The sequence below is a fragment of the Podarcis tiliguerta genome (genome assembly GCF_965153285.1).
Source record: "Podarcis tiliguerta genome assembly, chromosome: 3".
In the NCBI taxonomy this organism is placed as follows: domain Eukaryota; kingdom Metazoa; phylum Chordata; class Lepidosauria; order Squamata; family Lacertidae; genus Podarcis; species Podarcis tiliguerta.
Genome location: NC_139536.1, coordinates 111399327 through 111522764, shown reverse-complemented (window position 1 = coordinate 111522764; position 123438 = coordinate 111399327). Strand labels below are relative to the sequence as shown.

The following is a 123438-nucleotide window of genomic DNA, read 5'->3' as shown; positions in this document are numbered from 1 at the left end:
CAGGCACTCTTGTCTTCCACTGCCTCCCGCTGTTTGGTCAAACTCATGCTGGTAGCTTCGAGAACACTGTCCAACCATCTCGTCCTCTGCCGCCCCCTGCCGTGCCCTCCATCTTTCTCAACATTAGGGTCTTTTCCAGGGAGTCTTCTCTTCTCATGAGGTGGCCAAAGTATTGGAGCCTCAGCTTCAGGATCTGTCCTTCCAGTGAGCACTCAGGGCTGATTTCCTTCAGAATGGAGAGGCTTGATCTTCTTGCAGTCCATGGGACTCTCAAGAGTCTCCTCCAGCACCATAATTCAAAAGCATCAATTCTTCGGCGATCAGCCTTCTTTACGGTCCCTTTCATGGTTCACTGCCTTGCCATGACGAAGGGGCCTGAATAACTAAGAGAAGCTATGAGCTATGCCATGCATAGAGGGACAGGTCATAGTGGAGAGTTTTGACTAAACGTGATCCACCTGGAGCAGGAACCGGCAAGCCACTCCAGTATCCCTGCCAAGAAAACCCCATGGACAAAGACAACAGGCATATAAAAAAGAGTTACATAGGATGTCCCTATTTTCATTGGAGAAATGTTGGGAGGGTATGCAAATATTTTAAATAAAGACACAACCTGGAGGAATTTGTTTGTCAAATGCAGCACTGTGCATCCTCTCCAATGCCAGTATCCTGCAGCCCGGACTGCCACAGCTGATTGGTGCAGACTGATGACCTTTCAAGTTCCTTCCTGCTCTGATTTTATGACAGCCTTGAAGCAAAGGCCTAGGAACACTGTCAGTCTTGATGTCATGTAATTGCGCACTCAGTTGTGCAAGCCTTCTCCTTCCACCCCCATAATTTTACTACTATACAAAAGAGAGGTGGAGGAGAGAGAAGGTAGAGGTAGGCTGTTGGCATCCCCTCCCCCCAAACAAGATGTATCATTGTATAATCACTATAATTAAGTTGTCTCTGTTCTCTGTTATAACGGTATGACAGTAGGTATTTAATAAGCCAGTTTCCATCAAAAAGCCTCTCTCTATCTTTTCAAAATCCCAGCTGCATTGCAGAGACCTTTAAATAGCACACACTAATTCAGAAGGAACAATTTGTGCCAGGAACCAGAATCCCACCCCGGAAAGAGGGATGCACAGGCTTCTAGCATGGATGCCCCCAGGACAGGTTGCATCTGCCCAAGCTTGTCAGGGTTGCATGCTGAGTTCACACCATGATCCCCATCAGTGTTTCAGCACTGCATGATCTGGCGTCCCCAGCCTCTTATCAAGCAACACCACACCAATCAGTACTTGTGCACAACCACGTTTTTGCATGGTCTACGCACTAGAGCCATTTAAAAACAAAACAAAACAGGCATCTGACTGGTCCAGAGGACCACTGAACCTGACAAACAGAAGTGCACTGTAGAGGTGTGGTGGCAGTAGCAGCAGTCTATTGAATTAAGAGCCCAAACCCTCACAGGTGCCTTCTCCATGGCTTCTGGAGAACCAACTGCCTCTCCAGTCTAATGGTGTAGGGAACACACCAGATAGGAGGGCATCAAGAGAAGGCAGGGCCACTATCTTTTTTTAAAAAATATTTTTTATTAACAGACCAATCAAATCACATAAATTCCGAATTACAGAGCCTAATTTTAATTTTTTGTTGGGGGTACCCATATTTCAAGTTCCGAAAGGGATCCAATCCTCTTGTTGCTGCTGCTTTAAAAGTCCACAAATCTGTCCAAATAATGTTCACAATTCTGTCCAATCCTTTCTTGCTGTTTTCCACATCTCTTCTAGTTGTTTTCATATATTTTTCCTTTCTCTTTGTCTTTGTGGCCTCTGATAGTCTCCATAAGCAGGTTGAAACAAATTTGTATTCCTGTGTGGATTTTTCCGTTCGTCCAAGGGTCATATTTCAAACAGCTACCATATTTCATTGCTTCCATAAAGAAAAACATTCTTGCTGTCTACTCATTAACTTTTCACAGGTCTGTCCCTCTTTCTCAGTCCTTGAGGTGGTTCTATCAGGAATCCAATATGAAAACAAAGCTTCCTCCTCCCAATCCTGAATCTTTCGACAGGACCTGTCAAAATGGTGACTCCCTTTTTGTTGCTGCGCCATCAAAAGCCCTTGTTCTTTTTCTCGATCTCACAAGCCAAACTTTTGGTAGTAAATCATTTCCACACAGTTTTTAATCATCCTGCTTAGGTCGGTTATGCGACGCTTCTTTTTGGGGAGGGGTTATTGATTAATCACATAGAAGAAAAGAAAAAAAAGTCGTCCCCCCCTCCAGTCCCGCTCCAGCATACTAAACCTGGTGTATTTTCTTCATGTTGTATTCCATTTAATTATTTCACAGAGGTCACTTCAGTTACCAGTCTTCACTCCCGTTCTTCACTTGAAATATGTGCATTTGCTTCTTTTCCAATTATATATTTCGAGCTGATGCAAACCAGTGTGCGATTCTGAAGCACTATTTCTGGGTTATCGGAGTCTGTAATCTGAAGCGTATGCCACTGTAGAGTTCTTCCTAGCAAAAGTGCGACATGAAAAGGACGAGCTTTTTTTTTTTCCAGACAGTAAGAGACAGAAAAAGTCACAGGAGGTCAGGTCCCCTTAGTTCCTCCTGGGGAACAGTGAACTGTTCTCTTTGGAAGAAGCAGAGCATTGCCCTCCATGTGATGGGACTGAATTGTCTGCAGTGGGGAGCATACTTGACTTGTGGAGGCTCCCCACACGGTTTAGAATGCTGTGCGATCAAGGTCCTAAATTGTGCGAGGAGCCTCCATGCTGTAGGTGTTCAGCCCCACAACATGAGAAGCATGACTGTGAAGGGACAGAGGGGATGGGAGGAAGCAAAGTTCTGGCCTCCTCCTCCCCTGCCCCATGTGACGGGAAGAATATGAATAGGGCTCTAAATTCTGTAGTGAGCCTGACTGGGAGTTTCAGAGGAGATTAGAGAGAGAGGAATTCTCTCTCATCAACACAGTTATACCAACTCATTATAGTGAAGATCCTAATGGCAATACATTGGCTTAAAAACTTTAACCAAATCATGCCTTTCTAAGGTTTGGGAGACACTTGATTCTGAAAAAAAAACAACACATATTGTTTAAATCTACCATATGCAAAAACATCTTGGATTACTGGACAGAATAGCTTGAAATAACAATCCATCCAGTTCAGCGATATGGAGACTTGCAAATAATGATGTAAGAACCAAATTAAATTAAGAAGGAATCCACTCCCTCCCCCATTTGCATTTATTTATTAGTCTCTACAGTGCAGTACAGGGGGACGCGGGTGGCGCTGTGGGTAAAACCTCAGTGCCTAGGGCTTGCCGATCGCATGGTCGGCAGTTCGAATCCCCACGGCGGGGTGAGCTCCCGTCGTTCGGTCCCAGCTCCTGCCCACCTAGCAGTTCGAAAGCACCCCTAAGTGCAAGTAGATAAATAGGTACCGCTTTATAGCGGGAAGGTAAACGGCGTTTCCGTGTGCTGCGCTGGTGCTGGCTCACTAGAGCAGCTTCGTCACGCTGGCCACGTGACCCGGAAGTGTCTCCGGACAGCACTGGCCCCCGGCCTCTTAAGTGATTTGGGCGCACAACCCTAGAGTCGGACACGACTGGCCCGTACGGGCAGGGGTACCTTTACCTTACACTGCATTTATCTTTCAGTTTGGTACTCTCGGCTCCCTTGTGAGCACTTTGAAATACTGTTCAAATTAAAATATGGGCTTGCTTTCAACACATGGGAGATTGCTCTCATTCTAAAAGCAACAGCTAGAAATTTCTCTAGTATGGTAGCGAGGGCAAGGTTCAGCAGTTTAGGAGATCACAGCATCACATTGTATTTCACTGTTCATGTTGTGAATGCTCAGGATCTGTTCTCTGAAGCACACAAACCTTTTATTTTTGTAAGGTGCAGGCTAAATGTGGCGCTTGGGATTCAGCACTAATAAATGGAGTCAAAACTGTCGTGACAGCAACTTCTGGTGCGCTGGAAAAATCCATTCCGCATTACAATGGGAGTAGACAGCAGGGTTTGCAGTTGCTCTTGTGTAAGACTAAGTAACAAGTTAAAACAGTTGAAATAGAAATTAAACCATAGCTTACATTACACAAAATCGATTTAATGCTGTTTTGTTTATAACACACACGTAACCTGCAAATTAAGTGAGGGCCTTTGTTCTTGCAGACACCAGTCTTCCCCATTTCACAAAATCCTGTTTTCTGCTATTGAGATGTGGAGCAGGCTTAGGGAAGCTGTGGTCACCCCGCAGGTTGCTGGACTCTATCTGCCATCATCCCTGATCATTGTCTACGCTAGCCAGGGCTGACGGGAGCAACACATCCCCTACCATGGATGTAAAATCTTCCTGGTCAGTTATCTCAAGTGAAACAATCAACATTCTGATCCCAGTTAGCCTGCCTCCAGTTTCTGTTTTGGTCACTTTTCATGTCTAAAATTGGTCTATGTAAAATATTCTTGTGTCACATTTAGGACACATTTATACAGTGTGTAAAAAGCCTGGATGTTCCGCCCTAAATCTTTCTGTTCACACTTTGGTTACGCCATGCCATGACTGAGAGATCCAAGAGGTAACTCAGCCACCAGGATCCGATCAAGGCAGTCTCCTCCATGCCCAGCACAAACTGCAGGCGTTCTGGAAGCAGACTGGAAGGATCCCAAGTCTTCCTGTGAAAGAGTCACAAGATAAAGTAGTCCTGGCCCGAACATTGTGGCTCAGCTGGAGAAGGTGGCACTCTTAGATGTAGTGGTCTTCATCTTGATGGTTCGTGAGCAAGGACCACTGGTCTGCTTCATTCTCTAGGAAATTCCCCAAGTGTCTTGGCTGTCTGTCTGATGTCAGGGAACAAAGAGATACTTGACTGATATCATCCCGAGCAGCTGGTCGGGGAAGGTCTCGTCTCCTATCGTCCATTCCGATGTGGACACTGACTTGGGAAGGAGTCAATGGCTTCATGCAGCCTTGAGCCTGTGCTTCGTATCTTTCCATGTCGGTTTTTTTGTAGCTAAGGAAAGACAAAACACAGAATTCCAAATGTCAGAGGCTCACGCAGAGAAATGGCAGTTTTGCTTGTCAACGGCCATGCCTTTTGTTTAAAGGGACATCTATACTGAAATGGAACCAGGATTAGCTTTGCTTCCTTTATTTACAGAGGGCAACAAAGCTCTCCTTCGTAAGAATATGATAAACCCCTTCCTTGCGGCAACCTGCACAGAGCCAGGGTTACATTGGAAGGATGCAGACTGATGCATCACTCGCAAGTGGTGTGCTAGGATATGGTGCTTGACTTTGGCTGATAAACTTACATGATGAGTGGAGGGGGGAAAAAACTTTTAACGCTATTGGTTTATATGTCTTTAATCCACTTCCTGGGAGGGTTTGGGACCTGGCCACGCAACTCATACATCTTTTTGGCTTGGTTATTTAGTTTAACATGCTAACTATTATTTTCTGCTTTATACACGCCGCGACTATAATTTTGCTTTGGACCCAGTGATCGATACTCATTATGCGTTGTTTGCATTGCTCCATGTTATTGATAATAAAAATTATCTTATATAAAAAGGGACAGTAATTATTTTTTACAGGGGGCTGTATAATAATCAATATAGTCAATAGAAATGTAAACTAAAGCATTAGTATGTATTGTTTTTGCAGTGATGAAGTGCCTGGCCAGGTGGACTGCAGTTCCTGCCATACAGATTATTTACAATGCTGCTCAGCCCTGCCCAAAGTGGTCTGCCAGGACAGGATCCAGGGATGTTCTGGAGAAATGAAATGGTAGCAACTGCAGTGCTCTTCTCAGCACGGGAATGAGTGCTGTTGCCAGTCCCCAACCCATCTGTCCCTCCTGCCTGCCCCTCTGTTCCCTGGTAAACTACTGTATTTTTCACTCTATAAGACGCACCAGACCACAAGACGCACCTAGTTTTTGGAGGAGGAAAACAAGAAAAAAAATATTCTGAATCTCAGAAGCCAGAACAGCAAGAGGGATCGCTGCACAGTGAAAGCAGCAATCCCTCTTGCTGTTCTGGCTTCTGGGATAGCTGCGCAGCCTGCATTCGCTCCATAAGACGTACACACATTTACCCTTGCTTTTTAGGAGGGAAAAAGTGAGTCTTATAGAGCAAAAAATACGGTAATTTCGGCAGGGTGCTTTGCGGCATTTCATTCAGGACCTCCTCAAACCTGGTGCCAGCCCCACCCATCACCAATGGCTTAGAACTCTTCACCTTTAGAGAAGCTACGTACAAAGTTCTGTTTAGGTGCACTTAGAACACACAAGTTGGCTGTAGCTCTCAACGCCATGAGGAAATCAATGGGAAGACCTACCATTTTAGCTGCAGGGAAGAGAGCAGCACAGACACAGAAGATGCCGCCATTGCTGCTGATCCCATCCATGGTTGTAGCACAATCCCAAGTGGCAGAAATACTCCTAATACAAACACACATATGTGACGTTAACATATGAGAGTGCTGGAGGTGAAATAGTTAAACAAGTTACCCAATCAGAACCCAGGGGGGTGGAGTCAGAGGGGCTATAAAACCAGCTCTGGGAGGGGCGAAGGAGGAGTTTGTTGGGAGTTGGGTGGTTGGTTGGAGTGGGAGTGAATTGGGATAGAGTCTGGGGGTAGGTTGAGTTAGTGTAGCGAAATAAGCTGAGTCAGGAACAGTTAGGGGCTAGGAAGACAAGTAAATATCTGAGAGGTGGTTTAGTGAGTGAGAGCAGGTAGCGGAAGTTATAGGTCTGGATAGGCACCCCATGATTGTAATTGACCGATACCGTTTATGAAACCACACGCTTCTTAAACTGCAATAAATAAACAGAAGTTGATGTTCCAATTTAACCCTGACTGGACTCAGTATTGTACCAGGTAGGGCCTGGGTAGTGGCAGCGAGAAATAAAGTGGTGGCACAGGGATCAATAGACGGTGAAACGTCCGGCGACCCTGTGTGATCGCATAGAACTCACATAGAACCTCTTGTTCACACATATATAACTGTAAATAATTGTAAGCCAAGTCAATTTAACAGTTAAACGGAACCCCTCGCCAGCTCTCTGCCTTCTCAAAACTAAGTTCCAGTTTGAAAGGAGACGTATTGCTTCCCCTCCTCTCCACCACACAAACTAGTTGCCTGTCTTCTGCTTGACACGCTCCAGGAAAACTCAGAGCAGAAAGGGCTAAAAAGGTTGGGATGAGGCTGTTACAGAGGATCTCAAAAGATGCAGATGGGCAAAGCAGTCTTTCTTCCCAAATTACATAGCAACAAGAGGGAGATGCTGAGGTGTAAGTTCCCTCACTTCCACTTATCTCCCTACTACCCCTACCGCCATTTTTGGACAGTCCTGCTTCCCATTGATAAGAGATTATGGACATAAAGTCACCATGAGATAGAATATGTTACCTTTTGTGAGTAGGCTACAGAATCCCAGTTCTCCTACTTTTAAGCTATCAACCAAACAGCTTCATCCCCTACTCGCCCTTCACCACCCCAGATGTCAGAAAACCATTGTAACTAATTAAAATTATCAGTAGGATTGGAATAACACTTGTAGTTCAACGTTGAATTTGGGGTAGGGTATAATGGAGATTTAAAAGATTTTGATTAGTAGACAAAATGATCCACAAAGGGGAGGAGGGAAGTTCAGGGGATTCTTTGGAATTCTCTTTTTATGTTGATTGTTTGATAATTGTTAAAATCTGAAAAACTATATATATATGTGTGTGTGTGTGTGTGTATATATGTATATGTATGTGTGTATATATGTGTGTGTGTGTGTGTGTGTGTGTGTGTGTATATGTCAGGGAACTGCCATCAGTGCTGGAGGGAGAGAGCAAAATCCAGAGGGATTCCAGAGAGCGTCCCGGGATTGGGAGAGGCAGCCCATCTTCTGGGGAAGAGAATCAGCGTAGCACCAGTGGAGAAGGGGGACAGATGGGGGAAGCGGCGAGGCGGTCCCTTGACTCCTTGCCTGGGACCAGCGGGGAGAGTACGGGTCCTCTGTTGCCCACGCCCTCCTTGCACAGAAGGCTTTCACGCAGAGAGAGTAGGAGGAGACTAGGCGTCAAAGAGCTTCTTTGCTGGAAGAAGTTTAAGAAATGCCCACTGACGGATTCTGCCAGCGATTGAGTCAGCCACGGGTGAGTGGCTGTCCGGACAGAAAAGGTTCACTTAGGCAACCCAGCCAGGTGTTTGCACCCAGCCGGGGAGATAAGCACCGGCTTACGCACGAGCAACCCCTAGAACCATTACAATATATATATATATATATATATATATATATATATATATATATATATATATACCGTATTTTTTGCTCTATAAGACCCATTTTTCCCTCCTAAAAAGTAAGGGGAAATGTGTGTGCGTCTTATGGAGCGAATGCAGGCTGCGCAACTATCCAGAAGCCAGAACAGCAAGAGGGATTGCTGCTTTCACTGCGCAGCGATCCCTCTTGCTGTTCTGGTTTCTGAGATTCAGAATAATTTTTTTCTTGTTTTCCTCCTCCAAAAACTAGGTGCGTCTTGTGGTCTGGTGCATCTTATAGAGCGAAAAATACGGTATATATATATATATATATATATATATATATATATACACACACACACACATATATATATACATATATATATATATGAGAAAACCATCGTAACAGTAGCTTACCTGCAGCTATAGGTATGCCAAGGAGGTTGTATATTAAGGCCAGGATGAGATTTATCCGTATCCTTTTCACTGTTCTCTTGGATAGGCGGATACTTGTGACAACATCCATTAAGTCATTCTGCACCAAAAAGAATCAGGGACATATTTTTTCCCCCTAAAGAGCAAACGCAACCCCAAACTTCTGAACACGTCCCAGGAAACCTCCCCACACCACCATGCTGTTTTACGCAAAGTCAGCTCACACGAATAAGAACCACATCTGCGGCTTCGATGGCAACATCTGTGCCCGTTCCAATCGCAATGCCAACATCAGCCCTTGCCAAAGCCGGAGAGTCGTTGACTCCATCTCCCACCATGGCAACTCTCTTCCCTTCTGTTTGGAGCTCCTGGACTTTGGCTACTTTGTGAGATGGAAGAACTTCAGCAAAGACTTTGCTGATCCCAACCTATATGCAGAAAGATGCTTTCTGTTAGTATGAATTAGACAACTTGTTCAGCACAAAGGCCCATGTCTGTTTCGCTCTTGTGAATGAACAGATAAACACCCCTTTTAGACCACCAGTGTTCCCAGGTTGTCGCTATTTGCAGGTAGGATTCAATCTCGTACCAGCAAATTTGGGTTGCACGATTCAAGTTGAGTTGGGGCTGTTGCACAATAAACCCACTCGGCCCCTGCAGCAGACTCTTTTTTTTTTTGCAATAAGGGACAAGAAAAGTGTGGGATAACAACTGCTTGGTGCAATGTGGTCTAAGCTTCTCACAAACCAATCAGAACGAATGCTGACTAAAATAGCAGATATCCAGCCTCCCTGCAAGCTTCATGCAAAACCATCATCATCAAGATAAATGTTCAACAGATGTCTGTAAGTGACCCGGAAAGCATACCTGTGTTGCAATTGCTTTGGCAGTTTTCCTGTTATCTCCTGTAATAAGCACCACATCCACTCCCATATTTTGCAGTATGTGCACAGCTAGAGCTGCCTCTGGCTTGACTGTGTCTGCTATCGCAATCATGCCACAAAGTGAGCCTGCAGAAGAAAAGACTCTTGTATATTCAGCCAGCGACAACCTCTTATTCCTCCCAATTTTCATCTCTAGCTCTGGAACTGAGAGACATCCCACTGGTGCTGCTTTGGCCATCCTCGTCCTGCAGCCCCTCCACCCTCTCCTCCCCACAACCTGCAGCAGAGCTGGATGCCACTTGGCCAGGCAGCGAAAGTGTGTCTAAATGCATAGAGTACCATCTATGGCCACCAGTATAGCCGTATGTCCTTTCGTTTCATGGCCGGTCATTGCCTCGTGAACATCCCTGGAGATGTGCAAGCCGTTCCGTCTCATCCACTCCCGGTTCCCGATCAACACAGAGTAAGTCACAGGCGCTGCGGCATCTGCCAGGCACAGAAATTGGACGGCATGAAAACTTAACAGTGCAAAAGGGTTCCAAAATTACAGGGAAGGACTCCTTTGAGAACAGCATGTTGTCCCACGCTACCTGTTGTAATAGGTACCAGACACAACTCTCCCCTGCTGTAAGAGTGGCAAGAACTAGGACTGGCTGACTGACAATACAACAGTTACCTTGTGCCTATCATACACTTAAGACATTTGGAAAATTATAGCATGCGGAAGACAGATTTGTAGGGCATCTTTTCACAGACTGACAGAATCCAAAACACACAGATGCCCTGTTTTTAAGGCAGTGGGGGGAAACACACACACACACAAACACACACACACCACATTCCCCAAACTTCTTTGATGAGGCATGCAAGTCACCAAATCCCTACAAAGAGGCTTGTTTTCACCACACGTCTGCTCTCTTATCCAATTTTGATGCCAGCAAATGTGGAGAAGGTATAAAGAACAGGCCCCGCAGAGTGAAAGGGTGGGGAAGACATCATCTGCTATCCGAACTAGACTTTAAATGTCAACGCAAAAACCTTATCAGCATAAATCAGATTGTCTGACCAAAACTGACTCACATGTCAGTTTTTATCCTGGATTTCTTGGAATCTCCCAACAGCTTACAAATATCAGTCAACAGCTTCTACACACACACACACACACACACACTTTTATTTGTATGCAGCCTCTCTACAGTTCAAACCATGCTCAAGGCAGCTTACAACATGGTAAAAAATACATAACTACAACGTAACAAAAGTTTTTTTAAAAAAAGGTAAAGGACCCCTGACAGTTAAGTCCAGTTGCGAACAATTCTGGGATTGTGGCACTCGTCTCGCTCTATAGGCCAAGGGAGCCAACACTTGTCCGCAGACAGCTTCTGGGTCATGTGGCCAGCATGATTAAGCCGCTTCTGGCGAACCAGAGCAGCACACAGAAACGCCGTTTACCTTCCCGCTGGAACGGTACCTATTTATCTACTTGCACTTTGACATGCTTTCGAACTGCTAGGTTGGCAGGATCAGGGACTGAGCAACGGGAGCTCACCCCATCACGGGGATTCGAACCGCCGACCTTCCTATCGGCAAGTCCTAGGCTCAGAGGTTTAACCCAGAGCGCCACCCGCGTCTGCGTACTTCTGAGTAGGAATGCATATATAATTGCTCTGTCAGAGGTAGACCCTGAGAGGCATATGACTTAAAGGTAAAAAGAAAATGCACACATCAAAAAGTAACCAGCAGAATAAATGTTGCCCTCTGTCTTGAAATTACACCACAGCGCCACCCATGTCCCTTATAACAAAAGTATTCATATGCGATAAATAAAACATTACAAAAGACAATACTAAACGGAACAATTTCTGCAGAAATCACAACAAAATCTAAAATAAAGATACAAAAAACCCCCAGCAACAACAGCAGCCCCCCAAACAACACCCCAGCTTACCGTATTTTTCGCCCTATAGGACGCACTTTTTCCCCTCCCAAAATGAAGGGGAAATGTGTGTGCGTCCTATGGGGCGAATGCAGGCTTTCGCTGAAGCCTGGAGAGTGAGAGGGGTCGGTGTGCACCAACCCCTCTCGCTCTCCAGGCTTCAGGAGAGCCCCAGAGCCAGCCCCACAAGGTCGGGGGACAGAGGGAGGCGGAACGCCGCCATCCCGCTGTCTCTCGAAGTGGTTTGGAGGCTGATGGCGGGGAGACCCCGCTGCCTGCCCCACAAGCTCCAGGGACAGCTGGGAGGCGCAGCGCGTCTTCCCGCTGTCCCCGGACCTGATCTGAAGGTGGGCGGCGGGGAGAAGAGCGCTTCTCCCCGCTGCCGGCCCCACAAGCGCCTGGGGGGGAAATAATTTTTTTTCTTTATTTCCCCCCCAAAAAACATGGTGCGTCCTATGGGCCGGTGTATCCTATGGGGCGAAAAATACGGTAAATGTCTGTTCAGCAGCTGCAGCTTCTGTAGCTGGAGTCTGCCAGGACCCTGCCTTCCCAGGCCAGGTGGAAAAGGCCTTCAAGGCAAGGGTGCAGGTCTTCCAGGGCTCACAGCCAAGAAGTACAAGGAACCTGACAAGATGGAAATGAGTTAAAACTATAAAATCGGCCTGTGATGCTTCAGATGTTTTTGGACACCAGCTTCCATCAGCCCTAGTGGACAGCATGGATAATGGTCAGGGATTGCTGAAGTCAAAAGGGGACTGACAGATTTTCGCTTCCTCCAGTCTCTCCTGCCCACCTATTCTCTCCCTAGACAGTTCAAGCTGGAGCATTTCTGCACAATGGACAAGGCAGAATAAGGAAGACATTTCTGGGACAAACCACACTGCTCAGTTTTGGGGCATATGCTGTTGGGATACTGCCAGGGAGACAAAGTCCATCATGACTCCACGTCGTCTCCGGACGTCCATCGACCTCCCGTAGGCACGCAGTATCAGCAATTAGCGACACGAGCTCCAGAAATAGCTTGCCACATTCCAGAGCCGATGCACGCTCTATCAGCAGATAATGCACAGCGAAAGATGCACTCAGGAGAGCATTATTTACAAGTTTATTCAGCATTGATCAGAAAAAAGAAAACATGACTGCCTGCTTCAGTGTTCCGGCACAGAGAGAGAGACGAAAGCAAAGACACAACAGAAACATCCTGTGAAACAGGAAATGCGCAGGCTGTGACACAAACATCCTGCTCCCTTTTAAGGTGGAACGGAAATATCCTAACATATGCAAGCTGGAAACAATCTGATTTGGTACAAGACAGTTTCTGACGTTTCTAAATACAGTGGTACCTCGAGTTACAAACGCCTCGTTACAAACGCTTCAGGTTACAAACTCCGCTAACCTGGAAGAGTTACCTCAAGCTGAGAACTTTGCCCCAGGATGAGAACGGAAATTGTGTGCCAGTGGCACAGCAGCAGCAAGAGGCCCCATTAGCGAAAGCACGCCTCTAGTTAAGAGCAGTTTCAGGTTAAGAATGGACCTCCAGAACGAATTAAGTTCGTAACTAGAGGTACCACTGTATTGTATTTAGAAAAGTCAGCTGTGCTTTTGTGGTCTATAATTCAGATTAGGGCTACCCCACCTTCCTACTAATAATTGATTCTTATGCATTTCCTAGTAGTAGGATGCTACCCTAAGAAGCTTGATTAAGAATGCAACGAAGTCTACATTTTTGCTGAAGTTTCCTAAACACCAGTACTTGCAATTAAGACAAGGTGGTCACTCAAAATCCGAATGCTTCCTCGTCTCTTCTGCAATTCAACATTTCCCAGAGGCCAGTATCAACCAGAAGAAAGATGTTTTGCCTAGTCTTAAAATTTTGCACACAAAGCAGCTTAATGATTGCATTTATTATGTGCAACTAGGAACGTGGTCGAGATAAACACCCAATTGTCAGATCTTATCGGTTGAGGAACCATTCATTTAGCAACCTGCGGCTGTACCGATAGCTGCTATCGTACTTACCTTCCAGTTTGGGGATTGGGGCCTCTGAGTCTGGATCTGTAGGGCCTCTGCCAATGTCCCCAAGGTGAGGATTTGGCTGGCTCAAAAGCTGCTCCATCTCACCCACGACGACTTCAATACTGCCAACATTACAGCTTATTCCACACCCAGGGACTGCCTGAAAATCTTTGCAGTAGCCGAGGATCTCTCTGCCCAGCTCCTGCAAAATAAGGACAGTGGTACCTCTAGTTGCATTCTGCTCTTGTTTATTTCTGGGTTCACCACGTGCCCATGTGCAGAAGTGATATGTGCGCTTCGTACATGCGCAGAAGCACTCGATCACACTGCACACATGCGCGGAAGAGGAGCTGTAGTTGCAGACTTTTTGGGGTGCGAACAGCACCCTGAAACGGATTACAGTGGTGCCCCGCAAGACGAATGCCTCGCAAGACGGAAAACCCGCAAGACGAAAGGGTTTTCCGTCTGCAGAGGCGCTTCGCAAGACGAATTTCCCTATGGGCTTGCTTCGCAAGACGAAAAATGACGAAAAAATCAAATTTTTTTTTTTGCTCCAAAACCCCTTATTCTGAATCACTAAGCTGCTAAAAGCATTTTAGCAGCAAAACCGCTAATCCCCCCCCTAAAAAAGCCGTTTTTAGCCCTTTTTTAGCCAATAGCGCTAATAGCGCTACTCCGTCAATGGGCTTGCTTCGCAAGACGAAAAAACCGCAAGACGAAATGACTCCCGGAACGGATTCTTTTCGTCTTGCGAGGCACCACTGTACGTCCGCAACCAGAGGTGCCACTGTAGTTTTAAATGATACTGGGAAGAAGCAGAAAGTTGCACAAATGGAAAGACGTTCAAATTCTCTGTGCCAGTGTCCTGAGGACAAGGGCACCCATAACTCACCCCAATATCTGAAAACTGGTGACGTAACTTAAGATTCTCAGTACCATCAAACATAAACAATCCAAACTGTCCCAAATGTATGAGATATGAACCAGGCTGAGGGCCTTCTTGGTAGTGGCGCCGGCCCTGTGGAGGGCCCTCCCATCAGACGTCAAGGAGATGAGTAACTATGTAACCTTTACAATAAGGTTACCAGATGTCACCGTTTCCCGGGAACAGTCCCCGGATTTACAAATCAGTCCCCATACAAAATCCATTGAAGTTGAAAAGTGTCCCCAGATTCATTGGAAAAAATCTGGTAACCTTACTTTAGAAGACAAATGAAGGCAGCCCTGTATAGGGAAGCTTTTTAATGTTTTAATATTTTTTTAGATATGTTGGAAGCTGCCCAGAGTGGCTGGGGCAACCCAGAAGGGCGGGGTATAACGAACGAACGAAATCATCATCATCATCTTTACATTGCCAGTTACTGGATCTAACAATGACAAAAGTCTGTTGCATGCAAATGCAGAAATTCCCCTCAAAGCAGAGATTACTAAGTGTCAACTAGAGGTAAAAAGGTAAAGGACCCCTGGATGGTGAAGTCCAGTCAAAATTGACTATGGGGTGCAGCAATCATCTTGCTTTTCAGGCCGTGGGAGCCGGCGTTTTTCCACAGACAGCTTTCCAGGTCATGTGGCCAGCATGACTAAACTGCTTTTGATGCAACAGAATGCTGTGATGAGTGCCAGAGCACACAGAAACGCCGTTTACCTTCCCGCCACAGTGGTACCTATTTATCTACTTGCACTGGTGTGCTTTCGAAATGCTAGGTTGGTAGGAGCTGGGACAGAGCAACAGGAGATCACCCCTGTTGTGTGGATTCAAACTGCTGACCTTACGATCGGCAAGCCCAGGAGGTTCAGTGGTTTAGATCATAGTGTCATACCTCTTTGCAGTACTTAGTGACAGCCATTCCTAAAGGATGTTCGCTGCTGGCTTCTGCAGTGCCCACAACAGCAAGCACCTTCTTCAGAGACAAAGTAGCTCCTGCATCTCCTAGTAAGAGGACCCTCATGACTCTAGGAACTCCGTAAGTGATGGTCCCCGTTTTATCAAACATTACAGTCTGTACCTGCAAGAAATAAAGACACAGGTAGATTTTATTTGTATGCTGACCATAACACAAAGTTCCCTGGGTAGTTTGCCAGAAAAAATTAACAAAGATATAAAATTTAATCTAGAATCATACAATCAAAATTACCGTATTTTTTGCCCTATAGGACGCACTTTCCCCCCTCCAAAAATGGAGGGGAAATGTGTGTGTGTCCTATGGGGCAAATGCAGGCTTTCGCTGAAGCCTGGAGAGCGGGGGGGGGGGGGTCGGTGCTCACCGACCCCCTTGCTCTCCAGGCTTTAGGAAGCTCGGCGCAACCCCACCGGTCTCCCAAGGGCTGCGCAGAGCTGCCTGCATCCCCGGGCTTCGCGCAGCTCTGCGCAGCTGTAGGGAGACCGGCGCGAAGTCACGCCCGGCTCCCGAGGGTTGTGCAGAGCTGCCTGCATTCCAAAGCCTAGGGCGCGCTGAAGAGCGCACCCAGGCTTCGCGCAGCTCTCCGCAAGCCTGGGGAGACCGGCGCGACTTCCCGCCGGGCTCCCTAGGCTTGCGGATAGCAGGCTATTTTCGGGGCTGGGGTTCAGGGAAGCTCAGGCTTCCCCTGCGCCAGCCCCGTGCCTGGGGGGGGGGGAATTCTTTATTTCCCCCCCCCAAAAAACTAGGTGCGTCCTATGGGGCGGTGCGCCCTATGGGGCGAAAAATATGGTAAATAAATACAAGAACACAGCCCTAAAACACAGGGGCTTACTTCTGTGTCGACATCTATAGGACTGCACTGTAAATCTATCGATATTTGTTTCAAAAAGCAGCAGAAAGAGTTACGGCAGCAGGTGTGAGTTAGCAATGACAATATTAACCTTGTGTGCCATTTCCAGGGGTTTCCCACCTTTGATGAGAATACCGTTCTGGGCGGCAACTCCAGTGCCCACCATCACTGCGGTTGGGGTGGCCAGACCCAAGGAACAAGGGCACGCGATGCACAGGACGGTGATGGAGGTCTGAAAGGCGAAGCGCAGGACGACTTCAGTTTTCGAGACGTCTTTACTGTGATGCTAGGAGGGAAGCAAGAGGAGGTTGCTCACAAGGGAAATCTAGCGATATTAAAAAGAGTACGCATACAGCCGTGGCTGAAAACCAGCATACGCACACACTTAACTGCTGCCTGTACTGACAAATCACTATATTAATGCTTGAAAAGTTAATCCCTTTATTGATTACTACACATAGGGGAAACAAGCCTAGGCATCTCCCTACGTAATAACAGCTTTCACCACCCTTTGGAATGAGTTCAAATGCTCAGTTTATAGTTAGAAAGTATTCCTTATTTCTGATATTTAGATCTCCTTGTTTCCTCTTTGCCTTCAATTTCAGTTGCTCTGGGAAGCAGCTGCTCTTCTTTTTTATGTTGGCCTTTCAGGTATTTGAAGGCCATGCTTCCCCCACGTAATGCATGTCTAATCTAAACACGCCTAATCCTTACAGCTTTTCCACATTATATCTTATCTGGTGTGTTTGCTGCTGTCCTTGGCAGCCCAAGTTAGATCATAGGCTGGTGGTGACTAGCCCTGGGTCTTAACACAGTCTTTCGGCACAAACTATTTGGCCATGGCTAATCATTTTCAAATGATCCACACTGCAAAAATAATCAATTCTTTGCCAGCCCTGTCCCAATGGGGCAGAGAAGCATACATTCAACATACTCCAGAGTGACTTAACTTCAGATTACACACTTAAGGAAAAAAATCCTGTCTGCTGTGATTTGTGAATATAAGCAAAGCTTCCAAACAACAATACAGCATAATAAATCAGTATATAGTACTTACAGTGAAGTATTTCAGCACAATATCAAAGTGTACAAATCCGATTACAATCCAGGCCACTAGAGTTGCAACGGAAATGATGACTATAAAAGGGACAAAATATCCACTAAATCTGTCCGCCAGCTGCTGGATGGGTGCCTATAAATTGAGAAGATACATTTATATTTATGCAGAACAGAACAGCTGCATGAACTCCACTATTAAGCCTTTTACAAATACTGTACAGTAGTACCTTGGTTGTCAAACGCCTTGGTTTGACAATATTAACCTTATGTGCCATTTCCAGGGTAAGAATTTGGAGGGGTAAGAATTGATCCCATTTGACTTCCGAATGCCGCAAACCCGGAAGTTTGTGTTCCGGTTTGCAAACGTTTTTTGGAAGCTGAACGTCCAAGGCAGCTTCCAATTGAGTGCAGGAAGCTCCTGCAGCCAATCGGAAGCCGCGCCTTGGTTGTCAAACATTTTCGGAAGTCGAACGGATTTCCGGAACGGATTTCCTTCGACAACCAAGGTACAACTGTATACCTGCTTTGTAGGGGCACCTTCCTTTGACAAAATCCCCACCACCCAGCCCTCAGATTAATTACAAGAAGAGCGGTCACTAGTTAATCAAAGGCTACCCTTGCTGTGTTTTCAGATGATCCCTGAAAGAGCTCCTTCCATCCTGCCAGTGCCATCAACTAGACTGGGGGACCCAACAGAGAAGCCCCACAATGATCATAGAATCATAGAGTTGGAAGAGACCACAAGGGCCATCGAGTCCAACCCCCTGCCAAGCAGGAAACACCATCAGAGCACTCCTGACATATGGTTGTCAAGCCTTTGCTTAAAGACCTCCAAAGAAGGAGACTCCACCACACTCCTTGGCAGCAAATTCCACTGTCGAACAGCTCTTACTGTCAGGAAGTTCTTCCTAATGTTTAGGTGGAATCTTCTTTCTTGTAGTTTGGATCCATTGCTCCGTGTCCGCTTCTCTGGAGCAGCAGAGAACAACCTTTCTCCCTCCTCTATGTGACATCCTTTTATATATTTGAACATGGCTATCATATCACCCCTTAACCTCCTCTTCTCCAGGCTAAACATGCCCAGCTCCCTTAGCCGTTCCTCATAAGGCATCATTTCCAGGCCTTTGACCATTTTGGTTGCCCTCCTCTGGTTGTCCTTCTTGAACTGTGGTGCCCAGAACTGGACACAGTACTCCAGGTGAGGTCTGACCAGAGCAGAATACAGTGGCACTATTACTTCCCTTGATCTAGATGCTATACTCCTATTGATGCAGCCCAGAATTGCATTGGCTTTTTTAGCTGCCGCGTCACACTGTTGACTCATGTCAAGTTTGTGGTCAACCAAGACTCCTAGATCCTATTCACATGTACTGCTCTCAAGCCAGGTGTCACCCATCTTGTATTTGTGCCTCTCATTTTTTTTGCCCAAGTGCAATACTTTACATGATGGAACACCCTCTCTCAGAGACAATCTCTCTTTCTCTGCTGCCTTTATGCAGGCACTGAAGGGTCATCAATTCAGGCTTTCCCCCCTAAAAGACGCTGTGGTTTTACCTGGGACATCTTCCAATGTGTTTTAAAGCCTAGCTGGTTTTAAGTAGTATTATGCTGGTTTGGTTTAGGGCTTTAATTGGGACTGGGACACTGGACGCTCAGGTTGCAAACGTGATCCGTGAGGGAGGCACGTTCACAACCCACAGCGTTCGCAACCCGCAGCGCCACGTCTGTACATGTGCAGGTTGCGATTTGGTCTTCTGTGCATGTGAGGAGCGCAATTTAGTGTTTTGGTGCATGTGCGAGCACCAAAACCCGGAAGTAACCCGAAAACGCGCAACCTGAAGTGTCTGTAACCCGAGGTATGACTGTACCATGGTTTTGTTTGGTCTGCTTGGTATTGCGTGATTTATTTATTTTTTGCAATTCTTTCCCCATTATTTGATTTTTTTAAATTCTTGTATTTCAATACTGAATTTAATACTGTACGGAAGCAAATAGGGGTGCCTGGCTTAACTCACGAGACTGCCCCATTATATAAAACAGGGCTTGCAGAAATAAAATAAAGGGAAAAGGTACACTTGTGGACGTAAAAAGAAATGAAAACCTCACCCCACAATCTGCTGCTATTTATTTTAGGTGGGTGTCAGGGAACTGCCATCGGAGCTGGAGGCGGAGAGAAGGCTCCAGAGGGATGCCGTAGAGGGTCCCAGTAGGGAGCGAGGCAGCCCATCTGCTGGGGAAGGAAATCAGCGTAACACCAGTGGAGAAGGGGGGCAGATGGGGGAATCGGAGAGGAGGCTCCAGGACTCCTCGCCGGAGACCAGCGGAGAGAGTACGGGTACTCCGCTGCCCACATCCTCCCTGCGCAGAAGACTTCCGCGCAGGGAGAGTAGGAGAAGACTGGGCGTCAAACAGCTTTTATGCTGGAAGAGGTTCAAGAAACGCCCACTGACGGATTCTGCCAGCGACTGAGGCAGCCACGAAACTTGAGGCTGTCCAGACAGAAAGGGTTCAACCAGGTAACCTAGCCAGGAGTGGTGGCAACTTACGCACGAGCAACCCCTAGAACCATTACAGTGGGGATGCAGAAGGGAGGGAGGAGAAAGCCTATCAGGAGGTTCACAGCAGGCATGAGGAGGACTCAGCAACCTCTACCTATGTGCCCCTCTTGCCCTAAATATTTGAACCCACCACTATTACTTCATCCATTATTGAGGCAAACCTGGGTTTAAATAAATGGGTCAGCTGCCTAAGAAGTTTGGCTCCAAGGCAGTATCTTCAGGTGCCAGGCAAAAACATTTCTCTTCAACCAGGCTAAGTTTGGCTGAGTAACATTTTAGGGCTATTAAATGGGTTTGTGTGTTGGGGGTGGTGTAATCGGTTTGTTTTTATTACGTATTTTGTATTCCCGTTTTGTATTTTTCTCTTGTGAATTGCCCTGGGATCTTTGGATGAAGGGCAGTATACAAAATTAATAGTAATAGTGGCAAAAAACCCAGCAGCAACAGCAGCAACTACTACAGGAGAAAGAGAGTTTTCCCAGACAAAGTATTTCCTCATGAAGCCCGGTAGTGCCACAACCAGTACAACTGTACTGAATAGCAGTGGAAGCAGGAGTCCCATGGCAGGGGGGGGGGGCACTCCATGTTTCCCACATTTTGATATCAATGGGAGATGAGCCAGTGTGTCAGGGAACTGCCATCGGAGCCAGAGGGAGAGGGAGGGCTCCAGAAGGATTCCGGAGAGCGTCTCGGGAGGGAGAGAAGCAGCACATCTTCTGGGGAAGGAAATCAGCGTAGCACCAGTGGAGGAGGGGGGCAGATGGGGGAATCGGCGAGGTGGCTCCAAGACTCCTCGCCGGGGACCAGCGGGGAGAGCACGGGTCCTCCAATGCCCACACCCTCCCTGCGCAGAAGGCTTCCGCGCAGGGAGAGTAGGCGGAGACTAGGCGTCAAATAACTTTTATGCTGGAAGAAGTTCAAGAAACGCCCACTGACGGATTCTGCCAGCGATTGAGACAGCCACGGGTGAGTGGCTGTTCGGACAAGAAAGGTTCACTCAGGCAACCCACCCAGGTGTGGCGCCGATTTACGCACGAGCAACCCCTAGAACCATTACACAGTGCTAGAGAGGGGAGAACCATAGTATTCACTGGTACAAGAAGCCAGCTATTGGGGAAGGTAGGGTAGGAGAGAAGAAAGACATCCATTTTCCCAGCTGCTTAGAAAAACGTAGCTTCTCATCCCAGAAGCACAGGCCTAGGGGAAAGTCTCATCTATCTCCCCAAGCACATAATGTTTGTACAAAAGAAAATAATTAGGATGCAGAAAGGCCTAGAATTTACATCCAAATGGATACATCCCAGTTGGGAGCGTGACAAGATTACAGCAGCAAAACCAAATAAAGGAGAGTCCAAAGGTCACCTGGGGGTGGAGGAGGAGGAAAAAACTTGCATGGGGTAGTATTTCAGACAGTAGCAGGCGAGAGAAGGGTTAGAAGAGAGGGAGGACTAGAGGCCAGTGAGAGGTCCTCAATTCAAAAGCAGCAATTGCACATGAATCTTCCATTGTACGTTCATAAGGCTCAGCTGAAATCTCCAGCTTCCCTGATTTCCCAGGTGGTTTTTTTTGGCTTTTTCACATTCTTACCTCAGAGGCAGGTACTCACGACCCCAGCAATTGCACTACAGTGGTACCTCGGGTTAAGTACTTAATTCGTTCCGGAGGTCCGTTCCTAACCTGAAACTGTTCTTAACCTGAAGCACCACTTTAGCTAATGGGGCATCCCGCTGCCGCTGCGCCGCAGGAGCATGATTTGTGTTCTCATCCTGAAGCAAAGTTCTTAACCCGAGGTACTATTTCTGGGTTAGCGGAGTGTGTAACCTGAAGCGTATGTAACCTGAAGCGTATCTAACCCGAGGTACCACTGTACATGCTGTTTCATAGAACTACAGATTTGGAGGAGACCTTGTAGTGCAAAATGCAGCTGGCTTACTTGAAGTTGGCTTCAAGATGGCTTCAAGTAAGATGAGACAGGTTCAGGAACCAGGTAAGCAGCCAGATGGAAGAGAGATGGACCTATGTCCTCTGGGAGAGATTTTGGGAGTATGGGCTGAGGATCCACAAAAAGCTTTGAGTGGCAGTATATGGGAAGCTTTTGGAGTCTACATAACATGATAGCACTTCTGGAGACCACATAACACCGGTCTTGAAAGACCTATATTGGCTCCCAGTACGTTTCCGAGAACAATTCAAAGTGTTGGTGCTGACCTTCCAAGCCCTAAACGGCCTCGGCGTCTCCACCCACATCTTTCTGCCCAGACACTGAGGTCCAGCGCCGAGGGCCTTCTGGCAGTTCACTTACTGCGAGAAGTGAGGGCCTTCTTGGTAGTGGCGCCTGCGCTGTGGAACACCCTCCCACCAGATGTCAAAGAGATAAACAACTACCTAACGTTTAGAAGACATCTGAAGGCAGCCCTGTTCAGGGAAGTTTTTAATGTGTGACATTCTAATCTTTGTTGGAAGCCGCCCAGAGTGGCTGGGGAAACCCAGCCAGATGGGCAGGGTACAAATAATAAATTATTATTATTATTATTATTATTATTATTATTATTATTATTATTACCCTTGTTAGATTCCCCCCCCTCCAATACCCAATACAGATGTCAAATGCCACAACAAAAACACTGATTCAAGGCAGCTCCCCCCCCAAAAAAACCCCACTTCAAATGAACATGCTTTACCTTTGACATCTGAGCTTCTTCTACCAGTTTTACAATTTGTGCCAAGGTGGTATCAGAGCCAACGTGAGTTGCTTTCACAAGCACGGAGCCATGTGCGTTGAGGGAGCCTGCGATTACTGTGCTGCCAGGTTTCTTGATGACAGGCATGGCTTCTCCTACAAGAATGAAGCAAAATCAACCAACAGCTTCTTCTAGCTTCTCCCTCACGCAGAAAGGAGTACAACGTCACATGGCACGTAGCTCAACTCTGGAATTCTCTCCCGCCAAGAAGTAGTGATTGCCATTACCTCTAATGGCTTCAAAAGAGGTTTAGACAAATCCAGACGGGGGATAAGGCTATCAATGGCGATGAGTCACAATGGCTATGTTACACCTCCACTGTTGAAAGCAGCACCCCCCTGAATACCATGTGCAAGGAATCACAGGTAAGGAGAGTGCTGCTATGCTCAGGTCCAGCTCATGTATACCTGAAGGAGCATCTCCACCTCCATCGTTCTGCCCGGACACTGAGTTCCAGGACTGAGGGCCTTTTGGTGGTTCCCTCACTGCAAGAAGTGAGGTTACAGGGAACCAGGCAGAGGGCCTTCTCAGTAGTGGCGCCCGCCCTTTGGAACGCCCTCCCACGAAATGTCAAAGGAAAAAACAACTACCAGACTTTTAGGAGACATCTGAAGGCAGCCCTGTTTAGGGAAGTTTTTAATATTTGATGTTTCATAGTGTTTTTAATATTCTGTTGGGAGCTGCCCAGAGTGGCTGGGGAGGCCTGGCCAGATGGGCGGGGTCTAAGTAATTTATTATTATTATTATTATTATTATTATTATCATCATCATCATCATCATCATAAAAATTATTAATTTCCAAAAACAAACAAACAAACAATCTATTTATAATCAAACCATTCTTAATAACATTGTTAAGTGACTTCCTCAAATCCCCCTGGTTGAATTTCATTGTATGCCATTTTAACAGTTTTCCAAAAACAATTTTCTCAAAAAATTAACTTGGTCACTTAACATCTTTCATTCTTTCTAATTTAGCTTGAAACATCTTAATTCCTACCCTTACATATTTAAATCCTAAGCCTATCTAATATTTCCAAGCTTTTCCAGTTACATTATCTTAACATATTTAGCGAAGTACTCTTTAAATTTCATCCATTCTTGCAGGTACTCCTCTTCCTTCTGGTCGCAGACTCTTCCAGTCAGGTCGGCTAGCTCCGAAAAATCCATCATCTTAATCTTCCATTATTATTATCATTATTATTATCATTATTATTATTATTACTACTACTTCTACTATTATTAGCAGCTTTCCACAGCCATCTGGTTGGCCACTGTGAGAACAAGATACTGGGCTGGATAGGTCACTGGCCTAATCCAGCATGGATCTATTTTGTTCTCATGATATGCAGAGAACCATCCAATTTTGACAAGCATGTGGATGGATGCACCAATAACTGATGTATCTGGAAAATGCCTGCCTTACACCTGTGATTCTACTTCTTCTAAGAGGGGACACCTCTTTGTTCCCTGAAAAACCTGCTGTGCCCAAACGTTTAGATCAAGATCTACCAGAAGCGAAACAAGATTTAAAATTCATGCTACCAGCCAGAGAAGCACTGGACACTAGTATCTGCCTGTTAAGCTGCAACTATATCCTACTAGCCGGGAAAAGTGAAAGAAGAATTGTTGCAAGCAAATAATTTCACTGGGATTACTGTAATCTGAGAAGTTGTTTTTGGTTCTCGGCACTGATTATTGGGCTAATGAAGCACCACAGATCATAAAGCGACTCCAGCCCTCAAGGGACGCAATGCCAGGACATTACACCAGTGGAAATATTTAAGACTGGAGCTCTAAAACTAATTGCAAGCATTGGCAAACATTTATGTGGGAATTAGTTCCTTTGTTATTCCTAACAAATGTTGTGCATCTTGCACCTTCACACCATCTACCGTATTTTCGCTCTATAAGATGCACCACACCATAAGATGCACCTAGTTTTTGGAGGAGGAAAACAAGAAAAAAAATATTCTGAAACTCAGAAGCCAGAACAGCAAGAGGGATCGCTGCACAGCGAAAGCAGCAATCCCTCTTGCTGTTCTGGCTTCTGGGATAGCTGCGCAGCCTGCATTCGCTCCATAAGACGCACACACATTTCCCCTTACTTTTTAGGAGGGGAAAAAGTGAGTCTTATAGAGCAAAAAATACGGTACTCATGAACAGATATATGATCTATGATCTATTTTGTCTCTCTCCCGATGCACCTGCACAGCATTAATTCTTTGTTCCACAGACCAAGCCCATGCAAAGCTCAGTCCCTGGGAACCTGCTACTGTTCAATTAAGAATGCAAAAGTTACCAGTGATGAGGGATTCGTCTGCCATAGAGCTGCCTTCAACCACTTTCCCATCAACTGGAAATTTCCCACCGGGTACCACCTTTACGACGTCTCCTCGCTGAACCAGTTCAACGGGCACTTGTTCCTCCCTGTAAGTGAGATCTCATAGTTAAGAAAAAGGGGCTCCATTTTAGCCATACCACTGAAATGAGAGAAACTCTAGTATCTGAAAAGCAGCAGGCACACAGCAGTACAAAAGCACACACGGAGAAATAAACTCAGTGTAGTAAGGAGATGCAAATGGACTTTGCACTGGAATGCAAAGACAAATTTGGAGTGTAAATTGCGGTCTAAAATCTGCTACAGTGACAGCAGCAAGAATATTAATGGCTCAGAAATGGAAGAATGAAGAGTTACCAACATTGGAAGAATGGAGAATGAAGATGACGGACTTTGCAGAACTTGATAGACTGACAGGAAGGATTCGAAATCGACGAGATCAGAGATTCACAGAAGATTGGGAAAAGTTTACAGAGTATATGCATAACTTAAGTGAAAAACAAATAACGCTTGTAAGCTTTAATGAAGCTCTGTAAAGAGAAATGCTAGAATATGAGTGAAACAAGATTTAATTTACAAATAATGGGTGAGGTTTTAGAAATGTGTAAGAAATTAAGAAGGGAAGGAGTATCAGGCAAGTTGAGGGAAGTAAAAAAAAAAAGAGATTGGATGTAAAAAAAGATGTATGATTTGTATTAATTTTTTTTATTTGAAAATTGAATAAAAATTTATATTTTTTTTAAAAAAAGACAAATAAATAAATAAAATCTGCTACACCTGCCTCTGCCTCATCGCAAACACACACCCCTACCTCTCCCCCCCCCCCAAATTGAAGTCCAACTAATACCAGGACAGAGTGAGGAAGACTGGACACTACGCATCTAAGACTCAACCGTGATGGTATTCCATCTCTTCCAATACAAATAAACCTCCTGAATACCACATAGAGGTTTCATTTATGCATTTATAAGCCCACTCCAATATATAAAACCAACTGAATGCAGTGAAAAAGCACACGAAAAACATTACAGCAAATGGAGCACTCTCCCCTAAAAGCCAGTTACATCCATCGCAGCTTATTTACCTCTGAACTGGATTTGCGAAATCTCAGAAGACTACATCGTAAGAAAAACGGGAAAGAATTACTACTGGCGTACCTGATGACACAGTTGTCAGCTCCAAGTGTCACTACAACAGCTTCTGTAGCTTGAAGAGAGATTAATTTGGCAAGTGCTGCTGATGTTTTGCTCTATGAAGCAGAGATAGAGAACGGTGATTGGAAGGCATGATACATTTACTCAGTTCCCCGCTGAATTTCACTTATGCTAAAACTCAAAATATGCTCCATTGGCCATTTTTTCCATTAAGTATTGCATGCCACAGCACCCATCACTCAAGATACATGGGAAACCCATTCAGCACCTGAAGTATAGTATTATGTAGATGGCTTAGCGCTGTATGGGCCGGGAGCCAAGTGTATGCTTGCTTTTGAAAGATAAACATGCCCAGTTATCTATGGGTACTGGTGTACTTCTTGAGTTTTATTGCTGTAACATTTTGGCCTTTTGTTCCCTGCTCTAGAATCCGAACAAAAATATAGGAATCAGGTCAGTGGGCCATGTTGTCCAACATCCTGGTCTCTCAGTCACCAACCAGACAGCTCTGGGAAATCCGCAAGCAGAATCTGAGGGGACTGCGCCTGCCTCCCAGAGTTCTTTGCTCCTCTGCCTCCATCATGTGATGAAGGATGGTACCAAACCCATCCAGGTCATCAGCAGCCTATCACATCTACCATTCAGTGTGGTGTAGTGGTTAGGAGCGGTAGACTTGTAATCTGGTGAACCGGGTTCGCGTCTCCGCTCCTACACATGCATCTGCTGGGTGACCTTGGGCCAGTCACACTTCTCTGAAGTCTCTCAGCCCCACTCACCTCACAGAGTGTTTGTTGTGGGGGAGGAAGGGAAAGGAGAATGTTAGCTGCTTTGAGATTCCTTCAGGTAGTGATAAAGTGGGATATCAAATCCAAACTCCTCTTCTTCTTCTTCTTCTTCTTCTTCTTCTTCTTCTTCTTCTTCTTCTTGTAAGACCAATCGTTCCTTCTGTACTAACTCCCACATGTTACCAAGGCAGTTACTTAAACTTAATGTTCACTCTTGTAAATTACTAATACAGTGGTGCCCCGCAAGACGAATGCCTCGCAAGACGGAAAACCCGCTAGACGAAAGGGTTTTCCGTTTTGGAGGTGCTTCGCAAAACGAATTTGCTATGGGCTTGCTTCGCAAGACGAAAATGTCTTGCGAGTTCCTGCGGGGTTTCCCCCCCCCTTTTCCCCAAGCCGCTAAGCCGCTTAACAGCTGATCCGCTAAGCCGCTTAACAGCTGATCTGCTAAGCCGCTTATCAGCTGATCCGCTAAGCCCGCTAAGCCGCTAATAGCGCTAATCTGCTAATGGGTTTGCTTCGCAAGACGAAAAAAACCGCAAGACGAAGCGACTCGCGGAACAGATTCTTTTCGTCTTGCGAGGCACCACTGTACAGGCAGACTCAACCTGGGGAAGTTGTGAACTCCTACCCAACTCGGTTTCCAAAGAAAGGTTAGAGGGGGATCTTTTAGAGTTATGTTGCTATCCTCAAAGCACAGAGTCAGAACGGATATTCTGTGGGGTCCATGCTCACTGGGTGGGGGGGAACTGCTACACTATCAGGCACGCCCAACTCTCTAGAGACTGCGATCTACTCCCAGTATAATAAAACTGGCAGTGATCTTTTTTTTTTGCCAGGGGGGTGGGATTCCCAAAGTTGTTGAGCTTTTTAGGGGTGGAGTGCCCAGAGTTCTTGTACACAGTACTGTATCGTTCAAACACTATGCCACTGACGCAGGGATTTGTGGCGGCGGCAATGGGACATAGCACCGGGAGCAGAGCGATGTACTACACAGGACTACACAGGCGATCACCTTTCTGAATCCCGCGATCGACCGGGAGCACCCCGGGGACCCACCTGTCGATCGCGGTTGACCGGTTGAACATGTCTGAACTAGTGCATCTGCATCATGCTGACCTCTCTGTGCCTCACCCTCTCTCTATCCCTCCCAGCATGCAACAGCAACCCATCTGCTGGGAAGCTAGCATGGTGGTGCCACCTCACTCGGCACGTTGCTTCTGGTAGGGTCCCCTCTAGGACTGAGTCTTAATATACGTTACCTTTGCTATGTGCTCCAGCCACCGTCCAAGAGATATGAACACAAACAGCATTGGAGGGGTGTCGAAAAAGGTGATGGGGCTTTGCTCTGCCTTTTCACCTATGGCAACCATCAGAATGACACATGAGTAGATGTAGGCGATAGACGTGGCCAGCACTATCAGGACGTCCATATTGGCCATCCTGTGCTTAAGGGACTTGTAGGCTTGGACGTAGAAGTACCATCCGCCGAAGAACTGTCAAAAGAAAACCACCTATTTTTGTAACACTTTTGCTGGCTTGATGAAGCCTTTCGTCCACTGTGTAAATATCCAATTGTGTAATGGGAGATTAAAAAGAAAGGAAATATTCTTGAAATGTACCTGGACCAAAGTGCAAAGGAGAAAGAAAAGAAGGTTGAGAATAGATAATCCAGGGATCACATTTTGCTCCAGAGCCATTGATCTGTGCTGCTGACCATCAGGTATTAGCATGTAAATCATTAAGATCAAGACAGGGATACCAAATACCAGGCTGCATAAGAACGATTTCCTCCATCTGAAAAGGCAGGGAATCCACAGTATTAGGGTCTTCAAATCTCCTTGGTAACTAAATAGGCAAATATTGCACAAGGCCTGCTTCTGCTGATAGCAGTGCCAGCTGAGGAACCACTAAACCCCAAATATAGATTTCTGATTCCACGTTTCAGCTCAAGGCATTCATATACTTAGCTACACTTCTGTAAAACAAAGACAATCAAAAGTAATGTGAAACGTTTGCACCCACAAAAAACTGAACACTCACAATTTTCAGTCACACAAATACCTACATACCACAGATATTCAGTTACCTGCATTGGGAATTATTGTGTTGCCATCTGTATCTATCAACCACACCCTTTCATATATGTAGCTATACTTACTGTCGGATCTCCTCTTTGTGATCCAAGTTATGATCCTTTGGATCCCTTTTAGCCAAAGATGCCTGAAAACCGATCCCCTTTACAAAAAAGAAATAAATAAAAATAAATATGAAATAAAAATAGCTCAAATGAAGTACTGCTGGTTACATAAAACTAAAACACTGCTCTATGATTTTTCAAGCTCTCAAAATCTGGGTTTTCAGATTTTAGAACCATTTCCTGATATGTAGCTCTGATTTGTATAGACTTTCCAAAATCTAAAAACAGCTGGTTTTGCTATTATTTCACTAGTATCAAATATTAACTGGAACCCAAATAAAAGGAAAATTGGAGAAAACAAACACTAATTAGATCCAATTATATCCAATTATGCATTTTATCATCATTCCTGAAAATGTATCTGAACCGACCAGACCTTTAATGGTTTTTGAATATTTACTCAAAGATCCTTCACAGAGAAGGGAACCTTATCCAAAAATCCATACAACACTGTTGCAAGAAAACCCTAGACTTCCACAGAAAAACTCAGGGGCATAATTTAAATGTTTCCATGAATGAAGCCAAGTGGAATATTGTATGGGACAAAATACTGAGCGAAAGAGCCCATAAAAGGGAAAATTATTTTAAACTAATACACAGATGGTACATGACTCCTCACATCCTTAGTAAAATTACAGGTGAGCAGTCCATTGTGCTAGATGGGAAGTAGGGAGTCAGGAACCTTCTTCCATATGTGGTGGTCCTGTGAAAAAATAAATGAGTTTTCGAAAAGGGTATTCTATGAAATGGGACTAATAACGGGGCTATGTCTAGATCCAAAAACGGCATTACATTATGTATCTCCCCCCCCCATAAAATTTATATACCACTTGATTGTAAAAGGAAACCTCAAAGCTTAAAAGAAAATTTCAAAAGACTATAATTGGCTACCGCTGTCCATGCATGGACTTCTTTGGAGGATTCCATAAGGTAGCTTTGAAAAGAAGATAGATATTAAATACTAACAGTTGACAGGAAATGTCGTGTAAATGCAACGTGACTGATCCTCTTAATTTTGCTTGTTATTCTTGGAAGTTTTCTATTTTGTTGATACGTGCACGTCAAAAAAAAAAAAAAAACTACACTAAAAACTATCAAATATCACCAGTATGTTACCACCTTAATTATTTCGAATAACACTATACAGGAATTTAGTACTACTGTCCCTCGTTTTTGTATTTCTTCTCCTGTTTTCATTTTAGTCTCATAGCTTAATTTTTCCCTATGAAGTGGCTTCACACAGCTTTTATCCACAGACTGAATCAAAATTTAAAATGTTATTCCTTTATTGTTTTTAGAATTCCACAGTAAACAAGGAAACCAACATGCCAGAAAAGTCTACCTTTTAAAAAACAAATTCTATCCTTGAAGAACATTATTGTTCTCCCATGATCCGGAATGATTCTCCTGACTGTGCTTCACTGTACAGACTTCTTTGTTATCCTCATTTTTCCTACAGTAGCTGCAGAACTGGGGTTGATCATCCTTAAATTTTAAAGAATTCAGACTTTTTGCTAAGCTACCGATCTGCAACTTGCGTTGGGCTTCCTATAAAGCTCTACTCTGAGCAACCATTACAGTAAACTTCAATGTGCTATAAGACAAGATCTCAAGAAGCACTTTTATAAATTGACGCTTTGCTTTACAGGAGTTTGAGGAATGTTCAACACCATTCCCGGGATCATTTTCACATTTGTTTTGCAGCCTGCTATTTCCCTTGCCAACAAAGGTCTGTATAGTAAAAGCTATGGTTTTCCCAGTAGTAATGTATGGAAGTGAGAGCTGGACCATAAAGAAGGCTGATCGCCGAAGAATTGATGCTTTTGAATTATGGTGCTGGAGGAGACTCTTGAGAGTCCCATGGACTGCAAGAAGATCAAACCTCTCCATTCTTAAGGAAATCAGCCCTAAGTGCTCACTGGAAGGACAGATCCTGAAGCTGAGGCTCCAATACTTTGGCCACCTCATGAGAAGAGAAGACTCCCTGGAAAAGACCCTGATGTTGGGAAAGATGGAGGGCACAAGGAGAAGGGGATGACAGATGGTTGGACAGTGTTCTCAAAGCATGAGTTTGACCAAACTGCGGGAGGCAGTGGAAGACAGAAGTGCCTGGCGTGCTCTGCTCCATGGGGTCACGAAGAGTCGGACACGACTAAACAACAACAACAATTTCCCTGAGAAACGACGATAGCCTGCAGCCATGTGTCTAGTGTGAAAGTTTACTAACCAGTAAACACAACTAGCAGCCTGGCTGGCGCAAAACTTGTAACGCCCACCTTACTGATACTGACCCCTAGCTCCTGCGGCAATGGCAAATGCAGTTGGGCTTTTTAAAAAATAAATAACAAAAGGTTTTAATAGCTTACCTCGATAATCTTTATAACGTCTCGAGGACCAACAACTTCCGGGTCAAAGCGGATGTGAGCTTTGGAAGTAGCCAGCACTACAGATGCATAAAGAATGCCGGGCGTTTTGGTAAGCTTGGATTCAATGTTATGAACACATGAAGCACAGGTCATCCCTAGGACCTGAAAGAGAACTGAAGTTAGTGTTAACATGGGAAGTTGCCTTATAAACCACCAGACCATTGGTCCACCTGGTCCAGGTACAGCTAACTTGGTGCCCTCCAGATGCTGTGGATTCCTTTTTTATCTTTTTTCTTTTAATCTTTATTGATTTAAAATACAAACATAAAAGATCATTTACAACAGAAAGAAAGAAAAGAAAGAAAGAAAAGAAAGGATGCGAAGAAAAGGGGGGGAAGTACAGTGGTACCCCGCAAGACGAATGCCTCGGAAGACGAAAAACTCGCAAGACGAAAGGGTTTTTCGTTTTCTGAGGTGCTTCGCAAGACGGATTTTCCTAAGGGCTTGCTTCGCTAGACGAAACGGCCCTGCCTCTCCTGTCATGGCAACGCGCACTGCACGCACGCACGCTCGCTTCCCCGCTCCTCCGGCTCCCTCCCACCTTCCCGTTGCCGCCAGCACCTCTCGCCGCTGCCCACCCCCCTCGCGCGCTCCCCTCAGAGAGCCGTTGCCGCCAGCGCCTCTCTCTCCCTGGAGTCGCGCTCCTGAGCCCCGCCGCCCTCCAGCAGCCGCGTCGCACAGTGGCCACAACGCGCGGGTGAGTCCGAGGTACCGGCTGCGGCAGCTGCCCTGCTTCTCCCCGCCCCTCCCCGCCGTTGTCAGTGTTTAAATGCAGTGGTGCTTCGCAAGACGAAAAAACTCGCATAACAGAAAAACTCGCGGAACGAATTAATTTCGTCTTGCGAGGCACCACTGTATACAAAAGGAAAATACATCATCTCAAATAACAGGTGAATAAAAGTTATGGATGTAAAACTTCCAATCGTTCTCATTACACTGTTTATACTGTCACTGTTTTCTCGCGCAGCTTTATGTTATTTCATATTATTTTCATATAATCCGAAAAGATATCTGTTACACTTTTTTACTTACAGGTATCATTCAAGTTCTGCTAGTATAATGTCAGGAATATTATTTGTACAATATAATCTTAAATAGTCTTTAAATATTCTCCATTCTCCATATACTTTCTGATCTGAACATGGAACAAAGGGAAAGATTGTGGAGGGTAGATATGAAATTTACAGCATGTTATAATCTTAGGGAAAACACCATGAAGATGCTGTACAGATGGTACCATACCCCTTTAAAACTTGCTAAAATGTACAAAAGCAGATCACCAACTTGCAGGAGATGCAAAAAAGATACAGGGTTGTACTATCATATGTGGTGGACCTGTGTAGTTATCCGTGAATTTTGGAACAATATCTACAATGAATTCAAGAAATTATTCAAACTTACTTTTAAAAAAAGACCAGAGATTTTTCTGTTAGGTATCTTACCGACAGAAATTAAAAATATATATAAGACCATTGTTCATGTATGCAATCACGGCAGCTAGAATACTTGTGGCGAGAAACTGGAAAAGCGAAACATCACCAATGATAACAGAGTGGCAGACACTTATGATAGAGTACTGTATTTTTTGCTCTATAAGACTCACTTTTTCCCTCCTAAAAAGTAAGGGGAAACGTGTGTGCGTCTTATGGAGCGAATGCAGGCTGCGCAGCTATCCCAGAAGCCAGAACAGCAAGAGGGATCACTGCTTTCGCTGCGCAGTGATCCCTCTTGCTGTTCTGGCTTCTGGGATTCAGAATATTTTTTTCTTGTTTTCCTCCTCCAAAAACTAGGTGCGTCTTATAGAGCGAAAAATACGGTACTTGCAACTAGCCAAACTGACGGGAAGAGTTAGAGGAGTTCCAAATCAAAAAGATGTTGTGGATTCCAATTCCCATCAACCCCAGCCAGAATATCCAGCGATCAGGAAGCAGAAACTGCTCAAAATGTGAAGCTGCAAAGGTGGAGCCAAATATCGATCAAGATGCCAACTTTCTGACCACACAAAAGGCCTCTAGCGACAGAACACCCAATGAGAACAAGAGTGAGGTGTGTTAAGAGGCAGAGAAAAGGTTCGGTCAAACAAGCACACACTTTGTGAATCTCACCTTAAGATCTATATTGCCATCTGCACCAGGATAGTCTTGCATGATTGACGCTCCGAAACCGAGGTTCTCAATCAGCTGGGCTATTTCAAGGGGCTGAATTCTGTCCGGCTTATATTTTACTTCAACTTTCCCTGCCATCAAGGCAACGAGGACAGAAACTATTCCTGTAGTGAGAGAACTGCATTCACGCATTTGGGTTTCTCTTCATGAAAACCATATGAAATTGTGCTTACTGTATTAGTTATGTATTTTGATTAGGAATTTTGATTTTCCAGATTGTTAACAACTTCCGAGATCTGTGAATAGTAAGCCATCTATAAATGGACTAAATAATAATAATAATAATTTACGAGTCACCCACAACCAATGAGAGCAATATGCAATTCTTACTATTAAACAGATGTTTTTATTATTCAACTCAGGCTACTATTTTAGACCCCTTTACTTGGAAGCATGCCCATCTGAAATAAAACGGTTATCACTTCAAAGAATATATATTTATGAAGGAGGCTAAGCAATGTATAAATGAGACTAACATATTTTTCGCCCTATAGGACGCACTTTTTCCCCTCCAAAAATGAAGGGGAAATGTGTGTGCGTCCTATGGGGCGGATGCAGGCTTTCGCTGAAGCCTGGAGAGCGAGAGGGGTCGGTGCGCACCGACCCCTCTCGCTCTCCAGGCTTCAGGAAGCTATCCGCAAGCCTTGCAAGCCCGCGGGAGTTCCCGCCGGGCTTGCGGATAGCAGCCTGTTCTGGGGGCTGGGGGGGAAATAATGCTTTTTTTATTCCCCCCCCCAAAAAAAACTAGGTGCACCCTATGGGCCAGTACGCCCTATAGGGCGAAAAATACGGTATATTTACTCCAATAGAATGAGATAGTCCCATTCAGGAGCAGGATGCTAATCCACCTCCTATGGTCCCAGATCTGCAGCAAACAATCCAGATAGCAGCAGCAGTTGAAAGCCACAGGCTCAACACACCCGAAGGCGATACCAAAACAACCAATATACTGCATATTAGCTATTTTACCATCTTCTTTTTGCAGATTCTTCTCGATGCTGGATACACACGATGCACAAGTCATGCCTGTGACCTGCATGAAACATTTATCGGTTTTTCCTGTTGTGGATGGCTTTGGAGGGTCGTTATACAAGTTCCTTTTCTGTGGCAAAACGTCTCCGCATGGCAACTGTGAAAGAGTTTCACTTCTCAGAGAAGAAGAGGCCAGCATGCTGGTCTCCATACTTCCAACAGCAGTAGGTCTCCCGTTGGTGGTATCTTGAATAAGAACATCAGAAATTGCATTCATAGGAGCAACAGCACAACTACAGCAACCATGGAACTATTTTACTGACATACAGTGTTGACCCAACATGCTACACTTAATTTACAAGGTTTGGTATTTTCTCCTAGGCTGCGCCTATGTATTGTATTCCAAATCTTAAAAGGATCAAGGCCAAGCACATCAGGGTGTTTCGTGATTCCAAAGCCAAGCAGTGAAACAGCTACTGAGGACTAGGCAGAACTCCAGAGAAATTCTGCTTATAACTTATAAACTAAACTGCAGTATGTTTAAGAAAGACAGTAGACAGGTTGTACAGTTTGTTGATCAGTAGGGATGGGTGAGAAATTCAATTCAGTTCACATTTAAAGGTGAAGCTACATAATTTGCACTTTCCAAAACACTAAGGGAACCTAAACACACCCATCCCAGAAATCTGAGCTTCTCCAAATTTTGCAGTGCAGTTCTCTAGTCATGAAATGAGACCTGCGGGTGTAGGGCAGTACAGTATACAATTATTATTAGTAGTAGTAGTAGCAGTAGTATATAAAATGCATATATTAAGGAAAAGTGTGCATAATATGCACACATTAGTAGCAATAGCATATAAAATTGCATTTTTTATTTCTAAAAATAAATATTAGAAAAACTAGCTTTGCAAAAATGTTCATATTGGGCCAAATTCACCACAAAAGTATATACTAAGAGACATTCACACTAAGTTATAATGAATGAGTTGTGGTTTTTAATTGCAAGCTGGTGTGGATATGCGGATAACTCAATTTCGGATTTTGAAAAATGTGAAACTGAGAGAAACCCAAATCGACACTTTTGCCCATCCCCTAGATGCTAGTATGGAGGTGACAAGATCCTTTCCAATGAGGAAGTCGCCATTACGGAAAAACTGATTTGTACCTGTTAAGACAGAAGCATCAAATCCCATGTCTTCTATAGCAGATCTGAGTTCTTCAGAGTTGGTTATCATCAAACTGTAGTATATAATTGCCGTGCCTTCAGCTAAAGACACAGATATATGACTGACCCCTTTTCTTTGCGATATGGCGCTCTCAATGGATTTTACACAGGAATTGCAAGTCATTCCATCGATCCTAATCACAGTTGTACGAGATTCACTTTGCAGGACTACATGAGGAGGGTTGCTAGAGATACAAGGCAAAGACGATGGCGTGCTTAAGGTAAGCGGTCCATTATGGTCCTCAACTTGACTGGAAAAAGAGACTTTAAAGTTACCAGGCGGAAGGGCTTCGATAGCTTGCTGCAGTGAGGATGGAGTGATCAGATTCTGGTCAAACCACACAAGAGCATTTTTCTGTTCCAATGACACTTTAATACGCTGGACACCAGGCAAGTCCGAGACTGAACTTTCAATGAGGTTGGTGCAAGATTTGCACTGCATCCCTTCCACATTGAGCTCTACAACAGATGCGCTGGTCCCATTGTTTTCTACTGTCTCTCTGTCAGCAGGAATTCTTATATTTACCTGCTGTAAACGTTCTGCATCAATCAAGCCAAGTTTCAACGGGGCTTGTTTATGCTTAATAGTGCTTTCATATCCCAGGCTGTCTATGTTATTTTTTAATTCATCAGGCTTAATGATAAAGGGATGATAAGTAATGATGGCTTCTTGGCTGCTAAGGGTCACTCTGATCTTCTTCACCCCATGTAGTTTCCCAATCTTTTCTTCAATGGCGCTAACACAAGACTGACAGGTCATGCCTTCTATTTTGATCTTAACTAAAGCTTCATCGGTTCGTTGCCCTGAAGACTGCGTTGTATCTGCAACGCTGGCATCAAACCCCATGTCCTTGATTTCTTGGCAGATCTGATGGGGACTTATTTCCAGTTCCAAATACTTGACCACAGCGTTACTGTCCTTAAGAGACACCTTGATGTTTACAATTCCTTTTACCTTGGATATTCTGCCTTCTATGGAATGCACACAGGCTTGGCAAGTCATACCCCAAATACTGATGGTAATAGCATTCACTTGAGAATGAGGAGGGGGTAAGTGGTCCAAGTCCTCCACAAAGCTAGTGTTGTCAAATGCAAACTTTTGCTTCATTGCTGATGCCGGTATGTGGGCAGGCGAAGTGTGCCCAGGTACAACCTGAAATTTACAGAGAAAACAAAAGCAGAAATAATGTACTGTGGTGTTTACTTTGACGTATACAGTCAAGCCTCGGTTCCGGAAGCCCATTCAGCTTCCGAAATGTTTGACAACCAAGGCGTGGCTTCCGATTGGTTGCAGCAGCTTCCGGCACTCAATCGGAAGCCGCGTCAGACATCCGGCTTCCGAAAAATGTTTCAAAACCGGAGCATTTACAGTGGTACCTCGGGTTAAGTACTTAATTCATTCCGGAGGTCCATTCTTAACCTGAAACTGTTCTTAACCTGAAACATCACTTTAGCTAATGGGGCCTCCTGCTGCCGCTACACCGCAGGAGCCCGATTTCTGTTCTTATCCTGAAGCAAAGTTCTTAACCTGAAGCACTATTTCTGGGTTAGCGGAGTGTGTAACCTGAAGCGTATGTAACCTGAAGCATATGTAACCCGAGGTACCACTGTACTTCTGGGCAGTGCTTTTTTTCCTACAAAAAATGTCTAGAGGTACAGTGGTACCTCGGGATGCAAACAGGATCCGTTCCGGAGCCCCGTTACTTCCAGGTCGCTGCGGAGACCAACCGAAAAGTGCTCAACCTGAAGCATATTTATCCCGAGGTATTCATTTTCCTACTTATATTGAAATACTGCCCCTCAATGAGGCCAACTTTAGATTCACAAAATGTTTAGGGGTATGCGCCCCGCCCCCTCCCGCCCCCGAAATAAAAAAAAGGACTGCTTCTGGGTTTTCAGTGTTCGGGTGCTGTAACGTTCCAAAACGGAGGTGTTTGTGACCCGAGGTTTCACTGTACTGTTCTATATAGGTAGAAACAGTTCCTAACAATTTTGACATTGTAAACATAAATATACCAAACAGAGGGATGTGGAGTCCTCCAAATTGGGATGGTGTCTAATTATTTTGCTCTCTCATCCCACGCATGCTGCCCATCTGTGCTAGGGCATTGATGGACACTTTAGGGGGCTGAGGAATTACACTTAGTTCATTGGAAACTCTTAGTTAAACCCATTAGCGCTGTTAAGGAAGGGGTGGATGTTCAGTTACAGGACCCAGATTAAAGCCCTAATACAACCATGGATCCGCTACATGGCGTTGAGCACTCTGCACACACAACACCCCTGCACAATGGCATCACTGACCTCACCAGGAAATCTTACCTGTTCCGACATATTGCATGTGACATACAGTGGTACCCCGCAAGACGAATGCCTCGGAAGACGAAAAACTCGCTAGACGAAAGGGTTTTTCGTTTTCGAAGGTGCTTCGCAAGACGGATTTTCCTAAGGGCTTGCTTCGCTAGACGAAACGGCCCTGCCTCTCCTGTCATGGCGACGGTCATTGCACGCACACACACTCGCTTCCCCGCTCCTCCGGCTCCCTCCCACCTTCCGGCTGACGGCCAACCTTCCGGCTGCCTCGCACCGCTGCCCACCCCCCTCGCGCGCTCCCCTCAGGAGCCGTTGCCACCAGCAGCCAGCGTTGCAGCCAGAGTCGCACTCCTGAGCCCCGCCGCCCTCCAGCAGCCGCGTCGCGCGGTGGCCACAACGCACGGGTGAGTCCGAGGTACTGGGTGCGGCAGCTGTCCTGCCTCTCCCCGCCCCTCCCCGCCGTTGTTAGTGTTAAAATGCAGTGGTGCTTCGCAAGACGAAAAAACTCGCACAACGAAAAAACTCGCGGAACAAATTAATTTCGTCTTGCGAGGCACCACTGTACTAACAGATAAAACAGGGCCTTAATAATAGTTTTCATCTTTCTTTTTTTTTACATTTGCTACTCTGCTCTTAGATTTGTCATCTCTAGATAACCTATAAGCCTTAAGGCTGACAGCTGTGAATTTAGCTGTTTGTTTGCATTTTAAACAGCGCAATAAACAAGAGTAGTACAGTATACGAACCCAGAGATGTTTCATATTGGGAGCTACCAGCAATTGTCTTCCAGGAGGACATTTAGTCCTTAGCCTAACAAACTAACACAGCCAAGGTATAAGTCCTGATCATTTTTGTTAACCGTTCTTGCCACTGTCGTCTGGATTTCAACTGTAAGGAATTTGGCTTGAATCATACTCCAAGTAAACACACTGAAATCAATGGATTAAAGTTAATCATAACTACCTTATTTACGCAAATTTAATGAGCCATCAAATCTAATGCACACCTCAATTTTCAAAACCTTGAAACCAAAAAAGTATTTGCTGGTGAATATAAATGCGCCATCAAATCCAATGCTCACCTTAATTTTTGTGATGTAATTTGGCCAAAAAAGGTGTGCACCACATCCGAGTAAATACGGTAACCCAAATCCATTTATTTCAATGGGTCTACTCTGTGACTTAGGTGGATACAACCCATAATGTCTTTTTCCTTCCAAACCTTCCTTTCATTTAAAAAATAATTTTACAAATAAACAAGTAAACACCCTTGTAATTGCTGTTTAATTGCATAAGTGACCTACCAAGGTACTACAATATTTAAAATCAACAGCATACACACCTCAACAGGTGTGTTTACAGCTAGGTAAACCTATCACATTTTTCCTATCTTTAGTTACGTTAAATTCTTTTATCCGTTCTAAACATTCTGAATTCCTACGTCATTCCATGCCAACTTGATAGCCTTTCTTGAATTTTGACACTGACATCTTGCAGCAGTGACTCAGCATTCGCTGCTGGATCCCGAGTTTCCCAAGATTTAAATGTATACCCACAAAGTTAAATATTTAAACATTTATTTTTTCTAAAGTTACAGTCCTAAGCAAGCTAACCAGGAAGTTCCACTGAACTCACTGAGTAAACATGCTGAGGCGTGGGCTGTATGTCTCCCAATTTTTATTATATTATTCAAATTAGTCTCTGCTCTTAGTATCTTTACAAGTCTTCTTGTTCTCAGAGCATACTAAACAAGACACATTACAAACATAGTTTTAAGAGGAACACAGTCACCGCTTAACAAGTTGAATTAGAAAACTCTTATACCCAGACCTTGCCTGAGAGAAGTTGGGTAGTAACCCCTTTCCCCACAAATTTCCTTTTGCTCCTAAGCATAGAGGATTTCCTCATGCCTTGGAGAAAATGTCAGTAACTAGTAGACACCACCCCATACATTGCCTCTATTTGCAGCCTCTGTCTGCCATTGCGAACAAAGGTGAATAGAATATACCACTGGACAGTGGCGTAGCGTGGGTTGTCAGCACCCGGGGCAAGGCAAGTACTTTGCGCCCCCCCCCGCTGCACTGTCCCTCCCCCAGATAGTCCCTCGCTCTCTCTCCGCACTGCACCGCACCGCACGCCTGGCACCCTCCCCTCCACAGTGGGCGGCGACCCAGCGGCTCGGATCGGATTTGCACAGCCAGCACTGCAGTGAGAGAGAGTGAGTGAGCCAGGTAGGGGCAGAGAGCTGCGAGTGCGAGCGCCCCCCCCCCCAGATGTTGCGCCCGGTGCAGCCGGCCCCCCTGCACCCCCCACGCTACGCCACTGCCCCTGGATTCTGCCCAGTTGCACAAAAATGCACCATGTTGTGCCTTGTCAGAAAGCAGTTTCTGTTCATCCTCTTCACTTCTAGCTTGCCGCCACTCTGCTATCAACTTTGTCTGTTTTCATTGTCTGGCTGCATCCACACAGCGATGTAAGATGGCTGACCAAACAAACCACAATTATTAGCATTAAGGCCAAACCAGGGTTTGTGGTTTTTGCACTCCAAAGAGAAACGGTTTGTTTCTGGCTTACTAAATATGGCTTGAGCGAAACAGACCACTGAAGCAGACGAACCACTAAGCTAGGGGTGGTGGTTTGTTTATCCCCAGCGCACACAAGGAGTAGTAAAGGGCATGGTTTATGGAAGGGATGTCCAAGAGGTCGATCGGAATCTACTGGCAGATCCCTGCGAGGCTTTGGTAGATCGCGGTCGATAGCTGGGTCCCTTTCCTTAGCGTTGGTAAAACACCTTAGCGCCCCCTCGCCCTGCCCTCCGTTGTTGCACGATTCGCAGAACGGAAGACAGTTTACTCAGTGAGGCTGTTTGTTTCCCCAGTGATCTGTTGGCAAGTGGCTGTTCCCCTTTTTCACTTGAGCTTAGGCTTGAATTCTCAAAAATCAGGGCTTCCCTAAAAAAAGCTCAATTCCCCTAAAAAACGTGGCTTTCCTCCTCCTTAAAAAAAACCCAACATCTTTGACCTGAACCCCCAAAAAGATCACTGCCAGCTTTTAATACTGTGAGTAGATCGCAGTCTCTAGGGTGTTGGCTACCCCTGGTTTACAGCTTACCATGAGATGTGAATGAAGCCTCTGCCTCTGAACTCTGCTAACTATTTTTCTATAGGGAAACTGGACTGAGCCTGTTAACACGAATTGTATGCGTTGGGCTATCAAAAGCTCAAAAGGTTTACAGGGTATATTAAACAGCTTCTAGCACAACCCTAACCATATCTGCTCAGAAGTAAGTTCTACTGAATTCAATGGGGCTTACCCCAAGGTCAGTGAAGCTAGGACTGCAGACTTAAGAAATACAGCACAGCAAGAATTTTGCAAGCCACATGTTGGCAAATCTGACTCGATGCATGCCAGCCTTCAACATATGTAGCATGGTTCTTGTTCACCATACAATTTTGAAAACAGCACATCCAAAAAGCTAGGTTTCAATCCAGATACTGTACTAATTAAGTGTGAACAAAGCACAATCGTATGGATGTTTACTCTGAACTCAGGCTACAATCCTAACCTCACTTACCTGGTAGTAAGCCCTACAGAATATGTGAAATAACTATCTGTGGCACGACAAACGCTTTTACGTCTTATCTCAATGGCACATGTGTATTATAAATCAACCTGCAGGAAACTAACTTGCTTTGGCAAATGATCTTTTTACAAACTCAGTGGTATCATTTAAATTTAAGAATATTTCAAGTTGAGTTTCTCTGTCACAAACCACAGAAAATATCTACACTTGAGATATACAAAACTAAAAAAGGACCTCTATTTAAAGTATGACCCAAAGTACACAAGTCATCATCATTATTGCTGGGATCGGTTTTCAATAAGCAGCTTATCTATAATTATGATAGTTTCCCTTTCCAAGCAATAACTATTCTTTTCAACTACTATGCTGCCCACAAATTGATGTCCAACGGTAGCTACTAAAGCAAACAATTTATAAACCATTGACGGATGGAGATTATTTACCTCTTTAGGCAATTTGCTTTCAAAAAGGGGTACATTTTACTTCCTGGCGGACAAAGAAAAAGGATTATGGTAACTAATGATGTAGTCTCCAATTTACTTCCAACTAAGCGGGCATAGGACTGGAGCTTTCATTTCTCACAAACAAAGACTCCCCACCCATCCAAAAGTTTTAGTTCGCATCCCCTCTATCTTATTAAACTGACCTGTCTGTCAGTGCTGTCTACCACCTCTGTCAAGACACTGTAGGGGTTATCCTCCGCTTTCTGAGACAGACTTCTAGTTTTCAGAAGGCCTCCTGGCCTGCAATGCTCATCATCTTCCAGCGCAGAAAGCTTTTGGGGAGACTGCTGTTTGCAGAAGCGCACCAGAGTAATGTTTTTGTGGCTTGAAGTTGCAAGGGAAGATTGGCCCTCTCTCAAAGACATCTCTCTTGTTTTATTTTCCATTACCATAGGAGGTTTTGTACACTGGAAAAGCCAAAGAAGTGCTATCTGGTTTGCTGGTGCCACAATCCCTCTCCTACCATCTCTATACCAGGATAGCAAAATCTGTATTGCTAGAGAGCTAGATTACCTCCTCCTCGTCTTTTCAGTAACCTGTAGCAGTGGGCTGTGCTCGGCTTTATACATCTCTAAACAGGTTTAAATATTCCCCACCCATTGTCAGCCTTGGCATGCAATGACAAACGGCGCTGGGTGCTGCTTTAATTGTTTGCACACGGCTCTCCAGTGTCCTCAGTCAAGGCTGCCTTTCACAAGCTTGTCAAATATGGCCTGTGTGAGGCAACCCAGTGTATAATTAACTCTGCCATCCAAGCTTTCATCCTTCTTCAATCAACCGCTTGCTCAAAACACTGAGAATCCATTTACAGACAACAGATTTTGAAAACATGGGAAGGAGGGTGACCTGTGGGCTTTGTTATTCGAGAGCAGCGCTAAGGAGAACACACCGAAAACGGGCAGCTCCTAGGGCCTGCTGCCAAACCCAGAAGAATAGAAAATGTTTCGCTGAAAACAAGGACTCTTCTACATGTATTCTGCTGAAGCCACCAACTCTGCGGCTGGCTGGAATAAAAAATACATCATTACCGCCAGCGCTGGATTTACGTATGAGCGAAACAAGCTATAGCTTAGGGCCCCACTCTCTTGGGGGCCCCAAAAAAATTTAAAGGGAAAAAACACCTGGATGTACATTTCCAAAATATAAGATAAAAAACAAATAAAATAAAACCTACATACAGCAACAGTGTTTTGTGTTGTGTAGGCTCCTATTTGTTATGTGCAAATGGCTTTAGATGCCTATTAGGTCCATAAATTACCATATAGCACATATTCAGCACAAAAAACAGCGACAATTTGTTGTTGACAAAGGACAGCCGGACATATAAAGGTCCCCATCAAACCTAAATCTGGCCCTGATTACAGCCAGATTCAGCAGTCACTGCCGACCTTGTTGGTGATACATCCAGATCTCATGTGTTGGATCATCAGGTAAAACCACTTTACAGAACACAACTCTGTGTCAGCCAATACGGTTACATTTTGTTCTTTTCCTTCTCAAAAGCAGTTCCTGCCTCAGCAGCATCTGAACTCTGCTACCCTGACTTCCAAATTCCGACCTGACAGTCTTGCCGATCAGAAGGTCGGAGGTTCGAATCCCCGCGATGGGGTGAGCTCCCGTTGTTCGGTCCCAGCTCCTGTCCACCTAGCAACTCAAAAGCACGTCAAAGTGCAAGTAGATAAATAGGTACCGATCCAGCGGGAAGGTAAACGGCATTTCCGTGCGCTGCTCTGGTTTCGCCAGAAGTGGCTTAGTCATGCTGGCCACGTGACCCGGAAGCTGTACGCCGGCTCCCTAGGCCTGTAAAGCGAGATGAGTGCCGCAACCCCAGAGTCGTTCGTGACTGGACATAACTGTCAGGGGTCCTTTACCTTTACGGCGTCAAGGGTCTTTAGAACACAAAAACTCCTTTCCCTCTCCCATCACAACACCCCTGCAAGGTTGGCTAGATTGGGAGATGGGAAAAGTGACTAGAGCAAGGTTGCCCATTAAGATTTGTGGCTGAGCAGCGATTTGAACCCAACTTTCCACACTGGCAGGATGCCAGTCACGGAGACAAACCATACTGAATGTAGTAACAACAACCCACCCTTCTACAACCTAAAATACTTCCAGACATAACTGCGAGCAACACTAATGCCTATTATACCACAAATGAAGTTGGTTGAACTTGAGGGCTCCTGCCCATTTCTAACCTCTCGGTTCCTCTTAAGGCGAAAACATCTTAAAATGCCCTAAACAAAAGAACTGCAATCTGAACCCGAGGCTCAGTAACAAAAGTGGAGGAGGGAGAATTGCTTAACACGGCACACACAAAGGGAACAGGATCAGGTGTGTTCATATGTTACAGGAGACAAGTGAGGGAAGATGAGAAGCTTCTTCTTTAGGAGCACATTTAATCCTCTGAAAACCCTCACTAGGCTGAGTCACAGGTTTGGCGGGCTTTTATCAGCGCCTCGGTTCCTGCTTTTGCATAGAGAAATGCTGGTTAGGGAGCACAAATGAGTGGAGAGGGGCTACGCTTAGGGGCTGCCCAGCATACATGGCCATCTTGGGCCTCATCCACCATTTTGGACTTCCCAGAGCCGGCATGAAGTGCTTGGAAGATTAGCAGCAAGGGAATGTGGCCTCCTGGATCAAAAAGATTCCCATCTCTGGTTCAGAAGATGGTAGTTACAAAATAAACAAAAATCAATGCACCTCTGGGCAACTTGGGTTGCCAGCCCAGAAGCACGGTCAGCTGGTTCATTGTGTTTTAATCCAGAGGAACGGCTGAGCGAAGGGTCTGTTGCAGCAAAAGCAACAAGATTTTGGGACACCTCAGAGGGTGCATTCACACTATACATTAAAAGAACTATGATACCACTTCAAACAGTCAAAGAGTGCGTTAAGGCTGAGTTGTTAGGGCCCCCCCTATTCCCCTCACAGAGCTCCAGTTCCCCCGAGTTCCCTGTGAAGAGGCATTGGTTGTTAAACCACTCAGGGAATTGTAGCTCTCAGAAGGGAATAGGGCTCACCTAACTCTCAGTCACGAAATTAAAAGACGCCTGCTTCTTGGGAGGAAAGCAATGACAAACCTAGACAGCATCTTAAAAAGCAGACACATCACCTTGCCGACAAAGGTCCGTATAGCTAAAGCTATGGTTTTCCCAGTAGTGATGTATGGAAGTGAGAGCTGGACCATAAAGAAGGCTGATCGCCGAAGAATGGATGCTTTTGAATTATGGTGCTGGAGGAGACTCTTGAGAGTCCCATGGACTGCAAGAAGATCAAACCTATCCATTCTGAAGGAAATCAGCCCTGAGTGCTCACTGGAAGGACAGATCCTGAAGCTGAGGCTCCAATACTTTGGCCACCTCATGAGAAGAGAAGACTCCCTGGAAAAGACCCTGATGTTGGGAAAGATGGCGGGCACAAGGAGAAGGGGACAACAGAGGACGAGATGGTTGGACAGTGTTCTCGAAGCTACCAGCATGAGTTTGACCAAACTGCGGGAGGCAGAGGAAGACAGGAGTGCCTGGCGTGCTCTGGTCCAGGGGGTCAGGAAGAGTCAGACACAACTAAACGACTAAACAACAACAACAACTCTCAGCACCCTTAGCTACAGCTCCCATGATTCTTTGGAGGAAGCCTTTGACTTTTATAAAGTTTGCGGGGTCTGCATGCAAAACTAAGCCATGGTTTACGTAAAGCAAGGCTTATAAACCAGTTTCAGACCAAGTTTGGTCACTGAGCCAGGTTCAGAGGATCAAATAAACCATGGTGCCGTGTTTCTCAACCTTGGGCCTCCAGCTGTTTTTGGACTACAACTCCCATCATCCCTGAACACTGGTCCTGCTAGCTATGGATGATGGGAGTTGTAGTTCAAAAACAGCTGGAGGCCCAAGGTTGAGAAACACTGGTAGAATTTGGTGGGTTTGTTCTTTTTTTAAGCACAAAACTAGCAAACATTATTTAGTTTTCTCTTTCCAAGCAAGACAGAACCAAGAGTAAAAACAGAGAGGTGGAGCAATCCACCACTGTTAAGTTATGCCAGAGGGAGGCTTGGATTTGCAGAGGTGTTCTTCCGCCCACTTCTGTCAGGCTCCTGCCACCTGGAGGCAGTGTGGAACTTCGCTTTCCGCCCACCACATGCGGACATGGAAGTCTGCCAGCAGAAGGTCCCTTGGCAGGATATTCAGGTACAGGCTGAGCTGACCTGAATTCATTGGATTCTGTCAGCCCAGTTCCACTGGCCTCATGTGACTTGCACTAGTCCTGATCCTGGCTCAAAAGCGCTACCAGTTGCAGGCTGGCACAGCAACTATCATGCCCCTCTAAATCTTCCACCATGCAAGGCAGGACTGTGGATGTGCTGGTGGCACTGCTGTTCCACAAAGCTCTGCTGGTGAGTAGCCACTAGCCAAGGTTCAGATTGCCCCCCAAGTGGCTCTTTTCATAAGATGGATGTCAGGGAACTGCCATCAGAGCTGGAGGCGGAGAGAAGGCTCCAGAGGGATGGCGGAGAGGGTCCCAGTAGGGAGAGAGGCAGCCCATCCGCTGGGGAAGGAAATCAGCGTAACACCAGTGGAGAAGGGGGGCAGATGGGGGAATCGGAGAGGTGGCTCCAGGACTCCTCGCCGGAGACCAGCGGAGAGAGTACGGGTACTCCGCTGCCCACACCCTCCCTGCGCAGAAGACTTCAGTGCAGGGAGAGTAGGAGAAGACTGGGAGTCAAACAGCTTTTATGCTGGAAAAGGGTTCAAGAAACGCCCACTGATGGATTCTGCCAGCGACTGAGGCAGCCACGAAACTTGAGGCTGTCCAGACAGAAAGGGTTCAACCAGGTAACCTAGCCAGGAGTGGCGGCAACTTACGCACGAGCAACCCCTAGAACCATTACAATGCTGCTTCATCTTTTTTCTGTTTCCATACTGCCCTATCCCAGAGGCTCTCAACAGGTTACAACACATTTAGAAAATGAAACCAGAATCAGACTAGATTAGCGTTAAATCCCCTTTCCTATCAATCCTGACCAAAGATCCAGTCCCAAATAAATTATAATTTAGAATCATGTTTGGGAAACATTCTAGCTCCACTGTGCTACAGCTGCATTAAAACTAGGTATGTTTAAGGAAACGGATCTTTGCTCATTCTGATATGAAACTGACTTGAGCCAAACTTCCCAGACTTGTGTGAAGATTGGAACAGTTCTCACACTTCCTGGGTGTTCTCTGATGCACACATATGCAAAAGTGACACAGACTGGAAATAGATCTATTCCTTCCTCACCAAGGACCGCACAGAGAAAAACAAATAATTTAGTAAAGAAACCAATTTGTTCATCTCTAATTAATATGTGTGTCACAATTCTGGCACTCAATAATGATTGTATATGCATTTGTAGAGGAGGCATAATTCATCGCTCACTTGACCCCTTTTCTCACAACCCACCCAATATTACACACTCAACATCATGCAACCCGCTGGAGAGATAATATGCAAGATTATTGAATGAGGGAGCCCTGAGTTTAAATTCCCACTGAGCAATTTTGGGTCAGTCATTTCCACGCACAGTTTACCTTCCCTCAAATGAGGAGAGAAGTGCAATAATCCCACTAACGTTGCCTGAGATTCTTGAAGGAAAAGCAGAATACTGGGATTCAACAGAATAAATTACAATTCTTTCCTCACTATATTCTCTTGGGTCCAATCTAAACAGGATGACATAATACATTTATATACATTTTGTTATTAAAGTCACTTCCTCGCAGTATTGTCTTGGCCCAATCATACACTGATACACATTTTTGTAATGTTAAGTCATGACCATATACAGTGGTACCTCTGGTTACGTACTTAATTCGTTCCGGAGCTCCGTTCTTAACCTGAAACTGTTCTTAACCTGAAGCACCACTTTAGCTAATGGGGCTTCCTGCTGCCGCCGCACGATTTCTGTTCTCATCCTGAAGCAAAGTTCTTAACCTGAGGTAATATTTCTGGGTTAGCATGAGTCTGTAACCTGAAGCGTATGTAACCTGAAGCGTATGTAACCCGAGGTACCACTGTATTCCCTTGTGCCAGTCTGTTCTTGACCAGCACAATCACTGTAGCTGAAATCCTCAAAGTAACTACTTTTGAGCCCAATCCTATGCATGTTTACTCATAAAGAAGTCCCACTGAGCTTAAGGAGACTTACTGCCAAATAACTACTTAGAATTGCAAAGTTAATCACCTCCTCTTAGGTGCCACAGCTTGTTCACGATACAATATACAATCAATGTGCTACGCAAAACATCTTACAAATGTAGTCTATAAATATGTAAACTTACCATGCATGTCAGCAGTCTAAAGCTTCTTTTGTCTGACATATTTCTATGCATTCCGGAAGCAGGCCACACACCCTTCTATAGTTCAACTACCGCAGCATGCATATGAAGGAGGGGAAAACAAAAGCCCACAACTCTGCAACCAGTAATTAAAGGCCACATGATGGTCATATGAATCTACTTGTGCCCAGTTAATCTATTACTTACCAATAGGTTTACTGCATGAAATTGACTGCATACATTTCTCATGACTAAATAAAAGATTTCACGTGCCAGCACTTAGTTCCACAGAGACAGCTTTTCCTAGGTTTCCTTTGTGCCTACAGCTGCCCCTCTGAAGGTTGGTGGTTCAAATCCACCCAGAGATGGCTGTTGATTCCTACATTGCAAGGATTGGACTAGATGTTTTTCTGAAAGTAAAGCCTTCTTATATAAACAGACAGACAGCAGCTGCCTTATATTATCTGTAAGGCAGAGCGGGGGGAAAGTAGCTGGGACTGATAGCAACAGTTGGGTGGGGAAGTACGTGCTTTAGTGATATGATATGTAGAAGAGCCTCAGCAAACCCAAGCAAAGATGTGATCCTGTGCAGCTTCAAGAGGGAAAAGAGATCATTCAGGCTCACTGAGACTCCCCCACATGGCAAGAAACCATGGCTTAGTGTTACATGTGAAACAGACCTTTAAAAACAAAACAAACAAAAAAAGGACCCCTAATTTGAACACAACACTAAGGCAGGATTCTGATACCATTCTGGAGTGAACACCTTAAATAGTTTGAATAATCTTTTTATACATAATTAACAGGTGGAGTCCTCTTTATTGCTTTCTCATTTCTTTTTCTTTCTTCTGACTTTTTATTGTCCTTATTTCTTTTTTAAGTTCTGGGAGAAAGTATAACTATGACTGTGCAGAAAAAGTTAAAAATTTCAGATGAAAATATTCTTTTCAACGACCTACCTAAAGCAATATGGAATTTGACAACTGAACAACATAAATGGATTCCTTGTGCCCTTATTATGACCAAAAGACTGGTATTGATGCGCTGGAAAGATTAAATGTACAGCTCTATTTAATCAATGGCTTGACTATATGATTACACTTGCAACGTATGAATGGATTGCTTACAAACACAGACTTTGCATGGACAAGTATAATGATATTTGGAATGCATTAATACATAATATAGGTTTAAAATAAACATATATGCATTTGTATAATAACAATGCCTATGTATTAGATAAGTATATACTGTAAGTACATATGTACATAATACAATATTAGTTAAGTACAATTGTACATATGTATATGTATATATTTTATTTCTCCCCCCTTTTCTTTTCTTTTCTTTTGTTGTTCAACTGAACTGTTCTTTTAAAAAAAATTGAAAATAACCACTCAGCAAATTTAAGTTGTAAATACAGTTGTTGTAAGAAAACACTATACCACGAACAGGCAGTTCATTTATATCTCACAACAATGCAAAACTAAAAAAGAACACATTTGTATAGGAATATACTAAGAAAAAGTACAATTTCTGAGAGCAAGCTCTATTTTATTACTATACTATATTCTGTTGTGGTGGCACAATATGTACACACCTAGTTCTACAGAAGGCAATTTGAGATAGCTATACATCTCAAGTTACAAAACTGGGAATTGTCATTATTCCTTCTTGCACTTTCCAAGTGACACCACAAGTGGCCAGATGAGGAACCTTCAGCTAAAACCTCTCTGCTGCCTATCTTCCCTCTTCAATTAGGACCATAGGAGTCCCTCAACACCTCAGAGACCATCCCCTGAACTTTCTTCCTAATAGACCCTGAGCAGAGTACAGTGGTATCTCGGGTTAAGTACTTAATTTGTTCCGGAGGTCCGTTCTTAACCTGAAACTGTTCTTAACCTGAAGCACCACTTTAGCTAATAAGGCCTCCCGCGGCCGCCGCACCGCCGGAGCACAATTTCTGTTCTCATCCTGAAGCAAAGTTCTTAAGCTGAGATACTATTTCTGGGTTAGCGGAGTCTGTAACCTGAAGCATCTGTAAGCAACTTACCACTTTACTGATTTTTGCAATCCAGCTGGGCTATAAAAGTTATCCTAAAGGAAAGTTGGCCCTTTTTCTCATGTAAATGTGATTCAAATACGTCATTTTGTTTAGCAACTAATAATAAATCAAAGATTTTTTGAAAACAACATTTTACCATTATCAAAAGCCCAAAGGAAATCTGCAAGAGATGTCCTTACCTTCAAAATCCTTCTCAACCTTGCCCCATCTTATCTCTCTTATATCAAAATACATCCCTTCCTGTGAGCTTTCATCATCGAGCTGCACCACTCAAAACTGTCTGTAGGTCTCCAACTGCCACAAAAGGTGCCACCCTCCCCTCTCATTGTTCCTTGTGTCTAAAACTACCCCCCAAAAGACTAAAGCCCTCCTGAAAAGTTTTAAGTTTCCAGGAAAGCTTTGGGAAAACCAATACATTATTGTAATTAAGTCAAAATGTGTTATTGACACAATTGCCTATTTCTCCCCTGTTCATTCCTATTTCATTCCCAACAATCCCCTTTCCTTCATTTCCCCAAATCTACTGTGAGCCACTTGGGAGAGGGGACTGTCAAACCCAGGCTTCCTCAACCTCGGCCCTCCAGATGTTTTGAGACTACAATTCCCATCATCCCTGACCTCTGGCCCTGCTAGCTAGGGATCATGGGAGTTGTAGGCCAAAAAAACACCTGGAGGGCTGATGTTGAGGAAGCCTGGTCAAACCTGTTCTTTGTAAAGTTCACGTACTGTACTTCAACGGTGCTATTTAAATAGTTAAAATGGTATATAATTCACAAAATAAAACGGGGGGGGGGGGGACTTGTCCTCTCTCCCAAAATTCTAAAGCTTAGTCAAAATATGGAAATTAGGTCCAACAAAGCTTAAAATCATTTGTGTCATTTCGCCTTTAATTCATGTACAAGGGATAAATTTAAGGATGCCTGTGTTATCTCTTCTCCAAAGTTCAAAGAACGGTAGCTAGCAACAGGCATCTTTTGTGTATATCCTGAAATTTTTCCCCCCACATTGCTTCCTTAACTTATCTGCCCCCCGCCCCCGTTCTACCCTCTTTCGTATCCCAAAGGATCTGTGGGTCAACTGCACGTGCGGAAAATGGTCACTGCCTGAATCCAAAAGGTTATTTTGATACTATACTATGCTACACTAAAATGTTGAAATAATAAATGACAGTAATAATTTATTATTTATATCCCGCCCATCTGGCTGGGTTTCCCCAGCTACTCTGGGCGGCTCCCAACAGAATATTAAAAACATGATAAAACATCAAACATTAAAAACTTCCCTAAGCAGGGTTGCCTTCAGATGTCTTCTGAAAGTCAGACTGTTGTTTATTTCCTTGTCATCTGATGGGAGGGAGTTCTACAGGGCAGGCACCGCTACATAGAAAGACCTGTCTGGTTAAATGTTTCTTTGCTTGTCCTTGAATCTTCCAGCCACACTTGCCTACCGCTCCTGCTACACCAGTGTAGTGTGCCACACACCCTTTGAGAACCACTGTACTACACTGCCTAAACTTAAACAGATTCAGTGGCGTTGCGTGGGTTGTCAGTACCCAGGGAAAGGCAAGTAATTTGCGCCCCCTAACCCGGGGCAAGGCAAGTAATTTGCGCCCCCCGCTGCACTGTCCCTCCCCCAGATAGTCCCTCACTCTCTCTCTGCACCGCACCGCCCACAGCGGGCGGCGACCCGGCGGCTTGGATCGGATTCGCACAGCCAGCACTGCAGTGAGCGAGAGTGAGTGAGCCAGGTAGGGGCAGAGAACTGCGAGTGCGAGCGCGCCCGCCCCCAGATGTTGCGCCCGGTTCGGCCGGCCCCCCCTGCACCCCCCACGCTACGCCACTGATCAGATTGCATTAAAATATTTATCTTACACATTTACATTAAGGTTAGCTACGCTGTGAACTTCAAAAGCAATCCTTAAACTGTACAGTACTGCAAAAAGTCAGTAGCCATGCTTTCCTTCTAGAAAAAAAAGTTGCCAATACTGAATAGCCTTGAGTACCCCCAGGGAGAAAAAAGCACTGGTCAGTGTTCTCACTAAGATTGCTTTACAAAACAAAGGATCCTTTTAAGTGTCATTAATCATTACTCTTCAATTTTCAGCTCCACTTCCGCTTCCCATCCCCAAAAGGAAAATTATGACCCAACAAATCACAAAACCCTGGGGAAACAAACGAGAGAGAACAGTAAGATAACAAGATTTATCATGTGGGTTCAGTGGCGAAGCCTATAAATAACACAGCCTCTCCTTGATCTGAGCCCCTGAGTCAGTATAGCAATCCCTGGCTCCGGGAGGAACCCTACAATACCCAGTTTCTTTGTTTCACAGTTGTAAAAGTCCATTTCCAAATATAAAGCCAACATATTTCACCCCTGATTACTTTATCCGGCTTTAAACCTACCCAGTTAAGTTTTAAGTGGAAGCTTTAACAGGTTCGCATTTCAATCTAGACTTCCTTCCAAAGGCACCCGGGTATGGGGAAAAAAATTAGACGGGGAAAAATTAATCCGATGTAAACATGCTTATTATAGAGGTCGCTCCATCGCCTCCAATGGCAGAGACTCAGCTCCCCGCCCTCCTAACATTACCCTTTAAATTTTAGCATCCTTCGCAGATTGGCGAATCAAAGCCAGCCATTGGCTGCCTTTCCTTCCGAGCTCTCATTGGCTCCTCGGCACGCTAGTAGGGAGCTCCGATTGGCCTCCTCTCGCCTTAACCTCCGGATGTCGTTGAAACTACAATTGCCGTCACCCCTGCCCGCCGGCAGCTTTCGCCGGGGCTGATGGGAATTGTAGTCTAATGGGGGAAAGCCAACGCGGCGCGGCTCCGCCTCACGCTCTAAAAAAGGAAAGCCCGTAGAGCTATGAAAATGGGAGATGCGCGCAGAGCTTGCGCTACAAGCGGAGATATATAGTGTCAATTAGAGCCATAAAATAAAATTAAACACCCGCATTTCATCTGAATGTGGGCATTACGGGCGGAGAGAAGACACTTCACCGTCCCTAACTCCGCCTCTCTGGGGCGGGAGCCCATTTGCCGCCGGGCATTAGCGAGCGGCGCTCACTTTAAATGGCCGTTGCTCCCTGAGGTAAAACATGAAGGTGAAGGACGACGGGATTGGGAGAGGCGGGGAGAAGGAGCACGACTTCCGGTTCCGGAACCTGACGGCGGCTTCCGCGATGGCGCCTTTCCCGGCCGGGCCGCTTCTCAGGTGCGAGCTGCGCTCTCTTTTTTCCTCTTCCCTCAGCCCCGGCGCGTCTCTGCTGCCGCTTCCCGAGGGAGGAATGTCTGAGGGACATTCCCCCTCCCAAAGGCCTGAGGAGGGGGGCGGGAGGCGTAGAACCAGAGGCGGACTCTGCGGGGCGGGGAGGACGCCATGGCGACGCCTGAGGTATCGCGTTGGAAGGGACCCCAAGGGTCATCTAGTCCAGCCCCCTGCAAGGTCAGCTAAAGCATCCATGGCAGGCGGCCACCCAACCTCTGCTTAAAAACTTCCCAAGGGAGGAGAGGAAGTAACTTGCGAAGGGGTACGTCCCACTGCCCAGCAGCTACCCTGTTTCCCCGAAAATAAGAGAGTGTTTTATACAGTGGTCCCTCGGGTTACATACGCTTCAGGTTACAGACTCTGCTAACCCAGAAATAGTGCTTCAGGTTAAGAACTTTGCTTCAGGATAAGAACAGAAATTGTGCTCCGGCGGCAGCAGGAGGTCCCATTAGCTAAAGTAGTGCTTCAGGTTAAGAACAATTTCAGGTTAAGAACGGACCTCCGGAACGAATTAAGTACTTAACCCGAGGTAACACTGTATTAATTTTTTCTCCCAAAGATGCACTAGGTCTTATTTCCAGAGGACGACTTATTTTTCCATGAAGAAAAATATGGCACACATTTACAGTGGTACCTCGGGCTACAGACGCTTCAGGTTACATATGCTTCAGGTTACAGACTCTGCTAACCTAGAAATAGTACCTTGGGTTAAGAACTTTGCTTCAGGATGAGAACAGAAATCGTGCTCCGGCGGCAGCAGGAGGTCCCATTAGCTAAAGTAGTGCTTCAGGTTAAGAACAATTTCAGGTTAAGAACGGACCTCCGGAACGAATTAAGTACTTAACCCGAGGTAACACTGTATTAATTTTTTCTCCCAAAGATGCACTAGGTCTTATTTCCAGAGGACGACTTATTTTTCCATGAAGAAAAATATGGCACACATTTACAGTGGTACCTCGGGCTACAGACGCTTCAGGTTACATATGCTTCAGGTTACAGACTCTGCTAACCTAGAAATAGTACCTTGGGTTAAGAACTTTGCTTCAGGATGAGAACAGAAATCGTGCAGCCGCGGGGCGGCGGCAGCGGGAGGCCCCATTAGCTAAAGTGGTGCTTCAGGTTAAGAACAGTTTCAGGTTAAGAATGGACCTCCGGAACGAATTAAGTACTTAACCCGAGGTACCACTGTATTGTCTAATTGTGAGTCAGCCAGACTCTGTCAGGGCAGAGCGAGCAGCAGGCGGCAGCTTGTCCTGGCGGCGGTGCGGGCTCTCTGATTTAAAGAGACCTCACACTGCCTGAACAGCTCCGGCTGCGCTGCGGTCAATCAGTGAGCTGCGCAGCGGCGTCCACCACTACGGTCCAGAGGAGTCGGACGCCTTACAGTGGCCTTATAGTCCAGGGAGTCCTTATTATTGGGGGGGTCTTATTTTCGGGGGATGTCTTACTTTCGGGGAAACAGGGTATTACTGCCAGAAAGTTATTCCTGATGTTGAGTCGGAACATCTCCTTTCTTCTAACTGGAAGCCATTGGTTCTCCAGCAGAGCAGAAAACAAGCTTGCTCCGTCTTCCACATGACAGCCCTTGAGATGTTTGAAGATGTCTATCCTATCTCCCCTTTCCCAGGAGAAACATACCCATCTCCCTCAAACATTCCTCATAAGGCTTGGTTTCCAGACCCATTGATCCATCTTGGTCGATGACATACCAGGAGTAATAATAATAATAATAATAATAATAATTTATTATTTATACCCCACCCATCTGGCTGGGTCCCCCCAGCCACTCTGGGTGGCTTCCAACAAAACACTAACATACAATAACCTATTAAACATTAAAAGCTTCCCTAAACAGGGCTGCCTTTGACGTCTTCTAAAAGTTTGGTAGTTATTTTTCTCTTTGACATCTGATGGGAGGGCGTTCCACAGGGCGGGCGCCACTACCAAGAAGGCCCTCCGCTTGGTTCCCTGTAACTTGGCTTCTCGCAGCGAGGGAACTGCCAGAAGGCCCTCGGCGCTGGACCTCAGTGTCCGGGCAGAAAACGAAAAGGGTCAATGGAAATGGTACCAAGGAAGGGGTTCTTTAGTTTTGTTGTTGGCATCTGCCTGCCTGACAATCTGTGGAGGAACACACTTTTTTGGGGGCGGGGTGAAGTTAAACCTTTGGAGAGTTACAGCGCCTGCTGTGGTTGTAGAAACTGATACAGGAGATACATGTTTTGTTGCAGCTGGGGCAAAGGAAGGGGGCCAGTGGAGCTGATACATCTTCACCATGGTGTTTCTTCTCTGCACTCCTCTAAGCAGTCATTCTTCCTCTGGTCACTGCTGTGGATACACAACCTGTCCCTTGGCACTGTGGTCGTCTGCAAGGGATTTCCCACACAGCAGGGTTAAATTTGCCAGCTTTCGTGTTTTTACAACGCAGAGTTGTTCTGCCAAAAAGTTTATACAATAATTATTAAAGTTAGGCTCTGCCCTTCGCCTGTGGTTCACAGCAGAAAAATGCAAAATGAGAATACAAAATAATAAAGCAGAAACAAAAATCAATAACCGTCCTCCCACACATATTTTAAAAGCCATAGAATGTTAATCCTGCAGGAGGTTGGACTAAAAAGCCCGTGGTGTTCCTTCCAACTCTGCAATATTATGATTTTCGGCGATGCCCATCACTGCTGGGGGCTTGTCCTCTCTTCTTCATTTATGTCCAGTCCAGCCTTCTTTCCCTTTTCTGGCCAGTCTAGAGCTCCCTCTCCTTCCCAGCCAAGCCCCTTCAGTTGCTTGTGTCCATTATATACACCTGCACGCTTCTGGATTTGGTTTGGCTGCTTTGTGTTAAAACTTTGCCTGCCATTCTGATGGGAATATAAATCCCTTTGTCAAAATGAAGGCTGATAAATTTCAGCTTGTTTGTTTCTTCTCTTACCCACCACCCACTTGATGTTGATGGCAGGTGGGAGAGATTTCAAAGCCAAATATATCCAAAGCATGAATGGGAAGCAAAATACTTCGTACAGTTGCCAGGCTCCTCAATTTCCCTTCAGTCTGGGCTTCATCCATGTCGATAGGGTTGCCATAACAAAAACAATTACCATATTTTTTGCTTTATAAGACTCACTTTTCCCTCCTAAAAAGTAAGGAGAAGTGTGTGTGTGTGTGTTATGTAGTGAATGCAGGCTGCGCAGCTATCCCAGAAGCCAGAACAGCAAGAGGGATTGCTGCTTTCACTGTGCAGCGATCCCTCTTGCTGTTCTGGCTTCTGAGATTCAGAATATTTTTTTTTCTTGTTTTCCTCCTGTAAAAACTAGGTTTGTCTTATGGTCATGTGCGTCTTATGGAGCGAAAAATACGGTACCTGTTTTCATATGGAAACCAACATTGGCTCTCCTTGCTGAACTTCTTTATAGTTTTCAGAATTGTCGCTATAATTCCACTTCCCTCTCCTTCTCATTTCAGATTGCTGTACTCATTGGCTTTCCCTGCCTTGTTACTAAGTGGATTTTTATGTGTCTGTCTGCTCCTGCTCCTGTTTGGTTTACGACTATGGCTCCAGCAAAGGAAAAAACAACAATTTCCATCAGGGCGAGATGGGAAAAGGCCACTTGTGGTTGCATTTTTTCACCCATACTGCAATGCAGGGGGAGGAGGTGAGAGAGTATTATGGTGTGCTATAAAAGCACTACAGAAAAAGTAAGTATGCATTTCACTTTTCGTACAGTGATGTTTGTTTATTGCATTAATCCCTCATTTCCTGAAAGCAATGGTTGCATTCACACATTATGCTAAACCATGGTTAGCGCTGCCTTTACCAGTTCACTAATTAGGAGTGATGGGAGTTGTAGCCCAAAACATTTGGAGGGACACCAGGTTCGCAAAGGCTGGTTTAACTCTATGTGGACGAGTTATAACAAGCAAACTTCAAAGCATAGCTTATGAAGCTGGCAGGTTAAACTACAACTGTTTGTTTAAATGAAATATCGCAGGTTTGAACACAATACTAAGTTAGGATTCTTTAAAAGTAAAGTCATCAGAAGTCCTCTTCCCAGTTGCAGTGGAAAGCGGAGTGCATGAGCATAAAACATAATTGGGGCTTATTCAAGTTCATCCAGTGTTAAATGTGCTTATGGCCAATGAAAATGACAAGCTGGGTTGATAAGATGATACGCCTCAGTTAAAATCAGTTTTCCCTTGCGGTTACTGTTTGCTTTTCATTTTTTATTTTCTTACACCTGTATTGCATCTTTGGTCTGTTGTCCTTAAATATGCATATTTAAACCTGCTTGGGTATTGTGCCTGCCTTATTTTTTATATCTATTTACAGCATATTTATACAACTCTTTTAAACTTGAGTGCTTTATTTTATTTTTGACAGTGTCTCTCTTTTTAATTTCAAGTGACAAAACATATGCATCCAAGGAAAACAGAGCTTAGCAGCTGTACAGAAAAGAAAGATAAATAGTGGCTGATGGTTGTAGTTTTAGACATTCCAAGAAAGGCAATCAAATTAAAGTGTCTTCCCATAAATAGACTCTTTTACTGAGTGTAAAATTAAGATGATTTGCAGATGATAAATTACATTTCATTTTTCAGGTACGAGGATGTGTCCTATGTTGTCTACACTGGTGATGCCGGTGTCACAGCTGAAAATATCCTTGAAGGTGCTTACAGACGATTCAACATCAGATTAAATCAACCTGTGAAATTTGTGTTTTTGAGAAGGCGCTATCTTGTAGAAGCTTCCCTTTACCCACATTTTACACTGCTGGGTCAGAGCTTCGGATCTGTATTTCTTGGCTGGGAAGCTCTTGTGAACTGTGTTCCTGATGTCTACATTGACTCCATGGGTTATGCTTTCACACTTCCTCTTTTTAAATATTTAGGAGGTTGTCGGATAGGCTGTTACGTTCATTATCCTACAATCAGCACTGACATGCTTTCTGTAGTTAGGAACCAGAATGCTCGATTTAATAATGCAGCGATCATCACAAGAAATCCCCTGTTGAGTAAATTGAAACTCACATATTATTATATTTTTGCTTCTATATATGGCTTAGTTGGTTCTTGCAGTGACATTGTCATGGTTAATTCTTCGTGGACTTTCAATCACATCCTTTCCCTTTGGAGGTGCAGTGACCGCACCAGTGTTGTGTACCCACCTTGTGACGTTCAGACATTCTTGGATATTCCTCTCCGTGAGGAAAAGAGCACTGTAGAGCAAACGATTGTTTCTGTAAGCCAGTTTAGGCCAGAAAAAGACCATCGTCTGCAGATCAGAGCCTTTGCTAAATTGCTGGAAAAGACTGCAGGGCAGGAGCTGCTGCCCAAACTCATTCTGATTGGTGGCTGTCGTAACCAAGAAGATGAGCAGCGTGTAAGTGGACTTAAAAAGCTCTGCCAAGAGTTGGGCATTGAAAAAAGGGTAGAATTCAGAGTTAACATTCCATTTGAAGAGCTAAAGCAACATCTGGCAGATGCGACCATTGGACTTCACACCATGTGGAATGAACACTTTGGGATTGGTAAGTGGAGCTATATATAGTCAGCTGTATCATTTCTTTAGCTCCTGGTGTGGAAACTCATGGCTGATTATGAGTTTATAAAGTGCTTTAGTGCTGTTTTCATCTATTCTTCCTTCAAACTGATACTGTGTTTAGCTATTTCCATATTGTGCATTCTTGGGAGCTGTAAATTTGGAATGGATCCAATCTAGTATTATCTCTTTTCCTTATTGCACATCACACCCTAAAAAAATATCCCAACATAATGCCTGACCAGCATATTGAATGCTAATCTTAATGGAGAGAAATTCTACAAACTCATTTGGCTGTTTGTTCCAGTGCTGAACTCTCACAGTTTAGATTACTTGGAAATGACTTTTATATTTTCCCAGGTTACAAACTATTTTTTTCGTTCATTGTAAGGGAAATCAGTTGCTCTCTCCCCCCTCCCTGTATCCCTTTCAAAAATTGAAACCTGTCAGCATAAGCTGTAAGCTCAAGAGGAATTCACTATCATCACTGAATGCAGATGCTGAGAGAAATCTTACTTGCATGTCTAATCTCCTCAATGAGCCAGCCGAGGGAGATGTCACAAGTAGCCTCTTTTCCACAAAACTGTGTGTGCACATCATGATACGGTTTTGCATATCCCTGTGACAATCATTCTGACAGCCACTTTTGCTGAATCATTCTTTGGGATCTATTTTGCTGTAGAATGCAAACAGGTCACCATTTCCATTTTGTACACATTATGGTTTTGAACCAATGTCATAGCACTTCTTCTACCAAGAAATTATGCTCTTAACAGAAGGACTTGGTGATTCCACTTACTATACTATCTCATACTCCTGGAAAAGCTTTTCAGGGACCCTCCCTTTGCAGTCCCCAAAATCTGCTTCCCCTCTGTTCTGTAACAGTGTGAGGAGTACCGTATTTTTTGCTCCATAAGACGCACTTTTTTCCTCTTAAGAACTAAGGGGGAAATGCCTGTGCGTCTTATGGAGCGAATGTGTGGTCCCTGGGGCTGGGGGGAGAAACCCGCGCTTCCCCCGCCAGCCCCGGCAAGCTCCTGAGTAGCTCTGGGGTAGCCTGTGAAGTGCTCCCTCTAGCTGTTTTAGCTTCTGCCTTAGCGGCGCAAAGCCTCCGCAGGGCAGTGGGGAGTCTTCATCTTGCTGCCCTGCGGAGGCTTCGTACGGCTATCCCTGGCTTTTGCGGGAGGTGGGGGAAGGGACAGAGCTCTGTGCACAGCTCTGTCCTTTCCCCCACCTCCCAGAAGAGCCACGGTCCCTTTAAAGAGCCGCGCGGAGTGTGTGTGTGGCTCTTGGGGGCTTTTCCCCGAGGAGGGAGAAGGGCATCCTGTCAGTGATGGGCTGCCCTTCTCCCTCCTCGGGGAAAAGCCCCCAAGAGCCATACACACACTCCACGCAGCTCATGAAAGGGAGCGCTGAGCAGAGCCTGGGATGCATACAGGCTCTGTTCAGCACTCCCTTTAAATAATATTTTTTTTCTTGAATTCCCCCTCTAAAAACTAGGTGCACCTTATGGTCAGGTGCGCTTTATGGAGCGGAAAATACGGTACCTTTTTCTATGAGTGGGATCTCAGGATCCAGCCTATTTTGTGTGGTGTAGTGGTTAAGAGTGGTGGATTTATAATCTGATGAACCGGGTTCACTTCCCCACTCTTCCACATGCAGCTGCTGGGTGACCTTGGGCTAGTCACACTTCTCTGAAGTCTCTCAGCCTCACTCATCTCACAGAGTGTTTGTTGTGGGGGAGGAAGGAGATTGTGAGCCGCTTTGAGACTCCTTAGGGTAGTGATAAAGCGGGTTATCAAATCCAAACTCTTCTTCTTCTTCTTCATGCTTTTAGAGTGACACTGAAATCCTAATTAAGGTGAGAACTGTAATTAAAAATAGCTTGTTTTGTCTCATATAGGAATTGTTGAATGTATGGCAGCTGGCACAATTATCCTTGCTCACAATTCTGGAGGCCCCAAGCTGGATATTGTGGTGCCCTATGAAGGAAATATTACTGGATTTCTAGCAGAAAATGAAGACGACTATGCAGATACTATGGCCTATATATTTTCATTGCCTCCTACAAAAAGGCTAGAAATCAGACAAACTGCTCGTCAGTCAGTGAAGAGATTTGCAGAACAAGAATTTGAGGAAACATTCCTATTATCTGTGGAACAATTATTTAAATAAAATTTTGTAAATAGATACCTGGACATAAGTCGTTGTGTATATACAGTTGCTGTATTTCTATTGTACAATAAAGAGTATCTTATTCCTGTATGACAGTCTGACAGAGTATGCTCCCAAACTTACATATAGACACAAGCAGATATGAAATGATACATAATATGCTTAAGGATCTAGTAGCTGGGCTGAATAATCATATTACAAAATATACACAGCAGCTTCCAGTGGTGACAACTCAGTCCTAGCTTCTTAAAAGAGCAAGCTGTTTAATCTTAAAATAAATTTGTGGCATCAAGTGTTGAATCTACATTTGTCCCAGATTATTTTTCCCATAACTTGTTTCTAAAAAGTTTATTCCCATTTCATTGATCTGCTTAGCATAATAAATACAGAGTCTTGAAAATGCTGTCCTTGGAGGACTCAATTGATTCTGAACATCAACCAGAATTGTATGCTATCGAGTTGTGAAGTAGTGTACAATGACAATGATCCTGGAAAGTCAAATTATATATATAGTCTAGGCTCTATGTCAGCATAGGGACAGAAGCTCACAAAACAATTCTCTATACAGAAAGCCCTCACATTAGATAAAAGCTAGGTGGGTAACCTTTGGCCAGGGCCAGGGATGATGGGAGTTGTAGTTCAGCAGCATCTGGAGTGCTAGAGGTTCCCCACAGCTGCCGTAACTTGGAGTTTAGTGTCAATTACATTTTTTGGGAGGAGCATTTAATCACGAATGCTCACCTACGCCCCAAGGGAGTCTACAGTAGAACAGCTTCAATAAAGATTTCTTATCCTGCTGGTTAAATCTGGTAAGGCATCAGCATAAGAAATCATACAAGGTGTGTGTGATGATGACTGATCTATAGCAGCCCTAAACATACAGCTATAAACAAACACCAGCCTTTCTTAACTGTGGGTCCCCCATATGTTGCTAGACCACACATCCTATAATCCTGAACTGCAAGCAGTGGTACCTGGGAGTGGCAGTAGTTCCTCAAAAGAGGAAAGAGTTCCTCCATACTGACTCCTCCACTATAAGACAACCCTTGGAGGCATGCAAGGGAAATAGCCATGGTGACATTCCCATTAAAAAAAACACCATTCTATTCTATAGGCTATGCTGCAAGGTCTGTAGCTGAGTAAGACTTGTGGGGGAAAGATTAATAAAGTGCTTCCGTATCAAGACGTTGACTTGTTCTGAGCTGCAAACCCCTAATGATGTTTTTATATCTAAGTAACATTATAATGTGCAACTAGAATGAGGAACTAAATATTGTAAAGGTTCTGGGGATAATGTCAAAATGCAGGAAGGCAGGGAACCAGTCATGTAAAGTTGGTTAAACTGAACTGCCTTGCACTACCTGGACTGTACCCTCTCACCTCTGTAATTATGGTCCCAAATAGTTGTTGATAAGCCTAGAAAGAGATAACCATTTCTTAAAACACACTCCGCTAGCTACCAGTAATTCTTAAGGAACTATTCCCCAAGAGAGTGTTAACTGATTGTTCCTTCCTGTTTGTCTGTAGTCAGGTTAATATCCTCTTCCAAACTTTCAATGGATTTAAGGTTACCATTGGATACTGCTTCTTTTTTCAGTTCATCTGTGTCTTCTGTTTCAGCTGGGGCTTTTATAATCTCCTCTTGAAGAGATGTTACTACTTTTTCCAGGGATTCTACCAGTTCATCCCTCAATTCATCCTCAGATTCTTCAAAGTTACTGCATTAACAGATTAAATTAATAGGATAAAACGGCTATTACTTACGATTCTTGATCAAGTTATCATAATGTTGAATTTCTAAACTGGCCAATATTTATCCAAAAAATTTTTTTTTTTAAAATGTGAGAGCTGGTTTATGTGTTAATGGGGCCGTACACAGTTGCCTTGTGAGGGTACAGAGTTCCCATCTCATCAGCTTTTAATGCATCAGCAGGACTGTCTGAAAGTGCTATTTGTTTAAGCCAGGGGTGCCTAAAACTTTTTGGCTCAAGGGAGACCTCACAGTAGGAGTCACCAAAGAGCAGTATGAAAGTATTTGCTGTTCCTCCTGTTTTTCATCCTTCAGTGCTGGTTCACACAATGTTGAGATCGAGAGCCAAGTATTCAGTTCTGGAGTTTTAGCTTCACCAAGCTTGCTAGTCAACCTATTTTTACTAAATTATCCGTTTGCCCACTGTCAGTACTTTATATTAAACATGAGCTAAAGTGCAAGTTAGACACCTTTCAAAGCAAACAGCATCCTAGTTTTTAGCAATTACACTAATTTATCTAGACAGAACTATGCTATTAAATTGGTGAGGTTGCTGATTCTTCCCATTCTATACATTTGTCACAAATCTAAAGGTTTCAACAGCTCAAAAATACTGTTGCTTAAGAGTCTTTTATGTTACGCTGATGCTGTCAAAGAAGCAAAGGCCAACTTACGTATCATCGTCATCAGATCTTGGATCAAGCCTTTCTTCATCCACTTCAACAGCAGCATCCACTTCGGATTCAGAACTCGCTTCTGAATCAGCTTCATCATTTTTTGGAGTGCATGGGGTTACTGTCTCCTCTGAAGCAGAAAATGTTTTAGTTGGTTTTATTGTGTTTTAAAGGTTGTAAGCCACTGAATTTACAGCAAGGAGTGTGTGTAAACCTATAGAGCAGGGTTGGCCAATGTGTCGCCATTTGGTTTATACCTGATGCTAATCTAATCTAAATATATGGGGCCAGTTCACATGAGGTAGCCCACAGAGAACTGCCTTCCAAATGTGAGGCTGCTTCCAAATTCACAATTTTGCATACCTTGGATAAAGACACTCTCTCTGTTTGTGTGAAGTGGTACTTCCAGGTGGGTTAGTGGACAAGTGGTCACTATTGCTAGCCTGATAGAGGTGGTCCCTTGCTCAGACCAAGGATTCGATGAAACCACCTTTTTTAATATGCAGGACACCAAACCTCATATAAGCTCAGTGAGGAATAATTCTGCTTGAAACACTGTGAACCGAGCCTTCTGCTGGAATTGAAAAATATATAAGACTCTACAGCAGGCTTCCTCAACCTCGGCCCTCCAGATGTTTTTGGCCTACAACTCCCATGATCCCTAGCTAGCAGGACCCGTGGTCAGGGATGATGGGAAATGTAGTCTCAAAACATCTGGAGGGCTGAGGTTGAGGAAGCCTGCTCTGCAGCTTTCTCATAAGGTTCTGGATAGGCATTATTAAGTTTGTAATTATTAGACGATCTTTCACATCGTTTCATTACAGTGAAGCTTCTTAACGTTCCAATTTATCCTGCAAGCGATAATTGGTTGTATAAGATATTTGGGCACAATTTTACTGTAGGCAACTGTGACGTTAACATATATGAGAGAGTGCTGGAGGGGAAATAGTTAAATAGGTTGCACAGACAGGACTCGGGGGGTGGAGTCAGTGGGTCTATAAAACTAGTTGTGGGAGGAGTTCTGGAAGGAGTTCGTTGGGAGTTGTGGGTGGGTAGTTGGTTGGATTTTGTGAGTTGGCTGGTTGGGAAAGGCAGCTGGTACTAGAGAGACAGTTAGGGCAGTGGGTTCTTGAGTGTGGGGAGGTAGAAGAGATAGAGAGAGGAAAATAAGACTAAGAAAGTAAAGAGCAACAACGTTTGGAATGCTGTAAAAGTTTTGTTTGTGTCTGAAATAAAATACACTCTTCTTTATTAATTGAAAAGCTCACTGAGACTGAAGTGATTTTACCAGGGAGGACCTGGTTGGTGGCACGGACTAGTGGGGTACGGGTCAATAGTCCGTGAAACAACTGGGGGCTCCGTATGAACGCCACAGCAACTTTCCCCATTTACTTCAAGCATACGTGTTATCTTTATATCATGGTATGTTAAAAATATAATGACTGATTGTTTTAAAACCATCCTCCTGTTGTTTTCTTTATGTTCAGTATTGTGTACTGAGGTATGAACATTACACAGATACTGTCTGTTTTAGGGTAGTTCAAGCTTCCCCCCCTCAATCTGTGTGCTTGTTGTGCATAGGTTAAGTGCACTGATACATTCAGTAGCTGCACGCAATGTCAAATAATGTGACTATCAAGTAGCAAAATATGTAAGTAGCAACTTACCGTTTTCTTCAGCTTGGCACAAAGTGTCACTGGAGCATTCTGCTTCAGCTAGCATGTTCATCAGTGTCCCAGGTGATTCTTGGCTCCATTTTCTCCTGTTTTCAGGGAATTCTGGAGGCATCAAGCTAACCTGGCCCACTGAGAAATAATAATACATTAGTTCACTCACTCTGTATTAGCAAGGCTTTTATGTAAAACTAGCCCCACTGCTAGTTAGGGACGCGGATGGCGCTGTGGGTTAAACCACAGAGCCTAGGACTTGCCGATCAGAAGGTCGGCGGTTTGAATCCCCACAACGGGGTGAGCTCCCGTTGCTCAGTCCCTGCTCCTGCCAACCTAGCAGTTCGAAAGCACATCAAAGTGCAAGTAGATAAATAGGTACCGCTCCGGTGGGAAGGTAAAAGGCATTTCCGTGCGCTGCTCTGGTTCACCAGAAGCGGCTTAGTCATGCTGGCTACATGACCTGGAAGCTGTATGCCGGCTCCCTTGGCCAATAAAGCGAGATGAGTGCCGCAACCCCAGAGTCGGCCACGACTGGACCTAATGGTCAGGGGTCCCTTTACCCTTTACCTTTAGCCCCACTGCATTTCATGTCCAAATGTCAAGAACTTTCTGCCTTTTGCTTCCTCTCTTGCTCCTGTACAATGGTACCTCGGGTTACAGACGCTTCAGGTTACAGACTCCGCTAACCCAGAAATAGTACCTCGGGTTAAGAACTTTGCTTCAGGATGAGAACAGAAATCGTGCTCTGGCGGCACAGCAGTAGCAGGAGGCCCCATTAGCTAAAGTAGGGCTTCAGGTTAAGAACAGTTTCAGGTTAAGAACGGACCTCCAGAAAGAATTAAGTTCTTAACCCGAGGTACCACTGTAATCATAATTCATCCTTCTACAAAGGTGCATTCATCTGCCGACACTTTTGCTCAGGCAACAGCACTATGGAACATTTTTTCCAAAGACAAAATATTTGAAGGACAGGAAGATAACAGTGTAAAGTATTTCTAAACTAAGACAAAACAAGTCTTAGGGGCCTCTGGTGGGTTAGGAGGTTCATGAACCATTTCAGAAAACAGCTGAATACAGCTGAATGGATGATGACTATAGAGATAGGGAGGGAATAGAGGACGGGTTGCAGACCTTTTCAGACAAAACGTAGCATTAAAATAGCTCTGAGCAAGCACACTAGGCTAGGAATGGTCAGGAAACAGCCTGCTCATAGTCTAGCTTAGCACCCACAAGTACCGTATTTTTTGCTCTATAAGACTCACTTTTTCCCTCCTAAAAAGTAAATGGAAATGTGTGTGCGTCTTATGGAGCGAATGCAGGCTGCGCAGCTATCCCAGAAGCCAGAACAGCAAGAGGGATTGCTGCTTTCGCTACGCAGCGATCCCTCTTGTTCTGGCTTCTGAGATTCAGAATATTTTTTTTTCTTGTTTTCCTCCTCCAAAAACTAGGTGCGTCTTGTGGTCTGGTGCGTCTTATAGAGCAAAAAATACGGTACTTTTTAAGGGATGCCTCTCTTGCACTTTGGGAACTATGGAAATGATATTTCAGGTCACAGTAGAGCACCCTTCTGAAATGCCCCCTGTATTTCACATATAAAAGAACCAAGTAGAGTCAGTAACACTCAGAAAATGCTTCGCAAGAGATTACCTGCTTCATCCATGGTAGTGGATGCAGAGGAAATATCTGCATTTTCTAGAAGATTCAGAAGAGTATGTGGGACTGATGTTTGCCAGTGTTTTCTGTTTATTATGGCATCATCTTCATTGTCACCACCTAAGGGAAAGGAGATTACCTTCAATTGCTTTTAAATCTGAATGGATAAAAATCTGGTGTTAATTATGAGAAACAAAGGTCCATTGGTTGATTTTTCAGGAGATATACAGTGGTGCCTCGCAAGACGAAAAGAATCCGTTCCGCGAGTCTCTTCGTCTAGCGGTTTTTTCGTCTTGCGAAGCAACCCTATTAGCGGATTAGCGCTATTAGCGGCTATTAAAAGCTTAAGGGATTAGCGGATTAGCGCTATTAGCGGCTATTAAAGGCTTAAGGGATTAGCGGATTAGCTGCTAAAAGGCTATTAGCAGCTTAGTGCCTTAGAAAAAGGGGGTGGGGAGCGAAAAAAAATCGCAAGAATCGCAAGACATTTTCGTCTTGCGAAGCAAGCCCATAGAGAAATTCGTTCTGCGAAGCGCATTGAAAAACGGAAAACCCTTTCGTCTAGCGGGTTTTCCGTCTTGGGAGGCATTCGTCTTGCAGGGCACCACTGTATTGAAATGAAGTTATGCATAGAACCCATTCTTGTTATATACTGATTACATATTATCACTGGCCTAACAAAACTAAAACAAAAAAAATGAGCTGATCAGGTGCATGGTGACAAGACAGTATCATTATATGCCCAACACAAAAACAAACAAAAGTTATTCAAATAAGCTCTAAGAAATACAGGTTTACATAATATGAGCAACAGAAAGAACATGAAGGAATGTAACTGCAAATGAATAATGAGAACAGCACACCAAAGTCTAGCAGTTTAGAGAAGCACACCTGTTTCCCAACACTGTAATTCTAGCAGTGCTTTGTCTATATAATCATCACAGATGTTTGTCAGTTTTTTCTTAAGGTTTTCTCCATCTTCAAAAGTTAGGGCTTCATTAAGTTTATCACATTCCTAAAATCAAAAGAAACAATGCACATTGAGAACTTACTCAATTCATGCAGATAGGCCCACATGCAGCAGTAAACCACGGTCAAAAATAAATTACGGCTTTATGAATGAGGAGTGTGTTTCTCCACAGTATTCAATCACTTATCTCGGCTCTCTTTGAGCATAACAATCTATGAGGCTTAGCTTGTTTTTCTCCAGGTAAACCGCTTTCTAGGCTAACCTGGTGTAACATATAACAATAGCCCATACCTCTTTCTCCTTCTGGAAATCTGAAACACCATCTTTCAGATCAATCTGAAACTTTACACCTCCCTGAAGAAAATAAAAAAGAGTTACCAACTATCACAGACATATATTTTAAAGAATCCTCATGCCATCATCTCAAATACAGGCAGAGGAGAGCATGATAATGCTGATTATCATTCCTCCGGTCCAAGGGAAGGCAACAATCCACTCATGTGCTTTCAGTTTTTCCTCTCCCTTCCCCAGTATGGGATTTTGTGGAAGAGTAGATTAGGAAAGAAGATAGGAAAAGACAGCATATACCTCCCACTTACCTGAAATGGCCATCACATGCTGACATAGTCACATCACTGGCTGACATAGTCACCTGAAACCCCATTTTCAGAGCTATCAGTATACAAAGACCAGACAAAATGAAGAGAAGAATATTATCTTTAACCTTTGCTTTGTGTTTTCTTTCAAGGAAATTTTCCTCCTGCGAGTGATGTACTCCAATTTGTCTCAGGTTTTGCTCAAGATCCTTGTAAGACAAAAAAATTTTTTTAACAGGCAGTTACTTACAGTAAAAAATGAAGTATGCTTTTATTATATTTTAATAAAGCACAGTCAACCGTGTTAAAAAACTGTCAGGGAACTGCCATCAGTGTCTGAGGGAGAGAGCAAGCTCCGAAGGGATCCCAGAGAGCGTCCCGGGAGTGGGAGGGGCAGCCCATCTTCTGGGGGAGAGAATCAGCGTAGCTCCAGTGGAGAAAGGGGGGGGGGGGAGATGGGGGAATCGGCGAGGCGATCCCATGACTCCTTGCCGGGGACCAGCGGGGAGAGAAGGGGTCCTCCGCTGCCCACGTCCTCCTTGTGCAGAAGGCTTCCGCGCAGGGAGAGTAGGCGAAGACTGGGCGTTAAAGAACTTCTTTGCTGGAAGAAGTTTAAGAAACGCCCACTGACGGATTCTGCCAGCGATTGAGACGGTCACGGGCGAGTGGCTGCCCGGACAGGAAAGGTTCACTCAGGCAACCCAGCCAGACGTTGGGACAAGCTTACGCACGAGCAACCCCTAGAACCATTACAAAAACTGTGACCTTTTCCCATTAATGTAAACATTTCAACTAACATATTGTACCATACAGAGGTGCTAATACCTGAACTGGTTCATCTTGTCCTCCAGGAATAACATAATTATAAGTAGGTTGGTTCTCAGTCTTTCTCTGTTTCACAATATATGTTTTGTCCTTTATATTTTTATTCTCCTTTAAAACAAGAATATATTAAATTAAAAATCGAAAGAAATAGTGATACATGTGTAGAATTGCTTGTGCATGCAGTGAGAACTTTGAATCCTAGACACTATTTGCTCTCACACCCAAAACTCTTGTCAGTCCTATTGACCACTAAAGGGGCAGAATGGATTTCAACTGCTAAAATCCTCCCACTACAATAGTCTAAATAGAAGGATAAGGGAGGTGTGAGAAAGCTCTAGTAAAAGTTTGGTGCAGTGAAATTTACCTCTAGAGATTCTGCTTTACGTCTAATTTCATTTACTTCACTGTGGTACTGCTGACGAATCTTCTTCAGCTGTTTCAGGTATTCCTGTTAAACATTATCAGATTTTTAAAAAATGCGTACCCACGGGAAACTTTAGAAGCAACATGCTATATAAGTAATATGTACATTAGCAGCAAAATTTTATGCATGTCCATTCAGGAATTCCATTGTGTTCAGGAGAGCTTATATGATGTGTAAAGGACTTTAGCAAATATCAGTACAGTATTTAAATATGTACACACACACACACAAACTATGAAAATTTTAAGCTTTCTTAAATAGCAGCTTCCCAAGCCTGACGGCACACTACTTTCGGAACTAGATGATCTTTCACTTGCATAAAGTGGTCTGCTCAATAATAATAATAAATGTATCTAAGTAGCTGCCAAACTGATAGGTGGCATATTAAATAAACAAATGCCAAAGCCTTTGAGAACACCTAAAATAAGTAAAAGAGCAATCCAAACTCCTGGCAGCAAAGGGGCTTGATAGAATAGTGGAGTTGCTGTTGGAGCTCTGCCACTCATGCCAGCTTGCCGGGGGGGGGGGGGGGATAAAACTTCAGTGGAGAGGCCTAGATCAGGCCTACTACAACAACTTACTGGTAGCTGGGCTGGCTACCTTGGCCAGCCCGGCTCTGCCCCTTCCCCACCCTGTTCCCAAAATGTCCCATATTGGGGGCTTTAGGCCAGCTTCTGCCGGGAACGCCGGGACCACATAACACCAGTCCTGAGAGATCTGCATTGGCTCCCAGTACATTTCCGAGCACAATTCAAAGTGTTGGTGCTGACCTTTAAAGCCCTAAACGGCCTCGGTCCAGTATACCTGAAGGAGCGTCTCCACCCGCATCATTCAGCCCGGACACTGAGATCCAGCGCGGAGGGCCTTCTGGTGGTTCCCTCATTGTGAGAAGTGAGGTTACAGGGAACCACACAGAGGGCCTTCTCGGTAGTGGCACCCACCCTGTGGAACACCCTCCCTTCAGATGTCAATGAAATAAGCAGTTATCCTATTTTTAAAAGACATCTGAAGGCAGCCCTGTTTAGGGAAGTTTTTAATATTTCCTAGCCCAAGGGAGCACTCACATTGCTATTTCTTACCTGTTCTTTCATTTTATTTTTTTGAGCAAGAGCTCTCAACTGCTCTTCCTTCATCTCCTGATTCTGCATTTGAAAATACTGCCGGTCAGCTGAAGATGGGCGCAATCCCTATGTGCAAAATAATGGAAACATACAAAATGTAAACATTTCTGAACCCACCCCACTGAATGGAAAAGTAAAATGTAGTTGGAGTTTCCCCCCACGCTAGTGCGTTTTTAAATATCACTCTATTTGCCCTTCCATTGCTTATTGGTTTCAGTTTGTTATTCTATCTTATTGGAAAAAATGCTTACAAGTTGCTTCTCTACTTTTATCTTGTATTGCTGGGCATTGTATCGTCTCTGAAGATATTCTGCAGGCCTGGAAGAAACAGGAACATCAGCGAAAATCTGAAGCTGGATTCCAAGTTTCATTAGCAAACTGTACTGAATACAAAAACTATTGATTAAAAGGTTAAATTGGAAGTCTAACCTTTTCACAATGCTTCTCTATTGTTCAGTCATAAATGGTCTAGCAATCCCATACTCTCCCCACCTGAAGCTGAATAATCATCAACACCATATATGCCCACAGGATCAATTCCATCTGAGGGACGGGCACTGTTACAGGTGACACGTTTTGTTTTGCACTTGTAAGAAATTTATCTTTTAGCATCTTAGCACTCATATTTTGAAACTCCATGTCTACTGATACCAGATAGGCACTGTTCTTTTTTTGGCACCTGCTAAAAACATTTTTGTTTAGGCAAATGTTTTAATCTGATTTTGGCTTGTTGCTGATTTTTTTTTAAAATGTTTTAAATATTTTTATAACTTTTTAAAACTGATTGTGTTGTTTTTATTCTTTTTGACAACCACTTTGAGGTTTTACTACAATTGAATGGTATATAAATGTTATGCAATAAATAAATGTTGCTGCCACAACATACGTTGCGGACAAACCGTATCACTTCAGAATTTCAAATCTGAACATGAGCTTGAAATCAATGGGCTTATCTTCCAAGACAACAATGCCCATTTACACCACAAAGCACTCATAACCCACCTACTTTCAGCAGCTAGAAACACCATAACCAGACACTGGAGAGACCTGTCAGGAGTAAGCACGGACCAATGGTACCAAATAGTATGGGAAACAGCCCTACTAGAAAAATTAACCAATAAAATGAAACTGACACGGGGACAAACAGAAGAAGACGCCTTCACCCCAGTATGGCTCCCCTTTATCACATACACAGCCCAACAGGACAATGACAATAATCCACCAACAGCATATAAATCAATATGGCTAACCTGATCCAAAACAACCACCCACCCCACTCACACACGAAAACAAAGATCACCATAGCCAATCACAAACAAACAACCACACCCTAGGCCAACCCCAACCTCTCTCAACACCAAAGGAACACAAGTGAACAGCAGAGAACCTGCACGAGCAACGCTGACACCAAACCCTACATACATTAAGCAAAATAGAAACATCGCCACTCGACCCCACCCCCACCCATCTTCCCTCCCTCCACCCCTTTTCTTCCTAATGTCCCAACAAATGAAACTGATTAAAAATATTACATGGAAAAAATACGAGAGACATTACACATACTTCTGTAAAACAAGAAAAATTTTAATAAAAAAAGAAAAAGAAATCAATGGGCTTTACCTAATTTGGTGTGGGATCAAACTGAAAGCAAGCAAGCAAGCAAGCAAACAAACAAACTCTCGTCAATTCTTACACAGTCAAGACACCCATGTCAAAATCATGAGATGTATCAATATTCAAGAAGAAAAAACCCCTACCAGTGAGGTGGTGGTGGTGGTGGTTTTTGTCCTTTCTGCTTATAATACTCTTCCAATCTTTCGCTGATACAAGGATCGTCACCCTGCTCAAAGGGCCTTTTCTGCAAGTTTTCAAGTTTCATATAATAGTGGCCATAGTGCCCCCTCATTCTGGCAGCTTCTGACTTCCCACACATCTTCAACCGAGGACCCCAGGGCTGGAAACATCATACATATTAAAATTCTGAAGGCAAGAAATCCACTGACTCTGAAGTTATCCTTTTGCTAAATCATATTGTTAAAGCACATCACTTCCTGGGTCTAGTGATTAGCACCCAGTGGTATACTTTTCCACGCTCTCCAACATTTCTCTGAAGAAAATAGGACGTCCTATTCCATAATAATAATTTCACTATTTATACCCCACCCATCTGACTGGGTTGCCCCAGTCACTCTGGGCTGCTTCCAACATATATAAAAACATGATAAAACATTAAACATTTAAAAAACTTCCGCATACAGGGCTGCCTTCAGATGGCTCAGGGGTTAGATAACTCCATACCATTCAACGTTTCTCTGATGAAAAGAGGGATGTCCTAAGGAAAAACAGGACATTCCAGGATCAAATCAGAAAAACTAGGACAACTTCTGTAAATCCGGGACTGTCCCTGGAAAATAAGGGCACTTGGAGGGACTGCCATTCTTGAAATTGAAGAAGTTTGGTCCTGATCAGTGTCTGGACACAAGACCACGGAGAACTTCATTCAAGATTCAACCTTTCTGATGAGAATCGGGGTATAAACATAAAATAGCAAGCATATTCCATTTCCCATTCTTCTGCTTGTGCTGCACCTTATGCTTTCTCTTTTCCCCCCTCAATTCTTTTTATTCATTTTATAACACAAATAAACACAAACAGAAAAAACAAACAATACAAATTATTGTCATATCCTTATTTTTCTATACATTAAGTGGTCTTCCCCAAGTCCCACCTATCTGATTTTCATTTTACTTCATCTTTAGCAGTTTACATATATCATAGTTTCTAGCCATCTTTTTTTAAAATCACACTTAAAATAACTTCACATTTTATCACTTACCAATAATATTATTTTAAAATACACTATCTTCTGCTTCTAACCCTACAGCCTATATCCACTTCCAAAGCTATTCTAAAATTTAAATATTAACATATTTTTTCAAATATTCCTTAAACTTCTTCCAGTCTTCTTCCACCGCCTCTTCTCTCTGGTCTCGGAGTCTCCCGGTCAGTTTGGCAAGTTCCATATAGTCCAGCACCTTATGCTTTCTCTGTGCACACAGCATTCTGCTAAACAATATTTATGACTCCTATCAATTCATCTCATGTGAACCCATTAACTCCTTTGGCCTGCTGATGGCCTAAACAACTAAACACCACAAGTGCCTAAGCTTTCTCCCTACCCCTCTGGGACAATCTCATTAGGCACCCATGCTTTCCTCTTAACCTAACTTTAAGAAGGAAAGCGAGTACGGTAATTTGCAAGTGCTCAGGGACTTTTTATGTTAGTTGTGTGATCTGGATCAAGAGTGATGTATAACAGCAAAGTGTGGCTTGCACATCCCTTTAAAGAGGCACAGACCTAAGGTCAAACTAGATACAGAACATAGCTTTGAATCTGCTACTTGGTTGTTTGTTTTTTTTTAATAAAAAGGTGAGAATCCTAACAGCAGCTAAGAGGGACCATTAGATAGATTAGGGCCTCAGAATTGCTTTTCGGTTTTTAAAAAATACAAGGGCAGAATGAGGAAAAGGATTCCAGAATCAGATTCAAAGACACATATAACCTCACATCTAGTTTGATCCTAATTTGCCTATTTGTCAAACACTGTTAAATTAGTTTGTACAGGAATAATAGATCTGTGGCCTTCCAGATGGTTAGACTCCAGATCCCATCAGCCCCAGCCAGCATGACCAATATTTAGGGATAATAGGTACTGGAGTTCAGCAACACCTGGAGGGTCACTCATCCTTGAATTAGTGCCATCTACTGGGTGGCGCTGTGGTCTAAACCACTGAGCCTCTTGGGCTTGCAGATCAGAAGGTTGGCGGTTTGAATCCCCGCGACGGGGTGAGCTCCTGTTGCTCAGTCCCTGCTCCTGCCAACCTAGCAGTTCGAAAGCACGTCAAAGTGCAAGTAGATAAATAGGTACTGCTCTGGCGGGAAGGTAAACGGCGTTTCCGTGCGCTGCTCTGGTTCGCCATAAGCGGCTTAGTCATGCTGGCCACATGACCCGGAAGCTGTACGCCGGCTCCCTCGGCCAGTAAAGCGAGATGAGCGCCGCAACCCCAGAGTCGGTCACGACTGGACATAATGGTCAGGGGTCCCTTTACCTTTACTGCTGCAAAGTGAAAGCACATGACAAATAAAGAACTCTATTAAATAATTACTGTACTTTTCCATCTATAAGATGCCCCCATGTATAAGACACCCCCTCTTTTGGGGGACTCAAATGGGGGAGATGTATCGGTGTATAAGACGCCCCATAATTTTTGACATTATTTTTTAGAGGGAAAACCTAGTCTTATACATGGAAAAATACGGTAAGTACCAAGAGAACTTTAATTACTATTATTATTATTACCTGATTAATATGATCCTGGGGCCTTGAAGGAGCTTTCCATTCATTTTCATACATTATGTCTTGTTTTCTGGGAAGCATCTCCAGCTTGATTTTGGGTGAATGACGGTCGTGGATTCTTGATTTCTGAACTTCAGGAGCTCCTTTGATAATTCAATTAAATAATGTTTTGATAATTATTTCCAGTTTCATACTCCTATGCCCTTCCCCTTCAAAACCCCAGAATGACCAGCAGCATACACTGAGTTGGGAATCCTGTTTGGCACCAAATGTGCAGTTCTGCTCCAATTAAATATGCTCCAAAATGTAAGCACTCAGGTAATGAGAATTGCTCCTGAACAAAGCTTACTGAAAACATTCTTCTAGTTCCTGGCTCAGTCTACTTCATCAAGGAAAGGGTGTAAGTTTTGCCTCTGTGGTCTGCGCACAACGCACTGGCAATACATAGGCCCACCTTTTACTAAAAGATGCATAAAAGTAATGCTACCTTATAGCAGCAAAGTAATCATTCTACCTTTTAATGAGGGTGAAAGAGGAGAGCGCAAAATATGGTCTGAAGCTTAACATCAAAAAAACGAAGATCATGGCCACTGGGCCCATCACCTCCTGACAAATAGAAGGGGAAGCAATAGAGGCAGTGAGAGATTTTACTTTCTTGGGCTCCATGATCACTGCAGCCATGAAATTAAAAGACGCTTGCTTCTTGGGAGAAAAGCAATGACAAACCTAGACAGCATCTTAAAAAGCAGAGACATCACCTTGCCAACAAAGGCCCGTATAGTTAAAGCTATGGTTTTCCAAGTAGTGATGTATGGAAGTGAGAGCTGGACCATCAAGAAGGCTGATCGCCGAAGAATTGACAGATTGTGAAGCTGAGACTCCAATACTTTGGCCACCTCATGAGAAGAGAAGACTCCCTGGAAAAGACCCTGATGTTGGGAATGATGGAGGGCACAAGGAGAAGGGGACGACAGAGGACGAGATAGTTGGACAGTGTTCTCGAAGCTACAAACATGAATTTGACTAAACTGCGGGAGGCAGTGGAAGACAGGAGTGCCTGGTCCATGGGGTCACGAAGAGTCGGACACAACTAAATGACTAAACAACAATAATTCTACCCATGTTTTACACTTTAGATGTCAGAATCAGAGGCCTGAATTTATTCGAGTGCAACAATTATAAACAATATATAAACTAAAGTTTCACTCTCTTGGAGAGAAAGCTACACCAGACTAAAGCAGTTCTGTGATCTTAAGAGATATACCATTATATCCCAGCTCAATCATTGCAAAGTGTTGCTGCTGATCATTCCCCCAAGCTGGCGAGGCTAATATGACACTAAAACCAAGCTTTTAGTGTCACCAGCTCAGTTCTGTGGAATACTCTGCCAACAGAGATTCAGCAGGCCTCTTCTGTTTCGATTTTTAAATGCCTGCTGAAAACTTTCCAATTCCGTCGGCTTATGCAGGCAATTAAGAATACATACTACCACAGTAGTTAACTGATTTTATCTTTTTATATGGTTTTTATTTTGTGGTTTTATGTAGTTGTTCTGAACCACTTTGATATGTTGTTTATTAATTAGTGTTATAGAACTATTTCTATAAATACATAATTAAAAGACCACTTGATCCTACTTCTTATTTACAGCACCAGCAGAATGGGGCTACCATCTCAAATGCACAACTCTTAAACTAGAGCCCTATTCAGTAACACGCATCTGCTCAATAGTTTTGATGCCACTGTGTCCCAAAGGGGAAGGAGCATGCAAATTCATTGTACAGCATCTTCACTGAAATTTGACTAATTATCTCAGTACCAATACCCATTTAAAACAAATTTCTCTCTCTCTCTTAAGCATTATCCTTTCATTTATATATATGTATATATAAACCTTAGTGAGCAACAGCTTGCCTGATGGCAGTGAATCTAGTGACCGTTTTCTGTCAATGATGGTGTGGCTGAATTCTTCCTCCATGATCTAAAAGCAAATATAACAGATTACACACACATGCATATCTATCTATCTATCTATGCTACATCTTCGCTAAGTGGTGATTCACTAGTGTCCCAATGCACCCAAAGCTGCTTCCTCATTCTGATAATTCAAGGCAAAAGGGAACAAACATCTTGCCTTTATCTAAAAGAGTGTCTTCCTCAATATTAACTGTTTTGGGGCCCTACAATCAGTAGGGAACGACCTGCTGTTGGTGCTGCTGCTGGGTGCTGTGCAGTTGGCACTACCCCATGACAGGCCCTTTTCGGTGGTGGTTCCCCATTTGTTTAATGTCCTCCTTGGTGAGGTGTTTCTTTCTCCCTCGCTATTAACTTTCAGAAAGCATTCAGAAACATTTCTGTTCACCTGGGCATTTGATGGCTCAGAGAGACCATTCCCAACAACTATTTAAAAATGTTCTTCATTGTTTGGAAATACATTTTTATTTTTAATCACCCTGTTTTACCACTTTGGTGTTTGCCATGCTGGGCTCCTTTAATAAATTCAATTAATAAATACCATATTTTTTGCACCATAACACTCACTTTTTTCCTCCTAAAAAGTAAGGGGAAATGTCTGTGCGTGTTATGGAGGGAATGCCTACGGGTGGCATGCCTACGGATTTTCCTCCTCTAAAAACTACGTGCGTGTTATGGTCGGGTGCGTGTTATAGAGCGAAAAATACGGTACATTTTCCTGCGGAAAGCAAGCATTAGCAGCAATTGATGTCAGACAATCCCACTCCTCAAATGTAAATTCTACACATTCACCTTAAATGTGACTACCATGTGCAAAGTGAAAAGAGGCAGAAGGGGGAAAGGAGTGTGAAGATTACCAGGGAAGGGTTTTCTCATTTGTTTGGATTGTCTGCAACCACAGCAGACACTCACCTCAGGGGGCAGAAAATTCTTTATTTGTTTCTCCAAAAAGGGCTTTTTCAAAATGGAGTTGATAGAAGGGCGATCTCTTGGAGATGTTTTAAAGAGCTGGGATACTAATGTTCTTAGTTCATATGAATACTTCATAGATACTGGTGTGAAATAGCCTCTGCAGATCTTCAGCACAAGTTGAGGCAAACTCTTGCCTTCAAACTGAAATATTAAAATACAGCCATAAATAGTAGCTGCCAAGTGAAATGTGATGTTTAAATAAAAACGTTGACTCAGCATCTTTTCTGGGGAAAATATCACCGTGTGGCCCAGGAAAATACCCCTCAGGTCTATAATATCCTTCCTAGGCTGTCCAAGATTTAGAAGCATCGAAAGTTACAATTCTAACTGCTACCTTTGAAAAGTTCCACTTGAAAAATGTTCATTCTTAGTAAAGAATATATTAAACGATTTACAAATAGTCTGCTAATGTACTTACCGGGTGCTTTAAAGTACAGAGTTCATATAATACACAGCCAAGGGACCATATATCTCTGTAAAAGAAAGAAACCACAGCATGGGGTGGGGAAACATTGTAAAACAAGAATATCCATCTCAACTCTGCAGTCAATAAACTAATTCATACTGTTCGTTGAAAAACAAATACAATTCACAAAATATATGATTCTATGATTCTATACAGTCACATCCTAGGTTCCAAATTAAGAAGCCTTTTTAATAATAAGGATGGAGATATAAAGGATGACAGAGAAGTTGCATAAAAGAGAAATAGAACAGTTAAGCTTCTAAATACATAGTCAACCTCAGAGAGAGAGAGAGAGAGAGAGAAGTCTCAGAATTACTTGCAATATGTAAGGATCACCCATGATGTTCAGTAGATTTCATGTTTTCATGACAATTAATGCCTGTTGGGGTGGTGAGAGGATCCTTCAAACATATGAGCTTGGCAAACCTCTAAGAGCAAAGGTTTCTCACATTTGGGACATGGCATGTCCAACATGTAAGCAAGGAGTGCCTGGGGAGACAGGCCATTGGAAGGCAGAGGCAAAACCTACAATTAAGAGATTTACTATCCACTCCTGAAAAAAGGCCTCCTTATGGGGCAATTCCAGTTGTCTAGCAGGAGGATGGAAAAGGTATGGTCACAGGATCACAGAGCTGGAAGGGTTACCTAGTCCAATCTTTTTTGCCCAACATGGGGCTCAGACACATGACAACACTGAATTCCTCCCATGATGTGGTTGAAATATGTGCATCAGAAATATTCAGACTCACGTTTTGTTGTTATACGGCTTGTTCTCACAGATTTCAGGTGACAAGTAATATGGTGTTCCTACACAGGTCCGAGCAAATTCCATAGTACTAAAGGAAAAGAATGTTGAAAAATAATGGTTTTGACCAGTAAGTTTGTTATATATAGGGAAATTGGGGTGGGGGAAGCAACTATACATGCTTACATCAATTCATCATTTGGGGACTCCAGGAACAAATTAGAACACTGCTTATACATTTCAATATGTAACAGAAAATCTGTATTCCAACTAACAGTGACATAGGAACCCTCAAAAAAAACAGGATCAAAAAATGTGATTTAAAATCAGTTTGCTTAATAATCTGTTAGACTAAACCATTGTTTCCCTAGTTTAGATATAAGAGGAAACTGCAGTTTATTCAAAACTGAATTTGGAAGCTTTTAATTTGCTTCCCTCATTTATTTATTTTTTACATTTATATACCACCTTTATCTTCCAAGGAACCATGGTGAACATGGTCATTGCCCTCAAATAAATGGTGCTTGATGCAACCTCTTCTCTTCATTTATTGTAAACCACTTTGAGGTTTTTTACAATCAAGTGCTGTATGTATTTTATGAATAAAAATACAGTAAGGATAAATCATTGTTTAGAGTTAGTGTCAGAATAAGGCCAGTCTACATCCCACTCTCTAAACAGTTCACTATCTAAAACAATCCTTTTCAGACATAGCACGGAAAGAACAATATTGAGAGTCCATAAAATAATGCTTACTTGCTCAGCATTCTCGCAATCCCAAAGTCTCCAAGTTTTGCTATCACTCCATTATTGCTGAGAAAAATGTTCTGCAATCCATAAAAGTGATGATTTATAGACCGCTTAATCACAGCTGACTCTAAGCAGCGTACAAGTATGAAAATAACGATTGTTTAAAACTGCAAGATCAGAATTCGGTTAAAATGCTGCTGAAATAAAGGCTTCAGTAGGCACTGGAAGTTCAACAAGGAGGGTGTTTGTCAGCTGGAAGGGAGTTCCATAAAAATGGAATCCACAATACTTTATAAGTCGAAACTTGGCAGCCAGTGCAGTCAGCCTGGAGTGGTGTTATATGCTCAGACTGTTTTGCACCAGTGAGCAATCTGGCTGCTGAATTCTGCACCAGCTGAAGTTTCTGAACTATCTTCAGAGGCAGCCTCGTGTGTAATGTACTGCAGTAATCTAATCTAGAGTTTACCAGAGCATAGACAACAGGCATTAGGCTATCCCTATCCAGATAGGGGCACAGCTAGGCCACCAGTTGACGCTGATGGAAGGTGCGCTGTGCCACTGCAGTCACCTGATCCTCAAGTGACAACAATGGATCCCTGTCCAAGAACAGTTGTAGTTGACATACCAACCACAACTGGGAAAAGGCACTCCCCCTTTGACTTACCTGTGCTTTTACATCTCTGTGCAGAATCTTCCTGTCATGTATATGCTTCAGTCCTAAGGAGATTTGCACAAACCAACTCAAGATCTATAGGCAAAGATAAAATGTGAATACCCCATAAACCACCACCACTGTGATTTCTACTGAACTTCCTTTAAAAGGTACACATGCCAGTAAAAAATGAATTTAATATTGTATACAGTAGATATCAGAAAAAAATAAGATATACAGTGGTACCTCGGGTTAAGTACTTAATTCGTTCCGGAGGTCCGTTCTTAACCTGAAACTGTTCTTAACCTGAAGAACCACTTTAGCTAATGGGGTCTCCCACTGCCGCTGTGCCGCCGGAGCACGATTTCTGTTCTCATCCTGAAGCAAAGTTCTTAACCTGAAGCACTATTTCTGGGTTAGCGGAGTCTGTAACCAGAAGCGTATGTAACCTGAAGCGTATGTAACCCGAGGTACCACTGTACATCTCTTCATCAAAAAGCAGGAAATAAGAGATTCCAACCTCACTCTTGACGTATAACCTGGACACAGCTATCTATTTTACAAGGTCAAAACATACATTTAGACATCTAGCTAACAGAATCTCTGGGATTAGAGTCAAACAACTTCCTAACCACTCGCCCTGAGTAGCAGGCACACTTCACGTTCTCTGTAGTTCTAAGCAAGCCCAGTCCACGATAGGTCCATCTGTTCCAGCGCCCTCAACTTCAATCCAAAATTTGCACCCAGGACCTCAGTTTGAGGCCAGCTTTTTAAAGAAGAGCAGGGAACCTGTGGTTCTCTGGATGTCGTTGGATCTCCCTCTCATCCCTGATCACTCTGCCAGAGGCACAAATTATTATGGAACTAATGACTTGGAAAATAAAAGAAAATGAAAGGCAGGATGCCAATCTCCTCCTTGTCCTTTTTTCTGTGATAAATATTGAATGGAAGAATGTAAAGAAAGGCAGCTCTTCAAAATGCAAACTTACCTTGTCCTCGTCAAATAACACTCCACGCTGCAAAATTATCCTCTTCATAAGGTCACCTCCATCACAATATTCCATAATAATATATAACTTATTTTTCTCTGTAATAAAAGTATATTAGGCTTATGAACAAACTTTGTATTTACAAATACAGCAATTAACTGCTTTCATAGCAACTGGTATAACAAACTTAACCAAAGCAATGAATCAGTGTTTTGTTTAAAAAAAATTCTTTCCACCTTCACTATTTTAAAAAATGCTTAAAGTCATTTAAAGTTTAATGTTTGTACTTGGTTCCCTCTATGAGCAATGCAGTAAGGTAATCTGTCTTGGAATAGTGATTTCAACTAAAGTACCCCAAATTCTCAAGCTCACAACACCAAGACTCATATTCCATGCCAAACAGATTAAGATCTGGCTATCTCCAATATACTGATATTACAGATTTCCCACCTCTTGACCCCCACCCTACACTAGGTATACACAGCATTAGGGCAACTAGAAGCAAAGGAAATATGTAGTGATCCTGTGTCTTTCAAGCATGTGCAAAGAGCTGCTTTTCATGGTTCTGCATAAGCTGAACCACCCAAAATTAAAGGCACAAACGGTCCACTGTGAGATTGTTAATTTCCCACCACTGGGATGGAAATAATTTATTTAAATACCTTCCGATTACCCCTCTTCTACACAACTATTAAAGGTACACAATCCCTGTCCTCTTTTGCATCTGCTCACTCTGAGAGTTTTTTTTAAACAAACAAACAAAGCCATAGAAAATGAGACCTTGAAAGGCAGTGTAGAAAGCTACTATATTAGGGTGCTTCATCTTGGACAGAACAGCGACTTCTTTCTGAGAGGATTCTTTTTCTTTTCTTGGCATCTAAATTGGTTGAGAAACAAGGAAGGAGAAGCATGTGATTATTACTGTCACTTTCCCAGATGAAATTTAGAGACTTTATTTATACAGTATTGAATATTTAAATATCTACTTTTTTATTTTGTTTTGAACACACAACTACATAAAGATGGATAAATATAAAACCATTCCAAAACTATATCCAATTCCCTATGTCATGAATCATGTGCAAATGATGTACGTAACATCACTCTAAAAGGTAAGCGCATTTGGGACAGGTGGGAGGAGAGATTATTTACCTTTGTTAAATTGACCTCCTTGATTACACATGGTTGATTGTTATCCTTTCCTTTAGCCAAGAATACTTTGCCAAAGGATCCTTCTCCAATCATTTTAACCACTTCATACTCATCCATGTTGTGGATTTAGAGAAATGTCTGTAAAACAAAAATATTTAAGTGATGGATACTTAATACAGTAGTACCTCGGTTTTCGAACTTAATCCGTTCCGGAAGTCCGTTCTTAAACCAAAACAGTTCTTAAACTGAGACGCGCTTTCCCTAATGAGGCCTCCCGCCACTGGTGCCCTTCCACCATTCGGATTCCATTCTTAGACCGAGGTAAAGTTCTCAAACGAAGACACTATTTCCGGTTTTGCAGAGTTTGTAAACCAAATAGTTTCAGAAGTTTGTCCCACAAAGATAAAAAAATGTTGATTAGGTACAATCTGAAACATTAAGAGGATATTCACATACCTACTCCATTAGAAGTGAAACGATTAAAGTTATAGATTTGGGGAGAATTGCCTTTATTAAAGATTATTATTATCACACTGACTGTGGGAGCTACACCCATTGCACATGTGAAAGAAATATACTTCTGATTCACAAATGGCATGTTGAAGAACCCTCCTCATCCTGAGCGTTGTGAAACACACACACACATCCTGTATTCCAGCCTTTGCCAAACTGGTGTTTGGGACTAAAACTCTAGCTGGGGACTGAGGATAGTTGTAGTCCAAAACATCTGGAGGGCACCAAGTTGGCAAAAGGCTGCTCTGTTCCATAAAATACTTAATTAAACTGGAGTAAAATGAAAAGAGCATGATGTTGCTTGTGGTCCCAGGGTAGAGTACTGACATGTTCTATTTTTAGATAGAACACTCTTCTGTTTAAAGGCTTCCTCTAATTCAGTGTTTCCCAAACTTGGGACATCAGCTGTTTGTGGACTACAAGCCCCATCCTCCCTAGCTAGCAAGACCAGTGGGCAGGGATGATGGGAATTGTAGTCCAAAACCAGCTGGAGAACCCAGTTTGAGAAACACTGCTCTAATTTGAAGGACAGTCTGGTTTAAAGATAAAAGGTAAAGGGACCCTTGACCATTAGGTCCAGTCATGGCTGACGCTGGGGTTGCGGCGCTCATCTCGCTTTATTGGCCGAGGGAGCCGGCATACAGCTTCCGGTATCCTGTGGCCAGCATGACTAAGCCGCTTCTGGCGAACAAGAGCAGCGCACGGAAACGCCGTTTACCTTCCCACCAGTACCTTTATCTACTTGCACTTTGACGTGCTTTTGAACTGCTAGGTTGGCAGGAGCAGGGACCGAGCAATGGGAGCTCACCCTGCTGCGGGGATTCGAACCGCCGACCTTCTCATCAGCAAGCCCTAGGCTCTGTGGTTTAACCCACAGCACATCTCTAAAAACAGACAGCTAGAGTCCTGAAGTTGCACCTGAACAGCAGATTGGTCAGATACTTCCAAACAATGGTGAGCTGTATTTTATTTCTGTTTCAATTACAGAAATTATTTCTACCATACGTGCCCACAAATGATATGCAAACCGGCATCCTCTTTCTTTGATGATGCATTCATTTTTCTTTGGGTCAATGTGTAAGTGGACACTCTATAACCCACAGCACAGGTTTGCAGTCACCTTGATGAAATCTAAGCAGGTCTGTCAGGTACTTGCTTGGATGGGAGGCACTGCCTTCAGTTCCACAAAGTGGAAAAGGCTGGATATAAAAATGTACTAAAAAACACATATAATAAAAATGTGCGGAAACAATTAAGTTTTACTCAGAGCAGACCTGCTGAAATGAAGAGGCCAGAGTTAGTCACAGTCATTCATTTCAACGGATCTACTCCTGAGTAAAAATAAGTTTGATGACCACCCCAGGGAGAACAAAGATCCATTTGCCACCCGAGTCATTCAAGATCCCCTCCACCCTCCAAATTTGAAGCATTCTTCTCAAATAATAGGCCACTTGGTAGCATGAGCACACTTTCTCATGCGGCAGTTCTCAAAGTGGGAATTTGCACCTCTGGACGTGTCAATGGTTATCAGCAGTGCTTTTTTTCTGGGGGTGACGCAGACCCTTACACATTTTGTGAATCTAAGTTTGGCCTCATTGAGGGGCAGTACTTCAATACGAGTAGGAAAATGAGAGTACCCCTAAACTTTTTTTTATAGGAAAAAAAGCACTGGTTATCAGACTTTGAGAAGCTGATCTCCCTGGATAGTTAAAATAACGAAACGAGTTCCAACAGGATTTTGAATAATAACTGTGCAATCAGTTTTGTGAACGCTTCAAATTTTTCACTGCGCTCTTTTCCTTAGCCCTTCACCCGTCAATCTCCGGGGCAGTTCACAGCACCAAATAAGGCAAGATTAATAAACACAAAATGCATACTGGAAACCAAGCATACAGGTTAAGTACTTAATTCGTTCCGGAGGTCCGTTCTTAACCTGAAACTGTTCTTAACCTGAAGCACCACTTTAGCTAATGGGGCCTCCTGCTGCCGCCGCACCGCCGGAGCACGATTTCTGTTCTCATCCTGAAGCAAAGTTCTTAACCTGAGGTACTATTTCTGGGTTAGCGGAGTCTGTAACCTGAAGCGTATGTAACCTGAGGTACCACTGTATTGAAGGGGACAGGTTAGGTTACCCAAAAACCTGTGTAGTCACCCCCCCCCCCCAGCAAGCCTCAAGACTTTCAAATTACTTTCTCTGAGGATTCAGAGAAAGTAATTTAAAAGTCTTGAGGCCTGCCTGGGGGGTGACTACACTGGTTTTTGTCTAAGCTAACCTATCCTCTCCATAGGGTAGCGGCGAGCAATGGGGACCAAGAAGGCAGTGCACCCCCCCCCCACGACGTCGTTGCCTTAACGGAGGCGAACCCACAAGCGGGGAAAGGGGGTGGCGGTTGAGGCGGCGGCCTCGGGAAGGCGACCCTCCGTTTTCCACGCGCGGGTTACCCGGGGAGCCGGCTTCCGAGTCCGCACGTCGGGGGTTGTCTCCGGACGCCCGGGCGCCATGGGGTGGGCGGTGGGGCTAAGCGCGTCCCTCCTCGCTCGTGAAGGGAGCAGGCCCGCTCCTCGTCCCCGCCCTCCGCGTTGCCAAGGCGACGGAGTGAAGAAAGACGCGCGAGCCGGTTCCGCAAACGGCCGCTCTGCGACGGCCTCGGCCGGCCCGTGAGGGAAGGTCTCCTGCGCAGCAGGGAGGGCGGGGAAGGGGGTCGCTGCCACCTACACGAAACACACAAACACCCCTGTTATTGTTTAGTCTTTAAGTCGTGTCCGACTCTTCTGTGACCCCATGGACCACAGCTGTCAACTTTCCCCTTTTCTTGCGAGGAATCCTATACGGAATGCAGTGGTGCCTCGGGTTACAGACGCTTCAGGTTACAGACTCCGCTAACCCAGAAATAGTGCTTCAGGATAAGAACAGAAAGCGGGCTCTGGCAACGTGGCAGCAGCAGGAGGCCCCATTAGCTAAAGTGGTGCTTCAGGTTAAGAAGTTTCAGGTTAAGAACGGACCTCCAGAATGAATTAAGTACTTAACCCGAGGTACCACTGTAAGGGAATTTCCCTTTAAAAAAAGGAAAACGTTGACAGCTATGCCATGGGCCAGAGCATGCCTGGCACTCCTCTCCATAGCTGTCAGCCTTCCCTTTTTTTGTGTGAAATTCCCTTATTCCAGCACTGTTTCCCGCTGCTATCCTGGATTGTTAGATATCCCGTAGACTGTCTCTGGGACAGGCGAGGCTGCTGATCCTTTATTTTCGAGGCTGCTGATCCCTTATTTTCAAATCTGAAAGTTGACAGCTATGCTCCTGTCTTCCACTGCCTCCCGCAGCTCGGTCAAACTCATGCTGGTAGCTTCGAGAACACTGTCCAGCCATCTCGTCCTCTGTCATCCTCTTCTCCTTGTGCCCTCCATCTTTCCCAACATCAGGGTCTTTTCCAGGGAGTCTTCTCTTCTCATGAGGTGGCCAAAGTATTGGAGCCTCAGCTTCAGGATCTGTCCTTCCAGGGAGCACTCAGGGCTGATTTCCTTCAGAATGGATTGGTTTGATCTTCTTGCAGTCCATGGGACTCTCAAGAGTCTCCTCCAGCACCATAATTCAAAAGCACCAATTCTTCAGCGATCAGCCTTCTTTATGGTGCACTCTCACTTCCATACATCACTACTGGGAAAACCATAGCTTTAACTATACAGTGGTACCTCTGGATACGAACGGGATCCGTTCCGGAGCCCCGTTCATATCCTGAAGCAAATGCAACTCGTGTCTGCACATATCGCCGCTTCCACGCATGACATCATTTTTACCATCTGCGCATGCGCAAGCGGCGAAACCTGGAAGTAACATGTTCCGTTACGGGTCGCGGCGGAGCGCAACCTGAAAGCACTCAACCTGAAACAACTTCAACCTGAGGTATGACTGTATGGGCCTTTGTCAGCAAGGTGAGGTCTCTGCTTTTTAAGATGCTGTCTAGGTTTGTCATCGCTTTTCTTCCAAGAAGCAGGCGTCTTTTAATTTGGTGACTGCTGTCACCATCTGCAGTGATCATGGAGCCCAAGAAAATAAATTTTCTCATGGCAAGAATAAATATTGACACACGCCCCTACTACACCTGTTGAGACAATATTGGCCGCTTCTATCGACTTCATGGCGGAGGGGGAATCGACGTTCCTTTAAACTGTGTGACACTTTTGACATGTTAACTAGCCCTTTGAGATAATTCAAGGCACACTAGGGTGAGTAAAAAAGCATGAAGGGTCCAGCTCCTGAGAACCTAGCATGCTTGACATTCCCCAACTTTTAAGGGCTCAGTCTCCTCAGCGTCGGATTTAGGGTGATAAGAACAGCTTCTCCACACAGGGCGCCAAGCCAGGGGGGTGAATAACAACAAAAACACCAACAGCATCTATATGAATCAACTAAGATCCATTAAAAAGCAACTGTACCAAAAGGAATTATTGTGAAAATACGAAATATTTAGGGTGCGTGTGCAAATTATGTTCTTGCTTAGCATTCCAGCAAAGTTTTGGACATACAGGAACATGCCTTTTAGGATGTATAGGCATAATAACTTTCTTGAACAGACCAACAGGGCAAGCAGATGTATGTGTGCTTTGAAGTAAGCCTCACTGAGGTTAGCTTAGGCACAGGTACATGTGAATAGAACGGGAGTTTGAAAGTAGTGTTTATCCTTCCATCGGTCTACTTCTCAAATAAATTTCAGTTCCAATGGGACCTCTCCCAAGAACTTAGTAAAAAAAGGTGGTAGAGTGGATGGTGTTCAACTAAATTTTATGCAGAGTTGTTTCATTGAAAGTAATGGACCTAACTTGGTCATGTTCCTTAATTTTACTAGGTCCGCTCTGAGTAAAACTTGGTTGAATACCACCCAGTGTTCTTGGCACCTTAAGAAATAAAATATTGTGGTTCGAGGACCCGATCCCCGCTTAGTGGAATCAAGACACACGGACACGTAATATAAGGTTAATGGGCAAGAAAAGGCCACAACTTTATTGATTACAGCAAGTGAAAAGGTATTGGCTTAGGCATTGGATTACGTCACTTGACTCCACCCACTCAGAGAGGGGTGAGTCTAATAGGGGGGGTTATTCACCAGTAGGTGGAGCCTGTTGATGCTAATCCAACTATAAGATCTCCCCTGATGTCACCAAGGGTCGTGCCATGGCCCCCCGCCACACAGGCATCGGACAGGATCCACGACTGCCGGATTCCTTTAACGGAATACCCAAAAACTGAAGGCGTAGGCAATGGCCACACCTAGCCCTTCCACACACCACAAACACATTCCAATGCCTAACCTACCCACCAATACCACGAAAGTTGTGACGGTTGCTACGAGGTAGGCGAAAAAACCACAATGCCAAATGGAAAAATTCCTACCAGGCCCCCTAGACAACCAGGGCGACCAACCTAAGGTCCATAGCAAGGCCAAGAGAGAAACTGAAACCCTGAGCTCTAAGGGAGTGGACGGTGGGTGACTCGTGACGGGACGGAAGAAAGTGAGGCCGTATGGCTGGCGCAGCAGCAAGTTAAGCTGCCGTCCACGCCCCCTCCAAGCCGCCTGGTTGGGCGCTTGCCCGTGGGCGTGGTGCGCCAGCCAGGTGAGTGGGTGGCAGGGGGCTAACGCCCCCTGCTTGAGGCGGAGATCGGATCCCACCCACAACCCCTCCCCTCTTGCAGGAGGAGAGTCTTAAATGTACAGGGTTAACTCGGCTAGAGGGCTAAAATTGCCTTTACCAGCTTGTGCATTTGGATTACTATTTGGATTATTTATTACATTTATATAGGGCCCTTCATCCAAAGATCACAGGGCACAAAATATATAACACAGTAACAAAAAAACAACAACACTCCACCTTCATATAGGAAGTACACAAAACAACACCTTAGGAAGATGAATGTTCACATTTATTCTGAAAGTGCTATACTTCTCTACCACCCCAAAATACAAAAGCTTAGCCAGTACACTGGTGTCCAAAGAATTTAATCCAGAATCACTGTAACTAGTATGCTTATGCAGAACGTTAGAATTGTTGAGCAACATTTTTTGCATCAAGACATTTGGTTATCTGATGGTACCAGTTTCTTCACTTCCTCCATTATTCAATTATTTATTCACTCTCCATTTTGGTCATCCTTTTTAATTCAAAAACCCAGTCTGGATCATCATCTGCTTCGAAATCCCTACAAAATGAAAGCAAAAGAGCCAAATTTTAACATGGTTTAAATAAAATAATTGGACTAAAGAAATGGAAGGGCCTCTACTTTACTGCAATGACCTCCAAAGACTTAAAGGTGTCCACATAATATATTATACCCATAAAAACAGTCCTGTAGATTCTAGCATTTTTCCAGAACAATTTGTTATGATGTCCAATCCATGTTATTTTTCTAACTATCCAAACTTAAACTGTTTCAATTCAGTATAAATACCAGGACCCTCTTAATGTTGATGGACTTCAAATCCTGCCAATCCCAGACAACACAGACAGGAATCAGCCATGATGGAAGTTGTATTAACATTATGAGGAAGTATCCATCCCTGGGGTACACAGCACTTCTTTAATAAGGACTTGTGAGAGTTGGGTGGGGGTTTTTTCTTCCTCAATGCAGCGTTTTAGATTTTGGAAATTGCTATGATGTCCTCCACTTAAATATTCCTAGTTCCTCCTTCACAAAACACTCATGTATCTCATATCAGCTTTATCATTCTGTTCTGAATATCCTTCAGTGCGTTTACAGACATAGAACATAACTTGCAAATGGCTGACACTTCTCTCCACCATTGGCATATTTTGATTCTAGAGACCACATGAACCGGTGGCCATGTAACAAACACAGATTTACATGACCCATAGGCTTCCAATACTGACAATTCATTCTAAAATATCCCCCAAGTTCCAAAAGTGGCTGAACAAATGGAGAGGGAGACTGCAATCAGAAGGCAGGATCTAAAGTTTCACGTGCAGAAACTCCTCAAGATGGTGCTTCTTAACACTGCTGCAACTTCAAAAGCGAGAAAATGATACAAAACTATAGATAGCTGGGTTTTGGATAAGGAATGTTTCTTTGGGAGCTGTTGTTTCAAGATATGAAAAAAACCTCCAAGAATAAAGCTTTCAAATTGTATTTGAACATACGTGTCCTCATCATCTGATCTAGGTTCAAGTCTCTCCGCATCCTCCATAATAGTTTCACCATCTGGTTCATCAGAGGTTTTGATATCTTCAGTAAGTGGTCCTCTCAGAAGGTCATCAGAGCCTTTAACATTAGCAAAATGAAAACAGGAATTATCAGTCCTGTCTCTGCAATAATTAAACAGCTTCAGTATTAAGTTCAATATAAGAACAATGTATTTTACTCCATCATTACTTCCTGTTTCATTTCCTGTTTTGTTCATGTAAACGTCTATCTCATTAAGAGGTGAAAGCTTTTGTGTCAATGACAAAGAACTCCCTGTTGCTTTCCCCCTCTTTATAACCATTACCCAATATTTTTTTTGGGGGGGGTTGTATCCAAAAGGTCCCATATACGCAAGGTTTTTTGCAATTAAACTTTCCCTCCCTCATCTCTTCTTGCACACCCCTTGCATACCTGCTCAGAGCCTAGGGCTTGCCGATCAGGTCAGCGGTTCGAATCCCCACGACGGGGTGAGCTCCCATTGCTCGGTCCCAGCTCCTGCCAACCTAGCAGTTTGAAAGCACGTCAAAGTGCAAGTAGATAAATAGGTACCACTCCGGCGGGAAGGTAAACAGCATTTCCGTGCGCTGCTCTGGTTCGCCAGAAGCAGCTCAGTCATGCTGGCACATGACCTGGAAGCTGTCTGCGGACCAACGCCGGCTCCCTTGGCCAGTAAAGCGAGATGAGCGCCACAACCCCAGAGTCATCCACGACTGGATTTAATGATCAGGGGTCCCTTTACCTTTACCAGAGGGGGTAGAGGGAGGGAAGGTTCCTTACACAAGAAGTCTTTGTGTGAAATGGATAACTTTTTTGGATACAACCCTTTATTTTAAAATATTCACCATTACACCCATAGACCTATTCACCACCGGCACTAGGCTGATCTTGTCTAATTTTGCCTTGTAATTTTTTTTTACGGTTAAGGCGAAGCCCCCTACACTGTGGTTCTGAAGGGCCTAACCATCAGCTGGCTATCAGGTACTTGGGAAGAGGCTGCACAAGCGAATCTGACAGGTGGGCAGGGCATATAATGCCAGGTGAATTGACAGGTGGCTTGTCCAGCCCACCTGTCGAAGTTGAACTGTGGGAGTGGGAGAACAGACAGCAATCCGGTTCACCAGGCCTAGAAGGTTCCTTATCATTGATCTATGGATTGGGGCCCTGACCAGCAATTTAACCCATATTGGGTATCACACCCCTGCTACCATTATAGTTTACCTCCTTTGCAGATTGTGTATGTTTTAAAAGCTAAGCTAACATCAGCATTGCGAAGAATATTCATCAAGGTTTCCAGAGGCTCCTTGGTCCACTGCTTTCGTGTGACATTTTCATCATATCTTCTTACATCTCCACCTTTTCACACAAATAATAAGACATTACAATGTTGGGACAGTAACCCACACCAAGTCACCAAAAATAAAAACAACAGTTGAGAGCAGTGGTGGTCAAATTTGGCCCTCCAGCTGTTTTGGGACAACAGTTCCCATCATCCTTGACCACTGCAAACAACGCAAACAAATATAAGGAATCTTATTCTTACTTGTATCCTCCTTGGTCGTAATACTGGAAGTAAGTAAAGATGCATTTCCCAGAATTTTGATGACACTACTGGATCTTCCCTTTGCCCACTGTTGTCTGTGAGGGTTTGGTAAAACAGCTTCCAGGGAGGCCTCATCCTTCCCTAATGAAATGTTTTATTAAAATCCATTAGGAGTGTTTACAGTTGTTCCCCTGTTTCAACCCCCCCACCAATATATTTCCTGAACACAGGATTACAGATATTGTATCATCTGACCCAAGTTATAGTGCATATTTTTTTATTTGGATTTTTTAAAAAAACACACACATCAAAATATTTTAAATTCAGTCTTCCCTCCAGCATATTTCTTGTATTTGGCACTGTTGGCAATACCATTCACAAAAATCTCAGCACAATTCTTTGCATGTCTACTCAAAAGTAAGACCCAATCAGTTCAATGGTACTTACTCCCAGGGAAGTATGTATAGGGTTGTAATCTCAGAGAAGTAATTCATGACCACTTTAGAACTTCATGGTTGTTTATTTATCCTCACCTGCTTTCTCCAATCCCATTTCACAGAAACCCTTGGCAATGGCTTCTGATTCTGGATCACAACTCTTGCTCCTTGCATGTTTCGCTTGCTCCTTTAAAGGGTTGAAGAACAGTATTCATAATTGAACAAAATGCACACTAGGTACGTATCTTTATTTTGCTATCTTAAGTGAACAAATATCTTAGCATACTTGTGAACAACTGCTCCACAATTATATTTCATGCTATGAAAGAGAATCCTAGTTTCCGACAAGAAGTCCAAACTCCTTGGTGTAATTAACTTAAAAATAAAGGAAAATATGGCATATGCCACAGTGATCATTCGAAAAGCAGAGCCCAAAAATAATCACATGGGAACAAGGGCAATCCTCCACTTATCTGCTGAATGCATTAAAATTTCAAAAATCCATATTTCCATTCAACCACACACACACACACACGTATGATTGATATAATTAAATTATAATATAATTAAATAATAATATCATTGAAACCATCATATGAAAAGATAATTTTCTGCCTACAAAAATGTATGCTCAGTTTTCTTAAGTCAAAATAGTACCTCTGCTGAAGCAAGATTTCTAATACACTTTGCCAGACAGCTTCTTGCAAGAATCGTGGTAGCTGATGGGCGGTTCTTGGGATTCTTTTTAAACATTTGTTTTATCAAATACTGAAGTTCATAAGTGTAATGAGGTGGAAGTGGATTGTAGTATCCTTTACATATCTTAAGGATAAGATGTTTCCAGCTATTGGCCTGAAACTAAATTGAACAGGTGGGGGGGGGTGCAGATGATTTTACTTGCATTAAATATTTACTAAAATGCTTCCTAAAACTAGCTGCTGTATACAAATTGAACATTAAAGGTAAAGGTAAAGGTACCCCTGCCCGTACGGGCCAGTCTTGACAGACTCTAGGGTTGTGCGCCCATCTCACTCAAAGAGGCCAAGGGCCAGCGCTGTCCAAAGACACTTCCGGGTCACGTGGCCAGCGTGACATCGCTGCTCTGGCGAGCCAGAGCCGCACACGGAAACGCCGTTTACCTTCCCGCTAGTAAGCGGTCCCTATTTATCTACTTGCACTTTGATGTGCTTTTGAACTGCTAGGTTGGCAGGCGCTGGGACCGAACAGCGGGAGCGCACCCCGCCACGGGGATTCGAACCGCCGACCTTTCGATCGGCAAGCCCTAGGCACTGAGGCTTTAACCCACAGCGCCACCCGCGTCCCCTAATTGAACATTATCTTCATACAAATGCATGCAAAAGACCTAGCGCTACTTTCTACATAAACTGACCAGTCTACAAATCTTCAGAAATAGCATTCTTTGAGTCTGCTGTTAGGGGAGCTGTGCACTGTATTTTGGAACAGCAATAAACATCATTTCTTTTTGCTATTTTGACATTAATACCGGCCCTAAGACTGGCATTCCCGTACCCTCACCCTTTTTTAGGACAGAGAAACCATCACAGTGGTGAGAGCACTCAGCAGACCTGAGTACAAGGCTATTACTTACAGCATGACAGCAAACCTAAAAACGAATATTGTGGGTAGGCTGTATTGACCACAATCTGAGTACATACAGATAGGTTTGCACTGTAAATGCTTTCCCTTTCCAAATGAAAACTCCATCCCCCCCCCAAAAAAAACAACTCTATTTGCAGCATATCATAAACAGTCCCTACAATATTAATGGCATGCGTGCAATTACATCAAGCCACAAAGGGAAGGGTAAATTTTCACATTGCATTTTTAGAAACTGGCCTTGGATCAGTTCCTGGAAGTAATAAACATAATGAAGGGTACTTACTGGATGTTTAAGAGTGCACAGCTCATATAGAATGCATCCCAGCGACCATATATCACTGGAAAGACAGGTTTGAAGAGTAATATTTACGTATAAGCTAAACAAGCTATAGCTTAGGGCCCCACTCTCTTGGCCCCCCCCCCAAAAAAAATATAGAAAAAAACCCAGGACATACATTTCCAAAATATAAGATAAAAAACAAATAAAATAAAACCTACATACAGCAACAGTGTTTGGTATAGGCTCCTATGACGTAAGTCATGGGTCCCGGCTGCTAGCCTGCTCCCTAAAGTATCACTGGTTTGCTCATTTCTATATATAGGGTGCCTACATTCTGCATGGACTTTTCAACAATTACTCTGATAAAATACATATTTTGTTATGTGCAAATGGCTTTAGATACCCATTAGGTCCGTAAATTACCATATAGAATATATTAAACACACACAAAAGCAACAATTGGTTGTTGGCAAAGGACAGCTGGACACATAAAGGGCCCCATTACCTTCAGTAGCTTAGGGCCTCATCAAACCTAAATCCAGCCCTGCAGGTAGGCCAGGCCACTTACCTGTCAATCATATGATGTCACAATGACATCAGTTGACCCATTCTTCTGCTACAAGGAAGGCTGAACTCAGCAGGGCGTTTTCCCAGCTGAACCAAGTGAGACCAATCAGCTGATCAGTGGTGGCTTTAAGCCCCACTGGAATCAGGCTCATTCTGCAACTTGAGTGTGGCCAATCAGCTGATTGGTGCTCCAATTGGGAGCTCCTAATAGGAACCAGTTCCAGCAGGGCTTGAATACAAACCCTGCTTGCTCAACAATTTTAAGGCCTCCAACTGTTCCTTTGCATCTGCATCTTTACTTGTCCCACACTTGGCATCATAGCTATCATTACTACGTTATCCAAGATTTATGACAATCCAATGGGAACCTCAACATTGTAATTATATTCCTGTCAGTGACTATGTATAGTGGTTGTGAAATATATTGTGACTTCAATTCCCTTAGTCAGTAGCAACTCAGACTTTGGAAAGATCAGAGGAATGGCTCTTCTGAAATCAAAATTTGAATCCAATTTGCAAAGGTTGTCCAGGCTATACATAAATTGATTTTTGCATTGTTTATCTAGCATTACACCCAATATTAAAGTAAGTGCTCTTAGAGATTCTGATTAATTCTTACCTTTTATTGTTGTAGGGTGTGTTTTCCCAAATTTCTGGAGGCACATAATAAGGGGTTCCCACATAGGAACAAGCATAAGCCTCTGGACTGCTCAGAAAAAAGAAACAAACACAAGTAATATTAGGAAGAGACTAACATTTCTACAACAGATAGCAACTAATTTTTAAAAATTCCCAGCCTCAGTATGATATGGACTTGCCTGGAAAGAAGAAGTGCAGACCCAAAATCTCCCAGTTTTACTTTCCCATTTTGTGTGAGGAATATGTTCTGCATTACGAAATAGGAAAAAGAGTCCATTAACAGAGAGAGAGAGAGAGAGAGAGAGAGAGAGAGAGAGAGAAATTTATCACTCTCTATGTCAGTGTCTGTATTATTAAACCAGAAGTCAATCAACACTCTGCTGTAAGATTAGTTGGGATTCTACGCTCCCTGAGGAGCAAAAGTCAAACAAACACCAACAGCATTAGAAAAAAAGCTGGCACGGAATTAGCTTTTATTTATGGAATATATACCACACATATTAAATGTTTTCATCCATTTTGTAGACCCCATGTAGGATTGCAATGGAAGCTTCTCTCCCAGGGCTAACAACAGCTTGGAGGAGGATGTAAGTGGGGTTAAGTCATCTCTCTAATTAAATCAGGTACACATCTGCAGCAGCACCCTACTTCACAGAATAATATTCCCAATATTCCCGCTGGCAGTAGGAGTACAATATGGGCATGTCTTTAAGTTAACACCTTACATTAAAAACCTGACAGTACCAAATTATCGAAGGCTTTTCACCAAAGCCAGATTAAACGTCTTTCCTTCTGCAGTGTTGGATGGCAGGTTGAGAGGAGTTCCCTACCAGGACAGACTTTGCTCATGTGCTCAAGACATGGATTCCATAAAACATATTTTGCTGCACTGTGCAAAATATGAGCAAGCCAGGGCTGAACTGATACTACCCTTGCTGGTACCTTTCCCGGGAAAATCAGAGGCTCACTATGTCAGGTTCCTATTGGAAGACCGGACAAACGCTAGAACATTAGCAGTGGCAAAGTTTTTATTGGTGGATGCAAGAACCAATGATCCCTATCTTTTGAACAAAATGCTTGTTTAACCTGGAGGTAGGCTGTAGGAATTGTGCATTGCTTTGTAACGATTTGTTGGGTCTCTGGACCATAATAAAGATTGAATTGAAAATTGAATATTCCCAATAAAATGGAACCCACAACATAGCACCCATTTGGCCGTGGACTCTCTTGGCATCAAATGCCATGGCATAGGCCCTTCTTAATGAAGAAAGGCAAGATGTAAGTATTTATAAGCCGACAAGCAAAGAAATACAAAACCACCGAATTTTATGAAAGACCTAGCCTTAGGATTTTTGTATTTCTAAGTATGAAAGGACTGGTGGTAATTTTATAATAACAGTTATTCCACCAGTAACTCATACATCTGTTTGACTTGGCTATTTCATTTAACATGCTGCTATAATTTTCTGCCTTATACACATCATGACGGTATTTTGCTTGGTATCTGGTGACCAATACCCATTATTTGTTGTTTGTGTTGTTTCATGTTATTATTAATAAAAATACATATTATATTAAAAACCGTCATTAAGTGGGGTCCACTTACCTTTGATTTGATGTCTCTGTGCAAGACACGTTTGTCGTGAATGTATTTCAGACCCAGGCATATCTGTGCAAACCAATTAAGTATCTGTGGGGAGAGGAGAAAAATATATGGCACATGGGCTTGTATCCTACTTGTACAATTGTGAATAATACAAAGGAAATTAGAGGATAAACACTGTAAAAAGGACTATAGAAGCTGGGCAAGAAAAATTATTTCTTATTTTATTTCTCTGTTCTAAAACTATGCATCTCATTCTGTGATTATTATCTCCAGTTATACTTTTAAAAATATTCACTTCTCTTTTGGCATATGGAATAACGTCTACCGTGGAAAAGCTGCATATTAAGTTTAACTAACCAACTAACTTCTTGGGAGAAAAGCAATGACAAACCTAGACAGCATCTTAAAAAGCAGAGACATCACCTTGCCAACAAAGGTCCGTATAGTTAAAGCCATGGTTTTCCCAGTAGTGATGTATGGAAGTGAGAGCTGGACCATAAAGAAGGCTGATCGCCGAAAATAGATGCTTTTGAATTATGGTGCTGGAGGAGACTCTTGAGAGTCCCATGGACTGCAAGAAGATCAAACCTCTCCATTCTTAAGGAAATCAGCCCTGAGTGCTCACTGGAAGCACAGATCCTGAAGCTGAGACTCCAATACTTTGGCCACCTCATGAGAAGATAAAACTACCTGGAAAAGACCCTGATGTTAAAGCTATGGTTTTCCCAGTAGTGATGTATGGAAGTGAGAGCTGGACCATAAAGAAGGCTGATCGCCGAAGAATTGACAGATTGTGAAGCTGAGGCTGCAATACTTTGGCCACCTCATGAGAAGAGAAGGCTCCCTGGAAAAGACCCTGATGTTGGGAAAGATGGAGGGCACAAGGAGAAGGGGACGACAGAGGACGAGATGGTTGGATAGTGTTCTCGAAGCTACCAGCATGAGTTTGACTAAACTGCGGGAGTCAGTGGAAGACAGAAGTGCCTGGCGTGCTCTGGTCCATGGGGTCACGAAGAGTCAGACACGACTAAACGACTAAACAACAACAACAATCAACTAACTAGATCAGTGATGTTTGGCAAGCCTACTGCAAGTATGAGAGAATGCCGCTCTAATGCACCTACAGTCAATATGCATCCTCTTTATGCGTTTTTTGATCCAGGCCGCACTGTAGATTTAATTCCAATTCTATGCCGGGGACAGAAGCTCATTAGAAGCCTAAACCAGGCCAGAAAATGAATATATCCAAAAGGTGCTCAGTTATAACCTGATGTATTGTATTCTTACCGTATCTTCAGGAAACAACTTTCCTTTCTGAAGTTTAATCTTTTGCATTAGATCTCCATCGTCACAATATTCCATCACTATGTAAAGATGTCCATCAGCTAATGTACAGAGAATTTAAGATTTATTAGTAGAGATACTATTATGCAAAATATATTACTATTATGCTATTTTTTAAGGCCACACCAATAGGACAAGTACAAAGAAAGCTTTGGTTCTGCAAAATTAATAATACTAAAAACTGTTTTTAAGCATCCATATTTACCTTCAAACGACTCCAAATAGGCAACAATATTTGGGTGCTTCATTTTAGCTAATAAAATAGATTCATTCCAGGACTTCTCTGCACCAAAGACAGACTACAAATATATTGCTAGTTAGTAAAGAAAAATATACTGTATAGTTATTGCAATAATGAAGGAACAAATTAAGCTATCTAGAAAACATTTATCAGACTTCAATTTGTTTTAATCTTTAATCATAGGCCAGCACTGCTGAGCTCTCTGACCATGGAGATATTTCCAATTAGAGATCTGTAACAGCCTCAACCCAAGTGGTTATTGTAGAAGATGTAACAGTCCAGTTTAGTCTGCCGTTTTATGACTGGGGTAAGAGACTTAAGAGCAATTGTGTACCATGTATATTCCTGCTCTGTGGAAATGCATACAATTGAAATAATTTAATAATTTAGATTAAAATAGTTTTAAAAGTGTAGAAATGTAGTTACAATACGCACTAATTTAATGGGCAAGCAACCTAAAGGCAAAATATATAATCTACAATACAGACCAATAACCCAAAAGCCTTCCATAAAAATAAAGGTCTTGCTGATCTTTGAATTGTGGCCCCAATCCAGCTGAAATTAGTCATAACTGAAAACAACAGCACAACTAACTTGAAACAAATGGCACATTAATGAGATAAGACTAATAAGACTGCAATTCTAACCTGACTTCCATGAGTTAGACCCACTGAATTCAACGAGACTTACTTCTGAATAGATATGGTTGAGACTGTGATGTTAGTATATATGGTACACAATTGCTCTTAACAGCACAGTCTCAACCATATCTATTCATTTCTACACTTTTAAAACTATTTTAATCTAAATTATTAAATTATTTCAATTGTATGCATTTTCACAGAGCAGGAATATTTACCAGATCGCAACCATAACCACAGCTAACTATAGCTGGATCAGTATATGTTAAATATAATGCAGACGGTTTAAGTTAAATGCAATTTTGTATTTTCTAAAAACTTTCTAGGCCTGTAGGGATATGATATTGGGGTTTTCCTCACTTCCAGAGACAGAATGTTACCTATCTGGCATGTGGAAAATCCATTTAAGATTTCCCTTGTTTTGACCTCTTTAGCACAAGCTAAGAATATTTTTTTTAAAAAAAACAAACAAACAGGTTCTGCTAGCATTTGGATAAAAGTTACCTTAGGAAGCCTTATTTCCTTCATTGCATATTTCTGATTTTTGTTTTTATGACAGACCAAAAGAACTCTCCCAAATGATCCCTCTCCAAGTATCGCCAGCACGCTGTATTTCTCCATGGTTACCAAATTGCTTGACTGTTTGCAGGCGTCTCTACAGATCTTTGACAGATTGCACTTTCCCCTTCCTCTTCAGAAAGGTCTCCTTGAAAGCAATAAAATAGTAAACATATTAGACTTGGGTTCCGTTATGAAACTAGTTGATTCCTCCTGATGTTGAAACCCTGCTCGCTCTCTCACCAACATCCATGTTGAATATTAATATTATTATTAATAAGAATACCTTTGTGAATATTAAATACATTAAATTATGTATACGAGCAACTCCACATTTACGTGCATTCACGGCATGCACAACCATGCTCACCTGCATTGCCGTGAACCCAGAAGTGGCATGAAAAGGGCCAGAAATGGCCATAAAAGAGAACGGAAACGGCAAAAATGGAGTGAAAATACTGCCTAGCAATCCCAGGAGCCTTTGCAAATGCAATCCCAGGAGCCCTTGCACAAACCTTTGAGGCCAGTGGAGAGCAGGAGTTTGAGCAAGGAAGTCAGCGATTGTGGCGCTTGCATGCTTTTTCAATGGTGTTCCAAATAGACGCGATTTCACTTAAACGTGCAACGCCTCGGAACGTAACCCCCGTGTAAATGGGGAGCTGCCTGGTACTTCTAACCAATCTTGGCTATAGGAAGCTGAGATTTAGCTACTTTTTCACGCTGCCTAATGAAAGGTTTTGCATTATCTGACTATTTGTATGCAGTGGTACCTCGGGATGCGAACGGGATCCGTTCTGGAGCCCCATTCGCATCCTGAACAGAACGTAAGACGTGACTACGCGTCTGCGCGGGTCGCATTTCGCCGCTTCCGCGCATGCGCGTGACGTCATTTTGACCATCTGCGCATGCGCGAGCGGCGAAACCCGGAAGTAAGGCGCTCCGTTACTGCTGGGTCGCAGCAGAGTGCATCCCGAAAATACTTATCCTGAAGCGTATTTATCCTGAGGTATGACTGTACTGACAATAACGGATTCAGTTAAAAGCTGGCAACAGAAGCCATTCTGGATGATTCTTGGGGTCCCTTCCAACTCTACAATTCTATGAGCCCTTCAGAACTTTGAATGTGTTTAAAAGCTAAGGTTCATTCATTTTACTTTACATGATCTACACCAGGGGTCAGCAAACCAGGGGGCTGGTCCACTGTCCCTCAGACCTTGTGGGGGGCTGGACTATATTTTTTTTTGGGGGGGGGGAGGTAATGAACGAATTCCTATGCCCCACAAATAGCCCAGAGATGTAGTTTAAATAAAAAGGACACATTCTACTCATGTAAAATGCAGATTCCCAGACCGTCCGCAGGCCAGATTGAGAAGGCAATTGGGCCGGATCCCAATCAGTGGTCAGCCCAGCTGCATTAGGATTGTAATTTGAAGGGCACTTTCTACTTTAGACTCTCAAAAAACATTTCCTCACCTTACATGGAACCTAAAATGACTACAAAATTATCATTTCCTAAAATGAGCAATCAAACTGTAAAAGGGAAAGTGGCTCTTGTTGAAGCTTACTCGGGAGTAAAGTTACACATCAAAACTCCTTGAAAGGGTTTGCACAGAACCAAGAAGAGGGGTGGGTGGCAAAAAGCCTCGGAGAGACCAAAAAATAAATAAATTCATTTTAAAAGGAAACCAGAGGGTCTTGACCGATCTTATGGAAATGCAGTCTTTTAATGATCCTGTGAACAAATAAATCCAATTCAAAACCTGACCTCAGATAGGCAACCGCTGCACATGGAAGCTCTACTTCTGACAAAACATTTTTGCTTTTTACTAGAAGGGATGCTCATTTTCCTTTTGATCATACAGTCACCATAATTTTTGGATTCCTTTGTGTTCAAATAACGCCTACTGTTTATGCCCTTGACGAATAAATGTGTTGAGCTGTGTATTTGTGTATACATGTATGTGCATGTATGCTAACATGCATTGTGTGCGCGCGCCAAACTGGGTCTTTGACCGGGTGACAAAAAGCCTAGTTGCAGCCCTGAAAATATGTGTGAATATTTTAAACTTTTTTTTTTTTAAAAGATCACAAGTTTTGTCCCATATATTAGATTTCCGAAGGAAAAGAATGTACAGTATATGTGGGGATTGGAGAAAGGGGACTATTTGGGTGGAAGGGCTTGTCGCCACCCTAGGGCCCCTCCCGTGTAAAAACAACGTTCCACGTGTCTGTCTGTTCGGACGTTGCGCACAAGACACGACTCCTTTTTTGAATAAAATACTCTCACAGCTCTCCGGATCTCATGCAACGGCTTTGTTGCTGTGCTGGCCTCCTGTTCCGCTTTGGGGAGGGAGAAAAGCAAGAAGCAGCGCGGACAAAGGAGGAGAAACACCGAGCGCGCCTCTTCCCTCATCCCCTTTATGAGGGAGGAGGGCGGGCCGAGCAACGCCGCGCTCCCCGCGCTGGTTCCTCGTTGCAACGAGGCTCCTCACGCCCACGACCCGCGAGCGCCTTCACCTACCGGGACTCCGCAAGCCCTTGGCCCGCCCGGCTTGGGCTGCGAAGAGAAGGAAGGTGCCGTCCCGCCCGCCCTCCACCGGCAGGGCGCGGCTTCGCTCGGCCAAAGGGCAGGGCGGGCGGAGCATTTCCTTTCCGCCCCCGGCGCAGCATCCCTAGGCAGTGCCGGATTTGGCCTGGTTTAGGCTTCTAATGAGCTTCTGTCCCCGGCATAGAATTGGAATTAAATCTACAGTTCGGCCTGGATCAAAAAACACATAAAGAGGATGCATATATTGACTGCAGGTGCATTAGAGCGGCATTCTCTCATACTTGCAGTAGGCTTGCCAAACAGGTTCGCCATCACTGATCTAGTTAGTTGGTTGTTGTTGTTGTTTAGTCGTGTCCGCCTCTTCGTGACCCCCTGGACCAGAGCACGCCAGGCTCTCCTGTCTTCCACTGCCTCTGCCTCCCGCAGTTTGGTCAAACTCATGCTGGTAGCTTCGAGAACACTGTCCCACCATCTCGTCCTCTGTCGTCCCCTTCTCCTTGTGCCCTCCATCTTTCCCAACATCAGGGTCTTTCCCAGGGAGTCTTCTCTTCTCATGAGGTGGCCAAAGTCTTGGAGCCTCAGCTTCACAATCTGTCCTTCCAGTGAGCCCTCGGGGCTGATTTCCTTCAGAATGGATAGGTTTGATCTTCTTTCAGTCCATGGGACTCTCAAGAGTCTCCTCCAGCACCAGAATTCAAAAGCATCAATTCAAAAGCATCAGGGCTGGTTTTACCCTTTGGCCCAGGGTCATGCATTCAGGGAGACCGTTGTCGCTTGGGCGGGTGTTCCCCATATTATTATCATTATCATTATTATCATCATCATCATCATCACCATCAACATTATTGTGATTGTTGTTTAGTCGTGTCCGACACTTCGTGACCCCCTGGACCAGAGCACACCAGACACTCCTGTCTTCCACTGCCTCCCGCAGTGTGGTCAAACTCATGCTGGTAGCTTCGAGAACACTGTCCAACCACCTCATCCTCTGTCGTCCCCTTCTCCTTGTGCCCTCCATCTTTCCCAACATCAGGGTCTTTTCCAGGGAGTCTTCTCTTCTCATGAGGTGGCCAAAGTATTGGAGACTCAGCTTCACAATCTGTCCTTCCAGTGAGCACTCAGGGCTGATTTCCTTCAGAATTGATCGGTTTTATCTTCTTGCAGTCGATGGGACTCTCAGGAGTCTCCTCCAACACCATAATTCAAAAGCATCAATTCTTTGGCGATCAGCCTTCTTTATGGTCCAGCTCTCACTTCCATACATCACCACTGAGACAACCATAGCTTTTACAATACAGACCTTTGTTGGCAAGGTGATGTCTCTGCTTTTTAAGATGCTGCCTAGGTTTGTCATTGCTTTTCTCCCAAGAAGCAGGCGTCTTTTAATTTTGTGACTGCTGTCACCATCTGCAGTGATCATGGAGCCCAAGAAAGTAAAATCTCTCACTGTCTCCATTTCTTCCCCTTCTGTTTGCCAGGAGGTGATGGGCCCAGTGGCCATGATCTTCGCTTTTTTGATCTTGAGCTTCAGACCATATTTTGCGCTCTCCTCTTTCACCCTCAATAAAAGGTTCTTTAATTCCTTCTCACTTTCTGCCATCAAGGTTGTGTCATCTGCATATCTGAGGTTGTTGATATTTATTCCGGCAATCTTAATTCCGGCTAGGGATTCATCTAGCCCAGCCTTTCGCAGCCTATATCTTAGGGCCCCGCTATTTTGGGCCCCAAAAAAACATTTAAAGGAAAAAAACTCGCACCCCTGCCCTTTTTTAGGAGAGCAGCCATTGACAGAGAAAGCATCACAGTGGTGAGAGGACTCAGCAGACCTGAGTACAAGGCTATTACTTACAGCATGACAGCAAACCTAAAAACGCATATTGTGGGTATGCTGTATTGACCAGTCTGAGTACATACAGATAGGTTTGCACTGTAAATGCTTTCCCTTTCCAAATGAAAACTCTAGTCCCGCCAAAAAATTCTATTTGCAGCATATCATAAACAGTCCCTGCAATATTAATGGCATGCGTGCAATTACATCAAGCCACAAAAGTATTTGTGAAGATTTAAGGGAAGGGTCAATTCTCACATTGCATTTTTAGAAACTGGCCTGGGATCAGTTCCTGGAAGTTATACAGTGGTATACCACGGGTTACATACGCTTCAGGTTACACACTCCACTAAGCCAGAAATAGTGCTTCAGGTTAAGAACTTTGCTTCAGGATAAGAACAGAAATCGTGCTCCGGCGGCACAGCGGCAGAAGGAGGCCCCATTAGCTAAAGTGGTGCTTCAGGTTAAGATCAGTTTCAGGTTAAGAACGGACCTCTGGAACGAATTAAGTACTTAACCCGAGGTCCCACTGAAAACATAAGGAAGGGTACTTACTGAATGTTTAAGACTGCACAGCTCATATAGAATGCATCTCAGCGACCATATATCACTGGAAAGGTTTGTAGAGTGATATTAGCTTAAGGCAGGAGTGGGGGAACCTCTTCAGCCTGTCAGGCTGGATCTTGGGGTTCCCCCACCCTGGTGGGCCACTTTGACAGGTAGGCAGGGCCGGATGTATGTATAAGCTAGACAAGCTACAGCTTAGGGCCCCACTCCCTTGGGGGCCCCCAAAAAGCTAAAGAAAAAAACCCTGGACGTACATTTCCAAAATATAAGATAAAAAACAAATAAAATAAAACCTACATACAGCAACAGTGTTTTGTGTTGTGTAGGCTCCTCCTAATCAGGGGTGGCCAACTCCCAAGAGACTGCAACCTACTCACACTTAAAGACTGGCAGTGATCTACCTCCATTTTGGGGGTTCAGGTCAAAGTTGTTCAGCTTTTTTTTAAGAAGGAAGTCCCTGTTTTGGAGGGTGCAGGCAAAATGTTTAGTTTTCCTTAGGGGAGCCAGCGATCTATCACAGAAATCCAGTGATCTACCTGCTGGATGTGCTTGATGGGCCACACCTGCTAGCCTGCTCCCTAAAAGATCACTATAGTTTCTGTATATAGAGAGCTACATTCTGCATGGACTTTTTGACAATTGCTTTGATAAAATACATATTTTGTTATGTGCAAATGGCTTTAGATACCTATGAGGTCCATAAATTACCATATAGCATATATTTGTGAAGTTGTGGGTGAACATATCAGACACAGCGATTCGTCAAACAGCTCTTGCTTATGTCGTTCTGCAATTCACTCAAAAATGGTGCCAAAGTGTTGCAAACGATCCCCTGAAAGCTTTTTCGGTGGAAACAGATGGGTTTGTATCATGGGAAACAGAATTAGCCCTCGATGTCTGAACAACTTTTTTTGAAAAAATCCCTAAGCCGCGCGGTCACAATTTCAGCAAAAATCTGACGTTCTGCAATTCACTCAAAACTGGTGCCAAAGTGTTGCAAACGATCTCCTGAAAGCTTTTTCGGTGGAAACAGATGGGTTTTTATCATGGGAAACAGAATTAGCCCTCGACGTCTGAACAACTTTTTTTTTAAAAAAATCCCTAAGCCGCTCAGTCACAATTTCATCAAAAATCTGACGTTCTGCGATTCACTCAAAAATGGTGCCAAACTGTTGCAAACGATCTCCTGAAATCTTTTTTGGTGGAAACAGATGGGTTTTTATCATGGGAAACAGAATTAGCCCTCGACGTCTGAATAACGTTTTTTGAAAAAATCCCTAAGCCGCGCGGTCACAATTTCAGCAAAAATCTGATGTTCTGCAAATCATTCAAAAATGGTGCCAAATGTTGCAAACGATCCTGTGAAAGCTTTTTCTGTGGAAACAGATGGGTTTTCATCATGGGAAACAGAATTAGCCCTCGACGTCTGAACAACTTTTTTTGGAAAAATCCCTAAGCCGCGCGGTCACAATTTCATCAAAAATCTGACGTTCTGCAATTTACTCAAAAATGGTGCCAAAGTGTTGCAAACGATCTCCTGAAAGCTTTTTCAGTGGAAACAGATGGGTTTTTATCATGGGAAACAGAATTAGCCCTCGACGTCTCAACAACTTTTTTTGAAAAAATCCCTAAGCCGCGCGGTCACAATTTCAGCAAAAATCTGACGTTCTGCAATTCACTCAAAAATGGTGCCAAAGTGTTGCAAACGATCCCCTGAAAGCTTTTTCGGTGGAAACAGATGGGTTTTTACTATGGGAAACAGAATTAGCCCTCGACGTCTGAACAACTTTTTTTGAAAAAATCCCTAAGCCGCGCGGTCACAATTTCAGCAAAAATCTGACGTTCTGCAATTCACTCAAAAATGGTGCCAAAGTGTTGCAAACGATCTCCTGAAAGCTTTTTCGGTGAAAACAGATGGGTTTTTATCATGGGAAACAGAATTAGCCCTCGACGTCTGAACAACTTTTTTAAAAAAAAAATCCCTAAGCCGCTCGGTCACAATTTCATCAAAAATCTGACGTTCTGCGATTCACTCAAAAATGGTGCCAAACTGTTGCAAACGATCTCCTGAAATCTTTTTCGGTGGAAACAGATGAGTTTTTCTCACGGGAAACAGAATTAGCCCTCGACGTCTCAACAACTTTTTTTGAAAAAATGCTTAAGCCGCACGGTCACAATTTCAGCAAAAATCTGACGTTCTGCAATTCACTCAAAAATGGTGCCAAACTGTTGCAAACGATCCCTTGAAAGCTTTTTGGGTGGAAACAGATGGGTTTTTACTATGGGAAACAGAAATAGCCCTCGACGTCTGAACAACTTTTTTTGAAAAAATCCCTAAGCCGCGCGGTCACAATTTCAGCAAAAATCTGACGTTCTGCAATTCACTCAAAAATGGTGCCAAAGTGTTGCAAACGATCCCCTGAAAGCTTTTTCGGTGGAAACAGATGGGTTTTTACTATGGGAAACAGAATTAGCCCTCGACGTCTGAACAACTTTTTTTGAAAAAATCCCTAAGCCGCGCGGTCACAATTTCAGCAAAAATCTGACGTTCTGCAATTCACTCAAAAATGGTGCCAAAGTGTTGCAAACGATCCCCTGAAAGCTTTTTCGGTGGAAACAGATGGGTTTTTACTATGGGAAACAGAATTAGCCCTCGACGTCTGAACAACTTTTTTTGAAAAAATCCCTAAGCTGCGCGGTCACAATTTCACCAAAAATCTGACGTTCTGCAATTCACTCAAAAATGGTGCCAAACTGTTGCAAACGATCCCCTGAAAGCTTTTTCGGTGGAAACAGAGGGGTTTTTACTATGGGAAACAGAATTAGCCCTCAAAGTCAGAACAAGTTTTTTTGAAAAAATCCCTAAGCCGCGCGGTCACAATTTCAGCAAAAATCTGACGTTCTGCAATTCACTCAAAAATGGTGCCAAAGTGCTGCAAACGATCTCCTGAAAGCTTTTTCGGTGGAAACAGGAGGGTTTTTACTATGGGAAACAGAATTAGCCCTCAAAGTCAGAACAACTTTTTTTGAAAAAATCCCTAAGCCGCGCGGTCACAATTTCAGCAAAAATCTGACGTTCTGCAATTCACTCAAAAATGGTGCCAAAGTGTTGCAAACGATCCCCTGAAGGCTTTTTCGGTGGAAACAGATGGGTTTTTATCATGGGAAACAGAATTAGCCCTTTACGTCGGAACAACTTTTTTTGAAAAAATCCCTAAGCCGCGCGGTCACACGTTCAGCAAAAATCTGACGTTCTGCAATTCACTCAAAAATGGTGCCAAAGTGTTGCAAACGATCCCCTGAAAGCTTTTTCGGTGGAAACAGATGGGTTTGTATCATGGGAAACAGAATTAGCCCTCGATGTCTGAACAACTTTTTTTGAAAAAATCCCTAAGCCGCGCGGTCACAATTTCAGCAAAAATCTGACGTTCTGCAATTCACTCAAAACTGGTGCCAAAGTGTTGCAAACGATCTCCTGAAAGCTTTTTCGGTGGAAACAGATGGGTTTTTATCATGGGAAACAGAATTAGCCCTCGACGTCTGAACAACTTTTTTTTTAAAAAAATCCCTAAGCCGCTCAGTCACAATTTCATCAAAAATCTGACGTTCTGCGATTCACTCAAAAATGGTGCCAAACTGTTGCAAACGATCTCCTGAAATCTTTTTTGGTGGAAACAGATGGGTTTTTATCATGGGAAACAGAATTAGCCCTCGACGTCTGAATAACGTTTTTTGAAAAAATCCCTAAGCCGCGCGGTCACAATTTCAGCAAAAATCTGATGTTCTGCAAATCATTCAAAAATGGTGCCAAATGTTGAAAACGATCCTGTGAAAGCTTTTTCTGTGGAAACAGATGGGTTTTCATCATGGGAAACAGAATTAGCCCTCGACGTCTGAACAACTTTTTTTGGAAAAATCCCTAAGCCGCGCGGTCACAATTTCATCAAAAATCTGACGTTCTGCAATTTACTCAAAAATGGTGCCAAAGTGTTGCAAACGATCTCCTGAAAGCTTTTTCAGTGGAAACAGATGGGTTTTTATCATGGGAAACAGAATTAGCCCTGGACGTCTCAACAACTTTTTTTGAAAAAATCCCTAAGCCGCGCGGTCACAATTTCAGCAAAAATCTGACGTTCTGCAATTCACTCAAAAATGGTGCCAAAGTGTTGCAAACGATCCCCTGAAAGCTTTTTCGGTGGAAACAGATGGGTTTTTACTATGGGAAACAGAATTAGCCCTCAAAGTCAGAACAAGTTTTTTTGAAAAAATCCCTAAGCCGCGCGGTCACAATTTCAGCAAAAATCTGACGTTCTGCAATTCACTCAAAAATGGTGCCAAAGTGCTGCAAACGATCCCCTGAACGCTTTTTCGGCGGAAACAGATGGGTTTTTATCATGGGAAACAGAATTAGCCCTCGACGTCTGAACAACTTTTTTTGAAAAAATCCCTAAGCCGCGCGGTCACAATTTCAGCAAAAATCTGACGTTCTGCAATTCACTCAAAAATGGTGCCAAAGTGTTGCAAACGATCCCCTGAAGGCTTTTTCGGTGGAAACAGATGGGTTTTTATCATGGGAAACAGAATTAGCCCTTTACGTCTGAACAACTTTTTTTGAAAAAATCCCTAAGCCGCGCGGTCACACGTTCAGCAAAAATCTGACGTTCTGCAATTCACTCAAAAATGGTGCCAAAGTGTTGCAAACGATCCCCTGAAAGCTTTTTCAGTGGAAACAGATGGGTTTTTACTATGGGAAACAGAATTAGCCCTCAAAGTCAGAACAACTTTTTTTGAAAAAATCCCTAAGCCCCGCGGTCACAATTTCAGCAAAAATCTGACGTTCTGCAATTCACTGAAAAATGGTGCCAAACTGTTGCAAACGATCCCTTGAAAGCTTTTTCGGTGGAAACAGATGGGTTTTTATCATGGGAAACAGAATTAGCCCTCGACGTCTGAACAACTTTTTTTGGAAAAATCCCTAAGCCGCGCGGTCACAATTTCATCAAAAATCTGACGTTCTGCAATTCACTCAAAAATGGTGCCAAAGTGTTGCAAACGATCCCCTGAAAGCTTTTTCGGTGGAAACAGATGGGTTTTTATCATGGGAAACAGAATTAGCCCTCAAAGTCAGAACAACTTTATTTGAAAAAATCCCTAAGCCGCGCGGTCACAATTTCAGCAAAAATCTGACGTTCTGCAATTCACTCAAAAATGGTGCCAAAGTGTTGCAAACGATCCCCTGAAAGCTTTTTCAGTGGAAACAGATGGGTTTTTACTATGGGAAACAGAATTAGCCCTCAAAGTCAGAACAACTTTTTTTGAAAAAATCCCTAAGCCCCGCGGTCACAATTTCAGCAAAAATCTGACGTTCTGCAATTTACTCAAAAATGGTGCCAAAGTGCTGCAAACGATCTCCTGAAAGCTTTTTCGGTGGAAACAGATGGGTTTTTATCATGGGAAACAGAATTAGCCCTCAAAGTCAGAACAAGTTTTTTTGAAAAAATCCCTAAGCCGCGCGGTCACAATTTCAGCAAAAATCTGACGTTCTGCAATTCACTCAAAAATGGTGCCAAAGTGTTGCAAACAATCTCCTGAAAGCTTTTTCGGTGGAAACAGATGGGTTTTTATCATGGGAAACAGAATTAGCCCTCGACGTCTGAACAACTTTTTTTGAAAAAATCCCTAAGCCGCGCGGTCACAATTTCAGCAAAAATCTGACGTTCTGCAATTCACTCAAAAATGGTGCCAAAGTGCTGCAAACAATCTCCTGAAAGCTTTTTCGGTGGAAACAGAGGGGTTTTTACTATGGGAAACAGAATTAGCCCTTGACGTCTCAACATCTTTTTTTGAAAAAATCCCTAAGCCGCGTGGTCACAATTTCAGCAAAAATCTGACGTTCTGCAATGCACTCAAAAATGGTGCCAAAGTGTTGCAAACGATCCCCTGAAACCTTTTTCGGTGGAAACAGATGGGTTTTTATCATGGGAAACAGAATTAGCCCTCGACGTCTGAACAACTTTTTTTGAAAAAATCCCTAAGCCGCGCGGTCACAATTTCAGCAAAAATCTGACGTTCTGCAATTCACTCAAAGATGTTGCCAAAGTGCTGCAAACGATCTCCTGAAAGCTTTTTCGGTGGAAACAGATGGGTTTTTATCATGGGAAACAGAATTATCCCTTTACGTCTGAACAACTTTTTTTGAAAAAATCCCTAAGCCCCGCGGTCACAAGTTCAGCAAAAATCTGACGTTCTGCAATTCACTCAAAAATGGTGCCAAAGTGTTGCAAACGATCCCCTGAAAGCTTTTTCGGTGGAAACTGATGGGTTTTTACTATGGGAAACAGAATTAGCCCTCAAAGTCAGAACAACTTTTTTTAAAAAAATCCCTAAGCTGCGCGGTCACAATTTCAGCAAAAATCTGACGTTCTGCAATTCACTCAAAAATGGTGCCAAAGTTTTGCCAACGATCTCCTGAAAGCTTTTTCGGTGGAAACAGGAGGGTTTTTATCATGGGAAACAGAATTAGCCCTCGATGTCTGAACAACATTTTTTTGACAAAATCCCTAAGCCGCTCAGTCACAATTTCATCAAAAATCTGACGTTCTGCGATTCACTCAAAAATGGTGCCAAATGTTGCAAACGATCCTGTGAAAGCTTTTTCTGTGGAAACAGATGGGTTTTCATCATGGGAAACAGAATTAGCCCTCGACGTCTCAACATCTTTTTTTGAAAAAATCCCTAAGTCGCGCGGTCACAATTTCATCAAAAATCTGACGTTCTGCAATTTACTCAAAAATGGTGCCAAACTGTTGCAAACGATCCCCTGAAAGCTTTTTCGGTGGAAACAGATGGGTTTTTACTATGGGAAACAGAATTAGCCCTCGACGTCTGAACAACTTTTTTTGAAAAAATCCCTAAGCCGTGCGGTCACAATTTCAGCAAAAATCTGACGTTCTGCAATTCACTCAAAAAAGGTGCCAAAGTGTTGCAAACGATCCCCTGAACGCTTTTTCGGCGGAAACAGATGGGTTTTTATCATGGGGAACAGAATTAGCCCTCGACGTCTGAACAACTTTTTTTGAAAAAATCCCTAAGCCGCGCGGTCACAATTTCAGCAAAAATCTGACGTTCTGCAATTCACTCAAAAATGGTGCCAAAGTGTTGCAAACGATCCCCTGAAAGCTTTTTCGGTGGAAAAAGATGGGTTTTTATCATGGGAAACAGAATTAGCCCTTTACGTCGGAACAACTTTTTTTGAAAAAATCCCTAAGCCGCGCGGTCACAATTTCAGCAAAAATCTGACGTTCTGCAATTCACTCAAAAAAGGTGCCAAAGTGTTGCAAACGATCCCCTGAAACCTTTTTCGGTGGAGACAGATGGGTTTTTATCATGGGAAACAGAATTAGCCCTCGACGTCTGAACAACTTTTTTTGAAAAAATCCCTAAGCCGCGCGGTCACAATTTCAGCAAAAATCTGACGTTCTGCAATTCACTCAAAAAAGGTGCCAAAGTGTTGCAAACGATCCCCTGAAACCTTTTTCGGTGGAGACAGATGGGTTTTTATCATGGGAAACAGAATTAGCCCTCGACGTCTGAACAACTTTTTTTGAAAAAATCCCTAAGCCGCGAGGTCACAATTTCAGCAAAAATCTGACGTTCTGCAATTCACTCAAAAAAGGTGCCAAAGTGTTGCAAACGATCCCCTGAAAGCTTTTTCTGCGGAAACAGATGGGTTTTTTTCATGGGAAACAGAATTAGCCCTCGACGTCTGAAAAACTTTTTTTGAAAAAATCCCTAAGCCGCGCGGTCACAATTTCAGCAAAAATCTGACGTTCTGCAATTCACTCAAAATGGTGCCAAAGTGTTGCAAACAATCTCCTGAAAGCTTTTTCGGTGGAAACAGATGGGTTTTTATCATGGGAAACAGAATTAGCCCTCGACGTCTGAACAACTTTTTTTGAAAAAATCCCTAAGCCGCGCGGTCACAATTTCAGCAAAAATCTGACGTTCTGCAATTCACTCAAAAAAGGTGCCAAAGTGTTGCAAACGATCCCCTGAAACCTTTTTCGGTGGAGACAGATGGGTTTTTATCATGGGAAACAGAATTAGCCCTCGATGTCTGAATAACGTTTTTTGAAAAAATCCCTAAGCCGCGCGGTCACAATTTCAGCAAAAATCTGACGTTCTGCAATTCACTAAAAAAAGGTACCAAAGTGTTGCAAACGATCCCCTGAAAGCTTTTTCGGTGGAAACAGATGGGTTTTTACTATGGGAAAGAGAATTAGCCCTCGATGTCTGAACAACTTTTTTTGAAAAAATCCCTAAGCCGCGCGGTCACAAGTTCAGCAAAAATCTGACGTTCTGCAATTCACTCAAAAATGGTGCCAAAGTGTTGCAAACGATCTCCTGAAAGCTTTTTCGGTGAAAACAGATGGGTTTTTATCATGGGAAACAGAATTAGCCCTCGACGTCTGAACAACTTTTTTAAAAAAAAAATCCCTAAGCAGCTCGGTCACAATTTCATCAAAAATCTGACGTTCTGCGATTCACTCAAAAATGGTGCCAAACTGTTGCAAACGATCTCCTGAAATCTTTTTCGGTGGAAACAGATGAGTTTTTCTCACGGGAAACAGAATTAGCCCTCGACGTCTCAACAACTTTTTTTGAAAAAATGCTTAAGCCGCTCGGTCACAATTTCAGCAAAAATCTGACGTTCTGCAATTCACTCAAAAATGGTGCCAAACTGTTGCAAACGATCCCTTGAAAGCTTTTTGGGTGGAAACAGATGGGTTTTTACTATGGGAAACAGAAATAGCCCTCGACGTCTGAACAACTTTTTTTGAAAAAATCCCTAAGCCGCGCGGTCACAATTTCAGCAAAAATCTGACGTTCTGCAATTCACTCAAAAATGGTGCCAAAGTGTTGCAAACGATCCCCTGAAAGCTTTTTCGGTGGAAACAGATGGGTTTTTACTATGGGAAACAGAATTAGCCCTCGACGTCTGAACAACTTTTTTTGAAAAAATCCCTAAGCCGCGCGGTCACAATTTCAGCAAAAATCTGACGTTCTGCAATTCACTCAAAAATGGTGCCAAAGTGTTGCAAACGATCCCCTGAAAGCTTTTTCGGTGGAAACAGATGGGTTTTTACTATGGGAAACAGAATTAGCCCTCGACGTCTGAACAACTTTTTTTGAAAAAATCCCTAAGCTGCGCGGTCACAATTTCACCAAAAATCTGACGTTCTGCAATTCACTCAAAAATGGTGCCAAACTGTTTCAAACGATCCCCTGAAAGCTTTTTCGGTGGAAACAGAGGGGTTTTTACTATGGGAAACAGAATTAGCCCTCAAAGTCAGAACAAGTTTTTTTGAAAAAATCCCTAAGCCGCGCGGTCACAATTTCAGCAAAAATCTGACGTTCTGCAATTCACTCAAAAATGGTGCCAAAGTGCTGCAAACGATCTCCTGAAAGCTTTTTCGGTGGAAACAGGAGGGTTTTTACTATGGGAAACAGAATTAGCCCTCAAAGTCAGAACAACTTTTTTTGAAAAAATCCCTAAGCCGCGCGGTCACAATTTCAGCAAAAATCTGACGTTCTGCAATTCACTCAAAAATGGTGCCAAAGTGTTGCAAACGATCCCCTGAAGGCTTTTTCGGTGGAAACAGATGGGTTTTTATCATGGGAAACAGAATTAGCCCTTTACGTCGGAACAACTTTTTTTGAAAAAATCCCTAAGCCGCGCGGTCACACGTTCAGCAAAAATCTGACGTTCTGCAATTCACTCAAAAATGGTGCCAAAGTGTTGCAAACGATCCCCTGAAAGCTTTTTCGGTGGAAACAGATGGGTTTCTATCATGGGAAACAGAATTAGCCCTCGATGTCTGAACAACTTTTTTTGAAAAAATCCCTAAGCCGCGCGGTCACAATTTCAGCAAAAATCTGACGTTCTGCAATTCACTCAAAACTGGTGCCAAAGTGTTGCAAACGATCTCCTGAAAGCTTTTTCGGTGGAAACAGATGGGTTTTTATCATGGGAAACAGAATTAGCCCTCGACGTCTGAACAACTTTTTTTTTAAAAAAATCCCTAAGCCGCTCAGTCACAATTTCATCAAAAATCTGACGTTCTGCGATTCACTCAAAAATGGTGCCAAACTGTTGCAAACGATCTCCTGAAATCTTTTTTGGTGGAAACAGATGGGTTTTTATCATGGGAAACAGAATTAGCCCTCGACGTCTGAATAACGTTTTTTGAAAAAATCCCTAAGCCGCGCGGTCACAATTTCAGCAAAAATCTGATGTTCTGCAAATCATTGAAAAATGGTGCCAAATGTTGCAAACGATCCTGTGAAAGCTTTTTCTGTGGAAACAGATGGGTTTTCATCATGGGAAACAGAATTAGCCCTCGACGTCTGAACAACTTTTTTTGGAAAAATCCCTAAGCCGCGCGGTCACAATTTCATCAAAAATCTGACGTTCTGCAATTTACTCAAAAATGGTGCCAAAGTGTTGCAAACGATCTCCTGAAAGCTTTTTCAGTGGAAACAGATGGGTTTTTATCATGGGAAACAGAATTAGCCCTGGACGTCTCAACAACTTTTTTTGAAAAAATCCCTAAGCCGCGCGGTCACAATTTCAGCAAAAATCTGACGTTCTGCAATTCACTCAAAAATGGTGCCAAAGTGTTGCAAACGATCCCCTGAAAGCTTTTTCGGTGGAAACAGATGGGTTTTTACTATGGGAAACAGAATTAGCCCTCGACGTCTGAACAACTTTTTTTGAAAAAATCCCTAAGCCGCGCGGTCACAATTTCAGCAAAAATCTGACGTTCTGCAATTCACTCAAAAATGGTGCCAAAGTGTTGCAAACGATCTCCTGAAAGCTTTTTCGGTGGAAACAGATGGGTTTTTATCATGGGAAACAGAATTAGCCCTCGATTTCTGAACAACTTTTATTGAAAAAATCCCTAAGCCGCGCGGTCACAATTTCAGCAAAAATCTGACGTTCTGCAATTCACTCAAAAATGGTGCCAAAGTGTTGCAAACGATCCCCTGAAAGCTTTTTCGGTGGAAACAGATGGGTTTTTACTATGGGAAACAGAATTAGCCCTCAAAGTCAGAACAAGTTTTTTTGAAAAAATCCCTAAGCCGCGCGGTCACAATTTCAGCAAAAATCTGACGTTCTGCAATTCACTCAAAAATGGTGCCAAAGTGCTGCAAACGATCCCCTGAACGCTTTTTCGGCGGAAACAGATGGGTTTTTATCATGGGAAACAGAATTAGCCCTCGACGTCTGAACAACTTTTTTTGAAAAAATCCCTAAGCCGCGCGGTCACAATTTCAGCAAAAATCTGACGTTCTGCAATTCACTCAAAAATGGTGCCAAAGTGTTGCAAACGATCCCCTGAAGGCTTTTTCGGTGGAAACAGATGGGTTTTTATCATGGGAAACAGAATTAGCCCTTTACGTCTGAACAACTTTTTTTGAAAAAATCCCTAAGCCGCGCGGTCACACGTTCAGCAAAAATCTGACGTTCTGCAATTCACTCAAAAATGGTGCCAAAGTGTTGCAAACGATCCCCTGAAAGCTTTTTCAGTGGAAACAGATGGGTTTTTACTATGGGAAACAGAATTAGCCCTCAAAGTCAGAACAACTTTTTTTGAAAAAATCCCTAAGCCCCGCGGTCACAATTTCAGCAAAAATCTGACGTTCTGCAATTCACTGAAAAATGGTGCCAAACTGTTGCAAACGATCTCCTGAAAGCTTTTTCTGCGGAAACAGATGGGTTTTTTTCATGGGAAACAGAATTAGCCCTCGACGTCTGAAAAACTTTTTTTGAAAAAATCCCTAAGCCGCGCGGTCACAATTTCAGCAAAAATCTGACGTTCTGCAATTCACTCAAAATGGTGCCAAAGTGTTGCAAACAATCTCCTGAAAGCTTTTTCGGTGGAAACAGATGGGTTTTTATCATGGGAAACAGAATTAGCCCTCGACGTCTGAACAACTTTTTTTGAAAAAATCCCTAAGCCGCGCGGTCACAATTTCAGCAAAAATCTGACGTTCTGCAATTCACTCAAAAAAGGTGCCAAAGTGTTGCAAACGATCCCCTGAAACCTTTTTCGGTGGAGACAGATGGGTTTTTATCATGGGAAACAGAATTAGCCCTCGATGTCTGAATAACGTTTTTTGAAAAAATCCCTAAGCCGCGCGGTCACAATTTCAGCAAAAATCTGACGTTCTGCAATTCACTAAAAAAAGGTGCCAAAGTGTTGCAAACGATCCCCTGAAAGCTTTTTCGGTGGAAACAGATGGGTTTTTACTATGGGAAAGAGAATTAGCCCTCGATGTCTGAACAACTTTTTTTGAAAAAATCCCTAAGCCGCGCGGTCACAAGTTCAGCAAAAATCTGACGTTCTGCAATTCACTCAAAAATGGTGCCAAAGTGTTGCAAACGATCTCCTGAAAGCTTTTTCGGTGAAAACAGATGAGTTTTTCTCACGGGAAACAGAATTAGCCCTCGACGTCTCAACAACTTTTTTTGAAAAAATGCTTAAGCCGCACCGTCACAATTTCAGCAAAAATCTGACGTTCTGCAATTCACTCAAAAATGGTGCCAAACTGTTGCAAACGATCCCTTGAAAGCTTTTTGGGTGGAAACAGATGGGTTTTTACTATGGGAAACAGAAATAGCCCTCGACGTCTGAACAACTTTTTTTGAAAAAATCCCTAAGCCGCGCGGTCACAATTTCAGCAAAAATCTGACGTTCTGCAATTCACTCAAAAATGGTGCCAAAGTGTTGCAAACGATCCCCTGAAAGCTTTTTCGGTGGAAACAGATGGGTTTTTACTATGGGAAACAGAATTAGCCCTCGACGTCTGAACAACTTTTTTTGAAAAAATCCCTAAGCCGCGCGGTCACAATTTCAGCAAAAATCTGACGTTCTGCAATTCACTCAAAAATGGTGCCAAAGTGTTGCAAACGATCCCCTGAAAGCTTTTTCGGTGGAAACAGATGGGTTTTTACTATGGGAAACAGAATTAGCCCTCGACGTCTGAACAACTTTTTTTGAAAAAATCCCTAAGCTGCGCGGTCACAATTTCACCAAAAATCTGACGTTCTGCAATTCACTCAAAAATGGTGCCAAACTGTTTCAAACGATCCCCTGAAAGCTTTTTCGGTGGAAACAGAGGGGTTTTTACTATGGGAAACAGAATTAGCCCTCAAAGTCAGAACAAGTTTTTTTGAAAAAATCCCTAAGCCGCGCGGTCACAATTTCAGCAAAAATCTGACGTTCTGCAATTCACTCAAAAATGGTGCCAAAGTGCTGCAAACGATCTCCTGAAAGCTTTTTCGGTGGAAACAGGAGGGTTTTTACTATGGGAAACAGAATTAGCCCTCAAAGTCAGAACAACTTTTTTTGAAAAAATCCCTAAGCCGCGCGGTCACAATTTCAGCAAAAATCTGACGTTCTGCAATTCACTCAAAAATGGTGCCAAAGTGTTGCAAACGATCCCCTGAAGGCTTTTTCGGTGGAAACAGATGGGTTTTTATCATGGGAAACAGAATTAGCCCTTTACGTCGGAACAACTTTTTTTGAAAAAATCCCTAAGCCGCGCGGTCACACGTTCAGCAAAAATCTGACGTTCTGCAATTCACTCAAAAATGGTGCCAAAGTGTTGCAAACGATCCCCTGAAAGCTTTTTCGGTGGAAACAGATGGGTTTGTATCATGGGAAACAGAATTAGCCCTCGATGTCTGAACAACTTTTTTTGAAAAAATCCCTAAGCCGCGCGGTCACAATTTCAGCAAAAATCTGACGTTCTGCAATTCACTCAAAACTGGTGCCAAAGTGTTGCAAACGATCTCCTGAAAGCTTTTTCGGTGGAAACAGATGGGTTTTTATCATGGGAAACAGAATTAGCCCTCGACGTCTGAACAACTTTTTTTTTAAAAAAATCCCTAAGCCGCTCAGTCACAATTTCATCAAAAATCTGACGTTCTGCGATTCACTCAAAAATGGTGCCAAACTGTTGCAAACGATCTCCTGAAATCTTTTTTGGTGGAAACAGATGGGTTTTTATCATGGGAAACAGAATTAGCCCTCGACGTCTGAATAACGTTTTTTGAAAAAATCCCTAAGCCGCGCGGTCACAATTTCAGCAAAAATCTGATGTTCTGCAAATCATTCAAAAATGGTGCCAAATGTTGCAAACGATCCTGTGAAAGCTTTTTCTGTGGAAACAGATGGGTTTTCATCATGGGAAACAGAATTAGCCCTCGACGTCTGAACAACTTTTTTTGGAAAAATCCCTAAGCCGCGCGGTCACAATTTCATCAAAAATCTGACGTTCTGCAATTTACTCAAAAATGGTGCCAAAGTGTTGCAAACGATCTCCTGAAAGCTTTTTCAGTGGAAACAGATGGGTTTTTATCATGGGAAACAGAATTAGCCCTGGACGTCTCAACAACTTTTTTTGAAAAAATCCCTAAGCCGCGCGGTCACAATTTCAGCAAAAATCTGACGTTCTGCAATTCACTCAAAAATGGTGCCAAAGTGTTGCAAACGATCCCCTGAAAGCTTTTTCGGTGGAAACAGATGGGTTTTTACTATGGGAAACAGAATTAGCCCTCGACGTCTGAACAACTTTTTTTGAAAAAATCCCTAAGCCGCGCGGTCACAATTTCAGCAAAAATCTGACGTTCTGCAATTCACTCAAAAATGGTGCCAAAGTGTTGCAAACGATCTCCTGAAAGCTTTTTCGGTGGAAACAGATGGGTTTTTATCATGGGAAACAGAATTAGCCCTCGATTTCTGAACAACTTTTATTGAAAAAATCCCTAAGCCGCGCGGTCACAATTTCAGCAAAAATCTGACGTTCTGCAATTCACTCAAAAATGGTGCCAAAGTGTTGCAAACGATCCCCTGAAAGCTTTTTCGGTGGAAACAGATGGGTTTTTACTATGGGAAACAGAATTAGCCCTCAAAGTCAGAACAAGTTTTTTTGAAAAAATCCCTAAGCCGCGCGGTCACAATTTCAGCAAAAATCTGACGTTCTGCAATTCACTCAAAAATGGTGCCAAAGTGCTGCAAACGATCCCCTGAACGCTTTTTCGGCGGAAACAGATGGGTTTTTATCATGGGAAACAGAATTAGCCCTCGACGTCTGAACAACTTTTTTTGAAAAAATCCCTAAGCCGCGCGGTCACAATTTCAGCAAAAATCTGACGTTCTGCAATTCACTCAAAAATGGTGCCAAAGTGTTGCAAACGATCCCCTGAAGGCTTTTTCGGTGGAAACAGATGGGTTTTTATCATGGGAAACAGAATTAGCCCTTTACGTCTGAACAACTTTTTTTGAAAAAATCCCTAAGCCGCGCGGTCACACGTTCAGCAAAAATCTGACGTTCTGCAATTCACTCAAAAATGGTGCCAAAGTGTTGCAAACGATCCCCTGAAAGCTTTTTCAGTGGAAACAGATGGGTTTTTACTATGGGAAACAGAATTAGCCCTCAAAGTCAGAACAACTTTTTTTGAAAAAATCCCTAAGCCCCGCGGTCACAATTTCAGCAAAAATCTGACGTTCTGCAATTCACTGAAAAATGGTGCCAAACTGTTGCAAACGATCCCTTGAAAGCTTTTTCGGTGGAAACAGATGGGTTTTTATCATGGGAAACAGAATTAGCCCTCGACGTCTGAACAACTTTTTTTGGAAAAATCCCTAAGCCGCGCGGTCACAATTTCATCAAAAATCTGACGTTCTGCAATTCACTCAAAAATGGTGCCAAAGTGTTGCAAACGATCCCCTGAAAGCTTTTTCGGTGGAAACAGATGGGTTTTTATCATGGGAAACAGAATTAGCCCTCAAAGTCAGAACAACTTTATTTGAAAAAATCCCTAAGCCGCGCGGTCACAATTTCAGCAAAAATCTGACGTTCTGCAATTCACTCAAAAATGGTGCCAAAGTGTTGCAAACGATCCCCTGAAAGCTTTTTCAGTGGAAACAGATGGGTTTTTACTATCGGAAACAGAATTAGCCCTCAAAGTCAGAACAACTTTTTTTGAAAAAATCCCTAAGCCCCGCGGTCACAATTTCAGCAAAAATCTGACGTTCTGCAATTTACTCAAAAATGGTGCCAAAGTGCTGCAAACGATCTCCTGAAAGCTTTTTCGGTGGAAACAGATGGGTTTTTATCATGGGAAACAGAATTAGCCCTCGACGTCTGAATAACGTTTTTTGAAAAAATCCCTAAGCCGCGCGGTCACAATTTCAGCAAAAATCTGATGTTCTGCAAATCATTCAAAAATGGTGCCAAATGTTGCAAACGATCCTGTGAAAGCTTTTTCTGTGGAAACAGATGGGTTTTCATCATGGGAAACAGAATTAGCCCTCGACGTCTGAACAACTTTTTTTGGAAAAATCCCTAAGCCGCGCGGTCACAATTTCATCAAAAATCTGACGTTCTGCAATTTACTCAAAAATGGTGCCAAAGTGTTGCAAACGATCTCCTGAAAGCTTTTTCAGTGGAAACAGATGGGTTTTTATCATGGGAAACAGAATTAGCCCTGGACGTCTCAACAACTTTTTTTGAAAAAATCCCTAAGCCGCGCGGTCACAATTTCAGCAAAAATCTGACGTTCTGCAATTCACTCAAAAATGGTGCCAAAGTGTTGCAAACGATCCCCTGAAAGCTTTTTCGGTGGAAACAGATGGGTTTTTACTATGGGAAACAGAATTAGCCCTCGACGTCTGAACAACTTTTTTTGAAAAAATCCCTAAGCCGCGCGGTCACAATTTCAGCAAAAATCTGACGTTCTGCAATTCACTCAAAAATGGTGCCAAAGTGTTGCAAACGATCTCCTGAAAGCTTTTTCGGTGGAAACAGATGGGTTTTTATCATGGGAAACAGAATTAGCCCTCGATTTCTGAACAACTTTTATTGAAAAAATCCCTAAGCCGCGCGGTCACAATTTCAGCAAAAATCTGACGTTCTGCAATTCACTCAAAAATGGTGCCAAAGTGTTGCAAACGATCCCCTGAAAGCTTTTTCGGTGGAAACAGATGGGTTTTTACTATGGGAAACAGAATTAGCCCTCAAAGTCAGAACAAGTTTTTTTGAAAAAATCCCTAAGCCGCGCGGTCACAATTTCAGCAAAAATCTGACGTTCTGCAATTCACTCAAAAATGGTGCCAAAGTGCTGCAAACGATCCCCTGAACGCTTTTTCGGCGGAAACAGATGGGTTTTTATCATGGGAAACAGAATTAGCCCTCGACGTCTGAACAACTTTTTTTGAAAAAATCCCTAAGCCGCGCGGTCACAATTTCAGCAAAAATCTGACGTTCTGCAATTCACTCAAAAATGGTGCCAAAGTGTTGCAAACGATCCCCTGAAGGCTTTTTCGGTGGAAACAGATGGGTTTTTATCATGGGAAACAGAATTAGCCCTTTACGTCTGAACAACTTTTTTTGAAAAAATCCCTAAGCCGCGCGGTCACACGTTCAGCAAAAATCTGACGTTCTGCAATTCACTCAAAAATGGTGCCAAAGTGTTGCAAACGATCCCCTGAAAGCTTTTTCAGTGGAAACAGATGGGTTTTTACTATGGGAAACAGAATTAGCCCTCAAAGTCAGAACAACTTTTTTTGAAAAAATCCCTAAGCCCCGCGGTCACAATTTCAGCAAAAATCTGACGTTCTGCAATTCACTGAAAAATGGTGCCAAACTGTTGCAAACGATCCCTTGAAAGCTTTTTCGGTGGAAACAGATGGGTTTTTATCATGGGAAACAGAATTAGCCCTCGACGTCTGAACAACTTTTTTTGGAAAAATCCCTAAGCCGCGCGGTCACAATTTCATCAAAAATCTGACGTTCTGCAATTCACTCAAAAATGGTGCCAAAGTGTTGCAAACGATCCCCTGAAAGCTTTTTCGGT

At 43.4% G+C, this 123438-nt stretch overlaps 4 protein-coding genes and 1 long non-coding RNA gene across 19 annotated transcripts; 2 read left to right on the top strand and 3 right to left on the bottom strand.

Moving 5' to 3' along the window:
* Positions 1-4094: 4094 nt before the first annotated feature.
* Positions 4095-53262, bottom strand: ATP7B (ATPase copper transporting beta). Of its 10 annotated transcripts, none has more exons than XM_083435275.1 (23): positions 53084-53262; positions 47870-48001; positions 42452-42715; positions 35851-37063; positions 34683-34931; positions 33654-33817; positions 31489-31650; positions 29084-29160; positions 28545-28719; positions 28185-28418; positions 26141-26232; positions 24945-25072; positions 22583-22737; positions 17342-17476; positions 16376-16570; positions 15354-15539; positions 13537-13735; positions 9921-10067; positions 9565-9707; positions 8922-9125; positions 8680-8797; positions 6346-6448; positions 4095-5017 (listed from the first exon to the last, which is right to left on the bottom strand). In XM_083435275.1, the coding sequence occupies exons 3-23, from the start codon at positions 42698-42700 to the stop codon at positions 4750-4752; spliced, it is 4596 nt and encodes a 1531-aa protein (XP_083291401.1). In that variant the 5' UTR covers positions 42701-42715; positions 47870-48001; positions 53084-53262; the 3' UTR covers positions 4095-4749. The 10 variants fall into 10 exon arrangements, with proteins under 10 accessions (XP_083291401.1, XP_083291402.1, XP_083291400.1 ...); XM_083435276.1 differs by lacking the exon at positions 53084-53262 and adding an exon at positions 48824-49221; XM_083435274.1 differs by lacking the exon at positions 53084-53262 and adding an exon at positions 48620-48769.
* A 345-nt stretch (positions 53263-53607) lies between these two features.
* Positions 53608-61739, top strand: ALG11 (ALG11 alpha-1,2-mannosyltransferase). Of its 2 annotated transcripts, none has more exons than XM_083435360.1 (4): positions 53608-53893; positions 57401-57634; positions 58535-59463; positions 61378-61739. In XM_083435360.1, the coding sequence occupies exons 1-4, from the start codon at positions 53778-53780 to the stop codon at positions 61647-61649; spliced, it is 1551 nt and encodes a 516-aa protein (XP_083291486.1). In that variant the 5' UTR covers positions 53608-53777; the 3' UTR covers positions 61650-61739. The 2 variants fall into 2 exon arrangements, with proteins under 2 accessions (XP_083291486.1, XP_083291487.1); XM_083435361.1 differs by lacking the exon at positions 53608-53893 and adding an exon at positions 53952-54073.
* NEK5 (NIMA related kinase 5) lies at positions 61605-86556 on the bottom strand. Of its 3 annotated transcripts, none has more exons than XM_083435320.1 (23): positions 86346-86556; positions 83391-83528; positions 83019-83115; positions 82239-82336; positions 81262-81345; positions 80604-80674; positions 79852-79938; positions 79055-79109; positions 78577-78777; positions 77605-77671; positions 75694-75833; positions 73090-73286; positions 71584-71650; positions 71291-71398; positions 70152-70235; positions 69788-69895; positions 69091-69171; positions 68658-68720; positions 68288-68411; positions 67391-67516; positions 65741-65878; positions 64074-64203; positions 61605-63367 (listed from the first exon to the last, which is right to left on the bottom strand). In XM_083435320.1, the coding sequence occupies exons 2-23, from the start codon at positions 83505-83507 to the stop codon at positions 63145-63147; spliced, it is 2466 nt and encodes an 821-aa protein (XP_083291446.1). In that variant the 5' UTR covers positions 83508-83528; positions 86346-86556; the 3' UTR covers positions 61605-63144. The 3 variants fall into 3 exon arrangements, with proteins under 3 accessions (XP_083291446.1, XP_083291447.1, XP_083291448.1); XM_083435321.1 differs by having other exon boundaries at positions 86272-86542; XM_083435322.1 differs by having other exon boundaries at positions 81262-81314; positions 86272-86534.
* A 3243-nt stretch (positions 86557-89799) lies between these two features.
* Positions 89800-103223, bottom strand: NEK3 (NIMA related kinase 3). 3 transcript variants are annotated; one of them, XM_083435411.1, is made up of 14 exons: positions 103091-103223; positions 100516-100717; positions 99335-99428; positions 99073-99170; positions 97786-97869; positions 96359-96426; positions 96160-96246; positions 94977-95031; positions 93731-93931; positions 93170-93260; positions 92637-92777; positions 92315-92449; positions 91054-91174; positions 89800-90097 (listed from the first exon to the last, which is right to left on the bottom strand). In XM_083435411.1, exons 2-14 carry the CDS (start codon positions 100630-100632, stop codon positions 90025-90027), a joined length of 1365 nt encoding a protein of 454 aa, XP_083291537.1. In that variant the 5' UTR covers positions 100633-100717; positions 103091-103223; the 3' UTR covers positions 89800-90024. The 3 variants fall into 3 exon arrangements, with proteins under 3 accessions (XP_083291537.1, XP_083291538.1, XP_083291539.1); XM_083435412.1 differs by lacking the exon at positions 103091-103223 and adding an exon at positions 100940-101055; XM_083435413.1 differs by lacking the exon at positions 99335-99428 and having other exon boundaries at positions 103091-103149.
* Positions 99449-100464, top strand: LOC310675277. Its single transcript, XR_014510022.1, has 2 exons — positions 99449-100089; positions 100346-100464. It is a non-coding gene; the product is annotated as an uncharacterized lncRNA (long non-coding RNA).
* Positions 103224-123438: the final 20215 nt, after the last annotated feature.

Excerpts from the sequence above, each read along its gene's own strand:
- ATP7B (XM_083435272.1), bottom strand. The coding sequence starts at position 45,783 with ATGCTGGTAGCTTCGAGAACACTGTCCAACCATCTCGTCCTCTGTTGT. Across the intron at positions 28,419-28,544 it reads TCCTTTGCACTTTGGTCCAG|TTCTTCGGCGGATGGTACTT; the intron begins GTACATTTCAAG and ends TTCTTTTGACAG. Across the intron at positions 22,738-24,944 it reads AGACGAATCCCTCATCACTG|GAGAAGCCATGCCTGTCATC; the intron begins GTAACTTTTGCA and ends TCATTCTTGTAG.
- ALG11 (XM_083435360.1), top strand. The coding sequence starts at position 53,778 with ATGAAGGTGAAGGACGACGGGATTGGGAGAGGCGGGGAGAAGGAGCAC. Across the intron at positions 53,894-57,400 it reads CCGGCCGGGCCGCTTCTCAG|ATTGCTGTACTCATTGGCTT; the intron begins GTGCGAGCTGCG and ends TTCTCATTTCAG. Across the intron at positions 57,635-58,534 it reads ATAAAAGCACTACAGAAAAA|GTACGAGGATGTGTCCTATG; the intron begins GTAAGTATGCAT and ends TTCATTTTTCAG.
- NEK5 (XM_083435320.1), bottom strand. The coding sequence starts at position 83,507 with ATGGATGAGTATGAAGTGGTTAAAATGATTGGAGAAGGATCCTTTGGC. Across the intron at positions 81,346-82,238 it reads TGTTATTTGACGAGGACAAG|ATCTTGAGTTGGTTTGTGCA; the intron begins GTAAGTTTGCAT and ends CTTTGCCTATAG. Across the intron at positions 64,204-65,740 it reads GTGCCAAGCTGAAGAAAACG|AGGAGACAGTAACCCCATGC; the intron begins GTAAGTTGCTAC and ends TTTCTGCTTCAG.
- NEK3 (XM_083435411.1), bottom strand. The coding sequence starts at position 100,632 with ATGGAGAAATACAGCGTGCTGGCGATACTTGGAGAGGGATCATTTGGG. Across the intron at positions 96,427-97,785 it reads ACAGAGACATCAAATCAAAG|AACATATTCCTCACACAAAA; the intron begins GTAAGTGGACCC and ends TTCGTAATGCAG. Across the intron at positions 93,261-93,730 it reads GAAATCTTGCTTCAGCAGAG|GAGCAAGCGAAACATGCAAG; the intron begins GTACTATTTTGA and ends AACCCTTTAAAG.